Source organism: Macaca nemestrina, chromosome 7 (assembly GCF_043159975.1).
Source record: "Macaca nemestrina isolate mMacNem1 chromosome 7, mMacNem.hap1, whole genome shotgun sequence".
Taxonomy (NCBI): domain Eukaryota; kingdom Metazoa; phylum Chordata; class Mammalia; order Primates; family Cercopithecidae; genus Macaca; species Macaca nemestrina.
Window position 1 is genome coordinate 161608886 of NC_092131.1, and position 124054 is coordinate 161732939.

Sequence of the window (124054 nt, forward strand, 5' to 3'; positions counted from 1 at the left end):
CCTGATCTGCTCGCCTCGGCCTCCCAAAGTGCTGGAATTATAGGCGTGAGCCACCGCGCCCAGCCTAAGTTTTATATTTTTTGTAGAGATGGGGTTTCACCATGTTGGCCAGGCTGGTCTTAAACTCCTGACCTCAGGTGATCCACTCGCCTCGGTCTCCCAAAGTGCTGGGATTACAGGTGTGAGCCACTGTGCCCGGCCTCTTTTAGCTATTTTTAGATGTACAATAATATATTGCTGACTGTAGTTACCCTGCTGTACTATCAAATGCTAGATCTTATCCATTCTATCTGAGTATATTGTTATACTCATTAACCCCACTACCCTCCCCACTACCCTTCCTTGCCTCTCATACCATGGTTCTACTCTTTAGCTCCATGAGTTGTTCAATTGTTTTAACTTTTAGCTCCCACAAATGAGAACATGCAAAGTATGTTTTTGTGCCTGGCTTATAAAGGTATTTTAAGCTTATCTCTACAACAAATGAAAAAATTAGCTGGCTGTGGTGACACATACCTGTAGTCCCAGCTACTCTCAGGAGGCTGAGGCAGGAAGATTGCTTGAGCCTAGGAGGTAGAGGCTGCAGTGAGCCGTGATTGTGCCACTGCATTCCTGCCTGGGCAGCAGAGCAAGACTCTGCCATAAATAAATAAATAAATAAATAAATAAATAAATAAATAAAGGTACTTTAAATTTGAGGCTTAATTTACATACAGTAAAATGTACAAATTTTAAAGTACAATTCTGAGTTTTGACAAATGTATGTACTCATGTAACCATCACCTCAGTCAAGATATAGAACATCTCCATCACTCCAGAAAGTTCCCTGTGCCCTTCTCAGTCTGTACTATGCAAAGAAGCCACTGTTCTGATTTCTAAACGACAGATTAGCTTAGTGTTTTCAGACCTTCATACGGAATTGTACAGCGGTTTATTTAATCCAGTGCTTTTGAAATTCTTTCATGCTGTAGTACATATCAGTAGTTTGTTCCTCTTATTGCTGAGTAGTATTCCATCGTATGAACACATGACAATGTATTATGACTTTACTTGTTTATGGACATTTGGTTGTTTGTAGTCTTTGGCTATTATGAATAAACCTGCTATGAACATTTGTGGGCAAGTGTTTCGGTGGACATAGATTTTAATTTCTTTCTCTCTTTCTCTCCCTCTCTTTCTCTGGTCTCCAACTCCTGGGCTCAAGCGATTCTCCTGCCTCGGCCTCCCAAAGTGCTGGGATTACAGGCGTGAGCCACCGCACCCAGCCTAACTTTATAAGAAACTACCAAATAGTTTTCTAAAGGGATTGTCAATTTGGTATTACTACACAGAAAAAAGGAAACTGAGACCCAGCCACGTTAATTGCCCCAGAATAATTCGCCCAAGCATATGTGTTCTGGAGTCTCTCTAGGTGGGGAAAAGGGAAAAGTTGGGGCTGGGAAAAGAAAAGGTTGTGAGGTGGGAGGGAAGAGATGCTAACCCGGGAGAGCCAGCCTTTACCTGTCCTGTGTGCTGGAGGAGGAGCCCCGGGTACAGGCAGGAGACAGGGCTGTCCTGGCTGGGCTCTGGGGTCCTGCCTGGGGTTGGCTGACATCATCACTCCTCACCAGCTTCTCGGGCCCCCTGGCTTGCCATGGCTCACCCGAATTCCCCCACTGGGAAGCAGTGAGCAGGCGGGCACAGCACTAAGCTGTCTTCACACCGAGGCGCCCGGGAAACGCGAGGCCGGAACAGAAAGCCCAGGAGGCGTCTCTGCAGATCCTGCAGGGGGAGCTGCTCCCACCGCCAGAGGCTGGCGGAGGGCGGGTTTCCACCGCTTGGAGGGGAGGCGGGAGCCCCCTTGGCCTTGGCGGGAGTGTTCCAGACGCCTGCTCCGCTGACACAGCCCCCGCGGTCTACACAGCGCGCTGGACTGTTAGGTATTTTTCTCTTTTCTCCAGTAAGTGATTTTGTTGGAAGCTGCTTACATGGAGAAGTGAGATCACATCGAATCGTAAAATCAAACATCTCAGCTGAATTATCCTTTGGTTCCAAAGACACCAACTCGCATATTCTACCAACAGAGTTGTCGACATTGAAACAGGAGTGGAAGAAATAGATTTTTAAAGGTTGGCATTTTATACAGACAGCCATTTGAACCACGAAACACCATCTAATATACAATGGGTAATTGAATAGAAAGCAAACACATTTTCATCAATAAGATGGAAACTGCCTTTTGTTAAAAATCTGAAGATACACTCTGAGGAGCCCCAATTTACCTGGCAACTATGTGCCTGTCTGACTTGTTCTTGTGCATTAATATTTTGATTTACTTGAAAAGTTGAAAATATATGATAAGTGTTCATGATGAAATGGAATGAAAGTCTGAGAGCCCTAATCAACCAACCAGTTGTCCTCAGATATTTACTGCGTACCCAGGTTAAACACTGCAGAGGTTCCAAAAGAGGTGAGGAGGGCTAGCGATTGATTTCACTGGGAAGACAAGACTTAGGCACAAGAAGCAATTAGCTATACAGGATGGTCTGTACCATGTAATTATGTCACTAATCATGAAGATTCAAATTTTCCTAAGACCACCATCATCCTATCAAAGTAGAATTAGCCGGGCGCGGTGGCTCAAGCCTGTAATCCCAGCACTTTGGGAGGCCGAGACGGGCGGATCACAAGGTCAGGAGATCGAGACCATCCTGGCTAACACGGTGAAACCCCGTCTCTACTAAAAAATACAAAAAACTAGCCGGGCGAGGTGGCGGGCGCCTGTGGTCCCAGCTACTCCGGAGGCTGAGGCAGGAAAATGGCGGGAACCCGGGAGGCGGAGCTTGCAGTGAGCTGAGATCCGGCCACTGCACTCCAGCCTGGGCAACAGAGCCAGACTCAGTCTCAAAAAAAAAAAAAAAAGTAGAATTAAAAGTTCACTGAGCCAGGCACGGTGGCTCATGCCTGTAATCCCAGCATTTTGGGAGGCCAAGGTGGGCAGATCACGAGGTCAAGAGATCAAGACCAAGTTGGCCAACATGGTGAAACCCCACCTCTACTAAAAATACAAAAATTAGCTGTACGTGGTGGCACATGCCTGTTATCCCAGCTACCCGGGAGGCTGAGACAAGAGAATGGCTTGAACCCTGGAGGTGGAGGTTGCAGTGAGCCGAGACTGCACCACTGCAATCCAGCCTGGTGACAAGAGTGAGACTCCATCTCAAAAAAAAAAAAAAAAAAAAAGTTCACTGAAATCATGTGAATTTTTTACTTTTAACTTTTTGCATAGGCAATATGTTAACAAGATTCAACCGTCAGGAGATATTTAAAACATTTTCACAAAGTCTCCCTCCTATGGCATCTCTTAGCCACCCTTCCCATCTGTTTTCCTTCTACTTTATTAATCTGATCCCAGAGTTGCTTTATGCACCAACACACACATAGGAATAAGCTCCCCTCCTTTTTACACAAAATATAGCATACTCTTCACACTGTTCTATATCTTGCTTTTTCCTGTTAATATCCTTTGAAGACCTTTTCATTTATTTATTTTAAAAATGTATTTATTTAGAGATAGGGTCTCACTCTGTCGCCCAGGTTGGAGTGCAGTGGTGCAATCATAGCTCACCTAAACCTTAAACTCCTGGACTCCAGAGATCCTCTCACCTCAACCTCCTGAGTAGCTGAGACTACAGGAATGTGCCACCATGCCCAGCTATTTTTATTTTTTTGTAGAGATGGGGCTCACTTTGTTGCCCAGGCTGGTCTCAAACTCCTGGGTTCAAGCAGTCCTCTCGCCTCGGTCTCCCAAAATGCTGAGATTATAGGTGTTAACCACCTTGCCCAGCTGAAAATCTTTATGTATCAGCTTACAGAGAGCTTTCTCATTAAAAAATATTTTTCTCATAATACAATATTATCTCAGTGTATGAATGTACCATAAATGAATTATCCAGTCCTTTTATCTGTGGGCATTTAGATTGTTTCCAATGTTTTGCCATTACAAACAATAATGCAGTGAATAACCTATTATACATGTCATTTTACACATAAGTTTACCTTTAAGGTAAATTTCTAAAGTGGAGTCTGCTGGATGGAAGGAAGTGCATTTTCAGTTTTGAGAGATATTGTCAAATTGCTCTCTGCAGAGGCTGTCCCACCTCGCCCTCCTATGCCCTCACCTACAGAGTGTGTTATCAAAGGTTTGGATGTTTGCCAAACTTTTTGTGACGAAGGTATTCAGTGTAGTTTTAATTTACATGTATCTTACAAATGAGGTTGAACATCTTTTCATATATTTAAAGTTCATTGTGTTTTTTCCTGTGTATAGATTCTTATACCCTTTGCTCATTTTTTAATGGGTTATTAGTTTCGGGTTTTTCTTTTTTTTTTTCTTTTGAGACGGAGTCTCGCTCTGTCGCCCAGGCTGGAGTGCAGTGGCGTGATCTTGGCTCACTGCAACCTCTGCCTCCCAGGTTCAAGTGATTATCCTGCCTCAGCCTCCCAAGTAGCTGGGACTGCAGGCATGTACCACTACACCAGGCTAATTTTTTGTATTTTTAGTAGAGATGGGGTTTCACTGTGTTAGCCAGGATGGTCTCAATCTCTTGACCTTGTGATCTGCCTGCCTTAGCCTCCCAAAGTGCTGGGATTATAGGCATGAGCCACCGCGCCCAGCCTCGGGTTTTTATTTCTAAGAATTCCCATGTAACAGAGAAATTCAGTTTGTTTGTTTTGAGACAGTCTCACTCTGTCGCCCAGGCTGGAGTGCAGTGGCATGATCTTGGCTCACTGCAACCTCTGCCTCCCAGGTTCAAGTGATTATCCTGCCTTAGCCTCCCAAGTAGCTGGGACTGCAGGCATGCACCACCACACCAGGCTAGTTTTTGTATTTTTAGTAGGGATGGGGTTTCACCATATTAGCCAGGCTGGTCTCAAACTCCTGACCTTATGATCTGCCCGCCTCGGCCTCACAATGTTTATCCCTACTCCTGCCCTACATTAGTACATACAATAAATAAACATATGATATGATAAAATGATCCAAGGTGACTTTTTTTTGAGATAGGGTCTTACTTCGTCACTCAGGCTGCAGTACAGTGGCACGATCATGGCTTACTGCTGTCTTGACCTTCCCAGGCTCAGGTGATCTTCCTGCCTCAGCCTCCCAAGTAGGTGGAGTAGCTGGAACTATAGGCACATGCCACCACACCTAATTTTTTTTTTTTTTGTAGAGATGGGGTTTTGTCATGTTGCCCAGGTTGGTCTCAAACTCCTGTGCCCAAAGCAATCTGCCCACCTCAGCCTCCCAAAGTGCTGAGATTACAGGCATGAGCCACCATGCCCGGCTGTGACTGCCTTTTTAAATAAATATCCATCTTCAGATTTTTAAAAGATAAATTTTCTTTATTATGTTCTAATTAACATAAAAAACAAATTTAATTCCTTAGCCAATCACCAGATTCAGAGCTGGATAGCAGATTCAGAACTAAAGACATGGGGACACCTCAATTTAGAGGACATTTTTATAGAATGCACTCATTTCACATCAAAGAAAGAAGTATCCATGAAGAGAATTGATGCCTATAACATATGTAAAACTTAAATATTTTAGAACAGAAGACTCAGATAAAGCACAATCATAACAAACTGGATCCACTTACATCCATCAAAAATCAACACACATCTAGCAGGTGCCTGCTGTGGTAAGGCACTGCTAGGCACTGTGGGGAATACAAAGAAATGAGGGGTCATTGTTCATGTTTACCCTTTCACAGTTTACATAAATGTGCACATAATTATATGACATATGACAATGTGGGTGTTAAGCCATCTTTCTAAGGTTTTCAGCTAGCAAGTCATCTAGAAACGTTGACCAGGAGAGAGCAAATACGAATAACCATATGATTTTTGTTAATAAAATTGAGAGGAAAACAGTTGATACTTCTTTACTTTTTTTTTTTTTTTTTTTGAGACGGAGTCTCACGCTGTTGCCCAGGCTGGAGTGCAGTGGCGCGATCTCGGCTCACTGCAAGCTCCGCCTCCTGGGTTCACGCCATTCTCCTGCCTCAGCCTCCTGAGTAGCTAGGACTACAGGCGCCTGCCACCGTGCCCGGCTAATTTTTTGTATTTTTAGTAGAGACAGGGTTTCACTGTGGTCTCGATCTCCTGAGCTTGTGATCCGCCCGCCTTGGCCTCCCAAAGTGCTGGGATTACAGGCTTGAGCCACCGCGCCCGGCCAATACTTCTTTCCTAATTTTAAGAGCAATAAGGAGACCAGACTACAGCCTCCCTCATATGGAATCTTCTTGCCCTGTCTTTGCATCTGCCCCCAATTCAGTGAATGGATGTGGAGATTGGTCACCCTGCCACTCCTTTATCCTCCTATGCCTCCTCATTCCATCTTGGTGGTACACTTTTATGACCACTGCCTTTGGTGCAATAAATGATTACACAGTCTTTTATTATCCCTATTTTATGCAATGCATTTTAAGTGTTATTTAATGTGTTTAGGGGCAGTGATGATAGGTAAGTTGGATGGTGAAGTCTGGAATACATCTCAACATTTTGCATTCATCCTTATAGAAATAATTTCCATGTATAAATTGTAGCAGAGGACAGACAAGGCGGCTCACACCTGTAATGCCAGCACTTTGGGAGGCCGAGGCAGGCGGATCACCTGAGGTCAAGACCAGCCTGGCCAACATGGTGAAACCCTGTCTCTACTAAAAACACAAAAAATTAGCTGGACGCAGTGGCACGTAGCTGTGGTCCCAGCTGCTCGGAAGGCTGAGGCGGGAGAAGTGCTTGAACCCGGGAGAAGGAGGCTGCGGTGAGCCGAGATCGTGCCACTGTACTCCAGCGTGGGTGACAGAGTGAGACTTCAACTCAAAAAAAAAAAAAAAAAAAAAAAAAAAAAAAAAAAGCGGGCCGGGAGCGGTGGCTCACGCCTGTAATCCCAGCACTTTGGGAGGCCGAGGCGGGCTGATCACGAGGTCAGGAGATTGAAACCATCCTCGCTAACACGATGAAACCCCGTCTCTACTAAAAATACAAAAAATTAGCCAGGTGCGGTGGCGGGTGCCTGTAGTCCCAGCTACACCGGAGGCTGAGGCACGAGAATGGCGTGAACCCGGGAGGCGGGGCTTGCAGTGAGCCGAGATTGCTCCACTGCACTCCAGCCTGGGCGACAGAGCGAGACTTCGTCTCAAAAAAAAAAAAAAAAAAAAAAAAAAAAAAGTTTGTAGCAGGGATGGAGAACTGTTTACCAGACTTTATGCTCCTCTTTGTAGTGTCGTGTATTGCTAGGAAAAAGCTTCCCATCCAGGAACTTTTCCGTTCCCCTTGTGGCTAGGTGGGGTCAAGTGATAAATTCACATGATAGAACATAAATAATTGTGTACCACTTGCAGGCCAGTTTAAAGAAACATGGGCTGCGCGTGGTGGCTCACGGCTGTAATCCCCGCATTTTGGGAGGCCGAGGTGGGCGGATCACAGGGTCAGGAGTTCGAGACCAGCCTGGCCAATATGGTGAGATCCCGTCTTTTAGTAAAAACACAAAAATTAGCTGGGTGAGGTGGCAGGCGCCTGTAGTCCCAGCTACTCGGGAGACTGAGGCAGGAGAATCGCTTCAACCCGGGAGGCAGAGGTTGCAGTGAGCCGAGATCATGCCAGTACACCCCAGCCTGGGCGACAGAGCAAGGCTCCATCTAAAAAAAAAAAAAAAAAAAAAAGGAGTATGTATGCCCCCTCCAAGTTCTCTCTTGCTGACTGGCTGCATGGATGACAAAGCCAAGGAGATAATGAAGCTATGTGATGAGAAATTGCTTGGGCCTGAATCACCAGAGGAGGAAAGGCACCCAACTGACCAGGAATGTTAGCACTGGATTGTTACGGGAAGTAGAAATAAACTTGTTATATTAAACTTGTTATATGTTGGGATTATGTGTTACAATAGCTAGTGTTACCCTAAAGAAAACAAAAGTAAACAAAAAATCCTTTCATTGTAAATTGCATTTTCTTGGAATTTAACTTCAATATGGAATGCAGACCAGTCCTCTATTTCAGGTATGTAAATTTGGGCCCTCTGTCCTTATGGAGATTATAATTTAGTTAACTAGTCTATCTTTAGTCATGTCTTCTTTTATCATTTAGTGACCTGAAGGAATTACAGAAAGTATAAAATGAAATTTGCATAAAAACGTAAGGTAGAAAGGGATAGTATGATGTTCATTGAGAAAATCAGGATCCAAAAGTATCCAGGCTGGAATGATGGGTAAAAGTAAGAACACAAACTTTAGGCATGCCTTAAAATGATATGCTTTCACAGACAGTGTTTGAAACAGTAAGGATTCAGGCATTATTTTGAATTGGAATATGCAACATTTGATAAGTAATGTGGGGGGAGGGAGGGAATGATTTCCACCATGTGCAAGGGAAAAGTGATTCTGTGCTCAAGATGAAGGTTACTCTTCAGTTACCTGAATAAAGTATGTGGGTCAGAATGTTTCAAATTGTCATTTATATATTTGAGTGTGTTAATTTCTCCAGACATAGGGACTTCTGTCTCCTTGGAAGACTGTGTGTATCTGAAAAATGACAATAAAATACATATGAGAAGGACTGGATTCAAAAGATGAATCCTTATAATTTTTTTATACACTAAAACTCACATTTATAGAAAAATAGGGACTCATTCTATGGCAGACTCAGTCTAGCTGCTGACCTCAGTGACGAAATGGAACGCTGTTCTGAGTGAAATTACCGTAACAGTAGTAAATCATATTTACAGGGCTCCAGAGCAGTGCTGTACAACAGAAATGTAATGTGAGTCACATGTGTAATTTTAAATTTCTAGTAATCACATTTAAAAGTAAAAAGGAATAGGTGAAATTAATTTTAGTAATATATTTTATTTAACCCAGTATATCCGAAATATCATTTCAACATGTACTCAATACAGAAAAATTATTGAGATATTTTACATTTTTTCCCACTAAGGATACAAAACCCAGTGTATTTTTTGCACTTATAAAACATCTCAATTCAGACTAGCCACATTCCAACTTCAAAAGCTACACATGGTTAATGGCTGCTGTATCAGACAGTGCAGTTCTAAAGCATTCATCCACACTGTCTCATTTAATCTTTGCAGAATATTCTGCCATAGGTGTTATTATTCACATTTTACACATAATGTTTTCACAGAAATAAGGTAAAGACACAGCCACAATGGAAGAGCAGGGCTTGAACCCAACTTACCTGAAAACCAGTGTATCCCAAGGTTAAGTGGCTTGATGTCAAGTCCAACAGAACTAGCTTCAAATCCTGGCTCTGACATTTATTAGCTGTTACCTCAGGCACATTTTTTCACTCTGACACTTGGTTTCATTACGGAAAATGTTGATAATAAGAACCCTAGTGGGGGCCGGGCGCGGTGGCTCAAGCCTGTAATCCCAGCACTTTGGGAGGCCGAGGCGGGCGGATCACAAGGTCAGGAGATCGAGACCACAGTGAAACCCCGTCTCTACTAAAAATACAAAAAATTAGCCGGGCGCGGTGGCGGGCGCCTGTAGTCCCAGCTACTCAGGAGGCTGAGGCAGGAGAATGGCGGGAACCCGGGAGGCGGAGCTTGCAGTGAGCCGAGATCGCGCCACTGCACTCCAGCCTGGGCAACAGCGTGAGACTCCGTCTCAAAAAAAAAAAAAAAAAAAAAAAAAAAAAAAAAAAAAAAAAAAGAACCCTAGTGGGCCAGGAGAGTGGCTCTCATCTGTAATCCCAGGGACTCAGAAGGCTGAGGGAGGAGGATTGCTTGTCCCAGGAGTTTGAGACCAGCCTGGGCAACATAGCAAGACCTGTGTCTACAAGAATTAAAAAAAAAAAAAAAAAGGCCGGGTGCGGTGGCTCACGCCTGTAATCCCAGCACTTTGGGAGGCTGAGGCGGGCGGATCACCTGAGGTCAGGAGTTTGAGACCAGCCTGGCCAACACGGTGAAACCCCGTCTCTACTAAAAATTAAAAAATCAGCCAGGTGGGGTGGTGCACACCTATAATTCCAGCTTCTTGTGAGGCTGAGAAAGGAGAATCACTTGAACCCAGGAGGTGGAGGTTGAAGTGCGCCGAGATCGTACCACTTCACTCCAGCCTGGGTGACAGAGTAAGTCTCTGTCTCAAGAAAACAAAAAACAAACCAACCAACCAACCTTAGCTGGACATGATGACATATACATGTAGTCCCAGTTTCTCAGGAGGCTGAGGTGGGAGGATGATTTGAGCCCAGGAGTTTGAGACTACATGAGCTATCATCACATCACTGCATTCCAGCTTGGGTGACAAAAACCCTGTCTCTAAAAAAGAAAAAAGAGAAAGAAAGAAAAAAAAAAAACCTCATAGATTACTGTGGGGTTAAATGAGACCATGCATGCAAAGTGCTCCGCATAGCACCTGCCCCTGGCCAGTGCTCCATGGAAGTGAATGGTTATTGCCTTGGCAACAAGACCCTTACCACCTTCACACACTGCTTCCCAGGAGCTTCTCCTTCCATTCCACAAGGGTTCATTCTCAATATGTACCAAGAACCAATGAACTGGATGATGTTTCTGACTCTAAGTCTAGCCTCATCCTTCACATCACAACTGCTTTGTTGTCGTTTTTGGTTAACATATTATCATCTGCCAGTAGCATACAGTACAATGACTTGACAAACTACAAAGCAAACCCGGAAATATCCAAAGTCAAACCATACACTCCCATTCTGAGACCCCCTCCAAAGAGCCCCCTCATGACTTTGGGGATTGCAGGAATCCGTGCCACGCAGTGCTCAAACTGCCTACATCCCTTCTTCAAGTCCTCTGCAATCTGCAAAACTGAACGCGGGGAAGTAGTATCCCCAAGCAGGAGCTGGGCATCCTCACAGCCTCCTCCCTGCCTGGCACTGGTATCCTCACCTGTCTGCAGTGTGATAACATGACCCCTTTCCCCCGAGCCAGGTTGCCCGCAAGCCAGTAATAAAGCGTTTTTTTACAACCCTGAAAGAAATACTTTAATAAAGTATATGGTTGGATTATCAAACCCACAAGTATAAAAATACTGTGGTGCTCACACATGCAATGCATGCTGGTTAGTGACTGCCTCCAAAAATGTTTTACTTGACATCACAGAGAAATGGGTTTATTGAAGATAAACATTTTTAAAAGACCGACACATAATGAAGTGAATCATAGTTCATTCACACCTTCAACAAATACTAAGCCCCACCATGGACCATATGAGCAGCATGCTGGTGATGCAGTGGTAGGCAAGAAAGACAGAACTGCTGCCTCTGATGACCTCACCTTATGGTGGGGGATAGAGATATGCATCAAATATAGAATTACAAGCTGTTGTAAGAGCTACAGAGGAGAGGGACACAGTGATCAGGGAGCAAACCACGGAGAACTGATCTGGTCTGCAGGTCAAAAGAGGCTGCCCAGAAAAGTAATGACTGAGCTGAGGGGGCACAGACTATGTGATAGAATGGGGGTCTAGGAGAAAAGCCTCAGCATATGCGAGAGTGTCCAGGGATTATGCTAGGGTCATCTCGGGGTCTGGGATAACAGAACTATCTATCAAATACATCTTTTATCCAGAGGCCCACTGGGATGTCTTGAGAAGTGGCAGAGAGGATGCTGAGATTCAAGGCTGGGCTCTGGCGGCCGGGCACGGTGGCTCACTTTGGGAGGCTGAGGCAGGTGGATCACCTGAGGTCAGGAGTTCAAGACCAGCCTGGCCAACATGGTGAAACCCCATCTCTACTGAAAATACAAAAATTAGCCAGGCATGGTAGCGCACGCCTGGAGTCCTAGCTACTTGTGAGGCTGAGGCAGGAGAATCGCTTGAACCCGGGAGGCAGAGGTTCCAGTGAGCCAAGATGGTGCCACTGTACTCCAGCCTGGGTGACAGAGCGAGACTCTGTCTCAAAACACAGGTTGGGCTCCTAAATAAGAAAGGTAGAAAAATGCTGCCCCAAACTTCTAAGAGAAGCAAACTCAGTGGGCAGGAACTCATCCTAAGGTAGGAGAATGCTAGGCCACATGAACGCCATCTGGAAGAGCTAGCTGGTGTCTCGTTCACAAGCCAGACTATTCAAGGTCTGGCCCAGACTCAAGAGAGCTGGGCTTGATGACAGTGGAGAAACCATCCCTCCCCTCGCATTAGCAGAGATGGCAGCTGCAGACGAATGTCACGAGGGCCAGGGTAGTGGCCCTGTCTCTTGGCAGCCAGTGGCTAGAGCAGTAAGAAAAGGGCAGCTATACAGAGTGGTAGACACGAAAGAGGCAGGCGCAGTAAGGGCAGCTTCAGCTGAGAGTGAGCTGGCAGAGGCAGCCCAGGGGAGAGGAGGGGCCCATGGTGCTGAGGTCTTACCCAGTGACTTCAACGTGCTTAGAGATCACGGAATTGTTTTATGTCATTAACTGAGCTGTAGGTTGTCAGATTATGAAAACATGATGACACAGCCTAGAAAATGTCCAGAATTGGGAGGTAACATGGCTCATGGTCCCTCGACACAAGTGGCAGTCTCTTGGGGAACATTTTCAGCAGCATTGATGAGTCAGAAGTGCAATAACACCTGTGACATTCAGGATTTAAATAAGACCTGGGACATCAAAAACCTCATATACCTCAGGCTCTGGCTCTTTAGGTACCTACCACTTCCTCCCTTTTTGTAGATCCATTCATGATTGAGAAATGTATCAAAAGAGGCAAGTAGAAAACCTTTATATTTATGGTTATTTAAGGAAATGCAAATACAAACCCACTAAAACATTTATTATTATTATTTTTTTTAGAGACAAGATCTTGCTCTGTCACCCAGGCTGGAGTGCAGTGGTGCAATCATAGCTCACTGCAGCCTCTAACTCCTGGGCTCAAGCGTCCTCTCTCCTCAGCCTTCCAAGTAGCCAGGACTACAGGTACATGCCATCACACCTGGCTAATTTTTAAATTTTTTTTTTATAGAGAGGAGGGCTCACTATGTTACCCAGGCTGATCTTGAACTCCTGAACTCAAGCGATCCTCCTACCTTGCCTCCCAAAGTGCTGAGATTACAGGCATGAGCCACCTTGCACGGCCACTAAAATACTTTAAAGCAAAATTGAAAAACCGCTTTTATTGTTCAACAGTTAACATTCTTAGTATTTGCAATAGCTAAGCTGAAGGCACAAAGGTAAGCAGAATTAGATATATGGTGTCTATCTGCTTCAAATTCATTGGCTAATTGGGAGCCAGCCATTAATTAAATAATTGCCCTAGGAGATATATAATCACACAGACAGGAGGGCCATAAAGAAGAGGTACATCTCACTGTGAAAGCTTATGGCAGGCCAACTTATCTACTGGAGGGGGTCAAGGAGGCTCCCCTGAGGAAGTGACAATTGGGAAGGTTTAAAGGATGACAGGCAATGAGGCATATGAGGGAAAGCATTTCAGAGGGAACAGCATGTGCAGAGGCTCTGTGGTAGGCAGGGAAGCAGGTGTAACTGAGCACCTGAAAGGTCTATGTGGCTAGAGAAAGTGTCCTAGGAAGTGGAGGTCAGAAAGGAGGACAGGGTGGACCATGCAGGGTCTGTGGCTGTGCTGAGTATATGGGTCTTTATCCTAAGAGTGGAGGGAAGCTATTGAAGGATGTAAGCAGAATTGGGCTGGAATGGGACAATGGAGATTTGGGAAGATAGAAAGGAGGCTACTGCAATAGTTCAGACACAAGACAATATTAGTCCTCACCTTAACTGTGGCACTAGAGATGGAGTAGAGATATAGAGAAGTGGAGGCATCTTGAAGATAAAACAAGATTGACGACTGACTGGAACATGGGGAGAAAAAGGGGTTAAGCAAGATTCCCAGGTGTGTGGCCTGTGGAACTGGATGAATAGAGGTCTTGTTCATCATGATAGGAACAGAGTACAAAAGTAAGACTTGGGCTGTGTGCAGTGGCTCATGCCTATAATCCCAGCACTTTGGGAGGCCGAGGTGGGTGGATCATGAAGTCAGGAGGTCCTGGCCAACATGGTGAAACCCCATCTCTAGTAAAATACAAAAATCAGCCAGGTATGGCGGCGCATGCCTGTAGTCCCAGCTACTCGGGAGGCTGAAGCAGGAGAATCGCTTGAACCCAGGAGGTGGAGGTTGCAGTGAGCCGAGATTGTGCCACTGTGCTCTGACCTGGTGACAGAATAAGACTCTGTCTAAAAGAAAAAAAAAAAAAAAAACCGAATCTGGCACCTCCTCCTCTCTCTCTTGCTCCCTCTCACCATGTGATGCGCGTGCTCCCCCTCCTCCTTCTACTCTGAGTAAAACCTTCCTGAGACCTCACCAGAAGCCGAGCAGATTCTGGAGCCATGCTTGTAGAGCCTGCAGAACTGTGACCCAAGTAAAACTCCTTCCTTTGTAAATTACCCAGTGTCAGGTATTCCTTTATAAGCAATGCAAAACAGACTAACATACTTCCTCCTCTCCTTTTTCTTGGGGAGAAAAGCATGAATTTTGAACATGTCTAATTGTAAGTACCTTTGAGATGCCTAAGTGGTGGTGCTAATTAATTAGCATTTGGATACACGACTCTGTAACATAGAGGGTGAGCCCTGGGCTAAGGATCTGTATTTGAGATCACTGGCATATATGCTACTTGAAACATCAGGCATTTGGCCAGGAATGGTGGCTCACACCTGTAATTCCAACACTTTGTGGGAGGCTGAGGCAGGAGGATTGGTTGAAGTCTGTAGTTTGACACCAGTCTGGGAAACAAAGCATGACCCCATTTCTAAAAAAAGAAAAAGAGAAAATTAGCCTGGTATGGTGATGCACACCTGTGGTCCAAGTACTCAGGAAGCCGAGGAATGATTGCTTGAGGCCAGGAGTTGGAGACTCCAGTGAGCTATTATTGTACCTCTGCACTCCAGCCTGGGTGACAAAGTGAGACCCCATCTCTAAAAAAGAGAAGAAAAAGGAAACATTGGGCAAGAATGAGAGAGCTGGGAGAAAACATACAGTAAGAGAAAGAGGACTGGGGAAGACCTTGACAAGCCTCAACATTCAGTGACTGCATGTAGGAAATAACCCACAAAAGAGCCAGAAGAGTAGGAAGCGGTCAGAGAGTGAAGAGCAACACTAGCAGAGGGGGCTGTCCAGAAAGCTAAGGGAGGAGGGTGTTTCAGCAAGGAGAGTGTGATTCTCAGGACTGAATCCTGCTGGGAGGTCAAGAAAGAAGCCTGAGGATGCCCACTGAATCTAGTAAGACAGAGGTCACTGGTGACCATGGGGAAAATGATTCTATGGAGTGATGGGAGCTGGAGTCGAGGAATGAATAGGAAGTTCAGAAATGGAGACAATGCACATAAACAACTCTTTCTAGAAGCTTGGGTATTCTATTAGCACATGCAATTGTGACGTTGAAACCACTGTATTAGGATTCACTGAGGCGAATAACATATTTCAATGGAAAGAGAGCCACTGTTAGTCAATGGGAAACCCACATACTAAAACAGAATTGGTGCCCCTCTTGATGAATCTGTGGAGCACTGATTCTGGTAAGATTGCTACATATATCCTGACAGCAACAAGACAGATGTTCTTCATTTTGGGTATGCACCTGTAAACCTAAACAGCATAATCTATATGTACAGATGGTTTGGTAGACAATTACTGATACAGGGCATTTTTAACCCTTTGATCTACTAGGAACAGGAAGTGGCAGAAAAAGAGACTAATCACAGTGATGGATGTTTCATCAGAACTACTGACTCACAGCATGTATCAGCACCCAGTTCTCGCGACCATTGCCTGTGGCACTTCAAACAGCACGGAGACCACTTCAAAACCACAAGGCTATGGAAACACAAGCATGTGGCATTCACTCAGTCCACAAATGAGAACTATGAGGGAATGGGAGATTTGGGGACTGAAACATACACTAAAACCCACACTTTGACACCTGATCATGTCAGAAGCAGGAGATTATTTCAGTCATTCTGGATCTCCATACTTGAGACATTTTGACCCTCTTGAAGACACTGACAACATTCACTTGGTACCGAATAGGAATCAGCACACTTTTCTGATCTGTGTGCATATACCAAAAATCTCCTAACCCTAATTTCTGATATCTGAAGTTTCTGTTTCGGTGGCAGGCAGCCCTCCTTTTATTTTATCCTTTTTACCTAAAAAGCAGATCCTGAAAAGCTGAAATACATGTCAGGAGAATAGAGTGTTTGAAACTTTCAGCCGGGCGCGGTGGCTCAAGTCTGTAATCCCAGCACTTTGGGAGGCTGAGACGGGCGGATCACGAGGTCAGGAGATCGAGACCATCCTGGCTAACACGGTGAAACCCCGTCTCTACTAAAAAATACAAAAAACTAGCCGGGCGAGCTGGCCGGCGCCTGTGGTCCCAGCTACTCCGGAGGCTGAGGCAGGAGAATGGCGGGAACCCGGGAGGCGGAGCTTGCAGTGAGCTGAGATCCAGCCACTGCACTCCAGCCTGGGCGACAGAGCGAGACTCCGTCTCAAAAAAAAAAAAAGAAAAAGAAAAAGAAACTTTCAAACTGGTGTTCATTAAGGCAAGTATCTCACTGGCACATCATACTGACAGCAGCAATGCCTTGCACTAAGAGCGCTGGTACTTAAAAACGGCTTTGGGCACACTTGAAACATATTTACTCATAGGCTGAACATATATTAAAGGGAAGGGTTTTCAGAGACAGTTATTTGACAGTCACAGTTATCTATATTCATACATCAGGTATTTGCTTCTCCCCATCTGTAAGCTCCTCCTTGGGTTTAAGAAACACACCAGGGGTGGTTCACACATGTAATCTCAACTTTGGGAGGCCGAGGTAGGAGGATACTTGAACCCAGGAGTTTGAGACCCACCCAAGAAACATAGCAAGACCTTTACTCTAAAAAAAAAAAAAAAAAAAAAAAAATTTTTGGGCAAAGGTCTCACTGTTACCCAGGCTAGAGTACAATGGTGTGATCTTGGCTCACTGGAACCTCCACCACCCAGGCTCAAACAATCCTCCCACCTCAGTCTCCTGAGTAGCTGGGACGGATATTCGAGCCAACACATCTGAATTTTTTTTTTTTTTGGTAGACACCAGGTTTTGCCATATTTCCTAGGTTGGTCTCAAACTCCTGGACTCAAGTGACCCACCTGCCTCAGCCTCCCAAAGTGCTGGGATTACAGGCATGAGCCACCGTGCCTGGCCTCAAATTAAAAAAAATAATTCTAATAAGCCAGATATGGTGGCATGTACCTGTGATCCCAGCTACTTGGGAGGATGAGGTGGGAGGATTGCTTGAGCCTAGGAGGTCAGGGATACAGTGAGTCGAGACTGTGTCACTGCACTCCAGCCTAGGTGACAGAGTGAGACCCTGTCTAAAAAATTTTTTTAAAGAGTATCTATTAACGTTTGTTTTAGTCAGAGTTCTTCAGAGAAAAAGGACAAATGGAATATATACATAACATAGAAAGATTTATCCTAATGAGAAATCCCAAGCTCTGTAGTTGGCAAGCTGGGGACCCAGGAGCATCAAAGGTATAGCTCCAGCTGGAGTCCAAAAGCCTGAGAAGCAGAGAGGCAACAGTGTAAATTCTAGTCTGAAAGCTGGCAGGTTTGAGACCTATAAGAGCTTATGTTTCAGTTCAAGTCTGAGGCAGGAAAAGACCAGGATCCCACTCCAGGCAGTCGGGCTGAAGGGGTTACCCCTCTACTCTAGAGGAAAGGTTAGCATTTTGGTTTTATTGAGGCCCTAAACTGATTGAATGAGGTCCACTCACGTTAGGAAAGGCAATCATCTCTACTCAGTCTACTCATTCAAACGTTAGTCTCTTCTCAAAACATTCTCACAGACACACCCAGAATGATGTATGGCCAAATATTTGGGCATCTTGTGGCCCAGCCAAGTGGACATTCAAAATTAACCATTACAAAAGTAGAGCACAGAAAGACCTGCTGCTGCACCTAAAACCAACAGTCACTCATTCTACCTGCTAGTTCACAAGATTACATTCAACAATGGTGCTGGTAAGTACTTTATAAAAATGGCTGCAATTTATAGAGTATTACATGCATTATCCCAATCTAAGTCTCCAAATCCCGTTCTACACATTCAGAAACCAAGGCTGCTAGAAGTGAAGCAATTTACTCAATGTCATACAGACAAGTAAAGAACTGTGAATCTGAACACAAGTCTGCCTGATTTCCCACTCTGTGCTCTTAACCACTATGCCAGACACCACAAGGAGATTACGTCTTTACAAGGATAGAGGAGGAAGTGTTCTATTACGTGGTATACAATTAAACTGAATAATATTTACAGGCATTCCAAGCATCAAAGTCTTCTTATGCATAGTTTGAAAAAAGAAATTTAAATAGATAAGTGAAAAAACAATTTTTTTTTAGCACAAACCAAAAATGGTCAATGTTTATTATAATTTAAAACTTGAGGCCAGGTGCAGTGGCTCACGCCTGTAATCCCAACACTTTGGGAGGCCAAGGAAGGCAGATCACCTGAGGTCGGGAGTTCGAGACCAGCTTGACCAACATGGAGAAACACGTCTCTACTAAAAATACAAAATTAGCCAGGAATGGTGGCACATGCCTGTAATCCCAGCTACTCGGGAGGCTGAGGCAGGAGAATCACTTGAACACGGGAGGTGGAGGTTGTGGTGAGCAGATATCATGCCATTGCACTCCAGGCTGGGCAACAAGAGTGAAACTCCGTCTCAACAACAACAAAAACAAACTTCAGGAAGTTGATTCTCCATTTCTATTTATTTATTATTATTTTTTTAGATATGGTCATGCTCTGTCGCCCAGGCTGGAGTGCAGCGGCACGATCATGGCTCCCTGCAGCCTCGACCTCCTGGGCTGAAAAAATCCTCCCATCTCAGCCTCCTGAGTTGCTGGGACTACAAGTTCCGCCACTACTCCCTGCTAATTTTTGTATTTTCTTGCAGAGATGGGGTTTTGCCATGTCTCTACAAAAAACGAGACTTCTGGGGTCCAAGAAGACTTCCGCCCGCCTCGGCCTCTCAAAGTGTTGGGATTACAGGCGTTAGAACCAGGCGCCCTCCTGGTTCTACATTTTTGAAGTCAACAAGTAACAGCATGTGTATTGTAAAAGCTGCGTTGCTTAATACTAAAGCAAGAGAAAAATAAAACCTTTTTTTTTTTTTTTAATTAAGGTGATGTTTTGCTTTGTTGCCTGGGCTGGGGTATGGTGGTGCCATCTCGGCTCACTGCAACCCCCGCCTCCCAGGTTCAAGCGATTCTCCCACCCCAGGCTCCTGAGTAGCCGGGATTACAGGTGCCCACCACCAGGCCCGGCTAATTTTTGTATTTTTAGTATTTTTAGTAGAGACGGGTTTTCACCATCTTGGCCAGGCTAGTCTCGAACTCCCGACCTCAGGTGATCACCCGCCTCAGCCTCCCAAAGCACTGGGATTAGAGGTGAGAGTCACCGTGCCCAGCCGAAAAACCCAACTTTTGGGAAAAAAAATCCATTCAAAGGAGTACACATAAAATATACGCACAGTTCGAAGAATAATACAATAAAGGTATTATAGTATTTCAGGTAGAGGTAAAGGTACCCCCTCTGTCTACCTGGGCGGGAAGGCTGCCTAGAGGTTGGCACTCAAGCACCTGGGGACCGGCTTCCTCCAGCGAGGTGCTACTGAGTACCCGCTCTGATTAAGCCTCTCCACAGGCTGGTCTCGAACTCCTGCCCTCGGGCGATCCTCCCTGGAGCTTCTCCTGGAAACAGGGAAGTTTTCAGGGCCAGGGATAGCAACCCGCCCACCGCCCCCTTTGTCTGTGCCAGTCCTGGGGATGTGGATCCCCTCAGCAGGCACCACGTTTTCCATGGCTGAGGCAAGGACAAGCCTCCTGCCAGGAAACCCAACATGGCGGGAAACCTGGTTGTCCCTTGGGCCTCACTTTTCTCACCACGGAACCGAGTGCCGGGGAAAGAGTTTCCCCGTGCCTGGTTCCTGGTGCAGGGCTCAGTGGCGGAGAGGGGCGTGGCGGCTGTTGCGGCTGTGAAAGCCCGATTTTCCTACCGCCTGCTCGGAAGATTTTCACTTCTCCGTGTCCCCGGGATCTGTCTCATTCTCTAATCTGAGCTCTAGGTTGTCGCTGGGGAAAATCTCGGGGTCGCATATTTGTTTTTGGCTTTCTGGGGGGCGGGGAAGTCAAGCCGCCATTTTAAAACAGGAAGTCCCCTTTCTCCCTGAATCATCTCGGCTCAGCCAGAAGTTAGAAGATGGAGGCGCCCACTGGGCTCATGGCTGGAATCCCAGCGATGTGGGAGGCCCAGGCGGGAGGATCGCCTGAGGGCAGGAGTTCGAGACCAGCCTGGCAATATGGAAAACCCCATCTCTACAGAAAATACAAAAATTGGTCGGATGGTGTCGCTCGTCTGTAATCCCAGCTACTCGGGAGGCTGAGGTGGGAGGATCGATCGCTTGAGCCCAGAAGTTCGAGACCAGCCCAAACAACATAGCAAGACTTCACCTCTACAAAACCAAATTTGTTTTGGAGACAAGGTCTCACTCTGTCACCCAGGCTGTCGCCCAGGCCGCAGTGCAGTGGCATGATCTCGGCTTACTGCACCCTCCGCCTTGTGGGCTCAAATAATCTTCCCTCCTCCTGAGTAGCTGGGACCACAGATGTGGGCAGCCACGCCTAGCTAATTTTTTGGTTTTGGGTTGTTGTTGGGATTTTTTGTTTGTTTTTGTTTTTCTTTTTTTTACGGGGGGTGGGGGGGTAGAGACAGGGTTTCACCAGGTTGTTCAGGCTGGCCTTTGTAGTCCTGGACTCAAGCGATCCGCTAGTCTTGGCCTCCCAAAGTGCAAGAATTACAGGCGTGAACCACAGTGCCCAGCAAATTTTTGTATTTTTAGTAGAGATGGAGGTTGCACCATGTTGGTCAGGCTGGTCTCGAACTCCTGACTTCAGACGATCCTCGCGCCTCAGCCTCCCAAAGTGCTGGGATTACAGGCATGAGTAACCATGCCCGGCCAAAAAATACAACTTTTGGGGAAAAAATATATTCAAAGGGGCACACATAAAATATACCCACAGTTTGAAGAATAACACAATAAATGCTCAGGTGCCCACCCCCTCCGTCTACGTGGGCGGTACAGGGGTCAGTGGTGGGGAGGGGCGTGGCGGCTGTGAAAGCCCGATTTTCCTACCGTCTGGTCGGAAGATTTTCACTTCTCTGTGCTCCCGGGATCTGTCTCATTCTCAAATTTGAGCTGTAAATCGTCGCTGGGGAAAATCTCGGGGCTGCATATTTGTTTTTGGCTTTCCGGAGGGCGGGGAAGTCATGCCGCCATTTTAAAACCGGAAGTCCTTTCTCCCTGAATCATCTGGCTCAGCCAGAAGTTAGAAGATGGAGGCGCTCACTGGGTTCACACCTGGAATCCCAGCGATGTGGGATACTCAGGTGGGAGGATCGCCTGAGGGCAGGAGTTCGAAACCAGCCTCGGCAACATGGAGAGACACCCTCCCCCACCCCGCCCGCCACCGCACCCCGTCTCTACAAAAAATACAAAAATTAGTCGGATGGTGGCGCGCGTCTGTAATCCCAGCTACTCGGGAGGTTGAGATGGGAATATCACTGAGCCCAGGAGTTCCAGACCAGCCCGAACAACATAGCGAGACCTCACCTCTACAAAAACAATTTTTTTTGAGACGAGTTCACACTCTGTCACCCAGGCTGGAATGCAGTGGCGTGATCTCAGCTCACTGCACCCTCCACCTTGCGGGCCCAAATTATCTTCCTTCCTCCCGAGTAGCTGGGATCACAGGTGTGGACAGCCACGCCTGGCTAATTTTTTAGTTTTGGGTGGTGGTTGTTGGGATGATGACGATGATGATTATTTTTTTTTTTTGGTAGAGATGGGGTTTCGCCATGTTGCCCAAGCTGGTCTTTGTAGTCCTGGACTCAAGCGATCTGCTAGCCTTGGCCTCTCAAAGTGCAAGGATTACAAGCGTGAGTGGCGGTGCCCAGCGAATTTTTGTATTTTTAGTAGAAACGGGGTTGCACCATGTTGGCCAGGCTGCTCTGGAACTCCTGACCTCAGGTGATCCGCCAGACACAGCCTCCCAAAGTGCTGGGTTTACAGGCGTGAGTCACCGTGCCCGACCGAAAAACCTAACTTCTAGGAAAAAAAAATACATTCAAAGGGGCACACAAAATATCCCCACAGTTCGAAGAGTAATACAATAAATGCTCAGGTACCCACCCCCTCCGTCTACGTGGGCGGTGCAGGGCTCAGTGGTGGGGAGGGGCGTGGCGGATGTGAAAGCCCGATTGCTCGGAAGATTTTCACTTCTCTGTGCTCCCGGGATCTGTCTCAGCCTCAAATCTGAGCTGTAAATCGTCGCTGGGGAAAACCTCCGGGCTGCGTATTTGTTTTTGGCTTTCCGGAGGGCGGGGCAGTCAAGCCGCCATTTTAAAACCGGAAGTCCTTTCTCCCTGAATCATCTGGCTCAGCCAGAAGTTAGAAGATGGAGGCGCTCACTGGGTTCACGCCTGGAATCCCAGCGATGTGGGATACTCAGGCGGGAAGATAGCCTGAAGGCAGGAGTTCGAAACCAGCCTCGGCAACATGGAGAGACACCCTCCACCCCCCGCCCGCCACCACACCCCGTCTCTACAAAAAATACAAGAATTAGTCGGATGGTGGCGCGCGTCTGTAATCCCAGCTACTCGGGAGGCTGAGATGGGAGTATCACTTGAGCACAGGAGTTCCAGACCAGCCCGAACAACATAGCGAGACCTCACCTCTACAAAAACAATTTTTTTTGAGACGAGTTCACACTCTGTCACCCAGGCTGGAATGCAGTGGCGTGATCTCAGCTCACTGCACCCTCCACCTTGCGGGCCCAAATTATCTTCCTTCCTCCCGAGTAGCTGGGATCACAGGTGTGGGCAGCCACGCCTGGCTAATTTTTTAGTTTTGGGTGGTGGTGGTTGTTGGGATGATGGGGTTTCGCCATGTTGCCCAAGCTGGTCTTTGTAGTCCTGGACTCAAGCGATCTGCTAGCCTTGGCCTCCCAAAATGCAAGGATTACAAGCGTGAGTGGCGGTGCCCAGCGAATTTTTGTATTTTTAGTAGAAACGGGGTTGCACCATGTTGGCCAGGCTGCTCTGGAACTCCTGACCTCAGGTGATCCGCCAGACACAGCCTCCCAAAGTGCTGGGTTTACAGGCGTGAGTCACCGTGCCCGACCGAAAAACCTAATTTCTGGGAAAAAAAAAAAAAAATACATTCAAAGGGGCACACATAAAATATCCCCACAGTTCGAAGAGTAATACAATAAATGCTCAGGTACCCACCCCCTCCGTCTACGTGGGCAGTGCAGGGCTCAGTGGTGGGGAGGGGCGTGGCGGATGTAAAAGCCCGATTGCTCGGAAGATTTTCACTTCTCTGTGCTCCCGGGATCTGTCTCAGCCTCAAATCTGAGCTGTAAATCGTCGCTGGGGAAAACCTCCGGGCTGCGTATTTGTTTTTGGCTTTCCGGAGGGCGGGGCAGTCAAGCCGCCATTTTAAAACCGGAAGTCCTTTCTCCCTGAATCATCTGACTCAGCCAGAAGTTAGAAGATGGAGGCGCTCACTGGGTTCACGCCTGGAATCCCAGCGATGTGGGATACTCAGGCGGGAAGATCGCCTGAAGGCAGGAGTTCGAAACCAGCCTCGGCAACATGGAGAGACACCCTCCACCCCCCGCCCGCCACCACACCCCGTCTCTACAAAAAATACAAGAATTAGTCGGATGGTGGCGCGCGTCTGTAATCCCAGCTACTCGGGAGGCTGAGATGGGAGTATCACTTGAGCCCAGGAGTTCCAGACCAGCCCGAACAACATAGCGAGACCTCACCTCTACAAAAACAATTTTTTTTGAGACGAGTTCACACTCTGTCACCCAGGCTGGAATGCAGTGGCGTGATCTCAGCTCACTGCACCCTCCACCTTGCGGGCCCAATTTATCTTCCTTCCTCCCGAGTAGCTGGGATCACAGGTGTGGGCAGCCACGCCTGGCTAATTTTTTAGTTTTGGGTGGTGGTGGTTGTTGGGATGATGGGGTTTCGCCATGTTGCCCAAGCTGGTCTTTGTAGTCCTGGACTCAAGCGATCTGCTAGCCTTGGCCTCCCAAAATGCAAGGATTACAAGCGTGAGTGGCGGTGCCCAGCGAATTTTTGTATTTTTAGTAGAAACGGGGTTGCACCATGTTGGCCAGGCTGCTCTGGAACTCCTGACCTCAGGTGATCCGCCAGACACAGCCTCCCAAAGTGCTGGGTTTACAGGCGTGAGTCACCGTGCCCGACCGAAAAACCTAATTTCTGGGAAAAAAAAAAAAAATACATTCAAAGGGGCACACATAAAATATCCCCATAGTTCGAAGAGTAATACAATAAATGCTCAGGTACCCACCCCCTCCGTCTACGTGGGCAGTGCAGGGCTCAGTGGTGGGGAGGGGCGTGGCGGATGTAAAAGCCCGATTGCTCGGAAGATTTTCACTTCTCTGTGCTCCCGGGATCTGTCTCAGCCTCAAATCTGAGCTGTAAATCGTCGCTGGGGAAAACCTCCGGGCTGCGTATTTGTTTTTGGCTTTCCGGAGGGCGGGGCAGTCAAGCCGCCATTTTAAAACCGGAAGTCCTTTCTCCCTGAATCATCTGGCTCAGCCAGAAGTTAGAAGATGGAGGCGCTCACTGGGTTCACGCCTGGAATCCCAGCGATGTGGGATACTCAGGCGGGAAGATCGCCTGAAGGCAGGAGTTCGAAACCAGCCTCGGCAACATGGAGAGACACCCTCCACCCCCCGCCCGCCACCACACCCCGTCTCTACAAAAAATACAAGAATTAGTCGGATGGTGGCGCGCGTCTGTAATCCCAGCTACTCGGGAGGCTGAGATGGGAGTATCACTTGAGCCCAGGAGTTCCAGACCAGCCCGAACAACATAGCGAGACCTCACCTCTACAAAAACAATTTTTTTTGAGACGAGTTCACACTCTGTCACCCAGGCTGGAATGCAGTGGCGTGATCTCAGCTCACTGCACCCTCCACCTTGCGGGCCCAAATTATCTTCCTTCCTCCCGAGTAGCTGGGATCACAGGTGTGGGCAGCCACGCCTGGCTAATTTTTTAGTTTTGGGTGGTGGTGGTTGTTGGGATGATGGGGTTTCGCCATGTTGCCCAAGCTGGTCTTTGTAGTCCTGGACTCAAGCGATCTGCTAGCCTTAGCCTCCCAAAGTGCAAGGATTACAAGCGTGAGTGGCGGTGCCCAGCGAATTTTTGTATTTTTAGTAGAAACGGGGTTGCACCATGTTGGCCAGGCTGCTCTGGAACTCCTGACCTCCAGTGATCCGCCGGACACAGCCTCCCAAAGTGCTGGGTTTACAGGCGTGAGTCACCGTGCCCGACCGAAAAACCTAACTTCTGGGAAAAAAAAAAAATACATTCAAAGGGGCACACATAAAATATCCCCACAGTTCGAAGAGTAATACAATAAATGCTCAGGTACCCACCCCCTCCATCTACGTGGGCGGTGCAGGGCTCAGTGGTGGGGAGGGGCTTGGCGGATGTAAAAGCCCGATTGCTCGGAAGATTTTCACTTCTCTGTGCTCCCGGGATCTGTCTCAGCCTCAAATCTGAGCTGTAAATCGTCGCTAGGGAAAACCTCCGGGCTGCGTATTTGTTTTTGGCTTTCCGGAGGGCGGGGCAGTCAAGCCGCCATTTTAAAACCGGAAGTCCTTTCTCCCTGAATCATCTGGCTCAGCCAGAAGTCAGAAGATGGAGGCGCTCACTGGGTTCACGCCTGGAATCCCAGCGATGTGGGATACTCAGGCGAGAGGATCGCCTGAAGGCAGGAGTTCGAAACCAGCCTCGGCAACATGGAGAGACACCCTCCACCCCCCCGCCCGCCACCACACCCCGTCTCTACAAAAAATACAAGAATTAGTCGGATGGTGGCGCGCGTCTGTAATCCCAGCTACTCGGGAGGCTGAGATGGGAGTATCACTTGAGCACAGGAGTTCCAGACCAGCCCGAACAACATAGCGAGACCTCACCTCTACAAAAACAATTTTTTTTGAGACGAGTTCACATTCTGTCACCCAGGCTGGAATGCAGTGGCGTGATCTCAGCTCACTGCACCCTCCACCTTGCGGGCCCAAATTATCTTCCTTCCTCCCGAGTAGCTGGGATCACAGGTGTGGGCAGCCACGCCTGGCTAATTTTTTAGTTTTGGGTGGTGGTTGTTGTTGGGATGATGATGATGATTATTATTATTTTTTTTGGTAGAGATGGGGTTTCGCCATATTGCCCAAGCTGGTCTTTGTAGTCCTGGACTCGAGCGATCTCCTAGCCTTGGCCTCCCAAAGTGCAAGGATTACAAGCGTGAGTGGCGGTGCCCAGCGAATTTTTGTATTTTTAGTAGAGACGGGGTTGCACCATGTTGGCCAGGCTGCTCTGGAACTCCTGACCTCAGGTGATCCGCCGGACACAGCCTCCCAAAGTGCTGGGTTTATAGGCGTGAGTCACCGTGCCCGACCGAAAAACCTAACTTTTGGGGAAAAAAAATACATTCAAAGGAGTACACATAAAATATCCCCACAGTTCGAAGAGTAATACAATAAATGCTCAGGTACCCACCCCCTCCGTCTACCTGGGCTCCCGGGAAGGTTGCCTAGGGGTTGGCGCCCAAGCATCTGGGGACCGGCCTCCTCCAGCAAGGCGCTGCTGAGTACCCGCTCTGATTGGCTACAGAGCAGTTTCCAGGACCGGGGATGGCGGTCCGGCCACCGCCCCCTTTGTCTCCGCCAGTCCTGTGGGGATGTGGTTCCCCTCAGCAGGCACCGCGTTTTCCATGGCTGAGGCAAGGACAGGCCTCCTGACAGGAAATCCAACATGGTGGGAAACCTGGTTGACACTTGAGCCTCACTTTTCCCACCACTGAACCCGCGCACGGAGGGAAAGTTTCCCCGCGCCTGGTGTGGGGCTCAGTGGTGGGGCGGGGCGCGGCGGATGTGGAAGGCTGATTTTCCTACCGCCTACTCAGAAGATTTTCACTTCTCCGTGCTCCCCGGATCTGTCTCATCCTCAAATCTGAGCTCCAGGTTGTCGCCGGGGAAAATCTCAGGGCTGCATATTTGTTTTTGGCTTTCTGGAGGGCGGGGAAGTCAAGCCGCCATTTTTTTTTTTTTTTTTTTTTGAGACGGAGTCTCTAGCCCAGGCTGAAGTGCAGTGACGGCGTCTCGGGCTCACTGCAAGCTCCGCCTCCCAGGTTCACGCCATTCTTCTGCCCCAGCCTCCCGAGTAGCTGGGACTACAGGCGCCCACCTCCACTACTGGCTAATTTTTTATATTTCTTTTAGTAGACATGAGGGTTCACCGTGTTAGCCAGCATGGTCTTGATCTGCTGACCTTGTGATCTGCCCTCCTTGGCCTCCCAAAGTGCTGGGATTACAGGCGTCAGCCACTGCGCCCGGCCCAAGCCGCCATTTTAAAACCGGAAGTCTCCTTTCTCCCTGAATCATCTGGCTCAGCCAGAAGTTAGAAGATGGAGGCGCCCACAGGGTTCCTGCCTGGAATCCCAGCAATGTGGGAGGCCTAGGAGGGAGGATCGCTTGAAGGCAGGAGTTCGAGACCAGCCTGGTGAACGTGGAGCGACCCCTCCTCCAGGGCCCCCTCCTACTCGGGAGGCTGAGATGGGAGTATCGCTGGAGCCCGGGGGGTCGAAGCTGCAGTGAGCAGTGATTGCGCCACTGCACTCTAGTCTGGGTGGCAGAGAGGGAACTTGTCTCACCAGAAAAAGAAAAAAAAAAAGTATGTGAGAATATTTATTACATGTATTTATCTATAGGAAACAATAAGAATGGCAAAGCTGGTTTAGGAGCCGATGTGAGTCTCCTAGAAACTTGTCTTTCCCAAAGCGGATTCAGAGGAAATCCACTTGTGAAAAAGGGATTACCTGGTCAAACAAGTTGAGAAGAAGAACCGTGCATGTTCTGTTGTCTACACCTCTCATGCAAATATAGGAGACACATTAACGTATTAGGAAAAAGAAACATTCTGCAGTCATCTTTTAAATGTTGTGTAACTCTGGATTTCCCTAACATATTTGACCACCAAAAATTTTCTTTTCACAAGGCCTGTCACCAGAATGCAACTTGTATTGTTCCTCCGGGGAAATGCTAGTGCCTGGCTCAAGGTAGGCACTCACCAATGACCCTGGCATGCATGAATGGTTTTCTGACCAGTGATGCTCGTGACAGCGCACTCTGAATGGTAAAGTAGCTCTAGACCCCTGAGAAAAGTTGTGGCTCCGGAGGGAAAAGGAATGAGGACAAAACAACAGCCACTGTAGTCAGAGAGAGGGGCAGAGGGGGAAAACCAACACAAGATCGGCAAATTTGCTTTGTGGGTACAAGGAGGCATCATTCTAATGTTTGCAATATTATCCTAATGTTTCAGGTGGTGCTTTCCAGGAGCAAAGGAATGTCTTGAATTATGAAAAATAAAACATAAGATCTTATTTCACTTGTGTTTTAACCAACAAGAGTCTCATTAACAATTAAATTAACAATTATTTTTAAAATGTTACTGTTCCAATAGCAGTTTAAGAATACAAGCTATTGAGCAAAATGTGTAAACACATTGTGAAGCTGCTTCCTAACCTGCTGGACATGGCCAGGGAACATATACACAAACATTGTCATCACAAAAACCTACACTTAACAAGATTAGAGCAAGGACAATTAAAACTGATACTGTTAGGCCAAGTGCAGTGGCTCATGCCTATAATCCTAGCACTTTGGGAGGCCGAGGTGGGCGGCTCGTGAGATCAGGAGATCGAGACCATCCTGGCTAACACTGTGAAACCCCGTCTCTACTAAAAAATACAAAACATTAGCTAGGCATGGTGGACACACCTCTAGTCCTAGCTACTCAGGAGGCTGAGGCAGGAGAATCACTTGAACTCGGGAGGTGGAGGTTGCACCACTGAACTCCAGCCTGGGAGACAGAGCGAGACTCCATCTCAAAAAAAAAAAAAAAAAGATACTGTCAGGGCTAGGCGCAGTGGCTTATGTCTGGAATCCCAGCACTTTAGGAAGCCAAGGCAGGCAGATCCACTTGAGTTCAGGAGTTCAAGACCAACCTGGCCAACATGGTGAAACCCTGTCTCTACTGAAAATACAAAAATTAGCTGGACGTGGTGACGCACGCCTGTAATCCCAGCTACTCCGGAGGTTGAGGCACGAGAATCTCTTGAACCTGCGAGGCAGAGGTTGCAGTGAGCTGAGATCGTGCCACTGCACTCTAGCTTGAGCAACAGAGCAAGACTCTGTCTCAAAAAAAAAAAAAAAAAAAAAAAATACTAGCGGTCCAGAGAGGTGGCTCACCTGTAATCCCAGTGCTCTGGGAGGCCGAGGCACGTGGATTGTTTCGGTCCAGGAGTTCGAGACCAGCTTGGGTAACATAGCAAGACCACACCTCTACAAAAAATACAAAAATTAGCCTGGTGTGGTGGTGCATGCCTGTTGTACCAGCTACTTGGGAGGCTGTGGGAGGATTGCTTGAGCCTGGGAGATTGAGGCTGCAGTGAGGGATGATTGTGCCACTGCACTCCAGCCTGGGCTTTTAACAGAGCAAGATCCTATCTCAAAAACAAACACACAAAAAATAAAAATGATACTGTCCAGTTCCTGTGGGACTTACAGCCTAAGATGATACACCACCAGAGAGCCAAACAGAAAACGGACTGGTTTTGAGAAAAGTGGACATCCATTTTAGGGCAAAATACTATCCATTGCAATAATCAGTTAATGTTTTCTGTGTAATAAACTCTTATATGAGTGTATAGTTTAAGCCAGCAGTATTTTCCCCAGAGTGTCACAATGCTAACTGAACAAATCCAACAGCAACAATAGTAAGTAATAATAAAGTCAGATTGGCTGGGCATGGTGGCTCACACCTGTAATCCCAACACTTTGTGGCTGAGGTGGGAGGAATGCTTAAGGCCAGGAGTTCAAGACCAGCCTGGACAACACAGTGAGACCCCCCCATCTCTACAAAACAATTTTTTAAAATTAGCCAAGCATGAGCCAGACACGGTGGCTCACGCCTGTAATCCCAGCACTTTGGGAGGCCAAGGCAGGTGGATCACAAGGTCAGGAGATGGAGACCACCCTGGCCAACATGGTGAAACCCCGTGTCTACTAAAAATACAAAAATTAGCTGGGCATGGTAGCACGTGCCTGTAATCCCAGCCTCTCAGGAGGCTGAAGCAGGAGAATTGCTTCGACCAGGGAGTCAGAGGTTGCAGTAAGCCAAGATCGCACCACTGCACTCCAGCCTGGCAACAGAGCAAGACTCCATCTCAAGAAAAAGAAAAAGAAAAAAAAAAATTAGCCAAGCGTGGTGGTGTGCACCTGTAGGCTTAGCTACTCAGAAGGGTGAGGGAGGAGAATCACTTGAGCCTAGGAGTCTGAGGCTGCAGTGAGCTATGATTGTATCACTGTACTGCAGCAGAGGTGACAGAGAGACCCTGTCTCAAAAAAAAAAAAAAAAAAAAGCCGGGTTTATACTCCATGAGCTCCTTTGAATTTGATGCTTATTTGTGATTTCCCCTTGCATCATGACAAATCCACTGCCCATGGCCATTACTCTTGACTTTGTGAAGTGTGGAATTAGGAGCCTAGACTGTAGCCTCCTGGGAACCCTCATGTGTCTCAGCAATGACCAGATAAAAATGCTTATCAGCAGAAACACAAAGTGTCAGGGGCCCTCAGCACCCTCAATGCCATCCAGGGATTCTGAGACCACAGGTTAAGGAACCCTGGTCTACCAATGGCATGTTTTGCAGAAATAGAAAAAATCATCTTCAAATTCATATAGAATCTAAGAAGACCCCAAATAGTAAAAAAAAAAAAAAATCTGAGACAGAAGAACAAAGCTAGAGGCCTCCTAATTCTGGATTTCAAAACATGACAAAGCTATAGTAAACAAAATAGTATGGTGCTGGCATAAAGATAGTCATATAGACCAATGGAACAAAATAGGGAGCCCAGAAATAAGCCCAGACATATATGGTCAAACGATATTCAGCAAAGATGCCAAGACTACACGATGGGGAAAGGGGAGTCTTTTCAACAAATGGTGCTGAGAAACAACATCCACATGTAAAAGAATGTAGATGGGCCAGGTGCGGTGGCTCAAGCCTGTAATCCCAGCACTTTGGGAGGCCGAGACGGGCGGATCACGAGGTCAGGAGATCAAGACCATCCTGGCTAACATGGTGAAACCCCGTCTCTACTAAAAAATACAAAAAACTAGCCAGGCGAGGTGGCGGGCGCCTGTAGTCCCAGCTACTCGGGATGCTGAGGCAGGAGAATGGCATGAACCCAGGAGGCGGAGCTTGCAGTGAGCCGAGATCACACCACTGCACTCCAGCCTGGGCGACAGAGCAAGACTCCGTCTCAAAAAAAAAAAAAAAAAAGAGAATGTAGATGGACTCTTACCTATGTCATATACAAAAATTAACTCAAAATGGATTAAAGCCCTAAACGTAAGATCTTAAACTATAAAACTATAAGAAGAAAACATAGGGGGAAGGCTTCATGACATTGGAATGGGCACTGGTTTCTTAGATGTAACACCAAAAGCACAGGCAACAAAAGTAAAAATGAGACTACATCAAACTTAAAGACCTCTGCACAGCAAAAGAAACAATAGCGTGAAGCAGCAACCTATGGAATGGGAGAAAATATTTGCAAAGCATATATCTGATAATGGGTTAATACCCAGAATATATAAAGAATTTCTACAATTCAGTAGCAAACAAACAAACAAAAAACCCTGATTAAAAAGTGGGCAAAGGTCTTGAATAGACATTTCGCCAAAGGAGATATACAAATGGTCTACAAGCCTATAAAAGGCTAATTAGGGAAATGCAAATCATAAGCCACAGTGAATTATCACCTCATATCCATTAGGATGGCCACTATAAAAAACAAAACAAAACCGAAAAACAATGTTAGTCAGGGACAGTGGCACATGCCTGTAGTTCCAGCTACTCAGGAGGCTGAGGCAGGAGGTTTGCTTGAGCCCAGGAATGTGAGTCAAGCCTGAGCAACCTAAGGAAACCTCATCACAAACAAGTGTTGATGAGAATGTAGAGAAATTGAAAACCTTGCACACTGTTGGTAGGATTGTAAATAGTGCATCTATTATGGAAAACACTATGGAGGTTCCTCAAAAACTTAAAAATAGAGCTACCATATGATCCAATAATCCCACTTCTGGGAATATATCCAAAAGACTTGAAATAAAGATCTCAAAGAAATATTTGCATGCCCACATTCATTGCCGCATTATTCGCAATAACCAAGATGTGAAAACAACCTAATGTCCATTGTTGGATGAAAGAAAGAAAATGTGGTGTAATAATGGAATATTATTCAGCCTTAGAAAGAAGGAAATTCAGGTACGTATTACAACATGGATGAACCTTGAGGATATTATGCTAAGCAAAATAAGCCAGTCAAAAAGGACAAATACTGTATGATTCCACTTAGATGAGGTATCTAAAGTAATCACACTCATAGAAACAGAAAGTAGAGTGGTGGTTGCCAGGGGATGGTGGGGAGGGAAGGGAAATGGGGAATTGTTCAATGGGAATAGGGTTTCAGTCATGCAAAATGAAAAGGTTATGGAGCTCTACTGTACAACAGTGTGTATGTAGTTAATACCGTGCTGTACATTTTTAAATTTTCTTTTTTTTTTTTTTTTTTTTAGACAGAGTCTCGCTCTGTTGCCCAGGCTGGAGTGCAATGGCCGGATCTCAGCTCACTGCAAGCTCCGCCTCTGGGGTTTACGCCATTCTCCTGCCTCAGCCTCCCAAGTAGCTGGGACTACAGGTGCCCGCCATCTCACCCGGCTAGTTTTTTGTATCTTTTAGTAGAGACGGGATTTCACCGTGTTAGCCAGGATGGTCTCGATCTCTTGACCTCGTGATCCGCCCGTCTCGGCCTCCCAAAGTGCTGGGATTACAGGCTTCAGCCACCGCACCTGGCCATAAATTGTTAAGAGGGTAAATTGATGTTACATGTTTTTTTAATCACAAAACAAAAACAAAACCGTGGTCTAGAAACATCCTTTCTTTCTTTGCTACGTCTACTGTGAGAATGAAGACCATTTTCAGCAATCAGACTATCGACATTCCAGAAAATGTCGACATTACTCTAAAGGGACACACAGTTGTCGTGAAAGGCCCCAGAGCAACCCTGTGGAGGAACTTCAATCACATCAATGTAGAACTCAGTCTTCTCGGAAAGAAAAAAAAAAAAAAAAAGAGGCTCTGGGTTGACAAATGGTGTGGTAACAGAAAGGAACTGGTTACCATTCGGACTATTTGTAGTCATGTACAGAACATGACCAAGGGTATTACACTGGGCTTCTGTTACAAGATGAGGTCTGTGTATGTTCACTTCCCCATCAACATCATTATCCAGGAGAATGGGTCTCTTGTGGAAATCCTAAATTTCTTGGGTGAAAAATACATCTGCAGGGTTCAGATGAGACCAGGTGTTGCTTGTTCAGTATCTCAAGCCCAGAAAGATAAATTAATCCTTGAAGGAAATGACACTCAGCTTGTTTCAAATTCAGCAAGCCACAACAGTTAAAAACAACGATATCAGGAAGTTTTTGGATGGCATCTATGTCTCTGAAAAAGTAACTGTTCAGCAGGCTGATGACTGAGATCTAAGAGTTGTCCAGCTACAGAAACAAGATACCGGATGGCTCCTAAAACTTACTTGTGATATTTAAATGATGCAATAAAAGACCTATTGATTTGGGGGGGCGGGGGAAAGAAGCATCCTTTAATGCTGTTCTGGGTGATGTTCCTCAAGCTGTATCCTCTAGCCAGGTCCTGGAAGACTTATTTTCCAGGTTTCTTCTAGAAAAGGAATGTAAAACTGAACTTTCTAGACACTTCAAGAACTGGAATGATAGAAGAGAAACCACCCGATATCAAGGAGTCAGGTGTGGTGATACAGGGATTTGTATTTTTGAGTAAGGACACGACACCACAGAGGAAGATGGCAAAGAAAAGAGTGTCTCCTGAGGGCAGGGAGGAGGCAATGCCAACAGGAAGCTACCTGCAAAGAAGGGCACAGTCATGGGACTAGAGCACTGTCCAAGACTGGCCACCACTCCACAGGCTGTTGAGTACCACGGAAACATACAGTGAGGTCACCAGAACAATTGGAAAAGCTACCATGTTGTTGGGGGGGCAATGTGAGCAGCTGGGATGTTCAAAAGATTAGTGGGGGAGCAGGACAGAGAGGAGTCTGCACTTCTGGGAATGACAATGCCATCTTATTGGTCTTAGAGTCTGCTAAGGGCTACACATCATTTAAAAACACTAACTGGTAAATTGCTTGATATTTGATCTTTGAGGGGGTCAAAGTGAATCACTACTTTCTGAGTCCTTTGAGACAGACTTTAAAGTTGAATCCTCTGACATTTTGTAGGTTTTCTAATTTTCATTGTGACAATTATAGGCCTGGCCACAGATTTAAGAAAGAATATATCGGCTGGGCGCAGAGGCTCATGCCTGTAATCCCAGCACTTTGGGAGGCTGAGGCGGGCGGATCATGAGGTCAGGAGATCGAAACCATCCTAGCTAACACGGTGAAACCCCATCTGTACTAAAAATACAAACAATTAGCCAGACATGGTGGCAGATGCCTGTAGTCCCAGCTACTCGGGAGGCTGAGGCAGGAGAATGGCGTGAATCCGGGAGACAGAGCTTGCAGTGAGCTGAGATCACGCCACTGCACTCCAGCCTGGGCAACAGAGCGAGACTCTGTCTTAATAATAATAATAATAATAATAATAATAAATAAAGAGGGAAACATGAAGAGTTATCAGTAAGTAACAGAGCGCAGCATTTCTCATGCGTGAGTTAGTACCCCCAATGAAAGAATAAGAAAAAATGCCCAGATCTCTGGGCATGTACTCAAGCAAGAACAAACATGAAGCTAAGGACACATATGCTAAGTAAAAAAACCCAAAACTTACAAATTCAAACAAAATTACAACAGAAACAATTCAGATTAACATCATTAACTTCATATGGCAAATGATACTGTGTTTTCTGCAACTGAATTCTACCCACCTGACTGTGGTGCCAACCGCTAGAGTACAGGCTTTTTGAGTTTAGCAACTTCGTTATGCTAAGGGCTCAACTTCACCACCACTTTTTAAATATCATCACCATTTACTTATTAGGCTGCCCGTTTTTTTCCTAATTAGAATGGAACAATTTGGGTGGAACTGCCTGGCTTCACCTCTGCTGTAAATGTAAACTCAGAAATGGCAATGGAGTGGCAGTGCTCTGTATAAGGCAGTCATTCCAGCTACTAGGAATATTATATAATAATTTGTTTAATTAACATCAATATTTAAAGTTCAAAATTAGAAGACTCCCCAAAATACTTCCTTGAGTCCTCATTTGACAAAAACCCAAGACTCTTAACCTTTTTTGGTACCACAGCCCCCTTTGGTGGTTTGGTGAAGCCTCAGAAAAATGCTTTGCATAAAAAATACATCAGATTGCAAATGAAACTAATTATATTGAAATGAAACTAGTTATATTGAAATTGAGTTATCAAAATTTTAAAAATATTTTATATAATACTATATTGATATGTATAGCATTCACTGTCCCCTTATCTGTGGTTTTGCTTTCTGCAATTTCAGTTACTTGCAGTCAACTATGGTCCAAAAATATTAAGTGGGAAATGCCAGAAATAAACAATTCATAAATTTTAAATTGCACACCATTCTGAGTAGCATGATGGAACCTGGCACCATCCCGCACTGTCCCTTTCTCTTCACAAGAAGAAAAGAACACAAGAATACAGTACAATAAGATATTCTGAGAATAAGAGAGATATATCACATTCATATAGTTTTTATTACAATATAATTTCTTTATTTTATGATTGTTATAGTTGTCAGTCTCTTACCATGTCTCATATATAAATTAAACTTTATCATACTTATGTATGTATGTATAGAAAAAAACATAGTAATATTGGGTTTGGTACTAGTCACAGTTCCACTGGGGCTCTCGGAAACATTTCCCTCGTGGGCAGAGGGGGACTACTATACCTATGAACACATTAAGGATCTCATGACAGATTTAATAATTCCCGTAATTTCTTTTTTTCTTTGTTTGTTTTTTGTTTTTTGTTTTTGAGACAGAGTCTTGCTCTATCACCCAGGCTGGAGTGCTGTGGCACAATCTCGGCTCACTGCCATCTCCGCCTCCTGGGTTCAGGCCATTCTCCTGCCTCAGCCTCCTGAGTAGCTGGGACTACAGGCACCCACCACCACGCCCGGCTAATTTTTTTGTACTTTTAGTAGAGATGGGGTTTCACCGTGTTAGCCAGGATGGTCTCGATCTCCTGACCTCGTGATCTGCCCGCCTCGGCCTCCCAAAGTGCTGGGATTATAGGCATGAGCCACCACACCCGGCCAATTCCCTTAATTTCTAAGTGGTGGTGAGTATAATTGACATTTCAACAACTGTAAAGTTATATTAAAAATCTATGATTTCTATAAATGACAAAGTCACAGATTTTACTATTTCATAAAATATTTTATATATTTCAGAAGAAGTTAGTGAAAATAGGTAACTTTCCCCCCAACTTTACCAATGCCCTGAATTCTGTCCACAGACCCCTAAGGGGTCCTGAACACCCCAGGTAATGATGCTTGGCCTAAACTTTACCCAAACAAGAGGGTTAAAGTAATACACGTATATTCAAGAGTAACTGCAGACTTGGATAATTAGGATCTGCCCAGGCATATGGACCATCCATCTCTCTCCTTTCACGGAGAAGCATGGCCTGGCCCCAAACCCAGCACTCCTGGCCAGCAGGTCTCTGAATGTCTGTGGAACCATTCTATGAGAAGCTTAACTCTCCTGGCATGATGAGGTTCTTACCTGGATCTTCTCCTTTCACCCTTTTCTCTTAAAGAGTCACTGCAGGGGGAGGTGTCATCCTCCTCTTAGCTCTCAGGCACTCTGCCCAGAGAGGAGCGCCATATTCCATGGCATACTTGTGTGGCTCCCAACCCAGGAGGAAAGACCTTAAAGAGATTGCTCATCCCCTGGGAGTAGGAGGGTAACTCCCCAGAGTGCAAGGACCACCGTGGCTGTTATGCAACTGATCATGAGGAGACCCCCCAGAGTAAGAAGGTACCAGCCAGCCATGTGGTTGCCCCCTCCACCCACTCTCTGGCTGGAAAGGGCTGAAATGTCCTAGGGTTGCTAGGCAACAGGACAGAATTCAGTGATGACTGTACCCAGAGGATTGTTACATCCTAAGTACTGTGTGTGTGTGTGTGAGAGAGCGTGAGTGTGTGTGTGTGAGAGTGTGTGTGTGTGATGCATCACTTTCCCTGGAGGTCTAGAAGGGTCAGGAAAAGTCATATTTCTAAGGTAGCCTAAAAGGACCACTTGGGGTGGAGGGGTTCCAGACAGGGCTGACTATGGAGGCCAGGGTTCACTGCAGATGGTATGTTACAGGTGTCCCCTGCCCTGGATTACCTTTCTTTCTCCCAAGCCAGACCCTGTCAAACTCTGCTGTTTGTTTGTGGCTAAAGGGGGCTGTTCAAGGTGCTAAAGGGGGCTGATAAATGAAGCCATCATAAAAAGAATCCAACTGCTAAGACATCACAGCTGCTTGAGATATGAGGGCACAAAGCAAATTACCAGCATCCAGTCCCAGGGCAGCCTCTTAGTAGCATGGGACAGCCCTTGCTGAGCCTCAGCCCCCATTTCCATAAAACGGAGTCAAAAAACCTGTCAGAGTTACTATGAGGATGAAATGTGCAGGTCCACCGGAATCTGACATGAGGAAGCCATCAGAAAATCTAAATTAAGGGATATTCTGCAAAACAGCAGATTTGAATGCTTCAAAATGGCAATGGTATGAAAGACCAAAATAATAATAATAATAAAATGAAAGCTGTTTTCGATTAGAGGAGGCCGAGAAGCCGTGACAACAAAATGTAGTGCATGACCCTTGATTGAAAGCTGAATTTTTTTTTCTTTAAGAGATAGGGTGTCGCTAAGTAGCCCAGGCTGGTCTCTATCTCCTGACCTCAAGCGATCTGCTCTCCTCGGCCTCCCCAAGTGTTGGGATTACAGGTATGAGCCACCGTGCCCTGCCTAAATCCTGGATTTTTTTTTAAAGTCATAACACATGTTATTCAGGCAATTGGGAAAATTTTAGTGTGGACTTACATAATACTGTTGTATTAATGTAAAATGCCTTAGTGTTGAGTACGGTATTCAGTTAGATAGCAGAGTGTTCTTTTCCTTAGGAGACACATGCAGAAGTTTTTTGGGATGAAGCATCATGATGTCTGTAATGGAGTCTGAAATGGTTTAGCCTAACATACATATATAGAGAGATAAAACAAATATGGCAAATGTTCAACGGTGAATCTAGGTCGTGGATGTTCATTGTTATAAAATAGTTATAACTATAAAGTAGTTCAATGGGCATCTTCAAAATAAAGAAAAGGAAAAAGGTGTACTGACCCCTCTTAGCGCAGGGTCTGGCACAAAGAAGTAATCGGCAAATGGTGGCTCCTTACTATGATGAGCTGACTTTTGCGTCTACATGGGGATGATTTCCTAAACCAAGAGAACAATGCCGTAGAATGGTGGAATGACAGGCTTCTGGCATGGGCTGGTGGCAGGACTTTGAGTGCTGGAGGCTTCCCACTCTGCCTGGCTCTTTAAGGAGTGTGAACAGTACTCCCAGATACAGAGGGCTCCCCCGCCTCAGATGGCGGCATCATGATCTTCACACTGTGGGAGGAAGATGTCTGGGCCCAACCAGATTAGGTCATCAGTCAAGTTCAGAGTCTGGCCTTCAGACTTCTCTGTGGAAGGTAAGGAATTAGAGCTGAAGATGATACTTTTCATCCCAGCCTTGTTGGAGGCAGCCCCCTAGGTGCAGAATTCAGAGAGCAGACAGTACTTTTGTGAGAATGAGGAGGTGTTCCTTCCTTCCTCTGGAGACCCAGCCTGTGTCCTGGTGTCAGCTGCACAGACACACACAGCAGCCCTGATCAGTCCATTGTATGTAATATTGGCTTCCATGTATTGAATGTCAGGCACTTTCTGTGACTTATTTTGAAACCTCACAACAATTCGTCAAGATAGATATTATTTTGCTCATTTCACTTGTGAGGAAACAGAAGGTTTAAAGGCTTGTTCAGCTGGCCCAGCCAGTAAGTTCTGGAGCAACAGAGCAAGAATCTGAATCTAGGACTTCCTGACTCCTAAGCTCTCATGCCACTGCTGCACTCCATTCTTCTGTGCGTGGAGTTTTATGCTGTGCAAAACTCCCTTCCTCATGTGGTCTGCAAGATCACATAAGGTGGTGAAGGTGACAAGTGAGGAGACTGAGACTCAGAGAAGGGACTTGCTCAAGATCATCAGAAGCTTGTGGCAGCGCCTGGACTAGAATGCCAGAATCTGCTTGCTCTGTCTCCTTTATAACTAAGAGACTCTAACAACCATCAGAGGCCAAGCCCAGGACCCAGCCCTGCCTTGACCACTTCTTCCGTCCTGGACCCCAAGCTCCTGCTATTGCTTCTTTAGTGGAACATCTCTCCTTCCTTCCAGTTGTCTCATTTTAAGAGGCAATATACCAACTGCCAGATGTCCATTGAGATTTGTGATTTCTCTTCCTGCAGAAGTTCCTCTTCCCATCCATCATTCCATTAATCCATTTATCCATCCAACTACTTATCTACCTGGTCATCCATCCTTCCATTCACACGTGTTACACACATACCTCTCCCTCCATCCAATCAATCATCAGGCCTTCCACTGATTCAACATTTATCAAACACCTGCTACTACTATGTACCAAGTACAAAGAGAAGACCTGGCTCTTGCCTTTGGAAAGCCTCAGTTTGTAGGATAGACAAGTAACAGCATGGGTTGAAAGCTGTCCTAGAAGTATGCACTAGGAACCATGGGACTTCAGAGGAAGAAAAGGCTAACTAGTCAGTAGCTGAGAAAGGCCTCAGAGAGGGCCAGCATCTGAGCTGCAATTATGGGTCTCCTTCCTTTTCTCATCCTCCTCTGTGGCCATTGCCCCCCCAGTCCTCTATCTAGTTATTTTTTTGTCTGTTGGTACCTGGGCTGAGGATAGTCTCAGTGGGCAAAAATCAAATACCCCTCCCCAAAAGTTGCACAGGGGCTAGCGTTTTCCTTTCTGGCTTTCCTGCCATAGTTAGGCCAGCTCATTCTTTCATCTGTTGGCAAAGCTCTCTTTTTTTTATTACTGGACACCTGTACCCAGGCAGCAGAACTTCCAGGAGACTGGCCTGCCACTGTGTCTGTCAGCTTCCACGGAAGAGGCTTATTATACATTCTCATGGGGGAGAGAGGGATGCCTGTGCTGCCAGGAGCCAGCCGACCCCCAACTCTGCTTAGCTCTTCAACCAGAAACACTGGCCCCACCCAACCAACCCCCCTATTCTTGGGTCTGTTTCCAGTGCCTTCCACCAGGCAGCCTGTGGCCCTTCAAAGCAGCACATTAAGAGCCCAGCCTGATCTCCACCTCCCACGGACTCCTCTGCTCTGGTGGCCCCTCTGGCCACGATGCTTGGATTCTGAGGACTCTGCTGCCCGTGGGCTCTGGCGGGAGTCACAGAGGCAGCTCAGTCTCTCTAGCACTGAGAACAGAAAAATAATCAGGTGATGCTTGTTGGGCTCCTGCTCCTTGGGCTGCTGTGAGGCTGAATATCTGCTTTTCTCCATCTGCAACCAGGCAGTGAGGCAGCAGCCCAGCAAGTCTGGGGCCACTGCTGGGCCACTGGCAGGAATGGCTCCTCCTTCCCGAACCCTTGAAGTTCCTCATCTCTCTCTGCTCCCCAGTGCCCTACCCCAAGGCTGAGGCTGGCACAGCTTTCCTGCTAGAGGGCTCAGGGGGCAGTAAATGACCTGGCCTGAACTTGGTCCTCCTTGTCCCCTCACAGTGGCAGATCAGGGCTGATCCTGTGACTCCCTTTGCCTCTATGAGTTCTCCTCTGTAGATGAGTCCTCTGTTGAAGCAAGGATCAGGCAGTGATGAGCTGAAGAGCTCAGTAGAAGGACGCTACAGAAAATCTGACATTCACATGTATGCAGGTCCCCGGACACTCTCTTTGAGGGAACTTCCCTTCCCTCTCAGGCTGCCCCTGGAGTTTAAGTCCAACCAGATAATCACATTGAGAATAAGATTGGACTATATCCTGGAAAGGTCCATGACACTAGCATCTAGATTCGGCCTCTGAGTGAGTCTGCTCCCTCCACCCCAGCTAAGGATGTGAGCCTATGAGAGAGGAAAGTAGACAAAGGTGAGCATCAATATCCACCAATTAATGACAAAGACGTAAACCAAACATAATCAAAACCTGCAGTGAGTTGGGTAAATTGCAGAGAAAATGTCCTGAATATTATAGCATGAGTATTTCAGCACAGTGATGGTACATGTCTTCCATGGTCAAATGAAGGGCAGAGGCCAGGCATGGTGGCTCACATCTGTAATCCCAGCACTTTGGGAGGCCAAGGTGGGTGGATCACTTGAGGTTAGGAGTGCAAGACCAGCCTGGCCAACATGGCGAAACCCCATCTCTACTAAAATACAAAAATTAGCCGAGCATGGTGGCACACACCTGTAGTCCCAGCTACTCGGGAGGCTAAGGCACAAGAAATGCTGGAACCTAGGAGGTGGAGATAGCAGTGAGCCGAGATCATGCCACTGCACTCCACCCTGGACAACAGAGCAAGACAGTCTCAAAAAAAAAAAAAAAAAAAAAAAAGAGGGCAGAGGCAGTGGTCCAGCTATAAAGCCAGGGGATGGCCATGGGGGAGAGTTTAGTTCAGTACCCCTAGGACATCGAGAGCTCTTGCTAGGCCCACAGCTGTTTTCTGGTTGTTCGAAAGATCACTGTGTCAACAAAATCCCTGGGGGCCAACTCCCATAAGTCACAGCAGACATGCCAGGTCTGCGCAGAGGTGCACTGCTCAGCTTGTTCTTCAGGAGAACTTGCTGTGAGAAGTGCAGCTGGCTGAGAGCCTCCGGCTGCCACACCTTTCTGTCTGGCTCAATATTCAGGTTTCCCCTGGCTGCTTCTACCCAACGCCTGAACATGCCTGGGGTGCTAACGCTGCACCATTTCTGCCCACAGAGAACCCCTCTAATAGGCAATGTTTGCCTGTGATTCTCCACTGGCCTTACAGAGACTTTCTCAAGACGCACTGTAATCTGAGACTCTTCCTACCCAATGCTTCCTTCCTTCTCTCCTTTCACAAATGTAGGCTCTTTCTGCCTCCTGCTCCTCCCTTCTCCGTTATCCTTCACAGGTGTTTTCTCCAATAAACCTCTTGCACATCTAATTCTGTCTTTGTATCTGCTTCTCAGAGGATCTGAACTAATAGTCTAGTACATTCATGGTCTGGGTGCAACAGTACTGGAAAGCTGATCTTCAGGTAGGCAAACGTAGGGGATTTTATAATAGTCGGAGAGACTTGTGAACAGAATCATTTGAGCAGTGTTGAGAAGGAGGGCTGGAGAAGGGTACACGAATCAGAGAGAAGGAACATGAGGCACATCAGCAAATCCAATAAGCTGGGTAGTTTATAATGCATATTCATTTTGAAGGGAACAAACCTTAAATGGACAGCAGTGGATTGGTTAAAGAAAATGTGGTACATACACACCATAGAATACTACACAGCCATAAAAAAGAGCAAAATCATGTCCTTTGTAGCAACACGGATGGAGCTAGAGGCTATTAACCTAAGAAAATTAACACCAGCAACAGAAAACCAAATACTTCACAGTCTCACCTATAAGTGGGAGCTAAACATTGAGTAAGCATGTCCGCAAAGAAGAAAACAATGGACACTGGGACCACTTGAGGGTGAAAGCTGGGAGGAGAGTGAGGATCCCAAAAGTGCCCAGTGAGTACTATGCTCATTACCTGGGCAAGGAAATAATTTGTATGCCAAACCCCTGCAATACACAATTGACCCATGGAATAAACCTGCACGTGTATCCCCTGAACCCAAAAGTTAGAAACAAAAATAGAAAAAGAAAAACCTTAACTGGAGCTGAGTTTTAATCCCAACCCCGCCATCAATTTTGGGCAAGTCGCAAGTCACTTTGGCTCAATTTCCTCATCTAGAAAATGGAAATAATTTTACTTACCTTGCTGGGTTGTAAGAATGGAGAGGATGACGCTTGTAAAGCACCGGCATGGGTACTCTCAGTTCACAGTAGCTACTGTTCATTATTAGTCTTTCTCTTTAGGAAGAGAAAGAATGTCTTCCTCTTATTTAGAGCCAGGCAGGCGCTCGTTCAAAAACAAAGATCCTTGCAGCCTGGGCAACACCAAGTCTCTACAAAAAATAGAAAAAATTAGCCGGGCATAGTGGTGTACACCTGTAGTTCAGCCACTCAGGAGGCTGAGGTGGGAGGATTCCTTGAGCCTGGGAAGTTGAGGCTGCAGTGAGTCATAATTGCACCACTGCACTTTAGCCTGGGCAACAGGGCAAGACCCTGTTTCAAAAAAAGAAAAGAAAAGAAAAGAAAAGAAAGATCCATCCTGAGTGGGGGTCTTGGGAGCTTGGCCCTGTGGTGATAGGCCCATGGAAAGGTGAGGGTTCAGTGTTCACCCAGGGGGGTGGGTCAGCTGCCCGCGTCTGCCTTATCGTGTCCTGAAGGGGCCCTGTGTGGTGTGATGCTCCTGGGGTGTGGGGGCAGAGGCGAGAGTGGGAAAAGGAGCAGGAAGAGCCTCCAAATTTAAGGTGGTTTCTGGGCAGTACCTTCAGATGAGATGAGAAATGGACAAGAAGTGGAGCCTGGAAGTAGAATCACGGTCGAGACAGGAAGGTCCGCCTGCTTTGGGCTCCTCCCCTTCCCTTTGTCCATAGGCCTCAGCCGTGAGAGAATTTAACTGCCCCTGTGCCTAGGAGACCTGGGTTGGGTTGTCTGGGGAGTAAGTTCTAAAGGGGCCCCTTGTCTTTTGAGGGGACAGGCGGTAGGGTAGGGCATGGCTCCAGAGGGTCGCAATGAAGAGGATGAATCTGCCAGGTGCGGTGGCTCACGCCTGTAATCCCAGCACTTTGGGAGGCTGAGGAGGGCAGATCACAAGGTCAGGAGTTCGAGACCAGCCTGGACAATACGGTAAAACCCCATCTCTACTAAAAATACAAAAATTAGCTGGGCATGGTGGCAGGCGCCTGTAGTCCCAGCTACTTGGGAGGCTGAGGCAGAAGAATTGCTTGAACCCGGGAAGTGGAGGTTGCAGTGAGCCGAGATTACGCCACTGCACTCCAGCCTGGGTGACAGAGCAAGACTCTGTCTCGAAAAGAAAAGAAAAAAAAGGAAAAGGAGGAATCCCCAGAAGACACAGTCCAGGCGTCCAGTCCTGAGAACGCCCCCACCCCCGCCCTGGTGACCCACAGCTGGTAGTGCCTCCAGCTCTGGCCTGGGTACCCAGCATAAAGCAGGTCCCACCAGGGCCCGCTGGACGCCACATTTCTATGCCACCTCCTTGGCAGCTTCTTTTAAGAAGTCTGTTTTCCTGAAAGGAAGCTAGATGACAAATTATTTTCCTCAGGTGCTGACTAGAGGAAAAATAATGACCCAGAAGGTGGCATTTGTCTCCCTTGTCCCTCTCTCTCCTCTTCCCCACACCCTCGTCCCCACACCACAGGTGCCCAGTTGTGGCTGTCAGGATGCTCTATGGCCCAGCACCCCTTTTCTGCCTGGGAGGAGAGTAGCCAATAAATTAACCACATCAAGAGCACGATCTGTCTCCCACTCCTCCAGGGCAGGAACTGGTAAAAGTCAGCTGGGCTCAATTGGGTTCTTTGCAAATGAGGGAATGAAAAAACTGAGGAAGGAGAGTGTTTGCAAATACCCCTGACTACAACCCCACCTACCCTTCCTCTAACTTCGCTTTCCTATTCCTTCTTCTCTCTACCCACACCTTCCATAAGCCTTCTTCCTTTCCTCCCTCCCTCCTATTTGGGAGGCAGACAGGCCTGGGTTGGACACTTTCGGCAGGTTATTTGTCCTCTCTGTGCCAGTTTCCATGTCTGTAAAACAGGATGACCCCACCGGCACGTGACTGTTGTGAGGATTAAATGGAGTGAGTACAGCAGCTGGCCCCAGTGTTTGTTCTCCAGGTTCTCTGTTTGTGCTGCAGGCCCCAGTTAGGGGGGACTGATTAGCTGCTGTATGTCTGGAGCCGCTAAAGGTCCCAGGCAAGGAGGAAAAAGAGGGTGCAGTACGGGGGTCCTGAGGGGTCGGAAACTCAGAGAAGGTCTGACTCATTGGTAGAGGAAGTAAACCCAGAGGTCAAAGGGGCCCTGCCTAGAGGTAGTAGTGATCTCCAGTGCTGGGCCGGACACAGTGTCCTGGCTTCTCCCTCATCCCCACAGGCCTCTGAGGGGTCAGGTGTTCAACCAGCATCCAAAGAACATCCACTGAGCCAGGTGCGGGGATGGGCCCTTTTATTCATTTTGTTTTCATTAACTCCCTCCTACCCCAGCAACCTGCATGAGATCAGTGTTTTCATTCCCACGACACACTGGAGAAAACAGAGGCTCTGAGAGGTAGGTAGGCAGCTGGTGAGGAATAGGGCTGGGACTTGATCGGTCTAGGTAAAGTCCCCAGAGCCAAGGGGACTCTGAAGAAGGACATCTGAACCAGACAGGGGGTCAGGTAAGGACTCCTGGAAGCAACATGGCCTGATGAGTCATGGTGGAGAGCCATAAGTGCCCATAGAAACCCCCTACCCCAAATTTGGGAAATAGTGTTAGTTTTCCTCTCCAAAGTCCAACCAATAGCAAAGCTAGGGACAGGCAGCACCTGCAAGGGGGCCCCCCCGCCTCCCTTCCTTGGACCCCACCTCTTACCATAGCCTCAGGTCCCTAAAGTACAGCAGTTCCCACTGGGGGTATGTGAAATAGGGCTAACAGAGAATGGCCAGGTCTGCCCTTGCATCTCTCCCATGGGCCCAGCAACTCCTGGTGGGCCTGGGATCTCTGGAGAGCAATGGGGCAATGGGCCATACTGAAGCCTGTCCTCTGCTGCTCCAACTGTGTTCCTTCCACAGCTTTCTCTGGACCTAAGACAACAAGAGCCTGACCCTCACTCAATCTCCTTGCCTGCCTTCCTTGTAATGCCAGAAAAAATCTCCTTGCTCACACAATTTTTTCATTTGAAAATGGTCTGGGGCCAGGTGCGGTGGTTCACACCTGTAATCCTAGCACTTTGCGGGGGCCGAGGTGGGCAGATCACCTGAGGTCAGGAGTTTGAGACCAGCCTGGCCAACATGGCAAAACCCTATCTCTACTAAAAATACAAAAATTAGCCAGGTGTGGTGGCATGTGCCTGTTGTCATCCCTGCTACTTGGGAGGCTGAGGCATGAGAATCACTTGAACCTGGGAGGTGGAAGTTGCAGTGAGCCGAGATGGTGCTACTGCACTCCAGCTTGGGCAACAGATTGAGACTCCAACTCAAAACAAAAAAAGAAAGAAAGAAAGAAAATGCTCTGGGGGACCTTCTCGTTCAACTCTTATTGAATAAGAGGAGGAGGATCCTGTATCTCCTACCCACCTACTTTTTTAGGGAATAATCCAAGTAGGTATGCTCTGGACCTGAGGCCATTCCTAACAGGGCTTGCCCTTTGGTGACATCCCAGAATCTGAGTCTGTGATCTGGGATAACCTATTAGAAAGCCCCCAAAGTCTCCATGGAATGGCAATGGCCCACTGGACCAACCCAACCAAGTTATACCTTACTTTCTCTACCTACAGGCTGCCTCCCCTGACATGGGGAGACAGACATCGAGGAGATCTGCTGGGCCCACAGGAGCTCCAAGGGAAATCACAGAAATGCTCACCTTATATATAAAACTGCTTTATTAAAAAGTCAGCTATTAGGAAAACAAAGCCCTTACAAGGGTTCTATCAAAAAGTACAAATTTTAAATAAATGCATCAGAAAAACGGCAGCCAGATATACCAGCCACAGTCACAACTTCAAAGGCCTTGTAGGGAAGGAAGGGAGAATTAGGGAGGAGGTTCCTAGAACTCAAGGAAGAGGCTGGGCACAGGGGGTCTTTGGGTGCCTGCAGAGCTGGGTCCTGGAGCTACCAGGCAAGGACCCTGCTTCCGTTTTCCTTTCGTTGGAAAAATGGAAAGAACTGGCAGCTGCAGGAAATGTTGAGTCTGGAGCAGAAAGGCACAAAAGTCATTTATAAGGTATGGTTGCTCACTCCAGTCCTGAGGCACATGGGTTGAATAAAATGGGGGATCAGAGCCACAGGGTCCCCTGGCTCTGGTCATGCTTGCCCCTGGCTGGTACCATCTCTGAGTTTGGCCACAGGTTAAATTAAGGTAGACCAAGTGGACTGCGTAATCCTGGCAGCCTGGGATCTGGAGCCAGTCTTTAGATCAGGTATGTTGCTTCACTGGCAAACTGGTGTCTGTCCCCCAAGAGACCCCCCCAATGAGAAGCAGCAAGTCTCCTGCCTAGCCCTGTCCTCTGAGTCACTGTGGGCACCCACCCTGGACAAGGAACATCTGAGGGCAGTCTCCGCCATTCAGGCATCCTGAGAAGCCCCAAGCCCCAGAGCCAGGGTTTCTCCGAATGACAGGCAGACGCACAGGAAGCTGGCGTTGAAACCAGTCCCCACCAGCTGCTGGCCCCACACCCTATGGTCACTGCTGACACGCCTCCTTGGTGACATTAGGCAGTGGGTAGGCAAAGAGGGAGAAGTCCAGGATATACTTAGGCAGCACATCCTGCAGCAGGGCCCGGGGGGCACTGCACAAGTGGTAATGCAGGCTTTCGGGGCTGGCTGGCCGGTACCAGGCCTGGCGAGCTGGAAATTGGACTTGGGGTGGTGCCCGTACCCACTCCAGCACCTGATTGGCATCAGCCTCCAACCTCTCATAGGAGCCCACAAAGTCATAGTGCACGGCACAAGGCTGGCACAGGTGGTACACGGGCATCCAATGCTCATTCATGCGTTCAGGGTCTTCGTCCACCAGGTATCTCAGGAACTCAGGGAATGTGACATCGTCTCCTGCGGGGCTGGGCCCCGCTCCAGCCCTGTACCGCCTCACTATCTCAGCCCCGTAGCGTTGCTGGTACTCTCGGATCTCGCCAAATTTGTTGCGGTAGGCAGAGAGGAGGCGTTCCAAGGGGTCCCGCACAAACAGGAACTTAAAGTAGTGCTGCAGGCGGTAGCGAATCTCCTCAGGCCGCAGGTCTGCCAGGAACACCAGGTCACTGCGGTGGTCCATCTTGAGGCGGACGTCCACGCTGTCCAGGACACCCGCCAGCACCTTTAGCACCCGCTTCCAGTTAGAGCAGGCCACCTTGGGGACGTAGCAGTAGAGGAAGCGGTAACGATCACTTACGAGGATGTGGCGCAGCAGGGTGCGCCGCTGCCCCACTGGCAAGTCCCAGGGGTCCCGGGGCATGCCCGGCTGTCCGCACACCGCCCGCAGGGTCCTGTTCCGGACGTCCTGCCGCACTTGCAAGTCCGCGTCCCCAGCACTCAGGGACAGGCCCCCAGGCTTGGGGGCTTTCCCGCGCCAGCCTGCGCCCTCGCGGCCGGGCGGGTGCAGGGGCAGGGGCTTCATCTCGGCCAGGATGCCCCGCTCGATCATGAGCAGCAGCCCGCTGGAGGCCACGATCACCGCGAACATCAGCATGGACGGCAGCAGCAGGGGCGGCCCCCCCAGCCCCGCCCGGGCCCTGCCCAGAGGGGCCCGCCTCAGCGCCCGGCCCAGGGGCTCGGCGCCATTTGGGGCCGCCAGCGGGGTCAGCGGGCGGGGGAACATGGTGCTCCCGGGGTGGGGGCCTGCGCGGGCCCGGTCGATCCGAGGGCGGCCTGGGAGGCGGGCTCGGGCTGGGGGCGGGAGGAGGGTCTGGGCCGGGAGGGAGTTGGGGAGGGGAGGGCAGGGGACGGCCCTGGCGCCTGTAGGGGTGGCCGGCTCCCGGGCTGCGGCGCTGAAGCGGGCGGCGGGCGGAGGGCGGCGGGCGCGGAGAGGGACCCGGGCCGGATGTCCCGCCCGGCCGCTCTCCACCCGCGGCCTCGCAGTGACACAGGCGCGGGGGCGGGCCCACGCCGGGGGCGGGGAGAGGGGCGGGCGCCCCTGCGGGGCGCGGGTTGGGGAGGGCGCACGCGGACCCCTACCCGGAAGAGGGCGCCTGAGTCAGGGCCACCCCTGTCCTCTGGGCTTGGGGACAAAAGCTGCTGAGACTTCGAAGGCAAGAAAGACTCGAGGCCGCTCTCGTGCAGCGTGTGTCTATAGGGAGCCGGACCAGGGGGATCCACCACAAACTCAGGCCTGCCCTAGCCCTTCCTCCAGCAACCGGTCTGGAGGCTGGGAGGCCCGCAGCGCTCTCTCTGAGTCCAGACATGCCGGAGGCTGGTCTTTCCAGCTGGAAGCAGAGTGCTCGGTGTGCTCCCCCTTGCCACCCTTAACTCCCTCCGTCCCGCAGGTCGTGGCCACTCCAGGAAAAAGCAGGACTGTCAGACATTGACCAGTGTCTCCATGGTGACCCTTGTGTTTAGCAATACCTGGGGACTGACTACAGTGCTTGTCCACTGGGTAATGCTGAAATGTCTGGAAATGGCATCTCCCCTCCTCTACTTTCTCACCAGGCATGAGGCAGTGGGATAACTGGGCACTCTGGGGAGGGGCTGATGTGTTGGTCTGTCAGCTGCTGGTGTGGCCAACATACATTTGGAAGGGTGAGGAGCTGAGGGCACAGAACAGCTGGGAAACAACACGCAGTCTCCTTGTCGGGAGCTAAATGTGTGCTCCATGGCACCAGGCTGGTCACTTGGGCAGACAGCAGACCCCAAGTGCTTTGGATGTCAGCAACCACCATTTCCCACTGGGAACCCGGCTCAGTAGCCTGACTTCATCCAGCTACATTCTTGCTGCCTATGGAGAGTCAGCAAGGCTCTGAAGCAGCAGAGCAATACGATTAGAGCCCAAGTGTACTTCGGACAGTGGCCGCTAAGTGTTTTGTATTCATTATCTCCTTTAGTTGTTATAGCCACCCTGGCAGGGAGCTAGTGTGGGCATTCCCTTTGTATAGCTGAAGAGAGGCTCAGGGAAGATGAAACTCAATATGGGTGGTTCTGATTCTAAAATCTAAATTCCTAATCGTGGCCCTTGAGAGATTAATGGGGCATATCACAGAATGGCTAGAAGGGAGGAAGCAGCTGACTTGAGGGCAGACTGTACAGAGCAGGTGATGGAAAACAGAAGATACTACTGGGAGAATGGAGCTACCAGTGATCAGATGAATTCAGAAGAATGAGGGGACTTGAGGGATGAGGTGACACCAGAGGGCTCACTGATGGCCCCCCAATCCCAGCAATAGGAAAGCACACAGGATGAGCCAGGGGAAGGAATGGCAAAGCCTTGCAGCCTTCCATCTCTCCACATCCGATTGCCCCGGTGCATCTGCAGGCTACCACCTGTCCATTTGCTGCATCAGAAGTTTATGTGAAGGTTTTGCCTTGACTACGCTGCTCCTTGCTTCCAATAGTTCTAAAAGTATACATTTCTGGTGATAGGATTTTCTATTAAAATCATATTTTCCAGTAAGTATGTCTTTTAAACCAGGAGAGGAAAAAAAGACCTTAGACCTTTAAAATTTTTTGATAATGTGGCTACATGTGCTCCCTTCTTTAACGTTAGAGGGTAGTTTTCCGTGTTAGCAGTCAGGGTGAGGCAGTGAGAGTCCTTGAGCCTGGAACTTATCTCCATACCACTTTGTCTGTAAGATGAGGACAGGCTACCACTCACCTCAAGGGAGTCTTGTGGATAACACACTGAAGGCAGAACTAGAAAAATGCATGGTGGTGTCTGTGCCACCAATAACTTCTGAAGAAATGTTCCTGCCCACATGCACCATGCCTTAGCAAAACGCAGAAGAGGGTGCGGGGTGTGCTGTGTGCCGTGGCTCCCAGGAACCTCTATGGCCTTAGAGCTGCCCCACCTGGAACATGGTCAACACTGAGGCTTCCAGACTGGGACCAGGGCTGGGCTGAAGCAGGGGTCAGCTGGCCACAAACCTTTGGCCCCATGATGTGGCCTTTATTTCCTCAGCAAGCAAGCAGCACCAGCTGCAAGACACCGAGGCCCCAGTACAGTGCTGGCCAGTTCCCCAAGGTGATGAGGAGGGATTTTTTTTTTTTTTCCGAGACAGTATCTCACTCTGTCACCTAGGCTGCAGTGGTGTGATCACGGCTCACTGCAGCCTCGGGCTCTTGGGCTCAAGCAATCCTCCTACCTTTGCCTCCCGACTGAGACTACAGGCATGCACTGACAGGCCTGGCTAATTTTAAAATTTTTGGAGAGACATGGTCTATGTTGCCTAGGCTGGTCTTAAACTCCTAGGCTCAAGTAACCCTCCCGCCTCTGCCTCCCAAAGCACTGGGATTACAGGCAGGAGCCACTTCGTGAGAGAAGGTATCTTTACCATGTACCTACTTGGGGACCAATTTCGAAGTCACTGGCCAGGTGAGGGCTGGCAACCGAAGTATTTTGCACAGACCTAAGCAGGCAGCTGTGGCCACCATGAAATCAAGAAGTCACCTCCAAGTTCCCAGTCCCTCTGTCTCCTCCCCTCACTCTCTTTTCCCCCTGCTTCCCTGCCCTCTTTGCTCATTGGCCTCAGTGAGCACCCATGCCACAGGGGTTAAAGAGGGACCTCTGAAATAAGAATAGTGAGTCTTTCCACACCCACACATCAAAAGACAAAAGGACACACAGGAAATGATCCTTTTCTAAATCAATACAATTTCTCAAATTTATTTTTTTCTTAAAGAAGTACTTCTAATCTCTGTCAAAAGGGAGGTGAGGAAAGGTCCTTCCTCCCTTGTAAACACTGAAATACAGATCTGGGAAACCAGGATCAACACACACAAAAAGTGCATTTTACAAAATATCAACTAAAATATATTTTACATGGATTATGCTTCCATTGAAATTCTACCAGCTGCATTTTCAGGTTCGAAAAAATATTTCCACATCTAAGAGATTTCAAAAGCATTTAAGTTCAGGGCAGCAGACCCTACCTCCTGGGAGGAGGGCTATGATCTCCTTTCCTGCTAGGTGAGGCTGGGCTCCTTGGCAGCAAGGGCTCAGAATGAGCAGGCTCCAAGCCTGGCTCTGCAGAGCCCCCACTGCCACTCTGCCAACCTCATTTACTGCCCCATCCTCCCAGACGGACACCTTCCTCCAAACAGCTTATTCAATACAAGGAGACCCAAGTCCCTTCCCTTCAGGTTTGGGATCAGGCTTCCCAAGCATAAATTCACCTCTGAAGCCTCCAGGCCTCACCCAAACCCAATGACCAATCAGGAGCAACTCATCTACTAAGGGACAGGGCAGGGCATGTCGGGGGAGCCCTCAGGGTTCATTTCTACCTCCCTCTGCAGCCCCTGCCCAACTGTCCTCACCCAGTGCCACCTCCTCAGCCTGCTGGGTTCGTCTGCCCCTCCTCCCTAAGGGAAGACCCAGGGCTGCAGTTCTCAGCCCTGGCCCCTGCCCCTGGGAGTATGCCCTTGTGGAAGTGCTCAGCTAGCAGGTTCCCAGCGCCACGCCCAAGCCACACTGCACTCCACTCCCTCTCCCACCATGCTCCTCTTTGGTACAAATAGGAAATAGCCAGGCTGCTCCAGCCGCCTCACAGAGTCTCAGGGCCAGGGACAAGGCCTAGTCTCCACAAGGACAACAGGGGACTGAGCCTCTTAGTCTACTCTGGGGAGCAGCATGAGGTGAGAACAGGGCCTCTGGGCAACAGGAACAAACTGAAAATGCAGGTCCTTAGCTCCTAGAGTAAGTGGCTGCAGCTCAGCAGGTCTGTGGACTGATACAGTGTTGATTCTCGCTGGGATGTAAATTAGTGCAATCTACAAAAGACTAGGGAAAAGGTGGCAGGGCAAGGGGAGCCACAGCACTCCTTTGGTTTGATTTCAGGTGGGTGTGGCTTGAAAAATCATGTGTGAAGTTCTGCAAGAGGTTTACTGGAACCTCCATGTGTAAGGCAAGAGGAAAAATCTCCAACAAATCAGGTAGCAATTTTCCTTGCCCCCTGCCCCCAACCCTCTCCCAGCACCCATCTTCCCTCCCAGACATACCAAACCCCACAATCATCAGCTAACTTTCTGGGAAGCCAGACCTGCTGGGTGGCCCTCTCTGGGAGGTGGACAGGAGACTCCCTCAAGTGGGCCACACCCATGACTGTGAAGGGTGGGTCAACTTGTCCCAGCACCAGTTGCTACTGCAGGGCAAAGGAGGAAAGCCAGACAAAGGCCTCAAGTCTAGGAAGAGGAAGTCAATGCTCTGGAAGCCAGACTCTGGCTCTCCATGCCTCAAAGGAACAAGCTCAGAGCTGTGCTGGGATCTAGGAAAGCCTGGTCCCAGGCTGAAGGGGAAGCGGCGGGTCACAGTGGGTGAGGTAAAGCTGGCTCCCACTCCCCCTTTGAGGGCCCGGAGGAGGCTACAGAAGGGCCTGTTGAGTCTGGTTCCTGAAGGACCTTGCCCCTCCTTGCCACCCCCACCCTCCTAGGGCCCCATGCCCCTCAGGCTTGGCCCAGCCTCAGAGAAGACTACTTCTTCGGAAATCTCCACCCAGGGGAACCACAGAAGGTACCTTGGGCCAAGCTGAGAGCTCTGATGCTTTTCTTATACCCTGGCCTCCCCAGCTCCCTCCCCTGGGGCCCAGAACCCACGGGGGCCCCTGCCCTCCCCCCACCCAAGAAAACCACAGGCCAGCAAACTTAGGCCTCTGTGGCCCCCTAACCAAGTGCTGTGCTTCAAGCAGTGCCCCCTACCCCGAGCCCCACTTGCCCACAGGTAGCCCCAGCATAGGCATGAGGAGGCTACTGGGGGTTCTTAAGGATGCGCCCGTGGCGGAAGTCATAGACATGGCGGCAAAGGAACACCAGCTCAGGGTCCGTGTCCTCTGGCACTGTGCGGTGGGGTGGGGTGGAGTAGTCTGCAGAGGGGGGAACCAGTGCTGTCTTTCGGCTGGGAAGGCCTTCGCCTCGGCGCTTGGCCATGGCACAGAACCTGCAGAGAGATACCATTCACTATCTTTACTACAGTCACTTTTGCAGAAGACCAATTCCTTCCCTACCCTACCCTACCCTACTCTACCCTGACAGCTAGGCTATCCTAGCTCCCCAAGGGGTGGTGCTGTCTCCACCCATCCCAGGGGTGACGTCTGCTCTGCCAACCACCAGGCTATCTTCTCTGTCACTGGAGAACCACACCTGCCAGGGCCTCCCTCCATTCGCCTACCAATTCGCCAAAATTTTTTCCAAGAGCAGTAATGTTACCCCCCAACTCTGCTCCAACCATTCTACCTCAGTGTGGCAACAATTTTTCTTTCTTCCAAAAAAGAATCAGATGGTAGAGGCAGGCAATTAAGGAAGTAAGTTCTGGGAGATTAGGCTCAGGGAGTAAGATCAGGTAGAGAGCAGAATGAGATCCTCTCGGGGAATTCCAAGCAGCCCCTAAATATGCCTGGGGAGCCTGAGGGAAGAGGCCAGCCAGAGGGTGCAGGGAACCACCCACCTGCAGTACTCGGCAAAAGTCAGCACATAGCACTTCTCCTCAATGCAGGCCACACTGTTCTGGTCCTGATGTCGCGATGCAAAGACTTCATTCTGCAAGGGCTCAAAGGGAGACAGGTGGAGGTTGTTACCAGGGCTGGAAAGCACCTCATTCCAGGAGCAAGGTGTACATTAACCCCTCTGCTGGCCTGCTGACCTGCGATGACTCCAGCAAGCCAGGAAGCTTCCCTGGAAATTCAGTCTAAGTATGCCTCACCTACTGCCTCCAGGCATTCCTCCTGAGTCCCTTCTAGGTGCCCTCCTTCTCCAGAATAGCCAGGTATCTGCTCCAGCTCCTGACTCACTGACCTCCCAACCCCCAGCTCTGCCTAGCGTAGGAGAGGGGAAATGTTCATCTTTCTAGTTAGATGAAAAGTCCCTGCAAGGGAAAGTGAAATAAAAGGTGAGCCCAGGGCACACACAGGTGGCAGTCACCTCTTTCAGCACACGGCTTGGTGGAGCCTATGGGGTGTTAGAACGAGTCTCTTCTCCCCTCCCTCCCATACTATAGACAATACCAAAAGTGACCAGGTATGCAGCTCCACCTCACCTTTCCTGTTGCCAGGAGAACACATCCATTTGCTCTCACTAGCACCTGCTACCTCAAGGGTTCCCTTTCTGTTCCCCTTTTTAAGACAAAGGTTATTATTCCCTTTGAAACATGAATTGGGGCAGTGCTGGGAAAAGAGAATAAATCCTGGGTCCTTTCCCAGGTTCTCTGGAGTCCAAAGTGACAAGCGAGGGATTTGACTACAGCCCATGGTTGCCCTCCCCCTACCACGTCTTAGTGCCATAACCTTTCCCCCTGTCTCTCCTGCCCTCCCTGACCCATCTGCCGGGCAGCTCACCTCGTGCATGCTGGGACTGCGGCCTCCCTGTAAGTGCTCAGGTCTGTAATACCACAGGAGGCTCATCATCAGCTCTCCTGGGGGGACAACACAGTGGTTATAGCTTGAACTGGCAACTTGTGTTACTCAGGCAGAGAGGCTGGCTGGTTGCCCTGGAGGTTCATCCAACCTCAATGCCTGGCCCAATCCTGCAGGCTCCGGCAACCCATGTCCCCTGCCCCAGGCCAAGCATTCAGAGGCCTGGAATGCTGTTAGGCATGGAGGGAGAAGGGGGAGAAGGCACTGACAGGTGAGGTGGGGGGACAGGTGCCCAGGCTCTGCTGGCTGGAAAGGTTAATGAGCTGATCCAACCCAAGCCACAAGGTCACCCACAGCCCTCGGCAGCAGACAGACCCCAGCCGAGTGGAAGGCAGACTCTGTGCCAGGAACATGGGGAGACTCATGCCAGGTCAAACTCCAGGCAGGGGCCAATCTGGGGCCTACAGTTCTGCTGAAGACAGCTGCCCCTTGGGTCCCCAGCCAGAGGGAGAGGTACCTGACTCGGGGTTCTCCCAGAGGGCAGAGATCTTGGCCACATAAGGTGTGGAGGTCTTTCGTGGGCCTGACTTGAGGAGGACAGTGTCCCGGACTCGGATTGTCTCCCCATGCCGCTCTACCGCCTGGTAGCTCTTTCGGATGGCTGGTTCCGGCTCATCCTAGGCAACAAACCAATGACACAAATATGCTTGCAGGGCCACACTCAGAGTAAGGACAGAGGGAGGAAATGACATCCTCTCCATCCTTTCCTCACGGTAGTCAAACCACTACCTTGGTTTTATCAAACCACTATGCTTGTTTAGATGGGGCTGGGGCATTCTCATGGTTGGAGAAAGGACGGGAAATGGGAACAAGGGTGGAAAAGTGGCCTGATGCTTCTGGGGCTGAGGTCTGACCACCACACCCTTGACAGCTGACTCTCACTCCAAGCCCCCCAGTGCTGGGTAAGTGCTCATGCTTCCTAATGGAACAAGTCTCGGTCTGAACTCTTAAACCACTGTTATAAGGGGCACAGCCTTTGACAAATTATTTCAAGTGTTGCTAAGCCTCAGCTTCCACATCTGTAAAATGGGATTAATTATAGGAAGATGGGATATATATCGCATAGGATAGTGGCAAGGATTAAAGGGAATAATACTTACAAAGTGCTTAGCTCAGTTCTGGCATCTAAGAGGTGCTCAATAAATTTTATTTATTTATTTATTTATTTTTAGAGACAGGGTCTCACTCTGTTACCCAGGCTGGAATGCAGTGGTGCAATCATAGTTCACTGCAGCCTCAACCTCCTGGACTCAAGCGATCCTCCTGCCTCAGCCTCTCAAGTAGCTGGGACTACAGATGCATGCCACCATGCCTGGCTAATTAAAAAAATTTTTTTTCTGTACAGACAGGATCTTGCTCTGTTGCCCAGGTTGGTCTTGAACTCCTGAGCTCAAACAATCCTCCAGCATCAGCCTCTGAAAGCTCTGGGATTATACGCATGAGCCACCTTGCCCAGCCTCAATAAATTTTAGTTGACATTCTTTTTAATTAATTACTTTTTCTTTTTTGAGGTGGAATCTTGCTCTGTCACCCAGGCTGGAGTGCAGTGGCTGGATCTCAGCTCACTGCAAGCTCCGCCTCCCGGGTTCACGCCATTCTCCTGCCTCAGCCTCCCGAGTAACTGGCTAATTTTTTGTATTTTTAGTAGAGACGGGGTTTCACATGTTTGCCAGGATGGTCTCGATCTCCTGACCTCGTGATCCGCCTGCCTCGGCATCCCGAAGTACTGGGATTACAGGTGTGAGCCACCGCACCCGGCCAATTAATTACTTTTAAGAGCCAGGGTCTCACTCTGTCATCCAGGCTGGAGTGCAGTGGTGCAATCAGCTCACTGCAGCCTTGAACTCCTGGACCTAAGCAATCCTCCCACTTCAGCCTCCCGGTGCACAGCACTGTGCAGCTAATGTTTTTACTTTGTAGAGATGAGGTCTATATTGCTCAGGCTTGTCTCGAACTTCTGGCCTCATGTGATCTTACCACCTCCATCACCCAAAGTACTGGGATTAAAGATGTGAGCCACTGCACCTGGCCTCTTTTCATCATCCCAGATGTTCTCTGTATCACTAATTTTCTCTGCGCATTCCAACTTCCTCTATATACTTATCCAGAAAAGTTCTCCATTGACAGTCCTCCATTTTACAATCCAGGGTAAAAGGGACAGAGTGAGCAGGGAGGGGAGGGGAAGACACTCACAGAGATGGCAGCCACCAGCTATGACTGTGTGTCTCCTGACCTCCCTGGGGTGTCTGGTACAGGATCAGTAGGGGGCTAGGGAAGCAAGCTGGGTGGGCCAGCATGACTGATTCCTGGGGTACAAGTAAACTGGAGTCCCCTGTCACCTCTCAGAGTAGCTAGAACCAGGTGCTCCTAGCACCTACCTCACTGCAAGTCCTGTGTCCCCACTGCCTCCCTCCCTCTTGTCATCAGCTAAGAGCTGGCACTTACCAAGACATACACGGCCTTCTCACAGGCAGCCCCAACAGGTACCCAGCCATTAGTGCGGCGGCGACGGCGGCGGCGAGGGCGTGGGCGCTGGACACGTGGCTGCTTGGGGTGACTGGGCCTGCGGGCTGCCTTGCTCCTTGCAGTGTGCCTGCAGCTGGAGCCCGTGCGCAGACCTGACTTAGAACCACTGGGCGGTTTGGCGCTCTGAGGGCACGCACGGGCTACTGTCTGAGGCTCCGAAGTGGGTGTCTGAAGATGGGGGACGGGCTCTGCTGCAGGTGGTACACTGGGTACAGGGCATCCCAGGAGTGGGTGGGCGGGTGAGGCTGGGTGGCCAGCTTCTGGGAGAGGAAATTCCAACTGGCTCAGGGATCTGCAGCCTTCTAGGAAAGGGAGAGAATGGGTCAGGACAGGACCCCCATCACCCATCTGTTTCAGAGCCTGCTCCTGTCTTAATTCTAAGTGTGCAACCAAAGGCCAATGAGGTGGCCAATGGGATCAGAGGCCTTTTTATGGTGGACTGTCAGAGTGACTCTCTAAGGGGACAGGGGTGTTTCCTGATCTTGGAGATTGGTCATCTCCCCTTTCAGTCTGAAAGAGAGGTGGTTGGAACATCCTTTTTAACATTTTTTTTTTTTTTTTTTTTTTTTTTGAGACAGTCTCGCTCTGTTGCCCAGGCTGGAGTGCAGTGGCTCTATCTTGGCTCACTGCAACCTCCGCCTCCCGGGTTCATGTATTTCTCCTGCCTCAGCCTCCTGAGTAGCTGGGACTACAGGTGCCCCCCATCACACCCAGCTAATTTTTTGGTACGTTGAGTAGAGATAAGGTTTCACCACGTTAGACAGGCTGGTCTCAACCTACTGAGCTCAGGCAATCTGCCCGCCTCAGTCTCCCGAAGTGCTAGGATTACAGGCATGAGCCACTGCGCCTGGCCCTGATATTAATTTTCTAAGGCTTTCATAATGCTTGAGAATAGGGGTTCTGGAATCAGACAGCCTGGGTTCTGCCACTTACTAGCCATGTGACTTCAGGCAAGTCACCTAACCCTCAGAGCAATATAAATAGTAGTTACAAATATCACATACATTTGGTAACTGACTGGTTTTTTTATGAACACATTAACTCATTTCATCCTTACAAAACCCCTACGCGGTAGGTATCATTACCCCCATTTTATAGTTAAGAAAACTGAGACACAGAGCAGCTACTGACTTGTCCCATAGTCACATGGCTAGGGAAGTGGGGGAGAACATTCCACTCCAGGCAGTCTGGCTCCAGAGTCTGTGCTCAATTACGTGGCAAGCAGCCTCCCATATGTAAAGCACTTAGAACAGTGCCTGGTACTGGTGTCCTCATTATTAGGGGGAGAGGATGAGGGTCTAGACTTGGGGAATGGCACAAAAAAAGAAGGAAAACCCTCAGCAGCAGCCTGTTCTCATGTCACAAGAACTCTAACTCAAGCCACAACCTGAAATAACCAGTCTATAAAGTTGTTTTATAGACCCCTACAAGGAAGGATGTGGGGGGAAGGGAGATCTGGAAGGTTCAGCCCTCACCTCCCCAGCAGCAGGCCAGACCTGCTGGCCAGGACGTCTCATTTCCACCCAGGAGGCAGGCAGGGAGCCTGGAGAGGCAGGTGAGGATACCTCTGCCAGTTTAGGGAAGAGAAATGATTCTGGGAGTGTCTCAACAGCCGGAGCATGGGCAGGTGTCTGGGTCTTGTCAGGCAGGCAGACACCAAAGCTGTGGGCCCTGATTGCGTTCCATCCACGTCAGGGAACTCTGTTTGTCTGTTCTCACGGTGTACCCTCTCTATCCACACCCAGCAAAGTGATGCTCAGTCTGGGCACTTCTTTTTCAAGGCCTGTATAGCCAGGGAAAAGCTGCCCTGTGCAGTAGGTACCACCTACTGAGCCTGGTACCTACCACTCTTCCCATGAATACTGAACTTCACCTGCATGCAGAGAGTACTGGTTTCTAGAAAGTAAGGAATTCTAGCTTTCCTCGAGGAGGGCAGAAGGGCCAGGCCATTAGAACAGTTTGGTAAAAGTCCTAATTCCAATAACTAACCTGCTATTCAGAGTCTAAGAAGAAGTATCCCAGGATGAGGAGAGAAGAGAGGCCTTCCTGTGGCCTGTACCACTGCAATGCTACCTAACTGCCAGGTCAAGAATCTCCACAGGCAGCCTGGGAAGAGCAAGGCTGTCCACAACTATACATGGGGCCCTGTTCTTGGGAATGCTCCTCTGCTTGGGGCACAGACTACGGGAGTTCTCGCTTCTGAAAGTCCCTACCTTCCAGTTAGCAGCCAGACCCCAAGGGAGACCCCTGCTCAGATCAACAGCCCAACCTCCTGGGATGCTGTGTCTCTGAGACTCCTCAGTATATCCCGGACCCAGGAAGCCTCACCTGCTGCAAAAGGCATTTTGTATGGGCAGCCGCCACAGGTAGTGCCAGCGCGGGTGACAGACAGGGGCAACACTCCGCAGATGCTGTAGCCATTCACTCCAGTGTCCTCACTAGAGCAGTAGCGAGAGGAGCCCCAGGGAGGGTGCTGAAAAGGGGTGCCTGAGGGCACTGAGCTCGGGGCTAAGAGGAGCCCCTCTTCTTGAGGTGCAGCCACTGGGGATAGCTTGCCCTCAGGGAGCATGGGGCAGGGCGAGTAGCCCCCACACTGCAGCCCCTCTTGGCCACAGTACAGGTAGAAGCTGCCTAGTGCAGTGAGCTCGGGCCCAACACATAGGCCACTATAGTCGGCGGGGTTGCCAGGCATCGGCAGCGGAGACAGCTGAGGTGTGGGGAACGAGGGCTGATGCAGTTCCTGCTTAGGGGCGGGTGACTCCTCGCCTGGGCGCCCAGGCTCTGGCTTCAGAGCCGCCTGTCCACCCATCAGCAGGGGTAGGTGAGGGCGCAGCCCCAAAGGGCTCTCCAGAGCCTTGCTCAGGGGCTGATGAGATGGCTGGATGGATGGTCCGCGAGGAGTTGTAGATGGCCATGACTCATCAGGGCAGCCTTGCCAGCCGGGTGGGCCTGCAGCCTCCCCAGAGCTGGCCCCCTGCCAAGCCTTGGGATAGTTCTTGCCATTGACCTTGGGCCACTTTGGCCTCGGGGCCTTGGGTGCTGGGGGCTCAGTGGAGCGCCCATCTACTTCTGCGTGGGCACGAGGCAGACGCAGGGGTAGCTCCCGCTCCTGGCTCAGCTTTAGGAAAGCAGCTGCGTTCAGGCTAGCCAGTCTCTTGGGAGCTGGGTCTCCATCTCGGCGGGGACCTTCATCTGGTGCTGGCTCTGGAGACAGGTCCCGACTTCCTCCTCCAAGGTCCCCCAGCCGGGGCCGCTTCTTGGAGGAGGACCAGCCCCCAGTAGCGCGATCACGGTCCCGGCTGCGGCGGGGATCCCCCGCTCGGCTGCGGCGGGTGCCGGCCAGGCTGCCGGTGTCCTCTCGCTCCAGCAGCAGGTTGTTGAGAGCTTCGGCATTGAGGGAGGCCAGGCGCCGCTTGCGGGGCTGGGCAAGGCCAGGGTCCTCACTGGATGGGGCTGGGCTGGGGGGCTTGGGCAGGTCAGGCGGTAGCTCATCAGCCTCATCTGCACTCCGGGGACCGGCCACATTCTCCAGGCGAGTCAGCAGCACTTTGCAGGCCTTGGGCTTCTCAGGAACCAATGGGCGCTTACGAAGTGGGTAGTTCTTGCGGCGCCCTGTGAGGTGACCTGGGCTCTCAGGCATGCCTGGGTCCACACCCTCAGCCCCCTGCTCCATGTTGCTGTCTTCCATCTGCAGGGGCTCTCGGCGGCCACTGGGGCCCGAACTCAGCATGGGAAGAGACTTTCTCCGAGTGTGTGTCATGGAGTACTTCCAACCTGCAGGACAGAAGGTGGGCAATGAGAGAAGCCCTCTCTGGCCTGCCCCTGCCTGCTTTCTCTCCCACTGCAGCCTACCCAGCCCCAGGTGCAGTGACCCTGGCCTCCAGTATGGGTTTTCCCAGGACTCCCCTTCCAGAGTGTGAAGGTGCAGTGGAATCAGGCTACCAGCAGCTGTGCAAGGACTGGTTCCCCCTCTTTCCTTTTAGCCTAGGGTTATCTCTGAACTAAGCCCCTGAAAAGCCTAGGGAGCAATGCAGACCCCAGGGACAGGGGATAGGAGGAGCTGGTGGCAAAGCTCTTTGTTTTCTTTCCGTCCTTCTCTCACTAGATACTCATCACTGGATAGGAGGAGGCTCTGAAGACAGAGCCTCCCAAGATGGGGGCTTGAGTGGTAGGAGTCCATCTATTCTTTATTATTTTTATTATTATTATTTGAGAGACGGAGTCTCGCTGGAGTGCAGTGGCGAGATCTCAGCTCACTGCAAGCTCCACCTCCCAGGTTCATGCCATTCTCCTGCCTCAGCCTCCCAAGTAGCTGGAACTACAGGCGCCCGCCACCATGCCTGGCTAATATTTTTTTGTATTTTTAGTAGAGAGGGGGTTTCACCATATTAGTCAGGATGGTCTCGATCTCCTGACCTCGTGATATGCCCGCCTCAGCCTCCCAAAGTGCTGGGATTACAGACGTGAGCTGCTGCGCTTGGCCAGGAGTCCATCTATTCTTTCAAAAGTATAACCAAGGCATTAACAACCCCCTCCCCAAACACAGGGCTTCTGAGGTTGGCCACAGGAGGATAAGAAGACAGATAGTGAAGAGTTGAGATGGGGAACCTGCCTGCTGGGCCATGAAGAAGGCAAAGTCAGTCTCTGAGGACTCCTCCCCTGGCACATAAAGCAAGACCGCCACAACCTGGGTCTGGCTGGAAAAGCTCTATCAAGGGTGAAGGCCTGGCTTTGAGGGGCCCATGGTGGAGAGGTCTCAGCTTTGAGGGGCCCATGGTGGAGAAGTTTCATTTGAACTTCGGTTCAAATTCCAGGCAAGAGCAGCCCAAAGGGTGCCAGTACCTAGGGCAAGGGTAACAGTATGGCCGGGATCAGCATATTCCTGGGGATAGAGAAAACCCAAGGGCTGCACACTAGATCTGCCAAACCGCTTTAAACCCCTGCCGGCCACAAAGAGTTGGGAAAAGAAAGTATCAAAGAGAAGCACTAACACAGGAGACAAACGCGCTGCCTTGCTAGTTGTGCTCAGTTCTCCCTCTTTGTAGGCAGGGGCAGGATGCAAGGAGGTGGGGAAGAGTCTCAGGGAGCCCAAAGCCCCTGACAGGAAATGCATATGACCAGGCATCATCCCCTAACTTTGCTTGGCAAAACACTCCAACATACACCTGCGGCAGCCTGAGCCCCAGTTCTGAGTGAGAGGCCAGAGCTGGCTGTGCACTGGAAGCTGGCAGAGCCAAGGCAATGAAGAACTGCAGGGGGCGGTGGTCAGAGACTGCAGAGCTGTTCACTTCCTACCACTCAACCCAAAGCACACGGGCTGGCAAGTAAGGTGCCAGACAAGTTCTGTCCCTCACCAGGCACCCCTGCAACCCATCCCCACCCAGCAGGCCCAGGCTTTTCAGCTTAATTTCCCCACTGCTATTGTTGTTCACACTCATTCTACAGAGGAACTGAGAGCAGTCCCTGCTGGGCCAGGATTTAACCCTGAAAGTCCCAAGCCTGAGGGCTCCCAGGCATTCCTGAATCTTCCCGTTAGCTCCCATGGCCTTGGGCCAGTGGGTGGGGTCACTGGACACCTCCACTCCAGAGACATGCTGCATTAGTTGAGAAAGAGTTCTCAGAAAACCAGGCTGAGTGTGGCGTGGGCAACCCTCACCCCTGAGAAAGGACACGGAAAACTGGAAAGGAGAGGCAGCATGCCAGGCTTTGCTCTGGCCACGTGCGGGGACTTGCCACTGCTCAGAGACCAGACCCCGGGCAAGACAGAGTCACAGAAGGCAAATCCATTCATTCCTGAAGCACAGACGGAGAGCTCCTAAAAAATCCCAGGCATCTGCTAGGTTCCATAAGTCTCTTCCCTGCTTGTAATCAAGGTGACCACCCGTCCCTGTCTGCTCAGCAGGCTTCCTGGCAATGCCGGGTGTGGTGGCTCACGCCCGTAATCCCCACACTTTGGGAGGTCCAGGCGGGTGGATCACGACGTCAGGAGATCAAGACCATCCTGGCTAATATGGTGAAACCCCGTCTCTACTAAAAATACAAAAAAAAATTTAGTTGGGCATGGTGGCACGAGCCTGTAGTCCCAGCTACTTGGGAGGCTGAGGTAGAAGAATCACTTGAACCCTGGAGGTGGAGGTTGCAGTGAGCCAAGATCGTACCACTGCACTCCAGCCTGGGCGACAGAGCGAGACTCTGTTTCAAAAAAAATAAAATAAAATAAAGCATCCTGTTGCTTATAACCCACAGCCCCTTCTCTCATATCCAGGCACCCCTGTACTGGAGGTGGAGGAGCAAGCAATGAGAAGCAGCAGAAGCACGTCAGTATTTCCTAGGAAGCCCAGGTCCAGCCCTCTCCAACTCCCAAGAGGCCTGGAGATGATGGATGAGTGAACAGACGATGCATCTGAGCAGGGGCCAAAGCCCCTCAACAGGCCCCAAGTTACCAGAGGGGCTGGGCCTAGGAACGGCTGGGAGCCAAAGTGGAGATCACCTGGGCTTGTGGTCTTTGAGGAAAAGGACACGAAGTACAAAGTGAGGAGAAGGCAGTTGGGAAAGACAGCACAGGGAGGTGCTGTCAGGCCTGACTAGTGGAAGCGTTCTTAGCAGGGGGATGACTGGCCACCCCTGACCTCCAGTTTGCTGGGAGACTGGCTGCATGGGCAGATGGTCGTCAATCTTGGGATGGTTGTCCCCACTCAGTCTTCCCCTCTCAACACACAGAGGTCCCAAGCACAGAGAGGTGGGAAAGAAGTCAGTGCCTTGACTACACAGCTTCCACTTTCAGGAGTCTGAGCCCAGAGCCTTTGAGAATCTGTTCCCTGTGGACTAATGTTGCTCTTTAACCTCTCATTCAGCTTTCCAGTCCCTCAGGGACATCCACTGCTCCCCTGGGGGGTAGGGTGCTGACGATCCTGGGAAGCCTCTGAATCACAGGGTGCGAGTCACATTTCCAAATCGAGCAGAACAGCCTCCTGCTAGCCTCCCTAAAATCTGCCAAATCCTCTGTCACTCGCTAAAAACACCCAAAGCCATCAAAAGCACATCACAAAACAACTCCTAGCTTTCCTGTGGTGCAAAGTCCAGCCACTCAGCATCCTAAGGAGAGGCTGGGGTCTCTGCTGCCTGCCTCTCGCTGCACTCCAATCTGGGGAGAGCGTGTGTGAGTCATGCTTTGAAGCCAAAGAAGCAAGAAGCTTGGCTGCAATTTTTTCCCTGGGGTGGAGGCTGGGCGGAGGGGCCCCTCCAACCCACAAGGGACGGCCCAGCTACAGGGCTGGTTGGGGAGAGGGGATCCCAGCAAAGTAGTAGGCTTGGTTCCCCTCTCCTAGCCCTGCCAATCCTCCTGCTGCCCCTCCCACTTATGCACTAGCTCACCCAGAAACTTTCAACCACTACTAGGGGACAAGGTACGCTGGGGTTCTCTCAGCACTATCCCCTCCTCTCTGGGAAGCTGTGTCCTCCCAGACACGAGTGGTCCATGCCCCCTTGGGAAGGTCTCTAGGAGGGATTCCCAGGGCACTTTCTTGACACTAAAAGATGTCAAGAAAACTCTCACTGGAGAAAACCAGTTTGATGGTCCCCAGCTCTGATACAGCTGCCAGGAAGGACAGTGGCTGGCTGGTGGGCATACAGACCAAAGACCCAGAGAAGCACAGGTTGAATCCCAAATCCTCAGAAGTGTACTCTAAAGACAGCAAACAGGCCACCTTCACCTCAGGGGCATGAGGATTTCAAAACTGAGGGGGAGGTCAGGCCCAGTTAAACTGTCACAGTAGGGTGTGGGAGTAGTCACCTCCACAGAAGCAGAAAGTGACAGAGAGATGCCCTGCTCTGGCCCTCAGGCTGTAGCAGCACCATACACCAACCCCACCAGCATGAGCAGAGCACAACCAAGGTGCTTCGCGCTGGGCTGAAGGTTCAAGGGAGAGTCAGAGGCCCAGAGGAGCATGGGGTGCTGGTACTGCTTTGGGGAAACAAGGGTGGGGGCCTGGAAGGGCAGGTCACAGCCCAGATCACTCCCACAAGCAGAGGCTGCCCGGGGCAGGAAGTGGCCCTTAGTTGTGGTTGCTGCTTTCCCCTTACTTACCCAGCTCTGGGTTGCACCCCGCACACCATCCTGAGGGTTTCAGGACTGCACTTTAAATTTTGCTTTTCAGGCTTCTTTGGTTTTTCTTTTTCGTTGTTGTCTGAGACAGGGTCTTGCTTTGTTGCTCAGGCTGGAGTGCAGTGGTGCAATCATGGCTCATGGCAGCCTTGAACTCCCAGACTCAAGTGATCTTTCCACCTCAGCCTCCTGAGTAACTGAGACTATAAGTGTGTGCCACCATGCCCAGGTAATTTGGTAGAGACAGGTTGCGGGGGGGGGGAGGGGTGCAGAGGGCCTCACTATGTTGTCCAGGCTAGTCTCAAACTCCTGGGCTCAGGTAATCCTCCCACCTTGGCCTCCCACAGTGCCCAAACCCAGCCTGGTTTATTTTTAATGAGAGGGAGGGAATCGTGGGAGTCTTAGATAAGGGCAAATCAGGTCATCTGAGTGAGGGCTGGGAAGGACCCTGCCCCATTAGAAGCCACCTCCTTCCAATTACAGCTAAAACCACAACTGGAGCTGAGTTCAGCATTGTCCTCCTCTGCATTCTCTCTTGGAATAACCCCTCCCATCCGTGAAAGGAATAAAACACTTGTCATGAGCACTGAATTTCTTGAATCTTCTATCAGGGAAGAAAAGTGGAAAGGGCACAAAACCAGGCTCCTTTTCACTTAAATTTAGTTGCTGTTACTTTATGGAGGAACAGGTGAAGCTGCTGAAATTCTTATGGTAAAGCCAGGTAAAGACACAGCTAGTAGCTACTGAATCTCTTAAAGAGCTGGTAAACCGGGCGCGGTGGCTCACACCTGTAATCCCAGCACTTTGGGAGGCCAAGGCGGGCGGATCACGAGGTCAGGAGATCAAGACCATCCTGGCTAACACGGTGAAACCCCGTCTCTACTAAAAATACAAAAAAAAACTAGCCAGGCGTGGTGGCGGGCATCTGTAGTCCCAGCTACTCGGGAGGTTGAGGCAGGAGAATGGCATGAACCCGGGAGGCAGAGCTCACAGTGAGCCGAGATTGAGCCACTGCACTCCAGCCTGGGCGACAGAGCGAGACTCCATCTCAAAAAAAAAAAAAAAAAAAAAGAGCTGGTAAAGCAGAAAGAACCAAAGCATTGAGTCAGGCAGACCTGGATTTAAATGCTCTGTTCCTCCTGAGCAATGTATTTAACTTTTCCAAACTCCAGATCCCTCATCTAAGATGGATATACCAAAAAGAGTCTTCCTTAAGAGTGGTGGTAAGCAGAGGCAGTCAGGCCAACTTCCCCCATCCTTCCAACCCGACAGAGGAGGGCAGATGGCCCTGGCTGGCCATTCCCCACAGCAGGAGCCTGGGACAGATTCCACCTACCCCAGTGAGAAATCTGAAAACCCAAGCTTGCACCTGAACTTTGCTCTGCCACTATTCCACTAAATACACCCTAAGTGCCCACCCCAAGGAAAGATAATGATGATGACACTCCTCCTTTTCCCTTGCAGGGCCCAGTGTGGGGTGAACTGTGGGGGGTTCAGTTTACAACTCAGCAAGAGGGCTGGGGCAGAAACTATCCCAACAGATCCTGAACAGCAGCTCTGTGCCTCTGAGAAACACTCAACTCTACAGTGAAAGGCCAGGTTCCTCAGATGCTAACATCAGGGCTAGACCCACAAGGTGAGGTCAGAGGGTGTGTGTCCTGCCTGTCTGTGCCACCTGAATGAGGCTTCGGTGCAGGCACCCATGCAGAGCAGAAGTCTCAGCTCCACAGCACAAAGCTGCAAGGAGCACTGTCCTCAAAGAGAGAGCAGGGGCCTCAGCCACTAGCCCTGCCTCCTCAGTGCCCATTCAGCCTCACTTGCTGTGGGCACTCAATTCATTCTGCAACCAGACTGGGAGCCTAAAAACACCTGGGCAGGGAGCATGAAGTACAGCTGAAAGGAACTGGCCTGACCCATCTGGACACAGGCTTGTTTTTACACTGCCCTCGGGTCTGGTGGCAGGGGCTGAGGTCAGGAGAAACAAGAGTATACCTTTCAGATCTAGAAGTTGCTATACAACACACAGATCCCCGAGTGAGGAGAGTGGGCAGAGAGCATTGTGTTTTAATCGTACCAGTGTTCTGCCTTACGAACTTTAACCTGACAAATTAGAAGGTAATCACATGCAATAAAAAACTAGTCTTTAGACGCTTTCTTAAAAGGCACACGTCCCTACTTTAGGCAACATGCCTTCCCCCAGCTTCTTTCCAGTACACAACTCCTGTGTGCATAAGGTAGACCGGCATCCACAGGCGCTAGCCCAGCTAAGCCTGCCCCTCATTCTCAGGCACACAGCACCTCTTGTGACCTTTGCCCATTCAGCCAACATTTGCTGGCCCCCCACAGCAGAAGGGAGACCTATGTGGGGCTGGAAGCCACTTCATGCCAATGCTAATCCTACGTGGCCTTAGTCAACAGCTTGAACTCTGAGCCTTGGTTTCCTTGTCTAGACAGCAAGGTTGTTGTGAGGATTAAGTTAAATAAGAATGTGGCCGGGCGCGGTGGCTCAAGCCTGTAATCCCAGCACTTTGGGAGGCCGAGACGGGCGGATCACGAGGTCAGGAGATCGAGACCATCCTGGCTAACACGGTGAAACCCCGTCTCTACTAAAAAATACAAAAAACTAGCCGGGCGAGGTGGCGGGCGCCTGTAGTCCCAGCTACTCGGGAGGCTGAGGCAGGAGAATGGTCTAAACCCGGGAGGCGGAGCTTGCAGTGAGCTGAGATCCGGCCACTGCACCCCAGCCTGGGCGACAGAGCAAGACTCTGTCTCAAAAAAAAAAAAAAAAAAAGAATGTGTGTGAAGTGCCTAGCAGAGTTCCTGGAATCCAGTAGGTTCTCAATACAAGCTCATTTGTTTTCTCTTTCCCCTACAAGCACCAGACGAAGTGCTGGAAAAAACACAAAAGACTCAAGAGTTGGAGCATGGGCTGGTAGGAAGACAAGATAGTGTGACAAGGGCTATAATGGACTGCTCAGAGCTTGGCTGAGGGGTCCCCCCAAGGCAGCTTCTCAGAGGGTACATATGAGCCAGGCATTTAGACACTTACTGAGGGGCCTACTTTATGCCACGTGTACCGTGGGAACAAAAGCCCAGAAGGGAGTGGGCAGCACTCTGAGAAATTCATTTCATAAATGTTTGGATGCAGGAAGGGGTGACAAACAAAAAGTCTTTTTTTTTTTTTTTTGAGACGGAGTTTATGCTCTTGTTGCCCAGGCTGGAGTGCAATGGCACGATCTCAGCTCACTGTAACCTCCGCCTCCTGGGTTCAAGTGATTCTCCTGCCTCAGCCTCCCGAGTAGCTGGGATTACAGTCACTCGCCACCACGGCCAGCTAATTTTTGTATTTTTAGCAGAGACAGGTTTTCACCATGTTGGCCAGGCTGGTCTCGAACTCCTGACCTCAAGTGATCTGCCTGCTTCAGCTTCCCAAAGTGTTAGGATTACAAGTGTGAGCCACTGTGCCCGGCCCGAAAGCTGAAGTCTTAAAGCAGGAAACAAATGCAACTTTTCCCAGACTCACCCCTATTGGCTCCACGTAGGATGACTCCAGGCAGGGGTTGGGGGGCACCCCTTAACTCTGGGCTAAGGCTCCCTCAGACCCTCCCATCTAGATGCCACACTGCCCAGGATCAGCCAGAGGCAAACCTACACCTGCAGCAAGACCCATTTGCTCCAAGCAGCTAACAATGTAGGAGGAATAAAACAGGGGACAGGGCACCCCAAAGCACAGCAATGGGCCTCAGGAGAACCAGGGGAAACCTTGTGCTACTGATGCACCATTCTTCAAAAAACATGAACAGCTCACCAGCCTTCTCCAAGCACCTGCCCAGGAATGGCAAAGAACGTGTGTTGGTTCAACCACCAGGATATTCCATGGACCAACAACTCAGATTTCTAAAGTGGCTTGCCAAGACTACAGGTGCTAGCTCCAGTCCTGAACAGAAACTAGCCAGCCAGGCCAAGATGGAGCTGTCTCCAGCCTCCCCAGCAGAGCACTAACCTCCTGAAAGAACCAGCTGTGAGGAACAAGATCCAAGACCAGGCCTCCCCCACATTCCACTAGCAGCAGCAGAATCGCAAGGCAGATCCTATCAGAGTTATGGGCACCCTACCCAAATATCACTCACCTAACTAGTTAAGTGGCTAGTGCCACCTCCAATAGGATGCCAGCCCTATGGGGGCAGGTAGGCTCTGCCTTTCTTAACAGTAAATCCCACCCACGTGACTTAACGAGAGCTTAAGAAGAAGAAATAAAGATCTGGCTGTCCACCTGCCCCACCCTGTGTAACATCTTTATCCTAGACTTAGAGTACCACTTGAGGCCCAAGACAAGAGCCCTCTGACCTCAAAACTCTCCTCCATCCCAGGAGTCCACTGTGCATCTTCCATTTAATCCACAGTGCAACAAGGTCACAATAGGAAATCTCTTGTATTTTCACGGCACAACCCTCCTTCATTACCATCCTTTTTCATTTTCTTTTTTCTTTTTTTTTTTTTTTGATACAGGGTCTTGCTGTCACCCAGGCTGTAGTAGTGCAGTGGCACAATTATAGCTCACTGTAGCCTCAAATCCCTGGGCTCAAACAATCCTCCTACCTCAGCCTCCCAAGTAGTTGGAACTACAGGCCCACACTACCATGCCTGGCTAATTTTTAAATTTATTTTTATTTTTATACAGACAAGGTCTCACTATGTTGTCCAGGCTGGTCTCAAAGTCCTAGCCTCAAGTGATCCTCCCACCTCAGCCTCCCAAAGTGCTGGGATTACAGGCATGAGCCACTATGCCTGGCCTTATCCTCTTTCTTCTCTCTCCCAAGTTGCCCAGCTACCTCAGGAAAGCATTCCACTGGCTGCCCCTAAACCATTAAGCAAGTGACTGTAGTACTACGGACACTTGTATCAAGACAAAGAATGTCACAGATACGTGAAATCAGGAGCAAAGAACTAAAGTTAAAGTTAGCATTATCAGTCCCCAGATGCCCTAAGTGTGCAGGGTTGGAAATTTCTGATTCACTGCAGAGGTGTCTACTGTAAAAGGATGGTCATTGTTTGTCAAGCACTCACTACGCTCCTGGGAAGGTCCTAAGCACACTACATTCACTATCTCATTTACCTTCACAACAGTTTTATGAGCTAGTTGTTACCATTTCATCCTAACAAGGAAAAAAAACAGTTACAAAGAGTTAAAAGGCCGGGTGCGGTGCTCACGCCTGTAATCCCAGCACTTTGGGAGGCCGAGGCGGGTGGATCACCGATGCTGGGTGGAAGTGGTGGCTCACACCTGTAACCTATAATCCCAGTGCTGTGGGAGGCCAGAGCTAATAGACCAGCCTGGGCAATACAGCGAGACCCTATCTCTACAAAAATAAAAAATTAGTCGGGCACGGTGGTGCGTGCCTGTAGTTCCAGTTACTCAGGAGTCTGAGGTGGGAGGATTGCTTGAGCCTGGTAGGGGGAGGCTATAGTGAACCATGATCACGCCACTGCGCTCCAGACTGGGTGACAAAGCTGGTTCTTAAAAAAAAAAATGTTGCTAAAATCCTCCCAGGATTGAGGCGAGCCATCCCAGTGTCTACACCAAGGTCCACACTTCCTGCACTGCGACATGCTGCCTCTACTTAGGGCATCGCAGGACAGCTGCTGGATCACAGACCAAGATGCAAGATAACTTGCACATTCAGTTTTATTTTTCTGTGCTTTGATTACTGGCTAATTATTAGTTTTCCTACCACAGAGGAACCAAAGATGTACTCCAATTAAATGGTATGTATGGGCTAAAACATAAATATAATTAAAAAAAATTTTTTTTGAAAGAAACTTTTTTTTTTTGAGATGGAGTCTTGCTCTGTCATCCAGGCTGAAGTGCAGTGGCACAATCTTAGCTCACTGCAACCTCCACCTCCTGGGTTCAAGCGATTCTCCTGCCTCAGCCTCCTGAGTAGCTGGGACTACAGGCACACACCACCATGCCCATCTAATTTTTGTATTTTTAGTAGAGACGGGGTTTCACCATGTTGGCCAGGATGGTCTCAATCTTCTGACCTCGTGATCCACCTGTCCTGGCCTCCCAAAGTTGCTGGGATTACAGGCGTGAGTCACTGCACCCAGGCGAAACAAACATTTCATATCCTAGAAAAAGGTGAGATGCTAAGAAGTTAAGTCACGGCTAAATAAATAAATGAATAAATGAGAAAGCTTCAAGGATACATTGTCCTGATTTTAGAGTAAAGCCAGAAAAAGGCAACCCCCAACCAGGCATCTATCCGTATCTCTTGACTCAGGTGAAATTCCCTTCCTCCAGTCCAAACCGCAATGAAGACTAAAAACTGGTCATCACGCTCTAAACTGTCATCTTAACATGCAAAGACATATTAACTGCCCCTTGTCTACCTCTATCTGGGCCAAATAAATTCAAGTCCTTTCAATTTCTCTGGAGATCATCTCTCAGTTATTCAATCCTTTTTATTTTTATTTTTATTTATTTATTTATTTTGGAGACAGAGTCTTGCTCTGTCGCCCAGGCTGGAGTGCACTGGCGTGATCTGGAACCTCTGCCTTCTCGGTTCAAGCAATTCTCCTGCCTCAGCCTCCTAAGCAGCTGTTGGGATTACAGGCGTATGCTACCACACCCGGCTCATTTTTGTATTTTTAATAGAGTCAGGGTTTCAGCATGTTGGCCAGGCTGGTCTTGAACTCTTGACCTCAAGTCATCCACCCGCCTCAGCCTCCCAAAGTGCTGGGATTTACAGGTGTGAGCCACGGCACCTGGCCTCAATCATGTTTATAATTCTTTTTTATATTCCAGCCGATGTGAAAACCCCTCCAGGCACAAAGCAGGAGACACCCCTCACTACTGAGGAAGGCCCTGCTGGCCCTGACTATGGTGGAAACGTGACTTCACCCCTCCTTCTGGCATACTTGTCAGGATCTCCTGGCATCAAGCGGCACCCTAATAATACCTTTCCCATGATTTCTACATAGGTCCTCTAAAAAACAGTAATTGACCTCTAAACCACCTGGCCACATGAGAATGTGATTAACAATTATTCCTAAACATTGTGGACAGGCAACCAGAGTTGGAGAAGGGTCTGTGTGGGCTACCCCTGTCCACTGCACGCAGGAAGCTGAAAAAGCTGCACCGATGGAGGCTAGGAGTCCCTAAAAGGCATTGGAGATGGAACAAAAGTAGGAGCCATCAGCACCACTCCAGGTGAGATCCCTGGGGTCAAGAGAACAGCAGAAAGACAGGTTCCATTCTCCTTACCCAAGGACAGGAGGTCAAAGCACCTCTTTTCCCCAAACCCACTGGAAAAGGAACACATGCAAGCAAAAATATTGAGACCTAAGTTCCTGCCTGACATTGATAATACCGATTAAGAAAAGTCACTTGCTTTTTTCATTCAGTTAACTTGGTCATAGTGCTTGGAAATAAGTTCTCAATTCAAATTAGTGAGGCTGAGAGACACACCCATTTTTTTCTCCTGGTGGATTGGGCCTGCAGAGGATCTTAAAGACAATGTTATTTTTTTGTGTAGGGGGAACACTGAGTCAAGGGAATAACCATTCTTGCGGGCGTTTCCCACTGGGAAAAATGAAATCTGAAGGTCCCACTCCCACCCACAGAAACACAACACCAAGTCCTAGAGGTGACTGTACTCCAGGGCCTGCTGACAACGTCACCTGGGGCAGGACACCAACACCCCTGTTGGAACCCCAGGGCTGGGCCGGCGCTCGGTGGAAGTGAGGGTGCTTGTCAGGCTGTCTGGCCCTGAGCAGACCATCTGCAGCCTCACCGCTGCTGGTACTCTTCCTCCTCCTCCTTTTTAGCCATTTTACTGCTCATTAGTGGCAGTACCAGGAGGTGGGCAGGGGAACATAAAGGAGCTGAAATTCAAACCAGCCCATTTGACACCAGTTAGGTGCCTCCCATAAAACCAGGCAAGATTTCATCATCCAAGACCTCCCTGTCCTCTGTCGGGCGGAGGTCTAAGTAGCATGATGTGTCAGGAGACACACAATCTCGGGACCCCAGGATGAGGAGCCTCTACCTCTAATTATCATGAGCTCTTGACTACACATGGTATTTTCTGTCACTTCAGGGTTAACAGGCATTTCCAGCCATGAGCTGGCCCATCAAGTCAAGGCCAGGAAACCTGCAGAGCGGGAGTGCTAGGGCTGCCCTCAGAACCAAAGCACACTTTCCTTGTCCCTCCAAAGTCCCCAGCACAATGGCAAGTTCACAAAGGAAGTGAGCCTTGCCAGACTGTGCTAGCAAATTCCCATAAATACTTGGGTCGGGGTAGTACTGCTTATGTAAAATGCTTCCCCATTGAGAGATGCTGCTTTATTTACATTCTTCACAACCCATTCATAAAAAGGAGGCCCTTTAATGTCGGGGCTGTTCGTATAATGCTCCATAAACTCGGCAGCTTCGCCTGGCAGCCTTAGTTCAACACAGGCTACTTCTCAACTCCAGAGACTTTTTTTCCTTAAGGTTTTTTTTCTCCTTAATGACTCACCTTGCGACAGGGTGCTGAGGCCAGATGTTGCCGGAGCAAGGCCAAGAGGAATAAGAACAGATAAAATGAAAACACACAAGTCTTCCTGGATGCTGGAACAGAGAGATGAGGAGGAATGAAAATAATTTTGAAAATTCCCCATAGAACTCCAATTTGAAGCATGTATGCTAGGAGGCTGAATTCCTTCCAGGTTTACTAAAACTTCCCTTCTGGATGTCAAATGCTCCCCAACTTATACCTCTAACCAGACAAGGTGTGAAAGGGTTTGTTTTTTTTTTTTTTTTTTTTAACCCAAAAGCTCTCTCTGGTTTTTAATTCGCACTAGGGATGAATAAATAAACAGAAATTTTCTCTGTTTCTTGATAGAAGTGTTCCAGGGGCTGCTGGCTCCAGAAGGGGCACAATTTGCTCAGAGTGAAGAAACTCAGGCAATCCCCAGAAAGAGAGGAAGGACCGTGTTCTAGGACACACAGCAAACACAGCTGAGGAGCTGAGAGCCCAGCAGATGCATTCTGAGGTGGCTTTTCTCCTGCTACAGTAGAAGGAGGAGAGAAGTAGTAGGGATTTCTTTTTTTTAATTGACGGGGGAGCGGTCTGCATTGCCATGGCAACTGTGAGGGGTGGCCTTCCCGCGTAGAAGGGAAATGCTGGTCCATTAATCATCAAACTGGGGCACAAAAGGGAGGTTTGGGGGAAAGGGGATGGATGCAGAATATATTTTTTCACTATCTAGCCTCTAACCAGTCACCAGTCCTCTTTCCCGTATACCCCATGGTCCAGGGTTGATGGTGAACAAAAACAGAAGCCTGAGGGAGCAGGGACTGCAGCTTTCCTTTATGAGGGGACCAATGTGGGGCTGATTGCGCCTCTTATGTTGGTGATGCCCCCATAAACACCTCTTCCAAACCAGCCCCAAAAGTCCCATCTCTGGGCCAGACCCAGGAGTATTTGTTTTTTCTGTGCTCAGAATCGTGTTTTCTCCCTCATTTGCACCCGGTTTGAGAAGAGATAAAACATATGGATTCATTTAGCATGAACAAGGAAAACTGCATAAGAGCAGCAAAGCTGGGTAAAAAGAATGGTGGTCCGGTGAGGTAGGAGGAAAACAGGATCACAGCCCTTTCCAATGCCTATACGGTATCACATAAGCAATCCATAGGACTCTTCACCAGCAGAAATATCAGAAACAGCCGTTAAATTTCCCATTTACAGCACCCCAAACATGCCCCATCCATATAAAAGGGCTGGAAACCTCCAAGGACTCCAATATGAGCATTTCTGGAGAAGCCGAAAGGAAGGTCTCCTCCTTGCTCCTGCCTAACTCAGCAACAAACCACATTTATTCACTCAACAAAAATGATGTGCACAGCACTGTACAAGAAATACCAGAATATTCACACACACACAAACACATACACACAAACACATAGGTTTAACACTCATATTGTTCCTGTCCTTAAGAAACTTCCAACCTACAAAACCACTCAAGAAGATACCACGTTAGAAAATCCAGAGTCATGAGCTCAGGCGCAGATGACTGTGTTGGCCTGGAGTGGCCTAAGCAACAACCAGACTAAGGACAAGTGGGATTCAAGTGGAAGTAAAGGAAGGGGAGTGGCAGGAGTGAAGATGCAGGAAGAAAAAATGTCCTTGGTATGGCTAGGGAAGAGCTGAAGGGGACACTGTCTAGGGTCAGACTGCAGGGAATGGGAAGCCATTGCAAGTTTGTGAGAAGGAGAGTGACACGGGGAAGAGGTGTTTTAGGAAGAATGACCTGGTAGCTGCATACAGACTGGATCAGAAGGGCCAAAGGAATCAAGAGGGAAAGGGAGGTTATAACAACAACACAGGCCTGACATGGGGACAGGAGGGCAACAGAAAGGAAGAAAGAGAGGGAGATACCAAAAAGAACCTAATCACTGGCTTAACTCGCTGGAGCAAACCCTCCTTAACCCCGAATCTGACAGGCATGAGTCTCCTGCCAGGTAAGAGCCCCACCAAAGAGGGAAATGCTATTTGGGCAACTCCCCTTCATATTCCAGTGGCCAGACCCGGTCATCCCCTTGTGACTGCCACTAAATCACGTATCGTGTAGCCTCACAGGAGGCACAAAGGCCTTGAGATTCATCATCACTGTCTGGATTTTAGGCACGCAATTAAATTATCCCAGAACAAACTTTAGCCTCCTGAGTGGGGTAATACCTCCCTTTCCCATATGCCTCAGCTCCATCCAGGCTGGGGTCTAGATCATTCTCGGGAGGTCCATGGGGGGTAGCCATCAACAAACTCCCATGCCCATGCTACCCCTCTGACAAGACAGACAAGCAGCTTTCCCAGGTGGGATTACAGCCAACCACAGTTGAGAGCGGCTTCCAACCAGTCCTACCTGAGGTGGGACTCGAACTCAGATTCTCAGCAAAATCCACATTCTAAAACAGCCTGAGTTTCCCTGTCCTTACGATCCCAACTCTTCTTTTGGGTGTGGGGTTCACACGGGAGACATGGGAGCCCTGAATGAGTTTTTACAAGCAGGTAAACAACATCCAGCTCACAGCTGGTCACTGGTGGAGTTGGAGGCACTCACAGCTTAAGCCAGTGGTTCCTAAGCGTCCTCCAAGCTGGCCAAGGACAGTGGTGTCCCTCCAAGACATGTGGTCCCTCTGGGCCCTTTTTCTCCTTTTTTTGAGGAAGACAGCGAGGTAAAGAGCGTAGGGAGGAAAGTCTCAGGTGGCACAAAGTAAAAGGACTGGAAACCTTTTTATTTCATTAAATTCCTGCCTGGATTTATAAACTCAGCTCCTCATTTCTCTAAGTGGGTACCACCTTCGTGGCTAAGGAAAAGTGCTGGAGGCAGCTGTGGAGGGCTGGCGGGAGCCCACTGAGGCGGTGTCTCCTGTCCGAATCCAACTAGTCGTCTGCACTTCTAACACTGTCGACAATGGGCGACTAGGAGACGTCCCAGGTGGGGTTAGACTTCTGCCTGTAGGCAGCCTCTGCCTGCTAAAAAACCACTCATTCTTGACAGGCTCTAGAGCGGCTCACCGGGTCTGTCGCCTCGGTGAGTAGCCACCCGGTCGCCACCAGTCAGGGCACATCATGAGCATACACCCCCACCCCTGCCCCTCCGCCCCCGGTGAGTAGACCCCACTTCCCAGAGCCTCAAGGCCAACAGCGAGCGGCTAGAGCGGCGAGCCAGTGCCGCAGCTCCTCCCGGCGGGCGCCCCGGCCCCCGCAGTCCCCGGGGCAGAGTCCGGCCCCGTCGCCCGCCCCTCGGAGTGGGTGCCTCGGACCCGCTCCCCTCCCCGACGCCACCACCTGCGCCCGCTCCGGCGCCGCCTTTGTCCAGCGCTTCACCGCCGAGCGAGCCCCTCGGGCCCGACCTGACCCGGCCCCCAGCCCCGGAGGAGAGGCGGCGGAGCGAGCAGGGCAAGACCAGGCCGGGCCGCGAGCACGGGGTCCCGCTGTCACTTGGAGGCGGTCTGACAACTTCGATTCCCCCCGCCCCACCTCGGACTCGGCCGCCGCCCCGCAAGGTCCCCGCAGGGCCTCCCGCGGCCCACACTCGCTTTTCGAACCGGTCCCCTTCCGTCTTCGGCGCCTCCCTTCCTCTCAGCCCGATAGAGTCGGGTCTATACCACCCTCCCCCCGCGCCGCCCCCGGCCCGGCGCGGCCCTCATCCCCTGCCCCCCATCCAGCAATAACCGGTCAGCTCCCAGCGCGGGAGGGCGCCCCCCACCCTGAGCGGGCGATCCCGCGGCGCCGCCCCCGGCCGCGGCCCCTTGCCTCGGGGACCGCGATGGGGGAGGGGGCGCGGCGGGGGCCTCGCCGCCCGCGCACTCGGAGGCGAGCCGGCTCTGGGGCTGCGAGGAAAGACCGGCGTCCTCCCGCCCTCCGCAGCTCGGGACGCCCGCGCCGCCGCCGCCCGGCCGAGCTGCCACCCTGCGGCCGCCACCCACCCCGCCCCCGGCCTGCAAGGCAGGCGGCCCCCGGGGGCTGTCACCTCGAGGCGCGCCGCGTTCCCCGATGGCGGGACCGTGGTGCCGGACCCAGGGGAGGGAGGCTGCGCGAGCTGGCGGGCGGCCGCACCTGCTTCGCGTCGTCCGTCCGTCCGTCCGTCCCTTCCCGGGCTGGCGGGGGCGGTGGCGCGGCGCGCTCGGTGGGGCGCGCTGACGGGCGGCCGGTCCTCTCCCCCTTCGCTCCTCTGCCTACCTCGCTAGCTCCCTCCCTCCAGCTCGCCCCTTCCCCCTCCTCGACCCCGGCCCCTGACTCACCAGAACGGGCGGAGCGGACGGCGCGGCTCTGGGCGCCCGCAGGCCCCGGCCGGGCTGGAATCCGGCGGCTGGAACCCCCCGGGGGCGCTCAATTCCCGGGCTCCACGCTGCTGCGTCAGCGCCTCCTCCTGGGGGCCGGGGCCGGGCGGGCGGAGCGGGGACCGCGGCCGGGCGGGGCCGTCGGGGGGGGCGGGCGCGCCTGGCCGGGGCGGGCGGACGGCGGAGGCCGGACGGGCGGGGCAGGCAGCCGGACGGGCGGGCGGCGGGGGCCGGGCTCCGGGATCCGCTACGCCGCTCGCGGTTCCCCCACAAACTCCCCGAGAGCGGAGCCTCCGCCGCCCTCCTTCCTGCTTCCTCGTCCCCAGCCAATCAGCAGCGCGCCCCTCGGCCAGCTCCGCCAATCAGCCGCCCCGCCCTGCGCTGGCTCCGCCAGCCAATCCGGCCCTCGGCTCCCCCTCCCGGTCTCCGACCAATCAGAACCGTGGGTCGGTCGTCCCAACGCAGGGGGCAGCACGAGGCGGCCGGGGGAGGCGGTGCGGGGAGTGGTGGGGCCTGGGGGGAGGGGTGCGGTGCCAAGGGTGGTGGCAAGGGGTGATTTTCTTTGCCGGCTTCTTGGATTTTTCTCTTAGTCTTAAGAACCTGAGCCCGTATCCCACGATGACTCGACCCCAATCCCCCAGCTGCTAGCCCCCCGGAAAAATATTATCTACCTCCGCCCTGGGCATCACCCCTCCACATCGCCTTTCCCCCATATCCTCCCCAGCACGCGCGGGAGAAAACTGTGGGCCGAGGAACACCCCACCCTCTCCGGAGGCTGCTGCCCCCAGGGCAAAGCTTCGGGAAGACCAGCCGAAAATGAAGCGAGAACAACCCCCCTTTCCTGCAGAAAGGGCCCCAGACTCCTGCAAAAGGGCCCCGACTGCTGAGAAGCCCCTCCCGCCCTTGCCTCATCTTTCCGACTTCCCTGCCTGCCACGTCTCCTTTCCTCTCCAGCAAGGTCGGTCCTGGCTCGGTAACCCCTCACCCGCATCTCTTTTTCCTCTTTCTGCCCTTCACCTACCGCCCCCAACCCCAGCTTCTAATTCACCCTCTTCAGAAGCAGAGTGTGGAGCCCTCATCCATTTCCAGCTGACAGCAGAGCCTGGTCTGTGAGTCCTTGACACCCACACACCCTCTTCCACCACCGCGGGGAACATCAGAGCTCTCCGGGGGAGGGAGAAAGGGGCGGGCAGCTTGACAGGAGCGGCTGGACTCCCTCCCTCGCGTCCCCAAGCTATGGGAGAACCAAGTGTAGACACTTACCTGGCTTCCCCCTAGTCACCGAATGCTGTGGCTCCGTCTCTCACCCCCACAGACGTGCCTTCCCAAGCCCGAGCACGCTCGCGGGGTCAGTGGGGTGGGTGGGCACAGCGGGCTGAGGTCACAGAGAGAGATGGGAAGTCCCTGTTAGGTGCGGGAAGGAGCTGTGTCTTGGGCACCTGGTGGTGCCAGAGCCCGCCTAGGACTTCACTTCACTAAGCCCGGGATATGCACACAGTAGGTTCTTGAGAAATGCTGAGTTCACCCCTGAACAAAGCCTCATTCCCAGTTCAGGCGGGGGAGGGGAGCTTTAGGAGGTAAAAGGAGCAGCGGCAGAAAGGGTAGTGTCAAGTCACCAGAGCGCTGGAGCAGCCCAGGGAGGGGCTGGGCCCCAGGAACGCCTTGGGCAGAGAGAGGCACCCGGAGTGCTGAGGCTGCCCAGGCAAGCAAGGAAAACCCAGCCTTGGAGTGTGGCCCAGGGGCTTCGGAGGGGCTCCTCCTGCACCACACACAGCGCCCAGCCTTTCCTAGACCTTGGGACTCCAGCGCTCACCCAGGCAGCCTTTTAAGACAATCAGGGCTGCTAGCCAACATGGCTGGGAAACAACCTCCCCCAGAAGCAGTTCCCCATCTGCCTCCAGAGCTGTCCAGGGGGCCCAGACTGTCTTAGCTGTTTGGGGGGACACATTTAAAGGAGGGAAAGTTTGTGAATGGGAGCTAAAAGCTAAGACTGTGGCACGGAAATGTCTCGAAGGGCCAGGTTCTCCCACTGCCACTTCTCCCACCTCCCACCCTTGGGGAAAGCAAAACCCCCAAAGCTGTAAAAGTAGGACACTGAAAGATCTCTCCCCTTCCTGGATAGGGCAGAGGTTCCCGGCAGTGGCCCCCCAACACACAGCAGGCCAGCCCTACTCCCCGCCTCACAGAATTCCCCCTCTCCCGGTCCCAGTCTGTCTCATGGGGAAATTAACCCCATGGTGGCTCCCACTCGTCAGAGATTGGTGGTGGAGGGTACAGCAGTGGTGGCGGAGGGTACAGCAGTGGTGGCCACAGGAGCAGAGCCATGCTACAGGCCAAGACAGAAGAGAGGCCAGGCTCCCGTCTGCAGCCCGGGCGGCATTGACCTTGGCAGCCACTTCAGGCCTGATAATGGGCAAGGATGGAGGCTGGGAGGGTCAGAAGAGGAACGTACCTGGTGGCAGGGAAGGAGACCCAAGTGGCAGGAAGCCCACACTCAGCCGAGGAAATGGTAGCAGATGAGGTGGCAGGACTGGGTGTCTTCCTGGTGTTGGCATCAGGGGGCCCTGGGGTGAGCAGGGGAGAGTTGTCTTACCTGGGGTCTCGGTGGGAGGGAAAGGAAGGAATACCGACTGGAGAGGAGGCAGAGTAGTCATGACAGCCCACTCTACAAGTGCCTGCCCGGCCGCTGGAGGAGTTCTCTCCTCAGAGCCTCCCGTGTGGGTGACTGTATCTGCTGCCCCAGGAGGCTCTGACTGAGTGGGCTATGGTGTGGGGACACAGGCTGGCTAAAAGCACTAAGTGTTCCTCCTGTGCCAGCTCATTGAGCCACCTCTGTCCCCCCTTCCTCCCTATTGCTTGTTAAAACAAGCCAGCAAAGAAGAGGCAGGGGCTACACCCTGTCTGTTCCCCAAAGGGATCTTTTGGCCTCTTCTAGCCTCCTTCACCCAACTTTCAGGGACCTCTGCAACTGGGCCTCCTTCTTTCCCAGTCCAAAGCCCTTCCACAGCTGGAAAGGGCTCCACTTCTTCCTCCTTCCTTCGGTCCTGTAACCTTTTCTGAGAGAATGCTGCCCCCACCCCACTTCACTGGACAGCTGTGCCAATGCCTGGGGCCCATCACCTTTCCTCTCCCTGGTATGTTTGGCAGCCCAGAGGTCTCCCACTGAAAAAAGGGTTTGGCACTTGGTCTAGAAAGAGGAATGGGTCCATCAGGTCTCTGGAGTCTTCCCCCAGCTGCTGCCAGGCAGGGGCTCTCTCTCCCCAGACACCTCCAGACCCATCGGGAAGGGTTAACTGCCTCAGAGGGAGATGCCGGAGAGGAAAACATCCAGGGCCAGAGAGAACACACGGCGCACCCCTCCCCCACCACACACAACCAGACTGACAGCCAGGACAGACTGGCTGCTCCGTCATCTCCAACCCAGCCCCAGCACCTCCCCGCCACTGCCCGCTGCAGTCCCCCAAGACCGCCTGGCCTGAGATCCAACCACCTGGCACCAGGCAGGGCACCCCAGCAGCAGTGCAGTCCCTGCGGTGGTGGCAGTGACCACTTTCTCCTCCCTGCACCCCTGCCCGGGTCCCATCTTCTTTCCTGGAAGTGGGGCAGCCACCATCCCAACCCCCAGAGTACCTGAAGTCTAGGTCCCGGCAATACTTACTGAGCCACCTGGCTCTTCAGCCCCACTGGAGGAACTGAAGAGCGCAGCTCTTTGCGGGAGGGACACCAAGGCAACAATTAAATGCGGCAACAGCACTTGCCCCTTCCCCCATCATAGGAAGCCCCCGGGGGGTGGGGGAATAAAGAAAGCTGGACTTTTATAGTCCTTTTGCTGTGACCCACTCCCTCTTAAAGGGATTGGAACACCCCTCCTTAAAGGGATCTCCAGAAATTATTTGCCCCCAGGCAGATCCTAGTGCACAAGTCTGGTCTTCACCTGCGGGGGCCCTCTTCCCTAGGGATGGGGAGGTAGAAGTGCTACTCCTGACTCTTGAGCTGGAGGGGCAAGGTAGCCTCCTACCACCAAGGAGCCAGCTGTTGAGCGCCCAGTGAGGAACAAGACCTCTCCCTCTCCTAAACGCACCTACGGCCCCGGCCTTGGGGGTGGGGAGGTCCCGGTGAGGTAGGGACTGTGTGGGACTCAGTCTCCGCACAAGAAGGAACAAGGGGGCTGCATGCGCTCAGACTTTGGGGAACACATGTCCATGGCGCTGTGTCCAAAACCCCCATCTGCCCAGCGCTAGCCTCCAGATTGCCGGCCAGGGGACGTCTTTGCAGTCTGCCTCTCCCCGTAAAAGCTGTTTCTGCATTCTCCTTCCCGCCCTCTGAATCCCGTCTCCTACCCTCTTTGGGGCCCCATGCCTTTCTCTGGGGGTGCATTCTCTGCCCCTCACCCCAGTCGCCTCCTCCGCAGCCCCAACAACGGCGGACTGCACCCTATTTCAGGCTCTCTCCAGACCTAATCGGAGTGTCCCCGGGGTCCTTCTCACCCCGCCCACACCCCCGACTACCGTCAAGGGGTGGGGGATGGGCACCCTCCCGGCTCCCGGGAGCCCCGCAGAGTCGCATCTTAGCCCTTGGGCTCACTCGGTCCCCAGTCTCACCCTGCCTCTGGGACTGCAGAGTTCAGGGAGGGGGTGGGTGTAAGTGGGGGAGGAGGTGTCCGAGGGCAGTCCAGCCTGAGAGAGGGACAGAGTCGGAAGCGGGCACTCACTGAAGCCACCCCCCTCGCCCCTCCTCCCTTCGCTGGGGGAGGGTCGATGCTGCCGGGGGAGAGGTTCCCCGGCGCTCTGGAGCCCCCTCCAAGCCCCCCACCCCTACCACTCCCTGGAGGAAAGGCTCCCCCAAGGGCTGGAGCTCCAAGCCCTCCCCCCGGCAGCTGCGGCAGCCTCCGGCTGAGGTCAGGCTCCACCTCCTTTCTCCAGAGGGAGAGCGCGGAGGGTTGTTTGTTGTTGGGGTGTGAGAGACAGAAGGTTCGAGATCACCTGGCCCGGTGGGCACGGCTCCGGAGCGGGAGCTGGGCCGGGTGGGCTGGCTTGGGTAGGAGCCCGCCACAAGGGTGAAGGACTCCCCTCGCCCACCCCCAGCCCCGGCTCCGAGCCCGCGGCCCGGCCGCCCCCTCGCCGCGCCCCCGCCGGGCTCTCCGGCCCGCGTCGGGTGCCAGGACGCCCCAGGCAGAGGGCCTGCCTTAGGGTTACCACGGGGAGCCAGGCTTTCCTGCTCTCCAGGATCCTGCAGTCGGAGGCTGGGATGGGCAGGGGCTAGAGAGACAAGTAGACAGAAAACAGAGTGATAACTTTATGACAGCAACACGTAATGGCTGCTGAGGAGGAAGGAAGGCTGCCAGGGTCTGCCCCTGGCGAGGGGCTGGGTTGAGGTGCGGGGACGTTCCGAGAAGGGGCTAAGCCGAGAGCGGAGCCTGAAGGAGCAGGCACTCTTCGGGCAGGCTGCCATAGGTGGGAGAAAGATGAGGACACGCCAAGCGCGAGTACCAGTTTCAGCAAAGGTGCAGAGCTGTGGTATAGGGGTGAGGCAGCAGATGAGGCCGGAGAGGTGGGTAGGGCCACCTAAGCTTTGTAAACCCTGCCAAGGAGCTCTGTCCCAAAGGCCTTGGAGAACATAGAAGGATTTTAAGGAAAGGAAGCTTCTGGTCTGAGATCCGAGAGGCGAGTTGGGAGAGCAGCACGCGGGGTGTGAGTTCAGGCAGGAGGATCTTGCATCTCAGTTCCCTCGCAGTGCTCACCTGTTCCAGGGACTTCTGACCTTGGGTCTCGCCCTCCCTCCCAGGTGGGTGTTGGGTGGAAAGGGTCTGCCCTGGAGGAAAGAGAGCCCTCTTTTAGCGCTGCCCCCAACCCCAGCCGCTCCTGCCTGCCGCCCACCGGGAGCTCTACCATCTCTGTCCCCGGGGAAGAAATGGAGGGGCCCCCATGCTCCATCTCCTCCCTCGCCCTCTAAGATAGGCAGCCCTCCCAGAATCCATGTCATTTCCAGAGCAGTAACAAGAAAAACATGGGGACCAGCTTCGCTTCGCCCTCCAGATGCTTTTTCCCCACGCTACTGGAGACAAACTGGTGGTGGACATTTGTCATAAAAACCATACAGGAACAGGGGCAAATGACATCCTATATTGGTTTCTCATTCTCACCCCAATCTCAATAGGTATATGCAATTACTATCACCATTTCACAAATTAGGAAATTGAGGCTTAGAGCCATTAATGCCTGGCCTGAGCCACACAGGCAGGGCTTATACCCCAGCCGAAATTGGAACACTTGCCCAAGCCTCCAACACTGACTTCTGCAAGCTTGGAGAGGCTGACCCCACTGGACTTCTGAGGCCAGGGATGGCCAGTTTCAATAGGAAGGGGTGTGGGGGTGTCAGTGAAGCCTCATGCTGTAGCCCTGCCCTTTCCTGTGAGCCTTTTCCCATGACACCTGGAAGCGGATTCCCTGGGGCTTTTCTTTGGGGTCTCCAGCATAGGTCGTGCCCATTCATATTTGTTTATGGATCTCCCAGACTCCTCCAGAATCCTCATTCTCAGAGTCCAAGCCTGACTTCCTGGAAAGGTCTCTCGAAGCTCAGGTGAAACTCTCCTGAAGCTCAAGGCCACCTTGCTCTCTGCTGCCCTGAACTCCACGGACTCCAAGCTGTCTCCTCCTCACACATTCCTGACCATCTGCTGTTTTGCCTGTAAGTCTTTATTTATAAGATTATAAACCCCTGGAGGGCAGGCCTATGGCTTTGACATCCTCTTTATGGCTTCCTGTGTCTAGCACAGTCCTGGCCCCAAGGAAGGATGGCATTCTAGGTCTCTCATAAGCTGGCCCCAGGACACACAGCCCTCTACCTCTCCCCTTTCACAGGCACACTTAGGGCTCCCAAACTAGTAGCCTTTGAGCAAAAGTAAGCAGGCAGACAAGTTCTATTTAACTGTCTATGGGACTTTCAAAAAAGATTAAAATTAGGGGCCAGTGCTAGAATTTTTGGAGATTTAAAATAAAAATCCAGGATTACAGTTTCTCTTGAAAAAAATCAGATTTGCTACCCTTGGCGCACATTTTCACTTGCAACAATTGGTTGGTACTAAGTAGCAAATGCAGTCTTTATGGGGTAGGCATGCTCCAGTTTGCCATGCTCCCACCTTGCCCATGTGGGACATTTACGGGACCTGAACCCTGGAGGTTTTCAGGTGTGTGATCCTTGCCCTGCATTGTGGCCACAGAGACATGGATGAGTATCGTGGTGCAGGCCTTTGCAGTGTCTACTTCCCTTGAACCTACTCAGAGAGCCCTGTTGCATTCTCATGCCAGTCTCTAGTAGTACCTTCATTATCGCCCCAGGAGCAGATGTTTACTGAGCACACTCCAAGATCCATGGACCCAGGCTGGAGACGAAAAGGGAAATTAAACATGGTCCAGAGTTTGTGGGCTCTTCTAGGCGACTCCTGAGAACATGGAATGATACCTGGCAAATAGTAGTTGCCTAATAATGCTTGGTGAACTGAATAGTAAATAATTGGTAAATAGAAACTGAATGGATAAATACACGGAGATGGGAGAATCATTCCAAGAAACATGACATTTCTGTGATGATCTAGGTTTGGGTTGCTTGGGACCTCAGCTTCTAGGGTCACCTCCTTCACTGTTACCAGAACACGTATCTGCTCAGATATCAACTTGGAGTATGACTTCTCCCCTGAGGAACTCCCAGCACTGCGGACTGGAAGTCCAGGGATGCATCCACTATGGTTGGTTCCTTTATTCCAGACATACAGACCCCTGGGAAGATGAGGAAATCCAGATCTGGAATGGACAGTGTATTGAGAACCTCCAAAGCCAGCAGGAGGTCCAGAGGGGGCAGGTGTCTTACAGAAGACATGAACAGGCACTCAACATATGTTTCTTTATTTAACCCTCAAGAACTCTGGTAGGTAAATGTACTCTCAAATTTACAAACAAATGAGGAAACTGAGACCTGGAGAATCTAAGTAAGTGCTCAAGATCACATAGGCTTGGAGTGGCTCCAAAACCTTCACTTTTTTTCATGCGACATTTAACATATAAAATAGAGGTCTAACCCTTTATAGGTATAAAACCTTTCTTCTTTCTACATTTCACATAGCGTAGTGGTTAAGAACACAGACTTTCTGAGTACAGTCCTGGCTCTATAGCTTCTTAAAACATATAAAGTACTTAGAATAGCACCTGATGTAGCCAAGTGCCCCCAGAACATTAGCAATTGTGAATCTACTTCATCATGTCCAAATCTGGCCATGCCTGAAGCCTGCCCTGCTTCCATGCTGGAATCAGTCTTCCACCTCTGTTTTGTACTCCTTATCTCCCATCTGGAGCCCTGACAATGTAGTGCCTGTGGCTGTATTCTGTCCACCCAGCAGTGGGCCCCACTCTGGCTTCAGTAAGGCAGGATTGCTCCCTTTGCTAGGTGTGGGGGAGAGGCCAGCCCCTCTTCCCGTGACTTCTCCACTCCACCCTCCCAAGGCCAGGGCCCTATAGCCATTCCCCTCTTCGGGAAAGATTCTCTGTGGCATCCCTAATCTCATTCCTCAAGATGAGATAGTTCCATCTCCTACAGGCTCCCAGCCACAGCCACTGACCTCTCTAGTCTTGCAAGACCCAGAGCAGAGGAGAGAATCACCTGCGGTTCTTTTGCCACCCTCACTTAACCTCAGTGAACCCACAGCAAGAGCCAGGACCAGCCCTTTCCAGCAGACACCCTCTGGGGGGACTACAGTCTGGGCCACAAGTATGGTGTTAACCAACCACAGTGCCACCTGTGCTCTGCACTGTTCAGACACCAAGAAGACTTGGGAGGCCATGCAGATAGCATTGCTTCTGACCTAGGAAAGCTACTCCACCTAGCAGAGGCATGATCCTCAGAAACTGAAGAGTGCATCAAAGAGTATATGACCTAAGCAAGACTGGGCCAGATGATTAGTAGCTGGAAAAGTGACATCAAGACTTAGATATGGTAGGCCAGGCACAGTGGCTCACACCTGTAATTCCAGCACTTTGGGACGCCAAGGTGGGCAGATTACTTGAGGCCAGGAGTTCGAGACCAATCTGGCCAATGTGGCAAAACCCCATCTCTACAGGTGTGGTGACACGCATCTGTAGTTCCAGCTACTCAGGAGGCTGAGGCATAAGAATCGCTTGAACCTGGGGGGTGGAGATTGCAGTGAGCCATGATTGAACTACTGCACTCCAACCTGTGTGATGGAGTGAGAGTCTATCTCAAAAAAAAAAACAAAAAAAGACTTAGTTAGATATGAGAAGCCTGACAATTTTTCCCCTTGGTTTGTGAATATTATACTATATTTAAAAATCTAATAAGGGCATTTATAAAAATTACACTTAGTTATATGGACAACAACTCTTCTTTGTTGAAAGGGATTATGGGAAATCAGCAATTGTCTGCTTCGTTGCTTCCCTGTCAGGGTGTATTCTGTGATAGGTAATGTTCCTGGAGAGATTCCATGAGTTAGGCACTGCATTAAGCTCTTTACACATACTCTTAATCCCCAGCCAGTCTTATGAGATAGATAATGTTATTATTCTCATTTTACTGATGAGAAAACTAAAGCATAGAGAGGTTCGGTAACTTCCCAGGGTCACGTTAATAATAGTGGAGCCAGGGTTTAGATCCCAGCCTTGTCACTTTTAATGATTTCTCCATCACTTCTTCCTAAATAAGCTTCCCCAAACAATTCTCTACTCTTACGTTTTCCAAATGTCTGTTAGCAACTCATTCGAATTTTACACATGAAGTTGCTGTGAGCAACATTCATCTCGCTGTTAGATTGGGGGCAAAATGTTGCAAGTCGATTGTCATATTTCTTTATAAAAAGATACTCCTTTGGCAAAGCCGTTATCAAAAGTACCCTTTCCCTGCCTTCTGCACTCTCTTTGACACTGAAACATCAATATGGTCTTTCAGGAACATCAGATACACTTCAGCCAACTTCCAGCTACAAGCAAACTCAGTGTTCTCCCAATGTTTCCACTGTGGGGTAAAGGCACTGGCAGTTTTAAAAGTCAAGAACCTTGGACTCATCCTTGGCACCTCCCTCTCCCTCCTGAGCCGCCACCCATAGCTAATCCATCACCACAGCCTGTCATTTACTGGAGCCTCCAGCCTCGAATCTCCTCCCACCTCCGTGACCAACCACAGCCCGGCCTCCCGCATCCACTCTGCCCCAGTCAGAGGGCTCTCAGTCAGAGGGATCTTTCCAAAATAGACTGCATCATAGCACTCTCCTGCTTAAACCCTTCCGTGACTCCTGCTTACACTCAGGATAAAGATCCAAATCTGGAACTGACTGTTGTTGCCGCCCCAGCCAGGAGGCTCTCTGATCTCATCTCTCAGGCTCAGTCACACTCCGCAACCTGCGATGCTTTCTTCCTGGCAAGCCTGGCAAGCCGGTGATTCCTGGCTAAGACCTGCCTCCCCGGCTAGGCTAGACACACATCTGTGTCTGCCTGGGTCCTACTGTTTCCCCATGGCCCACAGGGCACCTGCACATGATAGGTTCTCGGTGATAGCTACTCAGTGATGAATGAATGGCAGAGAAATCAAGCCTTTGCCTGTGCCGCAGCGGCTCTGCAGCCTGACTGCTCTGCCAGGTGGCCACAGTGCTAGACTGCCATATTAGCTTAGAAAACTACCTCCTGCAGCCACACTGTGTGCCAGGCTCTGCCTCCCTACCTTTAAACACACTCATCCTGACCCAGTTTGCCTGTTTTCAGGAGTGATCGCCAACATTTGTACTTTTTGTGACTTGTACATATTTTTACTATAAAATTTCCTGACCCGATTCATTCAACAACTGGATAACAATTGGTTATGGGTTTGACAAGACAGACTCATTGAAATTTGGAGGCATAAACAGTTCTGGCTTTGGCAGTCCAGATGGCTTCCCCAAGAAGCTAGAGGCTGTGGCCCCAGAACTCTGCTCTTTTAGCTGCTGCTAAAAAGATGGGAGAATTTAGTTCAAGGCAAAGCCTTGCGATTCCCCCCTGCCCACTCCTGCCCTCCCTGCTCCAAGGCCGCCCTTGATGTTTTATTTAAATCTGATTTCATCTAGATAAGCTTGGTGGAGGGCAAAGGAAAGAAGTCGTCCTCCCTGCAGCCTGCCCCCCGCCACCCCCGCCGCTTTGCATTCATTATGCAAGTATTTGTTTGGAGGGAGAGGGGCTCCACTGAGCCAAGTGCAAAGTGTTGGGGATACAGCAGCAAACCAGAGACAGGTGGGTATGTAGTGGGTTAGTGCCCATGCTGGGTCTTAAAGAATGGGTAACATTAAAATTGGAGTAATTGAGATGTCTCATAATTTTTATGTCTATCTCCCCAAATAACTCGTAAACTTTTTTGGCCCCATACTGTTACTAGTCTTTGAATCGCTGGCACCCTGGGACATAATGGTCCCTCAGCAAATGCCAATTCTTAACTGAGCAGGGGATTGGTGGATGTGGGGGCAGGTCACTCGAGTGGGCTGAGCCTGGGGTGTGCCAGCTGGGGAACAGGTGCCTGAGTGAGGAGGCTGGCCACGCCAGAGCATCCACTGGCAGGGGATGGAGTGGTGGGCCACAGGGGCTCGGCAGACCCTCTGAGGCACAGACAGATGAAGTTCCGCGGGGCAGCGGGGAAGTGAGTCGTATGGCTGCTCCTGGTGAGTGAGCAGGCTGGGTGGGGGATGGGGCTTATCAGAGGAGCTTGCAGTGTAAGATGGCTGAGCCTACAGGAGTGGCCATAGCGGGTTTCCAGCCTTGGGGAAGAGGGGAATGCAGAATTGGGAGAGGGCCGGGTCTTCATTAGTGAGGGAAACGCTGTTGGGATCCACACAATGTGAGCTCTGAGGCAGCTGCAGATGTCCCAGGCAGGGCTGAGGAGCCTGCATTTCTCTGCCTGATCCTTCTTTGGGGTGGCCTCACAGTCAGTCCTACAGAGAGATTGTCTTGTTGCCCCTATTGGCAACAGGCTCCACACTCTGGGGCACTTCCAGGGCTCTTGCCCCACCCCCCACAGCCTCTCTCCAGGCTCAGGAGTTCCGAACATGAGGTTGCAGCCCCCTTGGAGGTGCGGGTGATCAGGTGGGAGGGCAGAAAAACTGCAGCACAAAGGTCTCTGACAACCTGGAGGGCCAGTGAATGGGGCACCGGGATGTGTGTGGCCGGGTTCCAAGCAGGTGGGCAGCCTGGCCATGGAAGGAGAAGACTACTGAGGGCCCCTACTTGCTCCTTCACTCTGGAGCCAAGCAGCCTCCCAGGGAGGGAGAGTACCAGGGGAGAGGGAGGTCCCAAAGGCCAGCCTACTTCACAACCACCTGCTTCTCCAGCCTCAAAGGAGCGTAGGGTATACTCTGCCTAGGGGTACCTGGGAGGGAGGGGCTGGGAAGAGGTACAAGAGGAGCTGGGACTGGCTGGATCTCGATATCTAGGTGGTGATTCTGAACTGCTGCCAGCCAGCTCTGGGCCTTGGAAGCAATCTTAGGAAGGGAGAGCAGATCTCAGCTCTCTCAAGCAGCAGCAGTCATATAAAATCCACAAACAGTCCAGTCTTTTTTTTTTTTTTTTTGACACAGAGTCTCACTCTGTCACCCAGGCTGGAATGCAGTGGCCAAATCTCGGCTCACTGCAACCTCCGTCTCCCAGGTTCAAGCAATTCTTGGAGAATTGCCTCCCGAGTAGCTGGCATTACAGGTGCGTGCCATCACACCCAGTCAGTTTTTGTATTTTTAGTAAAGATGGAGTTTCACCATGCTGGCCAGGCTGGTCTCGAACTCCTGACCTCAGGTGATCTGCCTGCCTCAGCCTCCCAAAGTGCTGGGATTACAGGCATGAGCCACCGTGCTTGGCAGTCTAGTCTTAATTAGCAACCTTGGGCTGGTCTGACTCCCACCCTTCCACTCTGGGCCACTGGTGGGCTTCTGGAAAGAAAGGAGGGGCTGGGCAGGATGCAGGCCAGTTATGAAGGACATCAAGTCTTCCTTCACTCCCCTTTTCTCATTTCAGGTTTCTCTTTCCCCCTGTTTTGAATCTTCATATAGCTTATAGTAAAATTATCTTAATTTATCTTATAGTAAATTTCATTTAACTATTTTACTTCAGCAAGTAAAGAGACCTACTGTATGCCCAGCCCTGGCCAGCCTGTCAGCATCAGACAGGACTCAAATATGAACTAAGGGATTTTGCTACTCCATTCCTGTAAACAGAAAGGTTTTGCGGGAGGGGGCAGCTTGTCCTGAAAACACATATCTTTGTAGAGGTTGCCTCTTGGGAGCCCAGGCAGATGTGCAAGGGGACTCTCAAGACAGGCCAGGCAGGCAGCCCCCAGCGCTGGGCTTATCTTCCACAAGCAGCTGCGTGTTCACACTCCTTGCCTCTGCTCCTGCAGCGTGTCTGACAGCCTCTCTGAAAGTGTGTGCGGAGGTATGCGTGTCCACGTGCATGCTCACCCGTGTTTGCTCCTGGACGGGCACAAGGCACAAGATGCATCTGAATGGATCTGGATCTGGAGCTGTGTCTCTCTGCCAGCACGAGCATAGCCCTAGTCTTCTTGCTTCCTTCCTTCCTTCCTTCTCCTGCCAGCAAGGGCAGCCCTCTGTACTTCCGCCACTGAGCCACCGGCCACCTTTGAGGAGTGGAGGTACTGCCTGTGCTGAGATATTCCTGGGCCCAGAATACCTTTTTTCCTTCAAGAAAATTCCCTCTTATCTATCCGGCCCTTACTCTCTCGTGTCTTCCAGGGCAAAACTGGAGCATCCGGCTGCCTGGCAGGGTAAATGGAAACATAATTGTTCTCTCTGAGGCTGGTCTGTGCTAAATCATTATCGTCTCCCCAGCCCCTCGCCCAGTGCATGGGTCTTAGTAGCTTGCCTGTAAAGGTTTGTTGAACATGTGGTTTATGGGCCTGGCTGGGGAAGCAGCAATGCACAGATGCACACTCTTTTGCCATCTGACTTCTCTCCCTTGCTGAAAATAAGCTCATGGGGTTGGCCCTGGGGCTGGCATTCAACTTTTACCCCAAGTCACCTCTGGTGGCATCGTTCTGAAAAATAATAGACCCACAACTACTTCGGAAAGCAGTTGTGAATCATCTAGTAAGGTTGATCAGGTGCATAGCCTACAACGGAGAAATTATATTCCTGGGACTATGACTTGAGGAACACTTGCACATCTGCATCAGAAGATGCCCATGGGAATGGTTTTTTCCTTTTTTCTTTTATTTTTGAGACAGAGTGTCGCTCTGTCACCCAGGCTGAAGTGCAATGGCACGATCTCAGCTCACTGTAACCTCTGCCTCCCGGGTTCTAGCTATTCTCATGCATCAGCGTCCAGAGTAGCTGGGATTACAGGCATCCGCCACCACACCTGGCTAATTTTTGTATTTTTATTAGAGACAGGGTTTTGCCATGTTGGCCGGACTGGTTTCGAACTCCTGACCTCAGGTGATCCGCCCGCCTTGGCCTCGCAAAGTGCTGGGGTTACAGGTAAAAGCCACCGCGTCTGGCCAGGAATGTTTTACAATAGCCCCAAACTGGAAGCAGCCCAAATGTCCATCGATAGTAGAACGGACAATTAAATTGTTATATTTCCACATTATAGAATACTACACAAGAAAAAAAATTGAAGAGATTACAGTCCTGCTCATTAACATGAATGAGGCTGGGCACCGTGTCTCACACCTGTAATCCCAGCACTTTGGGAGGCTGAAGCAGGAGGATGGCTTGAGCTCAGGAGACCAGCCTGGGAAACATAGTAAGACCCTGTCTCTGTAAACATTTAAGAAAAAAAAAATAGCTGGACTGGGCCTATAGTCCTAGCTACTGAAGAGGCTGAAGTGGGAGAATCACTTGAGCCTGGGAGGTCAAGGCTGCAGTTAGTCATGACTGCGCCGCTGCACTCCAGCCTTGGTGACAAAGTGAGGCCCTGTCTCAAAAACAATAAAAAATTTAAAAGAGCTGAGTAGCTTTGGGAGGCTGAGGCAGGCAGATCCCTTAAGCCCAGGAGTCTGAGACCAGCCTGGGTAACATAATGAAACCCCATCTCTACAAAAAATACAAAAAAATTAGCTGAGCATCATGGCAAGCCCCTGTAATCCCAGTTACCTGGGAGGCCCAGGCGGGAGGATGGCTCGAGCCCAGGAGGTTGAGGCTGTAGTGAGCCATGATCATGAACAGAGTGAGACCCTGTTTCAAAACAAATGAAAAACAACAACAAAAAAACAAGAAAACAAAAACTGTACAATGATGAGCCAAAAAGCAAGACATGGAAGAATATATATATATATATGTGGTATGAGTCCAGCTATAGAAAGTTTGAAATCAGGCAACCTAAACAATATTGTTCAGGGATCTATACAGAGGCAGGAAGCCACTGAGAAAGGTAAGGGGAGGATTGTCACCAAATTCAGGATGGTGGCTCCCCTGGGGAGAATATGTCAAGGAGGGGCACATGGGCTTGGAATACTCTCTTCATTGACCTGCATGTTGGGTACACAGGAATTTGTTATTTTTCACACTGCGTATGTGCATGTACGTACTCCCCCATATATACCATTCATTTCACACAAGAACACAAAGGCTGTGTGGCTCTGCTCTTCCCCTTTCCCCTTCCAGCTCCCATTCTCGTCCTCGGCTAGCAGGGGAGGGTCAGGGTCTTTTAGCACAGCTTCCTTCTGTCTCTGAGTGGGTCAGAGGAGTATGGGGGTGAGGGCCTCCCTTCTGCGGCTGGGCCCTGGCCACTCCAGGGTGGGAAGGCCTGGAGAAAACAGGGCCAGGCAAAGCCGGCTGGCCCTGCTGTTTCTGCCAATGCTGGGATTAGTCCAGGGCTCTGGCCCACCTGTCATTTCACTCATTTAGCAAGAACATAGCCACTGAGCACTTACTGTGAGCCCCGGGTGTTATTGGGAGAGTTCAGATAAGTGAGAGATGGTCTTTGACCTAAAAGATCTTACAATATACTCAGAGAGCACCATATACACAAATAACTGTATACCAGCAAAGTGTGAGCTAAGTGTCACGTGACTGCTCATTTACTCTTTCAATAAACATTTGTTGTGCACCTATTACATGCCGGGAACTGTGCTGGCTGGTGATCATGTAAAGACAGTTAAATCACAGTCCTAGCCCTCAAATTCATAGCCTGCCTAATGCTGGGGAGACTGGAGTAAACACAACTTTGTGGCAAGCCCATTAGTGCAGATATGCCCAGGGAGAAGGAGGAAGGGGACCCGTCTAGAATGGATGAGATGGAGACAGAGGAGTGAGGAAAGGTTGGAGAAGAGAGGTCTTCCTGAAGGAGGCAGGCCCTGGCCTGAGGCTTTAGAGATGAGGGAGCAAGAGAAAGGTTGAAGGGCTGGCAGGACTTCCAGAGCTGCCCCAGACAAAAGGCACAGGGGTGAGAAACACAGCAGTGAGGACTCCTTGCAACAAGAACATGAACATTGAGCAGGGAAGGAGGGAAGCAGCAGAAGGGGAAGGCCCAGGGGGATTAGAGTCATATTTGCCTTGCCAAGCCTTAGATCTTATAGGTGCTGGGAGCCACTGAAGAATTTGCAGGGAGCTTGACAGTTCACTGGTTCAGTGTAGAGGAAGGGTTGAGGGGCGTGGCCTGGAAGAAGGGAGGCAAATTGGCAGGATGTTGAAAGTCCAAGAAATATTTAAGAGAGATCAGGCTAGCCTCTGAGAGTGGGTGGGTGGTGGGTGAGGGAGAGAGGCCGAATTCTGGAATGGCCCCCTGCAAGAGTAACCAAGTGGTGCACATAGAGAGAAGAGAGCCCCCACTCGGCACTAGCGTGGCTGTAGGCTCTGGGTACCAAATGTGGCAAGGGTTGGGGACAGCCAGGAATGTGCATGGGGCTCTGTACCACCTGATTTCAGGGCTTCCAAACACTGGCCCGTGGACAGGGCTGGCCCGAGGAAGTGAAAAAAGTATGGGCATAACTTCTCATAAATCAAATGTATGCACTTTAAAGAACTATCCTTGGGCTGGGCATGGTGGCTCATGCCTGGAATCCCAGCACTTTGGGAGGCTGAGGCAGACGGATCATGAGGTCAAGAGTTTGAGACCAGCCTGGCCAATATGGTGAAACCCTGTCTCTACTAAAAATACAAAAATTAGCTGGGAATGGTGGTGTGCACCTGTAGTCCCAGCTACTCGGGAGGCTGAGGCAGAAGAATCACTAGAACCTGGGAGGCAGAGGTTGCAGTCAGCTGAGATTGTGCCACTGCACTCCAGCATGGGTGACAGAGTGCAAGATTCCATCTTAAAAACAAAAACAAAAACTATCCTTAAAAGTGCTTACAATTAAATCAATAAGTAAGCATGTCACTTAGAGGTATGAAGTGAATTATCAAAATAAGCCCCTTAAAGATTCAAAAGTGGTTTTGTCCTGGGAGTAGGAATGGGGATAGGAGGGACAGGGGACTTTTATTTTTTAAAATAAGTTTTTAAAAATAGTAGTATTTTTTAAAACCATGAACATAAAGCATATACAAAAATTTGAGGGCTGGGCACACTGGCTCAACACCTATAATCCCAACGCTTTGGGAAGTGGAGGCGGGAGGATCGCTTAAGCCCAGGAGTTGAGCCCAGCCTGGACAACATGGTGAAAGCCTAGCTCTACAAAAAACACAAAAATTAGTCTGGCATGGTGGTGCACACCTCTAGTCCCAGCTACTGAGGGGTTAAGGGGGTGGCCAGGGGAGGGCTGAGGCCGGAGGATCTCTTGAGCCAGGGAGGTCGAGGATGCAGTAAGCTGAGATCACGCCACTGCACTGGGCGACAGAGTGAGATCCTGTCTCAAAAAAAAAAAAAAAAAAAAAAAAAAAAAAAAATTCCTGGCCTAGCTGGGCCCGGTAGCTCATGCCTGTAATCGCAGCTCTTTGGGAGGCTGAGGCCGGTGGATCACTTGAGGCCAGGAGTTTGAGACCAGCCTGGCCAACATGGTGAAACCCCATCTCTACTAAAAATACAAAAATTATCCGGCCGTGGTGGCACATGCCTGTAATCCCAGCTCTTTGGGAGGCTAAGGCACCAGAATCGCTTGAACCCAAGATGCAGAGGTTGCAGTGAGCCGGGATCGGGCCACTGCACTCCAGCCTGGGCGACAAAGTGAGACTATGTCTTTAAAAAAAAAAAGCCGGTCGGGCGCGATGGCTCACGCCTGTAATCCCAGCACTTTGGGAGGCTGAAGCGGGCGGATCACAAGGTCGGGAGATCGAGACCATCCTGGATAACAGGGCGAAACCCTGTCTCTACTAAAAATACAAAACATTAGCCTGGCGCGGTGGTGGGTGCCTGCAGTCCCAGCTACTCGGGAGGCTGAGGCAGGAGAATGGCGTGAACCCGGGAGGTGGAGCTGGCAGTGAGACGAGATGGCACCACTGCACTCCAGCCTGGGCGACAGAGCGAGACTCCGTCTTTAAAAAAAAAAAAAGGCCTTGTATGAAATGATGGTAATAGAGGATGGCATTCCCCCAACCCCCCTTCCCTTTAATGTCCTTATTGGCTAAAACAAAACGTCGTTGAGTCCTGAAATCCCAGACTGGGGGCCTTGGGACCAGAACCCCAGGCAAAGGCCGGATAGACTGGCTCCGCACGTCTGCAACCACGCGGCAGCCGGCAGGGGTCAGGCGAGCTCCATGCGACTTCTGAGCTGCGTCTGGCGAGCCAGTGCTGCGCTCCAAGAAGCGCGCTGCCTGGAGGGAGAGGGTCAGAGGAAGGACTCTGGACCTGCCCTAGGCTGGGGGTCGAGACAGATGACCACCCGGGTCTTAGGTCCCAGTTCCCGTCCAGCAGGCAGTGGACTGGGCACCTCTCTCCAGTCAGCGCGCTGCATTTACACCAGGTCTGGTCCCATCCCACCGAGGGCAACTCACCTTACCGGTCTTCTGAAAGCGTGTCCTGCGCGAAACCTTGCCTCCTGCACTCGGTTGTGCAAAGATCAAGGAGCTCAGACTTGAGAGAGTTACATGGGCAAGGGATTGTTATCACTGGATTATATGGATTTAGAATTAGGACTCAGGCTCCCGGGGAAGCCTGCTCTAGGACCCAGATGGTAGTTGTAAAAGATTGCCGTGTCTAGAATCACCCTTGGGGATGTGATTAGGTCTGGGGCAGGATCCAGGAACCTGCATTTCTTTCAGGTTGCCAAATTCTGATAAGGGGTGTGCTCAGACCACGCTTAAAAAACATCCCAAGGTTCTGTTGCCCTCCCACAGAGCAGGCAGCATCAACAGCAGTGAGCTGCTCTGATAGTGTGACCTGCCTAAAATTGGAGTGGAATAAGCCAGCCGCAGGAAGGAGCAGCGCTGGCAGCTGGTGCTGCAGATTTGCCCAATGCATGTAGGCAACCAAACACGCCCACCAGAACCAAAGTAGACGTGCCCCTTGTTCTTCCATTTACCACTCAGGCTACATGGTTCATTTTGGTTTTTTTCCTTTTAATTTTAAAACATTTCTTTTGCTTCACATACAGAATCAGGAAAGAAATCACCTCCCCAAGTCGACAGGGTTTAGACAGACTGGATGAAGCACCCCATTTTGCCACATTGTGTCTCCAGGCTGGTCGTTCCAGCCACACATTAAGCCAGCAAGATGGCCCTTTCAGTCACATTCATCTCCAACACAGCAGGGAGCATGGCAGGGAAGTGAAAGGGACTGCCTATGAGGCCAGGATCTTGCCCTCAGGATGGGACTGAACTGGGGTTGGTGAGGAGCTAACCCCACCTGTCTCAAGCCTCAGGCTAGGAACAGCAACTTGGCTGCAGGCCAGGACCAAAAGCCAGGATAGGCGCTGCTGGGCTGAGAGCCAAGAAAACCAGTTACCTCTTTAGGGAACTCGGAAGGGGTGGAACAACCTAGACCCATTCCCTTCTCAGACCACACTCTATCCAGGCTGTACAGTGGGGCCCAAGGCTGGAATTCTCAGAACATCCCCATTTTTGCCACTAGCAGATCTGGATTCTAGTTCATTTTGACCTTGACAAAGTCATATTGTGTTGATCTTTTTAAAAACATAGGCGTAGTTTTCAGAAATCTATAAGCTTCCTTCTGGCTGTAAGAACTTAGCACTCTGGGCTCCCTGTTTCTTTTAAAACTCACTGGGAGATCTAGGAAAGGGAGGCTGAGACCTCTATCCTAAGGGCTGATTTTATCTTCCTGTCCCTCATGAAAGAACAGGCTGGAGGGCAGGAATAGGACCTGGACCAGCCACTCTCCAAGGACACAAGCTGGATCCAGAAAGGAAGCAGCAGCAAGTAGATTGCTTCTCCCCAAAATCACTGCTTTAGAAGCAGATGGGTTTGTTTCACAATATATTTAATACAAAATGGCAGCAGCCACTGTGCAGTAATAACAAAATTAGCCAAAGGGTATCTGGAGAAATGTACACAGGCAGCCTCAGCTGGAGTCAGGCTAGCCAACTCCGGTCTGCTCGGGTAGGGCCTGTGCCTGCTGCCCAGTCAGCTGTGGGTGGTCACATGGCCAGGACTGGATGGTGCCTGTGGCAGGGTGGGGCAGTGCACAAGGGCTCAGAGGTGCTGTACAGGAGGAGCTAGTCTTCCAACAGCACACAAAAGCACGCTGTCCTCTGCTCTGCCACACAGCAGACTCTTAGCAGCACATGTGTTCATTTACTTTGTTATTATTTTTTGAGACAGTTTCACTCTGTTGTCGCCCAGGCTGGAGTGCAATGGCACGATCATGGCTCCTGCAACCTCCGCCTCCTACGTTCAAGTGATTCTCCTGCCTCAGCCTCCCGAGTAACTGGGATTACAGGCGTGTGCCACCAGGCCCGGCTAATTTTTATATTTTTAGTAGAGACGGGTTTTCACCATGTTGGTCGTCAGGCTGTTCTCAAACTCCTGACCTTGTGATCTGCCCGCCTCGGCCTCCCAAAGTGCTGGGATTACAGGTGTGAGCCACTGCACCCAGCCTATTATTTTTTGAGACAGAGTCTCACTCTGTTACCCAAGCTGGAGTGCAGTGGTGTGATCTTGGCTCACTGCAACTTCTGCCTCCCGGGTTCAAGCAATTCTCTGACTCAGCCTCCTGAGACTGGGATTAGCTGGGATTACAGGCGCCTGCCACCACGCCTGGCTAATTTTTGTATTTTTAGTAGAGATGAGGTTTTACCATCTTGGCCAGGCTGGTCTTGAACTCTTGACCTCATGGTCCACCTGCCTCGGCCTCCCAAAAGTGTTGGCATTACAGGTGTGAACCACTGCGCCCGGCCTATTTTTCTTTTCTTTTTTGAGACAGAGTCTCGCTCTATGGCCTAGGCTGGAGTGCAGCGGTGTCATCTTGGCACATTGCAACCTCCGCCTCCCAGGTTCAAGTGATTCTCCTGCCTCAGCCTCCTGAGTAGCTGGGATTACAGGTGTGCACCACCGCCCCTGGATAATTTTTGTATTTTTAGTAGAGATGGGGTTTCACCATGTTGGCAAGGCTGGTCTCGAACTCCTGAGCTCAAGTGATCCACCCGTCTTGGCCTCCCAAAGTGCTGGGATTACAGACGTGTGCCACGGCACCCAGCCATCATTTATTTTTATTTTTAGAGACAGGGTCTCACTTTGTTGCCCAGGCTGGAGTACAGTGGTCTCATCATAGCTCACTACAGCCTTGAACTCCTAGGCTCAAGTGATCTTCCCGCCTGGGCCTCCCAAAGTGCTGGGATTACAGGCACACACCACCCTGCCTGGCCAAGCATATGTGTTCATAAGCTGCTAGGAGATGATACCTCTAGAAACTGGAAGAAACAAGGGCCAGGTTTTTGTTTTGTTTTTTTGAGACAGAGTTTTGCTCTTGTCACCCAGGCTGGAGTGCAATGGCGCAATCTTGGCTCACTGCAACCTCCGCCTCCCGGGTTCAAGTGTTTCTCCTGCCTCAGCCTCCTGAAGTAGCTGGGGTTACAGGTGCCCGCCACCATGCCCAACTAATTTTTTTCTATTTTTAGTTGAGATGGGGTTTCCACGTTGGCCAGGCTGGGTTTGAACTCCTGACCTCAGGTGATCCACCCACCTTGGCATCCTGAAGTGCTGGGATTACAGGCGTGAGCCACCACGCCTGGCTAGGCTAGGTTTTTAATTATTTTTTTCCCCCAGAAGAGAGACTGCAAGTTGAATATGCCTTATCCAAAATGCTTGGAACCAGAAGTGTTTCAGATTTTAGGATTAGGGATACTTAACCTGCACCAAGTTCCAATTCACGGAGGGGCCATGATTCTGCTGTGCTTGAGCAGAGAGATCGTCCTGCCAGAGGCTCACCCAAGAGAAAGAGGCGGGTATCTGCATGCCCCCAGATGCCTACCCTGGGAAGTGGGCTCAGAAGTTAGAGCGCAAGGACACAGAGTCACCAAAACCTGTCCCAACAATCCCCAGACAATATGCTTCCTGCTGAGTCCATTTTAAGTCACAGAACACTAGTCCTGGCACTGGCCCGGCTGTGAGGGCCATGATGCTTGGGAGCTGTTGTGGAGAACTCAACCTCATCCAGAGGCCAGAGGGCTAACAAGACCAGCTGGGCAGGAGGGCCTGCTGCAGGCAGGGTGGGAGAGCCGCCACATCTCTACTTGCCAAGAAAGGCTACTAGGTACAGGAAAAGGGGGTGAAGGGTCTCAGGACTAGTGAAAGTCTGCGTTGAAGGCTCTGCCGATGACCAGCCGCCTCACCTCGCTGGTCCCAGCCCCTATCTCATACAGCTTGGCATCTCGAAGAAAGCGGCCCATGGGAAAGTCATTGATGTAGCCATTGCCACCTGCAACAAGGGTTTGGGCAGAGAAGAAAGGAAGTGATTGACAGTGGGCAAAACAAAGAAAGCAAAGAGAAGGCCGAGTATATAGAAACAGGCCATAGGAGGAGAGACTGATTAAAGAAAAGCAGCAAAAGGTAGCAAGATGGAGGGGTGTGGGGAATGCACTAGTCCCTTCTTATCCTTGGGGGATACATTCCAAGACCCCAGTGGATGCCTGAAACCGTGGATAGTACCAAACCCCATATATATGTTGTTTTTTCCCCTATACATACATATTTATGAGCAAGTTTAATTTATGAGTTAGGCACAATAAGAGATCAACAATAATAACTAATACTAAAACAGAACTATTATGACATGCCAGCATCACTATTCTTGCACTTTGGGGCCACTGAGTAAAATAATAAGAGTTACTTGAACACAGGCACTGTGATACCAAGACAGCTGACTGGATACTCTAGGTGACTACTAACGGGCAGGTAGCCCACGTAGCATGGATAGGCTGCACAAAGGGACGTTTCACGTACCAAACATGACAGAGCAGCATGGCACAATGCTTCATCATGGTATTCAGAATAGTGTGGATTTTAAACTTATGAACTGCTTATTTCTAGAAATTTCCATTTAGCTTTTTTTTTTGAGAAGGAGTTGTGCTCTGTCACCCAGGTTGGCGGGCAGTGGCATGATCTTGGCTCACTGCAGCCTCCGCCTCCAAAGTTCAAGCAATTCTCCTGCCTCAGCCTCCTGAGTAGCCGGGATTATAGGCACGCACCACCACACCCGGCTAATTTTTTTTGAGACGGAGTCTCGCTGTGTCTCCCAGGCTGGAGTGCAGTGGCGTGATCTCGGCTCACTGCAAGCTCCGCCTCCCGGGTTCACGCCATTCTCCCGCCTCAGCCTCCCAAGTAGCTGGGACTACAGGCGCCCGCCACCACGCCCTGCTAGTTTTTTGTATTTTTAGTAGAGACGGGGTTTCACCATGTTAGCCAGGATAGTCTCGATCTCCTGACCTCGTGATCCACCCGCCTCGGCCTCCCAAAGTGCTGGGATTACAGGCTTGAGCCACCGCGCCCGGCCCCGGCTAATTTTTGTATTTTTAGTAGAGATAGGGTTTCACCATGTTGGTCAGGCTGGTCTCAAACTCCTGACCTCAGGTGATCTGCCTGCCTCGGCCTCCCAAAGTGCTGGGATTACAGGTGTAAGCCACCGCGCCTGGCCTTTTTTTTTTTTTTTTTTTTTTTGAGATGGAGTTTCACTCTTGTCACCCAGGCTGGAGTGCAATGGCGTAATCTCCGGTTACTGCAACTTCCGCCTCCTGGGTTCAAGCGATTCTTCAGCCTCAGCCTTCCAAATAGCTGGGATTACAGGCTCCCGCCATCACACTTGGCTAATTTTTTTTTTTTTTTGGTATTTTTAGTAGAGATGGGGTTTCACCATGTTGGCCAGGCTGGTCTCGAACTCCTGACCTCAGGTGATTCACCCGCCTCAGCCTCCTAAAGTGCTGGAGTTACAGGTATGAGCCACTGTGCCCAGCTGCACTTTTTTTTTTTGAGATGGAGTCTTGCTCTGTCACCCAGGCTGGAGTGCAGTGGCACGATCTCGGCTCACTGCAACCTCTGCCTCACGGGTTCCAGCGATTCTCCTGCCTCAGCCTCCCAAGTAGCTGGGATTACAGGCATGCACCACCACGCCCAGTTAATTTTTGTATTTTTAGGAGAGATGGGGTTTCTCCATGTTGGCCAGGATGGTCTCAAACTTCTGACCTCGGGTGACCCGCCCACCTTGGCCTCCCAAAGTGCTGGGATTATTGGTGTGAGCCCAGCACCATTTAGTGTATTTGGACCTTGGTTGACCACAGTAAATGAAGCTGTGAAAAGCAAAGCTGAGGAGAAGAAGGGACTACTGTACCTTGTTGGGTAGGGTGGGCAAGAGGTTGCAGCTGAAAGGCCACTCAGAGTGCTAAGGATACCAGACAAAGAAAGAGGGGTGCCACTGACAGGCATGGCAAATGGGGATGAGAGGACGCCAGCATAGCAGCTCAAGGATTCAAACCTCAGCTGCTCGGCTCGAGTCTATGCTCTTAACCACCACACAGCATGGAAACAAGGCTGGTCTACCTCTGAGACATCTCCCTTTCCCCATTTCCTAGCGTCTATGAGGCAGGGAGGATGAGAGGGGGGTGTTGCTGAAGGCAGCAGCAACTCCTGGCATCTAGCAGTTTTCTCATTTGCTTTCCATTTCCACCTTGTAACTGGGACAGAAAGAGCCCAAAGGTCCCAGCTCATCTGGGCCTAGCATAAGCACATAGTGAGGAGTGGAGAGGAGACTGCTTTTTTTTTTTTGAGACAGAGTCTTAGTCTGTCACCCAGGCTGGAGTGCAATGGTGCAATCTTGGCTCACTGCAACCTCCACCTCCTGGGTTCAAGCGATTCTCTTGCCTCAGCCTCCCAAGTAGCTGGGATTACAGGCATGCACCATCACGCCCGGCATGGGGTTTCACTATGTAGGCCAGGCTAGTCTCGAATTCCTGGCCTCAGGTGATCCACCCGCCTCGGCCTCCCAAAGTGCTGAGATTATGGGTGTGAGCCACCACGCCCGCCCTGAAACGCTTTCTGAAGCAGCCACAGGCCCCAAGAGTGAGGGAGCCCTGGGAGTGGGGAGTGGGGATCACTCACCAAAACACTGAATGCCATCCAGGGCTACCTGTGTGGCGCACTCAGCTGAGTAAAGAATCACACCTGCACAGTCCTACGGGAGGAAGCTCAGGTCAGCAGGGCCCTGCGAGGCACGCAGACAGCAAGTCCCAGCCGCCGGCCCACTGCCCCCCCTCTCCTGGACTGAGGCGGTTCTCACCTTGGCAGTGCAGTGGCCCTCATCGCAGGCCTTGGCAACATTGTAGACGTACTGCCGACATGCCATGAGGCGGGTGTACATGTCAGCCATCTTCCCCTGCATCAACTGAGCACAAAGGGATGTCACCGGTCAACATGCTGGAACACTCTCCCAGTTACCAAAAGCCAGGTCAGCAACGGCAACAAGACAGCCAAGGATGAGGAAGCAGGGGCATGGAGAGGAGATGGGATTTACCCAGGATGATGGAGATGGAGGCAGGTGTGGGAGTTAGGGCCAGAGAGTGGCCATTCCACGGCCCGCATGACACCCTCAAGTGGCCATCACTGCCTCCGAAAGGCATGGCTCCCAAGGCACCATTTACTCCAACGCTTATTACCTTCCAGCAGCTTCTTCGGACCAGGTGGTCTAACTACAAATAGCAACCTCTTTCCCTTCTGCCCCCACAACCTGCACACTTTGCTCTCCAACCTTACAACGTCTAGTTCATCCACCTCACACAGGCATCGAGGTGGCAATGTGATGAACTTCCTGATGACTTCCAGAGCCGGGCTGCATGCTGAGGAAGACTGCATTCCAAGCAGTCAAGCTCAATTTGCTAGAGGAGACAGTGAACATCCACGGTGCCCACCTCACTTCCTCTCTTTTCAAAGAAAACTTCAGCCCAGTCGAAGCGTACATGTCAGCAAAAGCACGCGGCTCACCTGGAAGTGGCCGATCTTCTGGCCAAAGGCTTCCCTCACGTGCAGGTAGGGAATGGTGTGGTCCAGGACCGCTTGCATGAGCCTGTCAGAAAGGAGAAAGGTCCTATGGGCACCTCCTCATCCCACTGGGCGTGGTGGCAAAATGCTAGCGTGGGAAGGCCGGAGTCCCAGGGAGGAGAAAAGCAGCCTCAGAAAGTCTAGCCGCAGTTATGGCATTGACTGACCAGAGGTGCAGGGGTGTGACAGCCCAGGTGTCGTTCCACAGCCGAGTGAGCCACCCTGCTCCTCAGGCCTTTGGTCTGTCACTTAATGATATTTCCCTGCTGTGGGAAGAAATTCAACATGGGAGGAGGTGGTTCTTTTTGTCTCCCAGGAGAGTGCGGGGCCAGGAGGCAGCTCCCTTCGGCCCCCAAGGGGAAGGATGCTGCTGCTCATGGTGGGCCACTGGCCAAGGAGGCCGACAGAGCCCAGCTTCCCCCAAGCCTCACACTTACCCGAGAGGCCCCCCGGCCAGCACCAGCCGCTCCAGGTCCAGCCCACTCATCAGCACGTAGACACCCTTATTCTCATGGCCCAGGATGTTGGCAGCTGCCAGGGTAAGTGCTGGTCAGAGGGAGAGAGCTGTCCACAGCCTCCTCACTTTTATCAAAGGTACTAGATGTGGAAACATGGCTCTCAAGTAAGGCACTAAAATATGTCACTTGACCTTTATTCAACTAAGGTTCCAGGTAAAAGAAAACGATCAAGTGAACCCCTTCCAGTCAGAAGTGGAGCTGCCAGGACCCCCACCCCATCCACAAGGCCAACCACAAAGCCCAGGGTTGTTAGATCTTTCCCTTCCCTCTCTGGACTCCCTTGGATGGGAAAGAAGAAAAGTTAATTGGTCTAGAAGTCACCCAATCCCTCCCTGACTCTTTCTACACAGGCACCTATAAAGAAACCAGAGAGTTACTCTTTCCCCAGGTGGAGTCAGCTCTGGTCCAGTGTCACCTCCCTGCAGGGTAGTCCACGAAAGCTTCTTTGTCCAGGAGACAGGCCATTCAGAGATAGTAACAGAAGCTGCTGAGCACCTCTCCACCCAGTAAGCCAGACTGGATGGCCTTGGGAGGTGTGGGCAGGAAAATGAGTTGACACCACTGACCTGCCTTTAATGCTAGCTGAATTTTTTCCTGTCAACAAAGAAGGAGCTGCACAGGTTCCCCTCCCTGGATGCTCCCTGTAATTAAAGCACACTTTTTTGGGCTGTCAGTGATAGGCATGGTACATGGCTGAGGCAGACAGCAAACCTAACTGGTGATCAAATCCACGCCCCTGGCCAGGCGCAGTGGCTCAGGCCTATAATCCTGGCACTTTGGGAGGCTGAGACGGGTGGATCACCTGAGGCCAGGAGTTCAAGAGCAGCCTGGCCAACATGGTGAAACCCCATCTGTCTACTAAAATTACAAAATTAGCGGGGCGTGGTGGTGTGTGCCTGTCATCCCAGCTACTCAGAAGGCTGAACCCAGGGGACAGAGGTTGCAGTGAGCTGAGATCGCACCATTGCACTCCAGCCTGGGCAACAAGAGTGACACTCCATCTCAAAAAAACAAAAAAAAAATTAGCTGGGCAGGGTGGCGTGTGCCCATAATCCCAGCTATTCGGGAGGCTGAGGCATGAGAATCATTGGAACCTGGAAGGTGGAGGCTGCAGTGAGCCGAGATCACGCCACTGCACTCTAGCCTGGGTGACAGAGCCAAGACTCCTTCTCGAAAAAAAAAAAAAAAAATACCCAAACAACAAATCCACGCCCCTGGTCTGGTTAGTACATGATGGCTGCGCTGGCTCTCCCACAGTGCTCCACCATGTCATATTTCAGTTACACCTCGGGGGAGAAAATACTCATACTCAAACAGAACTGCCTTCTCTTCACTGAGTCTGGTTTCCATCAGTGGATTCAGGTGTTTTTTTTTTTCTTAGCATCATTAATGCTAAAAATGAATAACTCATGTTTAAATTTTTTTTACAAAAATGTGAGTTAATGAGTTACTTACATGCAGTGGACGGGCGAAAGTACAGGAAGACTGAAGGACATCAGTGGGAAAGGGTAGGTCTGACCCTTCTCTGGCTACTGAGTACAGACTCTATGTGGAGCGTGTGATGCCAGTTAGGCATGCCGCTGCAGGGCCCTGGACAGGAAGGAGCGCTGTCCCGCAGCCCCAGCTCACAGCCTAGCCACATGTCACTGAAGAGCTAACAATGCCAAGCCTGTCTAACCCAGAGGCTTTCTCAGCTTGAGAACAGCCAGATCAGCCTGGAAGGGGGTCAGGAGAGGGGCTCCCCGATTCTCGGTGCTACTTACCAGGAACCTTACAGTCTTCAAAGATTAGCTCACAGGTGTCAGAGCCCCTCATCCCCAGCTTGTCCAGCTTCTTAGAGGTGCTAAAGCCAGGCATACCCTTTATAGGAATCAAAAGGCAGTCCTGGTTACAGATTAGCCCCAAGGGGGCCTGGTAAAGGAAAGGCCCCTGGGAAGAAGGCACCCACCTTCCTACTGAGTCCCTGTACCTGCACAGCATGGCAGCATCCTAGTCCCATGCTCCCCCCAGGTCCTTCAAGTGCTAACGCCCCAGATTGATCCCAGCCTCCTCTGCCACTAGCTTGTGTTCTCCCCAGTTCTCAAGGGGACAGTTCTTTCTCAATGATATGCTCAGTTCTCTGAGCCCTCCTGACCCCCCGGCCTTATTTCCTTCCCCCAGGGGACATTACTTCCAAGACACTGTCATCCGCCCAGTCAATTCCCTTATCCTCTGTTTTCTCCTGTCTGTACCCAAAAGGATATCACTAGGGCTGAACTGAGCCCTCTGTGCTTTGACCTGGACTACTGGATTGCAGCATGTTTTGGCAAGTGCCCAGCAGAGTGCTGAACATGCTGCCGTTCGACCTGTAATGAGCAGGGCGTCACATAACCTTGAGATTTCCAATCTCAGCCAGGTCCCTACTGCTCCAACTCTAGACAGCTACTTTCCCCCCCTCTATGGAGGGTACCGCAAACCTTTACAATACTCGCTCGTGAAACTCTCTGCCAACTCCCCCCCGTGGCCCCAGCCCTCACAGGGCCCCTAGCTTCCTCCTCATGATCGCCAGGCAGGTGGTTCCTGCACCATCACCTGTAACCCATCCTTCTCTCTCCTGTCCCCGCTCACCATTGTGTTCTGCCCACTCATTCCCAGACGCCTCAATTGCTCCCTCTATTTTCCTTTTTCTTCCCTTTTTTTTTCCCTTCTGACCAAAAACTTTGCTCAGTTCTCTCATTCCTAAAAACACACCCAAACTCCTAACTTTTTGTTTGAACTCCTGCTCTGCTTCCTTCTTGCTTTTGTTGTCAAGGCTGTTGCAGGGGCAGTCTCCACTTATATCCCACCCACACCTCAGTCTCCCACGGCCACACTCATCAGGTCCACCAATGTACCCTGACTGTCACGTCCTGACCTCCTTTCAGTCCTTCCCTTTCTAGACCTCTTTGTGTGGCCTGGCACTGAGGACGGCTCCACTGTCTTCAGAAGTGACCCATCTGCCCTGGACTTCCTGGTTACCCTCCTTGCAGTCTGCTCTCTGCCTCATCCCCACCTCTGGGGCCTTGCAGAGCACACAACACTACTTGCATTTGAGATCAGTGAAGGGGCTATCTCTGGTTCCACTGTCAGGAGGCAGAAGCCTCCCCGGCCCTACACCCATCTATACTCACCTTCTCTACAATGAAGGCCGTGATGCCCCGAGAAGCCGGCGTAGCAGCCAGATCTGTCTTGGCATAGACAATCAGGACGTCAGCATCAGGGCCATTAGTGATCCATGACTTGTTGCCGTTCAGGACATAGTGATCTCCTAAGGGCAGGATGTTGGCTATTTGCTCAAGCCATCTCGGCCTGTCTCAGCCAGGCCATAGACCTTCTGCTGAGCAAGTAGCTGTCCAGCTCTGAGAAAGTTCTGGAAACCCAACAGGGGCCACCCCCAATTGTTCCTCCCTCACCCTGATAATATCTGAACTTCTGCCCATTTTGGCTCCCAAGTCGAGAGCGGCCTCACCTTTCTTTTCTGCTTTGAGCTTCATAGAGACAACGTCAGAGCCTGAATTGGGCTCACTCATAGCCAGGGCTCCGATGTACTCACCACTGGTCAGCTGCAAGGAAAACCCCCAACAGGCCTTGTTACAACCTTGGAGTACTCTAGAGCAGCTCACTGATACTGCTTCTTCCTGTCCACATTACACCCCTTCAAACTTCTCACACCAGGGTATCAGTAAAGTCCTAGAAGTCTCTTCTAAGAAGCCCAATGGCTACAAGGCTGAAAATGCCTCTCCTTTTTCCATTCCCTTGGCAAAGAAAGCTAGTCCTACTCTTCCATTTCTTCGAGTTCTCTTCACATGTTGTCTGTCTGTTGTTCAATGCAAGAGGTCTGGTCCTATTTTTGTTTTTGGCTCAAATATTTTAAAGCAATCCATGGCCCCTTCCTAACCACACTGGGTTCATGGCAGCATGCTACAGAAAGCAGGTCTCACTGGCCCTCACCAAGGGGAGAGGGTGTCTTATAGCTGGTTGTTGCACTGTGAGATTAGCAAGTATTACATTTCCATTTCCTTACCTTTGGGAGATACTTCTCTTTCTGGGCCTCATTCCCATTGCGCACAAGCTGGTTGACGCAAAGGTTGGAGTGGGCACCGTAACTGAGCCCCACTGCTCCAGAAGCTCGGGATATCTCCTCCATCACCAGCACATGCTCCAGGTAGCCCAGGCCAGAGCCGCCATACTGAACTGGGAGTGGTGTGGTACAAGGGAATGGAAAAGGCAGCCCAGATTAAATTGGGATATTCCATTTGTTGGCAGAAGGGAAACACCTTGCAGCACCTATTCCAAATTCCCTCTAGCAACAAGAATAAGCTGATGCCACAGACCTGCTTATGAGGTCACTGGACTGGTTTTGCCTGCTGCTGCTTGTCAGCTGAGGGGTGATTCAGAAGGCAATCATTGCAACTCCTGCTTTATCCCAGACAGACCTCTTGATGAAGATACGTGAACAACCTGAGCACCCACTACTCAGAAAGTTACAGAAATGCAGAGGCAGATGAATAAATGAAGAAAGAGGGCCTGGAGTTTAACAGAGAAAAACAAAGACATTGGGATGGAGGTGGTATCCAAAGCACCAAGAACAGATACAAAGCCAGAGGATGTGATGTGTCTGCAAAAGGCCTAGGGAAGGTGAGATTTTATAGCATAGGGCTGAACCCAAAGAAGCAGGACTGATAACAGGACAGGAGAGCCACAGCCTCAGGGACAATCTTCAGGTGGGCTGTGCAGCAGAGGGAAGATGAGATGCTGGCAGAGAATTTCAGAACTCCTCATAAAATACATGGTTTTTCCTTGGCAGCAGATCCAAACTCAAAGTGGCTGGGTCACCTGATACCACCCCCAGCCCTGCTGATTGGGTCAAGCCTAACAAGGTCCTATACACATGTTCACTCTGACCAACAAGTCAGGCTTGTCCTCGGCTCTAAGGAAAGCTTGACCTGCCCCTACAACTGCAGGAAGGGAAGTATGAAGGCAGGTGACATTAGAAACAGCCACTATGACATCGTGCAGAAACCGGAACTTATATCCGGCTTTCTTTTTCAGGTTCCCTTGAAAGAGTTGTCATCGAATTTTTTCTTTTTTTTTCACGAGGCGGGCTCTCATTCTTTTGCCCAGGCTGGGGTGCAATGGTGTAATCTTGGCTCACTGCAGCCTTGAACTCCTGGGCTCAAGCGATCCTCCTGCCTTGGCCTCCCCAGTTGCTGGGATTACAGAAGCCCACTACCACACCTGGCCATTTTCATCTGATTTCTAACTGCCTCTTTCTTCCATAAAATACAATCTGATTCAGAAGCATATTATCTGCAGGGAGTGGGGTACATAAACCACCAAAACACAATAGGAGAGTCTTCCTTAGGAATGACCAGCAGCCTTTCCCCCAATGCTTTTACATTAAGATGGTTGCAATTAATCTTTAAGTGGTTTCATTTTATGAAAGGTGATGTAACTTTCTAGGACGTAAGGAGAAGTATTGGGTTTCACTCATACTCTCATGCCCAGAGTGAATACAGGCCAAAGCAGGTTGGGCTTTTTTTTTTTTTTTTTTTTTGAAATGGAGTCTTGCTCTGTTGCCTGGGCTGGAGTGCAGTGGCGCCATCTCAGCTCACTGCAACCTCCACCTCCCAGGTTCAAGCAATTCTCCTGCTTCAGCCTCTCGAGTAGCTGGGATTACAGGTATATACCACCACGCCTGGCTAATTTTGTATTTTCAGTGTAGAAAGGGTTTCTCCATGTTGGTCAGGCTGGTCTCAAACTCACAACCTCAGGTGATCCACCTGCTTCGGCCTCTAAAAGTGCTGGGATTACAGGCATGAGCCACTGTGCCTGGCCTAGGCTCATCTCTTTACTGGACACTGCAAGCCAGGCTGGGCCTCCTTCAGAGGTTAAGAATATCCAAACCAGGCCAGACGCGGTGGCTCATGCCTGTAATCCCAGCACTTTGGGAGGCCAAGGCGGGTAGACCATGAGGTCAGGAGATCGAGACCATCCTGGCTAACACGGTGAAATCCCGTCTCTACTAAAAATACATAAAATTAGCCGGGCGTGGTGGCGGGTGCCTGTAGTCCCAGCTACTCGGGAGGCTGAGGCAGGAGAATGGCGTGAACCTGGGAGGCGGAGCTTGCAGTGAGCCAAGATCATGCCACTTCACTCCAGCCTGGGTGACAGAGTGAGACTCCATCTCAAAAAAAAAAAAAAAAAAAAAAAGAATATCCAAACCAGAGCCTGCCAGATCCCTGCCTTCTCCCTCGGGAGAGCCTAGTAAACACATCATCTGGCCACCTCACCTGGAAGCCCAGATAGACACCTCTCTCCCCTGCCCACCCCCCACCTTACTCCCCCTGCCATCTGCTCCCAAATGAGCACCAAGGTGTGGGCAGAAGAGGACACAGGCAGTCCCTGCAGGGACACCCTGCCTGGAGTGTTCCTGCCGAGAGGCCACTGGTAGGACAAAGCTTATAGGGATTAGGGGAGGCAGTAGGACTGAGGTACCATGAAGACAACCACTTGATCCAGAGTTTTCTAAACTTCCCAAATCACCTGGGTGAGCCTGTTAAGTAAGCAGAGTTCAAGAGTTGGACTGATCCTGATCCAAGTGAGCCACAATGACCAAGTTAATCCCTCTGCCTTCTCCACATCACTGTCTAATAAAATAGAAGAGTGTTCTGTTCTCTGGGCTGACAATGGGTGCTTTCACAGGTCCAAAAGATGCAGTTCTGGGTTTCTTTAAACACAGTCTTTCCCTTCCCTTCCTGCTTCTTTTGGGAACTGTCTTAAAGGGCACACAAGAAAAGTTCTCTTTAGGGAAATACACTATACTCACCAGGGGCTGTGATGCCCAATACGCCCAGGTTCCCCAGCTGCTTCCAAAACTCCTGCCAACAGAATAAGTGGAATGAGTGTTGAGCGGAAGGCAGCCAGTCACATGTGGCTGGAACAATGAGACCCAAACACTTCAGAGAGAGGGGCTGCATTTAGGGAGGCTTCATTTACCAGAAAACTGCGTGAGCTCTTCCAGGCAGCAGTGAAGCTCAGCCCCACTCCCAGACTGCCCCCCAATGCCCAGGCCTCCCAACTCACTCGCAGGTTCTTGAACTCATTGCTGCAATCAATCTCCTGGGCCTTGGGGGCCAGGTGCTCCTGAAGGAACTTAGCCATGGTCTGACGAAGCTAATAGGAGAGAAGTAAACAGATGCCACTGCGGAAAGCATCTCCACTACCAAGGCACATTCAAGAGAAAAGGTCACAAGTAACTTCACCAAACAGCATCGGACTGAAAGTGAGAGGCCTCAGCAGTTTATGCCTCCTCAGAGATGATCTTCTTTCTTAAGGTCTTCAGCCTAGATAGCTTGATGGTAATTTTTAAAACGTCACACCCTACGTAAAAATCATTCCATTGGTTTCCACTATAAGAATGAAACACAAGCTTCTCACCCAGGCCTGCTAGGCCCTGCAGGAGCTGACCCCAGCTGACTCTCCCAGCTTCCCCAGCACCTTCCCACCTCCCACCCTCTGTGCTCCAGCTGCATTCCAGGCAGCCTCCAGATCTCAACAGTTGTCAGCCTCTTTCAAGCCCCTGAACCTTTGACTAAAAGGGACCAATTACTCAGAGAGATTAGAAACTCCTCTTGGTGGCTGGGCATGGTGGTTCCCGCCTGGAATCCCAGCACTTTGGCAGGCCGAGGCAGGAGGATCACCTGAGGTTGGGAGTTTGAGACCAGCCTGACCAACATGGAGAAACTCCATCTCTACTAAAGATACCAAATTAGCTGGGCGTGGTGGCGCATGCCTGTAATCCAAGCTACTTGGGAGGCTGAGGCAGGAGAATCACTTGAACCTGGGAGGCGGAGGTTGCGGTGAGCAGAGATGGTGCCATTACACTCCAGCCTGGGCAACAAGAGCGAAACTCCATCTCAAAAAAAAAAAAAGAAAAAGAAAGAAATTCCTCTTGCCAGGAAAGCTTGAGAACAGGGGTTGAACCCTTTCTGCCTGAGGTGGTTCACGGAAGCTCTGAGCGTTCGCTGGCTATAAACAAACTATGGAGTTGCTGGGAGGCTCACACCTCTGCCAGCTCCATCCAGCCTCCAGATGAAGCCTCAGGAAGGACTCTGGTTCTGCTCCATTTGTAAATACTTCTTCATCGTCTTCTTTTCTATTTTTTATGAGATGGGGGTCTGGCTATGTTGCTCAGGCTGATCTCAAACCCCTGAGCTCAAACAATCCTCCCACCTCGGCCTCCCAAAGTGCTAGGATTACAGGTGTGAGCCACCGTGCCTGGCCTCTAACTGCTTCTTTCGAGTACTTGTTCAACTTTGTGTTTTGACCCAATGGGCTGAGGAGCGACAGGAGAGCTCACTGTAGCTTTTTAAAACCCTCAAACTGTTTATACAAAAAAGACTCCCTGGTGATTACGATGATCACCCAGGTGTCAGAAGCATACCTCAGACTGTTCAGGTTAAGTGAACTACATACAGATTGAGGGCCCTTGTGCCACAAGCAGTAGCCTGGCCAATCCTCCACCAAAACACCATCGGTCTCCCAGGAGCTCTCCCAGCCTCGACTCCTCTCTACTTCCAGCAGTACTGCCCTGCGGTCTCAAATCTTCACCCCACAGACGTCAGGCTGAGGTCAGGGGACCGGCCCCAGGCCGGAGGCCCGCATCCCGCCCAGGCGCTGGCGCTCCCAACGGCCCACGGGCAAAAGCCAAGGCTGGGGGGGCGCTGGGCCGATGGGGACCAGGCAGGAACGAGACCTTCGGGCTAGGAAGGGGGTCAGTCTCCTCACCTGCCTCTGCTCCTCGCTTAGCCCGTTGATTGCATCGTCCACCGGTAAAAGCGAGTGGGCCCGCTGGGAAACGAAGCCGGCAAGCGGCGGCCGCAGCCTCCAGCTCGCCACACGCCACCTCAGCAGCCGAGTCGCAGTCGCCATCTCTACCCTTAACCAAGAGCGTGAGCTGCTGCTGAGCCAGCTCTTAGCTCCACCAATCCAGGCTTCGCCGACCAGCAAACCGACGAGGGGGTGGGTCTGCAGCAGCCAATCACCCTAGGCGGCCCGCCGAAGGCGGTGCTGCCCTTGGACCGCACCCGAGCCGATCAACCGTGATCGCCCGCCAGCTTCCAGCCAATGCAACGGCCGCAGGCCGGGTGGTCCTGCCCTGAGCGCTGGAAATGCTGGCGTGCTCCCTAGGATGGGTGTTTTTAGCGGGGTAGAAGAGGAAGTGTTTTTTTTTTTTTTCTTTTTATCTCCCTGCGTTGAAACAGCAGCCCCTAACTGCGGAAATCTCTCTGTGGGAAAGCAAAGTGTGGAAACAGCAATCAGAAAACTGCCCACGTGCCCAGTAAATTGGTCAAGCATCTCTGGAATAATTAAGATCGGAAAAGTAGTGCTTGCTCTAATGTGCACACTGATTATAACTTAGTACACCTTGCTTTATTTGCTTTATTATATGACAAGGTTTGTAGATTTTGATTCACGGTTTTTTGTTTGTTTGTTTTGAGACAGAGTCTCGCTCTGTCACCCAGGCTGGAGTGCAGTGGAGTGATCTCGGCTTACTGCAGTGAACCACTGCGCCCGGCCTTGATTTATGTTTTATGGGAAAGGGGCTATTAAGGAGTAGCTGCCTTCCAGATTGGAGACTTGCCTCGATTTACAGTGGGGTTACTTCTCGATAAACCCATCATAAATGGAAAATATTTTAAGTCAAAAATGCACTTTAAAAATACACCTAGGTCGGGCGTGATGGTTTACGCCTGTAATCCCAGCACTTTGGGAAGCCGAGGCAGGTGAGTCACCTGAGGCCAAGAGTTCAAGACCAGCCTGACCAACATGGAGAAACCCTGTCTCTACTACAAATACAAAAATTAGCTAGGCGTGGTGGCGCATGCCTGTAATCCCAGCTATTCAGGAGGTTGAGGCAGGAGAATCACTTGAACCCAGGAGATGTAGGTTGCAGTGAGCTGAGATCGCGCCATTGCACTCCAGCCTGGGCAACAAGAGCGAATTTCAGGCCGGGCGCGGTGGCTCAAGCCTGTAATCCCAGCACTTTGGGAGGCCGAGACGGGCGGATCACGAGGTCAGGAGATCGAGACCATCCTGGCTAACACGGTGAAACTCCGTCTCTACTAAAAAATACAAAAAACTAGCCGGGCGAGGTGGCGGGCGCCTGTAGTCCCAGCTACTCAGGAGGCTGAGACAGGAGAATGGCCCGAACCCGGGAGGCGGAGCTTGCAGTGAGCTGAGATCCGGCCACTGCACTCCAGCCTGGGCGACAGAGCGAGACTCCGTCTCAAAAAAAAAAAAAAAAAAAAAAAAAAAAAAAAAAAAAAAAAAAAAACAAGAGCGAATTTCCTTCTCAAAAGAAAAAACAAAAAAACACTAACCTACCAAACATCATAGCTTAGACTAGTGGACCTTAAACTGACTCAGAACACTTACAATAGCTTATCACTGAGCACAATCATGTAACACAAAGCATATTTTATAAGACAGTGTTAGATATAATTTATTGAATATTGTACAATATCTATTGAATGTCTATCACTTTCACACCATCATAAAGTTGAAAAATCTTAAGTAGGGCTGGGCGCGGTGGCTCACGCCTGTAATCCCAGCACTTTGGGAGGCAGAGGCGGGCGGATCACGAGGTCAGGAGATCAAGACCATCCTGGCTAACAAGGTGACACCCCGTCTCTATTAAAAATACAGAAAATTAGCTGGGCGTGGTAGTGGGCGCCTGTGGTCCCAGCTAGTCAGGAGGCTGAAGCAGGAGAACGGCGTGAACCCAGGAGGCGGAGCTTGCAGTGAGCCGAGATCACGCCACTGCACTCCAGCCTGGGCGACAGACCGTAAGTTGGGGACCATTTGTATTTAATATGTGTTAAATATTAATAGTACATATTTAAGTATTATACTATATATATTAAATAAGATGTATTAAATAGGCTGGGCGTGGTGGCTCATGCCTGTAATCCTAGGACTTTGGGAGCTTAGGTGGGAAGATCGTTCGAGGCCAGGAGTTCAAGACCATCCTGCGCAACATAGGGAGACATTGTCTCCACAAAACATTTGGGAAAACAAACAACAAGAGATATATTAAATAGTAAATAATATGTATTTAATACACCATAGGAATAACAGTCAGGACTTAGAAACACGGGTTTGGGACACAGGGAAAGGAAGAGTGGTAAGGGGAAAGAGGAGAGCTGATGGAATTAAGTCTCTATTCCCTCCTCACTTGCTCTGTTTACCTCCATGTTGTGTCAATGTTCTTTATTTTTAAAATTTAATTAATTAATTAGAGACAGGGCGGAGGGGGGACGGTCTCACTATGTTGCCCAAGCTGATCCAAGGGCTCATGTGATCCTCCCGCCTTGGCCTCCCAAAGTGCTAGGATTACAGGCATGAGCCACGGAACCCAACCGAGTCAATGCTCTTGAACAACTCATCTCAGATTGGTACCCTGAGTCCAGGAACGGGTCTACGCAATCCCACTACATAGCTGTGGGACTTTCAGCAAGTTCCTTAGATCTTTTCAGTCGCTGCTTTATCCTCTTTAAAGTGAAAACAATACCAGCCAACTTTAAGGCTATTATGAGGAATAAAGGTGATTGCATACTTAATGATTCAGCACAGTACTTGGCACATTGCTCTCATTTTCAGATCATTCATACCACATCCAACTTCCCTGCACCCATTCCTCAGCTTCTAACTTACCCCCTTACCATAATTTGAAGTCCTATTGAGAAGTTAACGCCCGATCATAGCACTGCTTTATTTTTTTTTTTAATCAGGCAGAAATTAATTTTTTTTTTTGAGTCAGGATCTCTGTCACCTAGGCTGGAGTGCAGTGGCAAAATCATGGCTTACTGCCATGACATTCAAGCAATCCTCTGACCTCAGCCTGCCAAGTAGACGGGACTACAGGCATATGTTACCAGCCTAATATATATATCTATACATATATACACACATATATACATACATATATATATGTATATATGTATATTGTAGAGATAAGGGTCTCACTCTGTTGCCCAGGCTGGTCTCAAACTCCTGGCCTCAAGCAATCCTCCTGCCTTGGCCTCCCGAACTGCTTGGATTACAGGCATGAGCCACTGCACCAGCCCACCTTTATTAGTTTCTTGAATATTCCAGTATTTTATGTAAATACAAGCAATTATGAATATATATTCTTCTTACACTTAACAAAGTATCTTGGAGATCTTGGCATATCACTATGTTAAGAGCGTCCTCTTTTTTCCTTTTTTAAAGACTATTCCACTGTATAGACACACCATAGTTTTTCTTCTTATGAATGAGGTGGAGGATTTTTTCATACAGAAAGCCCTTATTTTTCTGTGGACTGTCAGATCATGTCCTTTGCCTATTTATGTGTTGCACTGTTGGCACTTTTCTTAACTCAAACCTACAATAAATGCGTAGGTTCACTGGAAAAAAATCAGGTCTGAGAGGAAAGACTTTGAGCTTGTTTTGGGCACAATTATGTTTGAAGCACTTTTGAGTCATCTTAAGAGGTAATGTGGGCCAGCCACAGTGGCTCATACCTGTAATTCCAACATTCTAGGAGGCTGAGGCAGTAGGATCACTTGAGGTCAGGAGTTCGAGACCAGCCTGAGCAACACAATAAGACTGGTCTCTACAAAAAACTTTAAAAATTAGCCAGGCATGGTGGGTTGTGCTTGTAGTCTCAGCTTCTTGAGAGACTGAGACTGGAGGATGGTTTGAACCCAGGAGTCTGAGGTCACAGTGTGTTATGATCGGGCCACTGTACTCCAGTCTAGGCAACAGAACAAAACACTGTCTCTAAAAAAAAATTAAAAACAGAAAATAAAGAGATTAACAAAATTAAACTGGGTGCTGTGGTACATACCTGTAATCCCAGCTACTCAGGTGGCCGAGGTAGGAGGATTGCTTGAACCCAGGGGTTGGAGTCTAGTCTGGGCAACATAACAAAAGCCTATCTCCTAAAATAAAAAAAGATTTTAAAAATTGATAAACTGGGCCGGGCGCGGTGGCTCACGCCTGTAATCCCAGCACTTTGGGAGGCTGAGGTGGGCGGATCACGAGGTCAGGAGATCGAGACCATCCTGGCTAACACGGTGAAACCCCGTCTCTACTAAAAATGCAAAAAATTAGCTGGGCGTGGTGGCGGGCGCCTGTAGTCCCAGCTACTTCAGAGGCTGAGGCAGGAGAATGGCGTGAACCCGCGAGGCGGAGCTTGCAGTGAGCAGAGATGGCGCCACTGCACTGCAGCCTGGGTGACTGAGTGAGAGACTCCGTCTCAAAAAAAAAAAAAAAAAAAAAAATTGATAAACTGCTAGCAAGACTTATCAAAAAAAGGAGGAATTGCAAATATCTGATATCAAGAATTAAAAGGGGATGGCTCTCAAATCCTACAGATATGAAAAAGATAAGGATATTTTGAGCAATTTATGCTAATAAATTTGATAATGTAGATGAAATGGACAAATCAAACTGACACCAACTGACATAATAGAAAAATCTGAATAGTCCTTTATCTACCAAATAAATTGAAATTCACAATGAAAAACCTTCCATGAAGAAAACTCCAAGCCTAAAAGACTTCACTAATGAATTCTTCCAAATACTTAAGTAAGAAATATGGGTATAGGCTGGGGGCGGTGGCTCACGCCTGTAATCCCAGCACTTTGGGAGGCTGAGGCGGGCGGATCACGAGGTCAGGAGTTCAAGACCAGCCTGGCCAACATAGTGAAACCCCATCTCTACTAAAAAGACAAAAAATTAGCCGGGCATGGTGGCGGGCACCTATAATCCCAGCTACTTGGGTGGCTGAGGCAGGAGAATCGCTACAATCCAGGAGGCAGAGATTGCAGTGAGCTGAGATCACGCCACATCACTCTAGCCTGGGTGACAGTGTGAGACTCCGTCTCAAACCAAAATAAATAAATAAATAAATAAATAAATAAATAAATAAAGGTACAAACCTAAGAGAAAATAAATAAGAAGGAATACCAAACTTATTATTTCAACTCATTTTATGAGGCCAATATAACCCTGACACCAAAAATCTTACAAGAAACATTACAAAAGAAGGCCGGGTGCAGTGGCTCATGTCTGTAATCCCAGCACTTTAGGAGGCCAAGACAGGTGGATCATGAGGTCAGGAGATCAGACCAAGCTGGCTAACACAGTGAAACCCCATCTTTACTAAAAATACAAAAAATTAGCCGGGCATGGTGGCGGGTGCCTATAGTCCCAGCTACTCAGGAGGCTGAGGCAGGAGAATGGCGTGAACCTGGGAGGTGGAACTTCCAGTGAGCTGAGACTGTACCAGTGCATTCCAGCCTGGGAGACAGAGCGACACTCCGTCTCAAAACAAACAAACAAACAAACAAACAAACAAACAAAAAACAGAAAGAAACATTACAAAAGAAAATTACAGGGTGGGCATGGTGGCTCATGCCTGTAATCCCAGCACTTTCGGAGGCCTAGGCAGGTGGATCACGAGGTCAGGAGTTCAAGACCAGCCTGACCAAGATGGTGAAACCCCATCTCTACTAAAACTAAAAAAATTAGCCGGGCGCGGTGGCAGGTGCCTGTAATCCCATCTACTCAGGAGGCTGAGGCAGGAGAATTGCTTGAACCTGGGAGGTGGAGGTTGCAGGGAGTCGAGATGGTACCACTGCACTCCAGCCTGGGCGAGAGTGAGACTCTGTCTGAAAAAAAAAGGGAAGAAAATTACAGGTCAATATTTCTCATGAATGGACACAAAAATGCTAAAAAAATATTATACAATTGAATTCAACGTGTGTGTGGTTTTTTTTTTGTTTTTGAAACGGTCTCCCTCTATCGCCCAAGCTGGAGGCAGTGGTATGATCTTGGCTCACTGCAACTTCTGCCTACCGGGTTCAAGCCTCCAGAGTATTTCGGATTACAGGTTTGCACCACCATGTCTGGCTAATTTTTGCAATTCATTAGAGAATGGGGTTTCCCCATGTTGGCCAGGCTGGTCTCAAATTCCTGGCCTCAAGTGATCAGGCCGCCTCGGCCTCCCAAAGTGCTGGGATTATAGGTGTGGGCCACCGCACCCAGCCTTGTTTTTGTTTTATAGAGACAAGGTCTCACTCAGTCGCTCATTCACTCAGGCTGGAGTGCAGTGGGGAGATCATGGCTCACTGCAGCCTCATCCTCATGGGCTCAAGCAATTCTCCCACCTCAGCCTTCTGAGTAGCTGGGACTACAAGGCATGCACCACCATACCTGGCTAATTTTTTCGATGTTTAGCAGAGATGACTCCTGGCTAAATTGCCCAGGCTGGTCTCAAACTCCTGGGCTCAAGTGATCCTCCTGCCTGAGCTTCCCAGAGCGCTGGGATTATAGCTGTGAGCGACGGCATGGCTGAATCCAATGTTTTGTGTGTGTGTGTGTGTGTGTGTGTGTGTGTATAAATACATTATGACTGTGGTAAGATATGAAATATATTTGGTTTTTGTCCCTGGTTCCTGTCACAAAGCTACTAAAACCCTTAGAATATTCCAATAGAAATGTCTTTATTAATAATGAGCCTCTTTTAGAAATAATACCACACATCTACAGCCATCTGATCTTTGACAAATTTGACAAAAACAAGAAATGGGGAAAGGATTCCCTATTTAATAAATGGTGCTGGGAAAACTGGCTAGCCATATGTAGAAAGCTGAAACTGGATTCCTTCCTTACACCTTATACAAAAATTAATTCAAGATGGATTAAAGACTTAAATGTTAGACCTAAAACAATAAAAACCCTAGAAGAAAACCTAGGCAATACCATTCAGGACATAGGCACGGGCAAGGACTTCATGACTAAAACACCAAAAGCAATGGCAACAAAAGCCAAAATTGACAAATGGGATCTAATTAAACTAAAGAGCTTCTGTACAGCAAAAGAAACTACCATCAGAGTGAACAGGCAACCTACAGAATGGGAGAAAATTTTTGCAATCTACTCATCTGACAAAGGGCTAATATCCAGAATCTACAAAGAACTTAAACAAATTTATAAGAAAAAAATCAAACAACCCCATGAAAAAGTGGGCAAAGGATATGAACAAACACTTCTCAAAAGAATACATTTATGCAGCCAACAGACATATGAAAAAATGCTCATCATCACTCTCCATCAGAGAAATGCAAATCAAAACCACAATGAGATACCATCTCACACCAGTTAGAATGGCAATCATTAAAAAGTCAGGAAACAACAGGTGCTGGAGAGGATGTGGAGAAACAGGAACACTTTTACACTGTTGGTGGGACTGTAAACCAGTTCAACCATTGTGGAAGATGGTGTGGCGATTCCTCAAGGATCTAGAACTAGAAATACCATTTGACCCAGCAATCCCATTACTGGGTATATATCCAAAGGATTATAAATTATGTTGCTATAAAGACATATGCACATGTATGTTTATTGTGGCACTATTCACAATAGCAAAGACTTGGAACCAACCCAAATGTTCATCAGTGATAGACTGGATTAAGAAAATGTGGCACATATACACCGTGGAATACTATGCAGCCATAAAAAAGGATGAGTTCATGTCCTTTGTAGGGACATGGATGAAGCTGGAAACCATCAATTTCAGCAAACTATCGCACGGACAGAAAGCCAAACACTGCATGTTCTCGCTCATAGGTGGGAATTGAACAATGAGAACACTTGGACACAGGAAGGGGAACATCACACACAGGGGCCTATTGTGGGGTGGGGGGAGGGGGGAGAGATAGCATTAGGAGATATACCTAATGTAAATGACAAGTTAATGGGTGCAGCACACCAACATGGCACATGTATACATATGTAACAAACCTGCACATTGTGCACATGTACCCTAGAACTTAAAGTATAATAAAAAAAATAATAATAATGAGCCTCTTTTGATCACACTTGAATTTATTCCAATGAGGTGACTTAGAGTGGAGCCCCTACATAACTTCAGGATGGGGCTGGTTACCAGAAAAACCAAATGATTACGGAATTGTAACTTCCAGCCCCATCCACCAGCCTCTGGGAATAGGGGAAAGCTGGAGATTAAGCTCTATAAAAACTCTTGAGCCAGGCATGGTGGTCCACACCAGCAGTCCCAGCTACTTGGGAGACTGAGGCAGGAGGATCCCTTGAATCCAGTAGGTTAAGGCTAGTCTGGGTGACATAGTGAGGCCCTAGTTTTTTCTTGTTTGTTTGTTTTTTGTTTTTTGTTTTTTTGTTAATTTTGAGATGGAGTCTCTCTCTGTTGTCCAGGAGGCTGGAATGCAGTGGCGCGATCTCGGCTAGCTGCAAGCTCTGCCTCCCGGGTTCACGCCATTCTTCTGCCTCAGCCTCCTGAGTAGCTGGGACTACAGGCGCCTGCCACCATGCCCGGCTAATTTTTTTTGTATTATTATTATTATTTTTTTAGTAGAGACGGGGTTTCACCGTGTTAGCCAGGATGGTCTCGATCTCCTGACCTCGTGATCTGCCTGCCTTGGCCTCCCAAAGTGCTGGGATTACAGGCATGAGCCAAAAAACACCATTCTTCCCCTACTGAATTGTAATGGAGAGTTCATTATGAATCAAGCAACTCCATGTGTGGGTCTATTTCTATACTCTTTATTCTGTTGCATTGAGTTCTAGCACCAATTCCACAGTATATTAATATATATACATATATATATTTATCTTTATAAAATATCTGTTTCTGGTAGTGTAAGTCTCCAACTTCTTCAAAATTTTGTTTGCTATTCTAGGTCTTTTGCATTCCATATACATTTTAAAGCCAGCTTTTCAATTTCTGTTTTAAAAAGGCTCGTTGAGATACTGATTAGGATTATAGTTCATCTACAGATCAACATGGGAAGAGCTGACATCTTAACAATACTAAATCTTCCAATCTATTAACATGGTATACCTATTTATTTAGTTCTTTAATTTCCCTCAGCA

General features: G+C 50.2%; 4 protein-coding genes and 3 long non-coding RNA genes across 20 annotated transcripts; 3 read left to right on the forward strand and 4 right to left on the reverse strand.

Moving 5' to 3' along the window:
- Positions 1-7736: 7736 nt before the first annotated feature.
- LOC105492196 (uncharacterized) lies at positions 7737-38618 on the reverse strand. Its single transcript, XR_003020388.2, has 3 exons — positions 37043-38618; positions 8652-8785; positions 7737-8567 (listed from the first exon to the last, which is right to left on the reverse strand). It is a non-coding gene; the product is annotated as an uncharacterized lncRNA (long non-coding RNA).
- LOC105492184 (large ribosomal subunit protein uL6-like) lies at positions 33112-33715 on the forward strand. Its single transcript, XM_011759206.3, has one exon. It carries the CDS (start codon positions 33210-33212, stop codon positions 33705-33707), a length of 498 nt encoding a protein of 165 aa, XP_011757508.1. The 5' UTR covers positions 33112-33209; the 3' UTR covers positions 33708-33715.
- An 8412-nt stretch (positions 38619-47030) lies between the features above and the next one.
- On the reverse strand, positions 47031-49217 carry LOC105492211 (carbohydrate sulfotransferase 14). Its single transcript, XM_011759224.2, has one exon. It carries the CDS (start codon positions 48977-48979, stop codon positions 47849-47851), a length of 1131 nt encoding a protein of 376 aa, XP_011757526.1. The 5' UTR covers positions 48980-49217; the 3' UTR covers positions 47031-47848.
- Positions 49218-51957: 2740 nt separating this feature from the next.
- LOC105492238 (bromo adjacent homology domain containing 1) lies at positions 51958-80523 on the reverse strand. Of its 8 annotated transcripts, none has more exons than XM_011759291.3 (8): positions 80435-80517; positions 74862-74953; positions 60564-62009; positions 58155-58537; positions 56167-56326; positions 55632-55708; positions 54746-54846; positions 51958-54238 (listed from the first exon to the last, which is right to left on the reverse strand). In XM_011759291.3, the coding sequence occupies exons 3-8, from the start codon at positions 61993-61995 to the stop codon at positions 54049-54051; spliced, it is 2343 nt and encodes a 780-aa protein (XP_011757593.1). In that variant the 5' UTR covers positions 61996-62009; positions 74862-74953; positions 80435-80517; the 3' UTR covers positions 51958-54048. The 8 variants fall into 8 exon arrangements, with proteins under 8 accessions (XP_011757593.1, XP_011757600.1, XP_011757618.1 ...); XM_011759298.3 differs by lacking the exon at positions 80435-80517 and adding an exon at positions 79133-79433; XM_011759316.3 differs by lacking the exon at positions 74862-74953 and having other exon boundaries at positions 58155-58534; positions 80435-80523.
- On the forward strand, positions 79701-87136 carry LOC105492232 (uncharacterized). 2 transcript variants are annotated; one of them, XR_011606147.1, is made up of 3 exons: positions 79701-80129; positions 85685-85858; positions 86935-87136. It is a non-coding gene; the product is annotated as an uncharacterized lncRNA (long non-coding RNA). The 2 variants fall into 2 exon arrangements; XR_011606148.1 differs by lacking the exon at positions 79701-80129 and adding an exon at positions 80543-80668.
- On the reverse strand, positions 84452-115143 carry LOC105492219 (isovaleryl-CoA dehydrogenase). 6 transcript variants are annotated; one of them, XM_071067097.1, is made up of 13 exons: positions 114878-115120; positions 113174-113263; positions 112917-112968; positions 110112-110281; positions 109557-109650; positions 109219-109355; positions 107833-107929; positions 105989-106097; positions 105495-105576; positions 104794-104898; positions 104616-104688; positions 86492-86552; positions 84893-84982 (listed from the first exon to the last, which is right to left on the reverse strand). In XM_071067097.1, exons 1-12 carry the CDS (start codon positions 115019-115021, stop codon positions 86497-86499), a joined length of 1209 nt encoding a protein of 402 aa, XP_070923198.1. In that variant the 5' UTR covers positions 115022-115120; the 3' UTR covers positions 84893-84982; positions 86492-86496. The 6 variants fall into 6 exon arrangements, with proteins under 6 accessions (XP_011757538.1, XP_070923195.1, XP_070923198.1 ...); XM_011759236.3 differs by lacking the exon at positions 86492-86552 and having other exon boundaries at positions 84452-84982; positions 105989-106082; positions 114878-115138; XM_071067094.1 differs by lacking the exon at positions 86492-86552 and having other exon boundaries at positions 84474-84982; positions 114878-115143.
- LOC139355466 (uncharacterized) lies at positions 89201-92652 on the forward strand. The gene is made up of 2 exons (XR_011606149.1): positions 89201-90432; positions 92579-92652. It is a non-coding gene; the product is annotated as an uncharacterized lncRNA (long non-coding RNA).
- Positions 115144-124054: the final 8911 nt, after the last annotated feature.

Bases quoted from the DNA above. Each gene is read 5' to 3' on its own strand.
- LOC105492184 (XM_011759206.3), top strand. From the start codon at position 33,210: ATGAAGACCATTTTCAGCAATCAGACTATCGACATTCCAGAAAATGTC.
- LOC105492211 (XM_011759224.2), bottom strand. From the start codon at position 48,979: ATGTTCCCCCGCCCGCTGACCCCGCTGGCGGCCCCAAATGGCGCCGAG.
- LOC105492238 (XM_011759270.3), bottom strand. From the start codon at position 77,512: ATGTCTTGGAGGGACACCACTGTCCTTGGCCAGCTTGGAGGACGCTTA. The intron at 55,709-56,166 runs GTACCTCTCCCT...TTGTCCCCCCAG, and splicing joins CTGGGAGAACCCCGAGTCAG to GAGAGCTGATGATGAGCCTC. The intron at 54,847-55,631 runs GTGAGCTGCCCG...TCTCCCTTTGAG, and splicing joins GCAGTCCCAGCATGCACGAG to CCCTTGCAGAATGAAGTCTT.
- LOC105492219 (XM_071067094.1), bottom strand. From the start codon at position 115,021: ATGGCGACTGCGACTCGGCTGCTGAGGTGGCGTGTGGCGAGCTGGAGG. The intron at 113,264-114,877 runs GTGAGGAGACTG...CTCTCCTATTAG, and splicing joins TAAGCGAGGAGCAGAGGCAG to CTTCGTCAGACCATGGCTAA. The intron at 109,651-110,111 runs GTAAGGAAATGG...TTTTCCTTGCAG, and splicing joins AAGAGAAGTATCTCCCAAAG to CTGACCAGTGGTGAGTACAT.